The sequence below is a fragment of the Triturus cristatus genome, chromosome 6, assembly GCF_964204655.1.
Source record: "Triturus cristatus chromosome 6, aTriCri1.1, whole genome shotgun sequence".
Lineage (NCBI taxonomy): Eukaryota > Metazoa > Chordata > Amphibia > Caudata > Salamandridae > Triturus > Triturus cristatus.
This window is the reverse complement of record NC_140589.1, coordinates 703,105,547-703,249,725: the sequence shown is the minus strand read 5'-3', so window position 1 is coordinate 703,249,725 and position 144,179 is coordinate 703,105,547.

Genomic DNA, 144,179 nt, shown 5'->3' with positions numbered 1-144,179 from the left:
TGAAAGCAATAGTGGCTGTAGCTTAATGTAGTCCTCCAAATAAGGAAGAACAAGCTAACAGTGACATATAAATGCTTACACAGCGGTTAAAACTAGTTTCTTGTTTTGGCCAGATAGAAACTGAAAGCAATAGTGGCTGTAGCTTGATGTAGTCCTCCAAATAAGGAAGAACAAGCTAACAGTGACATGTAAATGCTTGCAAGCTAACAGGAATGGCTAAGAGCCCTTTTAAGAATGCGTTCTCAACATTCTGTGTGCGGGACAAGTCAGAAATCCCCCAAAAACCCACACCGTACCTGACCCTTGAACTACATTTAGCTTTGAATATAGTAATCATTTCTTCTAATGGCTTGAAACCAAGATTTGTGGCAATCCCAACTACTGTCACATTAACTTGCAGAAATTATAACCTTCTGACCTATAAGAGATGATGCTAGTTACAATCAACATCAAAAGGGAACTCTAGATAAGTAAAGGTAGCCGCATGTGCTACCTCTTTTCCACAAATTGAATGTGTTCTTGGTTTCATGCTCTTTGGTCCACATACCATAAAGAAAGACTTGGAGAACTTTGACATTAAATCTAGCCTCTTCATAAATGAGGAGATTGAATCTAATAGCAGAACGGAGATAGATTGAGCACTCAGTTGCATCGCATTAGCTCTAAACTTTATCAGTGAGCTTTCTAAATCATATAACGAGTGAACAGAAAGGGGGCTATGACACTACCTTGCCTGAACCTTCTATTGATTGTAATCATAGTGCACTCCCCATTGGGTCCATACTAGTGGCTCATCCACATCCATCAAGGTCATCATCGCCCACAGCTTAGACCAGTTCACACAGTCAAAGGCTAATATTAATTCCATAAAGGCTAGTTATAGGAAACCCTTTTTGACTCTAGTGTATGTATTAATAAAAAACATAAATATTCAAGTGTTGCTCTTTGGTTCATTGTCCCTGGCAAAAGCCAAACTGTGCTTCGAAAATAATGAAATTCTTCTGGACCTATAGATCAAGCCAGTCAAGAAGAACTCTGCCAGCAACCTTGACTATGGAATCCAGAAAAGATATAGGGCGACTTTGGGTCCCTCCATCCCCCTTTTTATAAATGGGAATGATTGTTGACTGGGACCAGGATTTGGGAGGCCTAGCTGGGTGGCACTCCTCCACTTTTGTTAACAATGTGGCCCATTAGTCAATATTGTCCATGAGTACCAAAGGGTTAAACTACTCATTTAAAAGGTAGAAGTGTCCTCAAAGCTTGGTAAGGAGGAGGCAATACTTTAAGATGTCATGAGGCAATAGGGCAGGAGAAAGTGAAGGAGAAGAGGGTTCCTCCACAAGGAAAATATTTTCACTGTGGACAAAAAATAAAGTAAAGAATAAAAGCACATATTAGCCCGGCATTCTCTATATAGCATTCTGAGTTCTAGAAAATGTTACTGTATAGAAAAATCAGGGATGGAAATTTACCATAAAGATATTGCTAATATTTCAACAAACATTAGGAAATGGCCACTTAGCCTCCCAACCTTGATACTGAATTGGACTCAAGCATTTTGCTTGTGATTTTCAATCCTGGAAATACTCATAAGGCTACTTTCCAAACAAGTATTGGCAACACCAATAGGTATGACATCCCTGAAAGTGCCTCCTCAGTAACTGATAAGTTTACATACTCAATACCTCATCATACACACACGGTGTCCCTCCTCCTTGCACTGTTACATCCATTTATCCACCCACAGAGTCATTCTGACATGAATCCACTCCCCCATGCAAAATAGAATACGCATACAAACTCAAAATCATATCCAATCATATACCCAAGCCCCTCTATATATGTCCATGAAAGTTTTTGATTGTAGGAGCTTGGGAGACAGCTAAAAGTGCCAGGTCAGATTTTAAAAGGAGTTTAATGCACACATCTATAAATGTTATTCATACAATTACAAACATATATAAAATTACATTTGGCAAGCAATATCCAACCCTTCCAACGAAGCTTAACAAGTATTCTCAGTGGCAAATCTTCTTTCCTAAGGGCTTGGTAGAGGGATCGTAACAAACACTAAATCCTTGCCTCCTACATAAATCTGTCAGATTCCATGCAACAAAATTCATCTACAGGTTTTAACACGGTCTGATAGCAATCCATCAATAAATGTCTATTGTATTTAGCATATGTTTTTCATAATGTCTGTGCTCTTGCCTTTGCCATAGCTTGCTGTAATTGACATAAGGCATCCAGGATAACTTTTTCCAATAAACCAACCGACCTAGTGTATTGAGTATTAGCTTTGCGAGAAGCAACCACTAAGTATACATGCATAAGTTACAAATATGTAAAAAAAATTCTATAGAAAAAGCAATATGCATCCCCTGCTAAGTGGTTTTAACAAGGATGGCCACAGTACAAATCTTCTACCATGCAGGTTTGTCAGAAGGGGTAACCAACAGCAAAACCCTTGCTCCCCCATGGTAATCTGCAAAATTCAAATAATAATATATCTTTGTACAGGCTTTACCATATGTTTGTTTTCACAATTAATAAGGCAGGCCTGCTGCCATTGTCATTTCTTTCATAATAAACAGCTCAGATCTATGACATGTGACATCATTTCTTCCAATGAACCAATCAGGCCTATGTCATTTTTCATTAATTTATCACCATAAACAATTCAGGGCTATTGTATAGATCATAAACGTTCCCAATAGACAGAAATCAGACAAACAGTCATAAAATCCTGAATTAGCGTAAAATTATATTTGGCAAAATTACATGCAATCCCTACTAAGAGGGTCTAACAAGGAATATCACATTACAAATCATCTACTCCCAGGGTTTGTGACACAGGATAACCCGTACCAATGCCTTCTATGGTAATCTATGAGATTACATGTAACAAAATGCATGTCTACAGGCTTGAACACAGTGTAATATTAATCTTTGACATCTGACATAATGTTTTCCAATGACCCAATTAGGCCTGTAGCCTTTATCATTGGCTTGTCACCGTGAAATAAAACAATAAAACTCAGGCCTAATGTATTGAGTGTAAACTTTCCCACAAGCAAACCATCAGGCATACAGTTGAAAAAATTACAAACATGCACAAAACAACAGCTGATAAAACAAATATACAATCCCTCGTAAAAAAAAGCTTAACAAGGATTATCAGAGTGAACATCTTTTAACCCCACAGCCCGACTTTGTCATAGGAGGACAGCAACACAAAAATGTCTTGCTCGCATAATATCTAAGATTCAATTTGATAAAATATCTGTCTACAGACTTTACCACATGTAAAACATATCAAGCGTTAAAGGTCCATTGGTTTAACATATTCTTTTCACAAAAAATAGGTTGTGCATAAAGCTTTTGCCTTTTCTTTGAAAGCAGATCAGGCCTATGGCATCCGATATAACTTTTCCCATTGGCCCAATGATATCTATAACATTTGCCACTGACTTGTCAGTCTAACTGACCTAGACTTAAGCAAAATCTAAGCCATAACCGGATTCTTGTTGTATTATTGTCTATATTGGTGTTTGCCTGCACTTGTTTCCCCTTAAAATAAGAATCACACGTTAGTTATGGCTATGTTCGATGATAACAGGGAAGAACTGGCCAAAGCTCTATTTGGTAGTGCCAATCCATCTTCTTCAACAGTGAAGAATCCACAAAATAATGCTGCTGAATGAATAAAACAGAAATTTCAAAAACTAGAGCGACTAATAAAGTTAGAGCTCTCCAAATGGTGGGACGGAATAACACTAAGAAAGTATTTGGAAAACAAAAAAGTCCCACGAGGGTTACGCATTCTCACTTTTCCAAACTTTGATGATTTGGATAGTGATCTCCTCCAGGAATGGGAGGATAATCTACACATTAGCTCAGCAGTTAGGATGAATATATTGATAAAGCACTCAGAAAGAAAATCAGCGAATCTAATAGTAAAGATAGCTCAAGTAGAAAAGGAAATTCAAGAACTAAATATTCATTTCATTTAATCTTTATTTCGACATTATTTCAGCCATAAAAGATTACAAATAAAAACAGGCATTTCAACACATAGTATAAAATTGTCAATTCATATTATACAATAAAATTCCATAAAAACAAGAATAAGCAATCACCCCTGGCTTCTATTCGCCATTATAAAGCATCTCTTGGACCACATGGCTATCAGAAACTTCGATAGTGCAAAGACAATATGCCCTGAAGTATCGGTCTTGAGAATTCTCAGAGCAACCGAGCATTTGTCAAAGCCCAGGTTCTTGCATAAAGGTACTAACCAGAACTTCCTGGCTTTACTATAAGCAGGACAAAAAAAGAGTATATGGAGTTCATCCTCTTGGACAGCACCACAGCCTGGGCAAGCTTTATTCACGGAGGAGGGCCATTTACTTGTAAAGGCCCTTAATGGTAGTGTACCATACCTCCATTGAATATAGAGCTTCCTTGCTGCTACTGGATAGATAACATTCAGGAAGTCCTCAAACACATAAGCAGTCTCATTATTTAAAAATAATTTTGTCATAATGCCAACTCGTGAATCGTGCAGCCATATGTTGCGTTTGTAAACCCTGAAAGACTTAGTAAGGGATTTACCTGAAACCTCCCTACACGCCTGTTCTGGTTCATACCACAGAGCAGGTAAACTCATTTTCTCCAGTTCCTGTTTCACAAATGCAAGCCAAGGTATATTTGCTGCTTTACTATGGCTCAATACGTCCTTCAATTCAAGCCTGTAATTTAGGAGTTCAGGAGTTATCCAGAGCCTCCGCCAGAACCTGAGAGGTTTTAGGGGAAGCGCCAATAACTGTCGCATAAAATTATTCTCCACATTTGGGATTTCGAGCCTGCAGGTGTGCCCCCAGAGTTCCCCCCCATAGAGAGCCACTGCCCTTACTTTAACTTTATAAATCTCAAGCGCAGGACTCACTGGCTTAAATGTTGTTGCATTTGACATCTTAAGGATGCCCCCCGGTAATTGAGACAATTTGAGTTGGGACTTGACCTGTTGGGTGCCCACGAGAGATTTTCATTTATCGTGACCCCTAGGTATTGAAAGGTCTGTACCCTCTCCAGTCTAACCGAGCCCCGGATAGGTGTTAGGCGGGTGGATGCCGGGGGATTAAAGATCATAAATTTGTTTTTTTTTCTACGTTGATTTCTAGACCACGGGAGCGACAAAAATCCACAAACCCATTCAATAGGCGTTGTATCCCCATAGGGGACTTGGAAAGCAGTAGGGTGTCATCGGCAAACATTATCGCCGGCACCCTCCTGCCTGCCAATCTGGGTGCGTCGTTATTGGGACATAGTGCGATATTACATTGTTCATATAGAGGCAGAACAGGGTTGGTGCCAAAACACAGCCCTGTCTGACCCCCCCGCAAACTGGAAACCTGGAGCACAATGCCCCATTTCTCCCGCATCTAACCTGTGCAAAGTTCTGTGCATGCAACCTCATCAATACCCCCAATATTGCATGTGGGACTCCCATGTCCAAAAGCACCGCCCACAGTTTCCCCCTAGGAACCATATCAAACGCGGACCGGAGGTCCACAAACACCATGTAGAGTCTGCCACCCTCTACTGTGACCGTCCTCCAGTATAGCAGAATTAAACGGAAGATCTGGTCCATGGTGGATGTGTTCCTCCTAAATCCGGCCTGAAATGGGGTGAGAATCTCGTGCTCGTCCATCCACTCCTGCAAACGATGTAGAATTAGTTGTGAGAAGATTTTTTGGGGGACGTCGATGAGGCTGATGGGCCTGTAGTTGGCTGGGAGCAGAGGAGAGCCCTTCTTGAAAATTGGGATAATCTCTGCTCCCAGCCAGGTACCCGGCACCTCCATGCCTCCCAAGATTGCATTGTATAGGGTACAGAGGTAAGGAGCCCATATCCTTGGCTGATCCCTAAAAAGGTCACCGGGGAATTTATCTAAGCCGGGAGCTTTTCCCGTAGCCAATTTCCCTATGGCAATGTAAACCTCCTCGGATGTAAATTCCAATTCATCATTCTCAGCAACTGGCAGCATGTGTAACTGTATGCTGTCTAGGCCAGGAGCTGCTGCATATAAGGTCTTAAAATGGACATCCCAAACCCCTGCCTCAATATTGGGTTCGATCGAGGATCTGGGCTCACCTGACCCCGTACTGACTATTGCCCAGAATCCACACGCATCTTTCATGTCTAGGGAGGAGGAAAGATTAAGCCATTTTTTCAAGTCCCACTCTTTCTTAGCATGATTCATTGTTACTTTACATAATAATCTTAAAGAGCGGATTTTTGGTTTATCTCTCCCATCTTTTACAGCCCCCATGAGCTCCGTTTTTATCTTCCTGCAAGAAACATTATACCAGGAGGATACAGGCACCCTACTCTTCCTGCAAGGGCTGGGCGGGTTAAAGAATTCCAATAGACAGTCTACCAAATCCTGATGCACGGTCAGCATGATTCCATGCAAATCTGGTGCCAATGGCTGAACCATTATGTCACTGGCCTTCGTGAGGAAGGGTAAAATTGCACTATATAATTTAGGTAGTGCAACTTGAGAAGCCACCAATTTCCCCCACTTGACCTTACGTCTATTATGGGGAACAACCTTTACAACGCAACTTTTACAACGCACTACCTTTACAATGCATTTTTTACAACGTATAATCCATTACAACGCATGACATTACAAACCATGACACTACAACGCATTTTTAAAAACTACCTTTACAACGCATTCCATTACAACGCATACTACCATTACAACGCATACCATTACAACGCATAATATTACACTACACTATCCAACACTTACCCTACTGTTGCACCCCCTGGAGTTAGAATAGTAATTTTTACCCCTATACTATCCAACACTTACCCTACTGTTGCACCCCCTGGAGTTAGAATAGTAATTTTTACCCCTATACTATCCAACACTTACCCTACTGTTGCACCCCCTGGAGTTAGAATAGTAATTTTTACCCCTATACTATCCAACACTTACCCTACTGATGCACCCCCTGGAGTTAGAATAGTATTTTTTACCCCTATACTATCCAACACTTACCCTACTGATGCACCCCCTGGAGTTAGAATAGTAATTTTTACCCCTATACTATCCAACACTTACCCCACTGTTGCACCCCCTGGAGTTAGAATAGTAATTTTTACCCCTATACTATCCAACACTTACCCTACTGTTGCACCCCCTGGAGTTAGAATAGTAATTTTTACCCCTATACTATCCAACACTTACCCTACTGTTGCACCCCCTGGAGTTAGAAAAGTAACTTTTACCCCTATACTATCTAATACTTACCTTAAATGCAATTTAATATTATGCGTTGTAATGGTATGCGTTGTAAAGGTAGTATGCGTTGTAATGGAAATGCGTTGTAAAGGTAGTTTTTAAAAATGCGTTGTAGTGTCATGCGTTGTAATGTCATGCGTTGTAATGGATTATGTGTTGTAAAAAATGCGTTGTAAGTGCATGCGTTGTAAAAGTGTGCGTTGTAACGTCATACATCCGTCTATTATTGGTGGCTATCACCCATCTACCATATCTGGGGCAGCTTCATACTCATTAGCCCTTGGGCATGGTAAGTGCATCCTCAGACTCAATGCGTTATGGTCGCTGTCTGCCCTTGATATCACCTCAAAGTCAACAACCTTCGACCATAGGCGTGTCTCCAGCATAATATAATCCAATCGTGATTCTTGATCTCTCTTATTAAAGGTGCACTTTGAGGGGATATCGGAGGGCGTCCGACCATTACAGGCCCTAATTGAGTTGTTTAGTGTAAGGGTCGTGATCTGCATGGCCAGTGGGGACCAGGACCTTACATAGGGAGACTGGCATGGCGGGATTCCCCAATATTCATCCTCCCCCGTTAACGCTCCCTCGTTCAGCCCTCGCAAGGGCTCAAAGTGACAATTTAAGTCACCAGCCACCATGTAGTGTGTATCATTACTGAGGGAGTCAAGAAAAATTGACAGCTCCCCAATGGTACTAGACTCTTTGGCCACACTTGTCGGGCGGGAGTAAACGTTCACGATTGCAAATTTATAAGAGGTTGGCCATGTCAGGAGGACACACTGGATGTCAACAGAGTTAGTCGGGATAGACACACCATTACAGCCTAAATGTAGCCCAACCCAGATTGTAAGGCCCCCGATGGACGCCCCTTCCCTCCCCAGCGGGCAGCGATGTTAAAGGCCGCAAAGCCTACTCTACATTGGTCCTCCCTAGCCCAAGTCTCCTGAAATAAGCATATATTGCTCCTATCCACAAAAGAGCCCCACTCCGGACAGGCTAATTTATTTGGGAGACCCGCCACGTTCCATGACATAATAAGCATATGCTTCATATTATCAGGATTATGACGTACCGTGACTACAGGAATGTTATCACTCCCCAAGGGGTTTACGGCACCGGTGATTTCTAGTGATAATGATGATTTCTGAACCTGGGGTGTCCACACTGTATTGAGCATATCACTACTCATACTGCTCCCCTGTGGCGGATGATGAGCTCTTAGTAATGCTAGCGCTGAGTGGCTTCCCGTTGAAACCTTAATGGCCTCAGTATTATCATCCTGGCTTAAGGTTTTACCTGAAGATTCCAGCCCGGTTGAGTTCAGTCAATCAACCTGATCCAGGCCGCTAAACCTATTATAACAAGGGATAAGGCTCTGGGCTGACAGATTGTGGCCATACCTATCCTTCACGCCCCTATCCCCTCGCTGGTATGATACAAAAGACCAGCCATCATCCAGATTTCTCAAGTGTCAGCCGGGGTAAAAAAACGAAAGGGGACGAGCTACGATTTTTGTACCTGGGCTGGATACACTCCAGTTGCAGATGTAATCTGCAGTCTGTGGGTCTCTGAAATTGACCTATATACAATCGCCAGTTGAATTTTTTGGGGTACGAACCACCCATCCCACCCTTCGAACCATTGATATTTCACTTGTAATGTAAGGGGGGAGTGGCCTATACATATTGAGCCAGTGGGTGGTTTTATTTTTCAAGGAACTGTATGTCTCAACATTCGAAGCACTTATTTCAGGGACCCCAGTTAGAATAGCCAAGTATGGGCTCACCTCTGGTGGTAGATCAATTCTAGGCCTATTTCTAGGTTCCTCTATCGTGCCCCCATCCATCGGTACCCGCCCATCGTGTCTAGCCATATCAGTATAGACCACTCCTGCACTATTGGGGACTAAATGCTGATCTGCCCTGGGTCCCACTCCCGATTTGATTTGCAGTAGATTTGGGGCTGCGACAGCACCCCCCGTGATACAACACATTTACCATCTATTAGATAAGTTGCAGAAATATCTGGTTTTTCATGCATCTCATCCCCTTCAGTTACACTAATTAAACCTCGATCGCCCCGATCTGGTACTTTATTAACGATACTATTTAAGATACCCAATGTACCATGCTCAAACTTGGAGAGTTGACTTTCAATGCGAGCAAGTCTCTTTTCCAGGGGACGAAGTGAAACACACAGAAGTGCAGAAATTTTCAAACATAAAGAATCCTCCCCTGGTGATGATACATCCGTAGTTGCAGCCGGACCCTGCGCAATGCCTGCCCCAGAACTTTCTCGTTGTAGGGGTAAATCAGGCATGGCACCTGGCAAGGCATATGCCCCGGATCCCTCATCATCCTTGTAGCCAGTTAACTGTGCGCTGTTACTGCGGCATTTAGATGGTTTAGATGGTTTAGGTGGTTTAGGTGGTTTAGATGGTTTAGCTTTCCTGGCTCCTGCAGTGGGGTACTTCTTTTTCAATATCACACCTGTGCCTTTTCCCCGGAGCTGGCGAGTATTAGGTCTCTCCGTAGTCTTGGATGGCGTAGAATCACCCAAGGTCACAGGGGACCCCTGCTGACTCAAATGACTCAAATGACCATGAGGGGAAGACTCATCCAAATGCTGTGCTAAGGATTGGTTATACACAGACATTTCAGGGTTATCAGTGTTCAAGCCCTTAGTGGCCTTTGGTGTGCGAGCATTTGTATAATGGCCCATTGAAGACCTTTTGGCCATAGCAAGATCCTGAGAAACTCTACGCTCCATCAAAACAATGCCCTGGTCAATCACGGAGTTAGCTCTCAGTATGAAATTGTCCAGGGTGCCCGTTAGATTACCATTAGGAGCTTTGTTCCTGCACTCCTTCCCAGCCATGATTCGAAAAACAAACACACAAAAAAAAAGAATTTCTAAAAAGAGTTCTGAATCGGTAACGACACAGTACTTACAGGATGTTTTTGGAGAAGGATCAATTTTCCAAGATGGCGAAAGAGAGGGGGCCCGGTCCAATCTCCTCCGGGCTCAAATGGCTACACGAGACCCGGGCCGACCCGGGCCGCGCAGCGGTGGGCCTTCACAATTGGGTACGTACAGGCAGAGGACGGGAAGAGGTACACAGCTGCAGAAAGTTATAAAGTTACAGGGCTGCTGGTCCTCGCAGTCCCGTCCCAACACTCCCCCCGTGGTACATAGTACAAAGTCCGGAGCAACTTCAAACAGAAATGAAATGAGGATTCAAAGGCACCAGAGAACAGAGGTCAGAAGTAGCTTCGGCAGACGTAACCAACCGCCCAAGTAGCGGTATCCGTCAGTGGCTGAGCCTCTCACCTCTCACGGGCTCTCCAATGTGGGGGGAAGAAAGTGAATAGTGCTCCTACGCGCGGATATGGCCAAAATAGCGGCCCAGATGGCCTCTGAAGTAGGAACCTCACGAAAGCTCTTCCGAGGAAACGGGCAATGTAGTTGCGGTACACGCGCGCCGTTATCCGGCGTCCTGAGAGCGGGCAGCCACCCGGAGTCCTCTCACTTGATGACACGCCCCCGATTTCCTCGTGACTCAGCTTAACTACTCCGTACTAAATATGAAAGATGCAACAGAAAATAATTATGAGATCTTAAAAGATCAAATTAACAGACATCAGAATGTAATCAGAGATAGAAAAATGCGTAAAAACCAGAGGGATGATAGAGAGTACAGCAATGGAAGGGTGTATACCTTTGAAAAGAGATTTGATCAAGTGATCACTCAGCAGAAACAGGTTCAAGTAGAAAACCCCAAGAGACTCTTTAGTGGAGAGAGTAGTTCGGATGTGTCCTCTGTTGAGAAACTTCCCGGTCCATCTAAACCTGTATTCAACCCCTTAGCCTCCTCGACTTTTTTAGAAGAAATGAGAAAATACAGAATAGGGGCCAAACAAAATCCAAGTTATGTAAGACCAGTAGAGGGAGCAGAAGGGCAGAATCAGGAAGGAACAGATCAAAGAACAGGAGTGAGAACGAGATTACAGACAAAGGGGAAACAAAGGCTGGTGTAAACATAGCCTGTGAGGATGGTACAGATATAAATTTGATAGTGAATCTGTCTGATTATGAACTAAATTATGAAGAAATTGCTGTATTAAATAAGGGTCTGAGTTTCTGTCCAAGCAATATTTGTGATTTTTCTGCAGTATATGTAGACCTGTATAAATTTATAAGGCTGTTAAAATTGAAAAGTTTCTTTGCATTGAACTCTGGAAAAAACTATGATACAAATAAAAGTGTTGAATTGGTGAATATGACTATTTCTGATGTTAAGTATATTCACTGTTTACTTTCTATTAATGAGGATTATAATATTAATGAAGTACTTGCTGATTTACAGATACAATCAGATTTGTCTAGTGACAGTAAACTGAGACCCAAATCGAAGTTTATCTACCAAAGTTCACAATTCAGTGGTATAGATCTGTTTAATAAACGTGTAGTACAAGATCTGCACAAGCTTGAGGACAGTATAGATAAATCCACTACACATGGGAAGAACAAGACAAATCTGACCAAAAGGGAATTCAAATCGTTAAATGGCCTGAAACCAAACATGTCCCTCATAATCCGTGAAGTGGAAAAAGGGGGTAATGTGGTTGTGATGAATCACTCACAATACCATGCTGAGGTTATGAGACAGCTACATGTTACTTCATGTTATAGAAAGATTACCACTAACCCAATACCGGTTAGAAAGACAGAGATTAATGAAAAATTGACAACATGGCTTAAATCATGCCTTTTAACCAATCTAGAGTATAAATACCTCAAGATAGATAATCCAAGATTCCTGTGTCTGTACACGCTTCCAAAAATCCATAAAGTAGCACAATTCTCTCCAGGTCGCCCAATAATTTCGGGTATTGGGTCACCAACAGAACACATCTCTGAGTTTGTGGATATGTTTCTGAAACCCTTTGTTGTAAACTTACCATCGTACGTACAGGATACTCTTGATATACTACAGAAGTTTGAGGATGTAGTGTGGGATGAGAATGAAATGATGTTTATTACACTAGATGTGGAGAGCTTATACACGTGCATAAGCAAAGATCTTGGCCTGATAGCCCTGGACTCATTTTTATAAACTAGGGATGCAAGTTTGTATGAGCACTCTGAAATGCTGAAGGAGTTAGCTGACATTATACTCTCCAATAACTGCTTCTTGTACGAAGGGGATTGGTACCAACAGTAACAAGGTACAGCCATGGGGTCCAGGTTTGCCCCTTCTTATGCCAACCTATTTATGGGTTGGTTTGAGAAGAGGCATGTCTGGGCCAGTGGAGCTGCCAAATGGACACAATATGTCCATTACTGGGGGTGCTTTATAGATGATGTGATACTCATCTGGACAGGATCTCTGACCCAAATGGGAGAGTACTTTGGGTATCTAAATGATAGAAATTTGAATGTCACGTTCACCATGAACTCTAGTAGGGTGCGAATATCCTTTCGAGATGTTGAACTATATGTAAAAAACAATAAGATCCAGAGCACCCTGTTTAGGAAACAGACAGCTTGCAATAACATTTTAAATGCAGACAGTGCACATCCAGCCTGCACGATCAAAGCAATCCCATTTGGGGAGATGCTGCGGATAAAGCGAAATTGCAGCGAAGAGGGTGAATGTGACAAAAATCTGAATATTCTCACTAATAGATTGTCTTCACGGGGGTTATGATGAGAGAATACTGAATGATGCCAGAAAAAAGGTCTTGAAGATAAATAGGAGGGATCTCCTAAAGACAAAGACTAAAGGATAAACAGGACAAACCCCTGGCACTAATAACCACCTACAATTCCTCGAGTAACCAAATCTGGCGAGTTCTACAAAGACACTGGAGTCTGTTAGAGGGCACACCGGGCCTGGGGACATTTGTGAGTAAGAAACCAAAAGTCACATATAAGAGAGGACGCAATATTAAAGATATAGTTAGCCCTAGTTATACCCAGGAGAGAAAGGTTACTGACACACATACCTGGTTGTCACCCAAACCCAAAGGCTATTACACTTGTAGGAATTGCAGTATGTGCCGATTAGGCCTGGATAAGACCAACAAATTCAGGTTTAACACAAAAAATGAATACATGATTAACAGCTTTATCAATTGCCGTACTACATTTGTAGTATATGCAATTATTTGCTCCTGTAACAAGGTCTATATAGGGAGCACAACAAGAGAATTGAGATACAGGATTGCGGAACATTGGAGATCCATTAAGAACAGAGATTCTTCTTATTTATTATCAAGCCATGTTTGTAATAGAAACATGAGTTCACCCTTCACGTTTCATGGAATTGATGTGATAAAGGCAAATGCAAGTGGAGGCAACAGAGAGTTGGAGCTGAAGCAAACAGAATCCAAATGGATTTCGCTTTTGCGCATGGTGGAGATGGGATTGAATGTAGAACATGAATCATCATTTCCTTCGAAGTGGTGAACGGAATTTGACTGATGTTCTCTCTCATTAACTTAAGTTTGCCCCCAAGGTTGCAGAAGCATCATTAGTTTCTTGAAAATAGAGAATGGTCCTAGATTAGATGCTCCCTTTTATAAATTGAAGTCTTTTTTGATTTTACTAATAGACTGTTGCCGAAGAACAATAGCTGAGGGCTCCTGTGCCGGAGTACTGTCTGGAGAAAATTAAGTATACTCTAAGTTAACTTTTAATACCTAATTGCTTTCAAATCTGGCCGGTGTTATGTTAATTAATGGAAATCTATGGAATGTAGAGGAAATGGAATAGCTGAACTTTAAGCATTTGTTTTGCTGTGATATTTAGCCTGAGGGATGCCAACTAAATACAACCTATTCAAAGATGTCCATAAGATTGAGTTTCTTGCTATGATTTAAATTTTTTATTGATTGTGTCAACTGTTCATGAATATGACCTGGTGAAGCACTTGGACGACTTTCTGATTGTAAACCCATTTAAAGATGTCCGACGTATTACCTTTGCGGCATACTTCTGTTTTGCCCATATATATCTCCTAATATTTGTTGTGCCATATGAAGGCACTTTAGTAGGAAAGTGTTTCCATTTTTCTGAGTATAAATTTAGGGCCTTTACATAGAGGGCTTATGACTGTTGAGGAGTCTTAAAACGATTGTGGAAGATTAATTGGAGTGGATTTATTACAATATGGCTGACGCGTTATCTCTTTGTAGTTCTTCCTCTCGACAACTATAGTTTCTGTTCATGAATATGTGAATAACCGATTTAAGATGGCCAACGCACTTCGTTGCCGAGATATAATAATGTTTTATTTGTATATGGGTTTTTAAATACTAGATATCACATATTACAGATCTCACATTTAACACAGTGGTGCAAAGTATATCCTCATGCTCCCCGCTCGAACCCTTACCTCAGAAAGTATGGAAGACCTATGGCCATACGACTCTTCCCTGGTTACGACAGATATGTAATCAGTCTTTGGAAGAAGGCACCGTCCTGGAGGGATGGAAGCAGGTGGTGGTGACACCACTAATTAAGAAGCCCTCCTTGGACCCGACAAATCCGGCTAATTTTCGGCCAATCTCACTCCTTCCCTTTCCAATCAAAATTCTGGAAAAGGTTGTAAGCAGATCCTTATCATGCCATTTGGAGGAACATCACTTGCTGGATAAGGATCAGTTTGGCTTCGGTCCCGGACATGGGACAGAGTCAGCTCTGTCCACTATGATGGACAACCTACGGATGCGGGCCGACAACGGGAATGCCACGGTTTTGGTGCTCCTTGATATGTCGGCCGCATTCGACACAGTGAGTCACTCAATCCTGCTGGATAGACTGGAGAGAATAGGGGTGAAGGGACGGGCATTGCAGTGGCTGCGGTCTTATCTGACTGGGAGACAACAGACGGTAACACTAGCACCATTTACATCTCGCAAATCACCCATAGTCTATGGAGTACCGCAGGGCTCCAGCATCAGCTCAATTCTTTTTAACATCTATCTACAGCCACTCTTTTCTATCATTAAATCGTTCGCGGTTGACCTGGTCAACTACGCGGATGATACGCAACTGGCACTCTCCTTGGAGGGAAAACAGGCAGTCTCTATGGAACTATTCCAAGAGTGCATGCGTCAGACCGTAGATTGGCTGCGGAGGAACTCCCTGCAGTTCAAAGGAGGGCACTGCTCATTTTCGAGGCTGCCTCTGCACACACCTGTGGAGTTTAGGCTTACCCCTGAGGAGGACCCGCTGACCCCGGCCAATACGATACGCAACTTGGGGGTCCTAATAGATAAGAACCTCCAAATGGAGTCGCAGGCAAACAAGACAGCCAGTGTGTGTTTTGGTTTGCTGTGCCTGCTTCGTCGGATACTTCCGATGTTACCGAAGGATTTGCACCCCCTGATAGTAAGTAGCACAGTGATGAGCAGAATGGACTATTGTAATTCCTTGTATTTAGGAGCCCCTCAATACATCTTTCAGAGTCTGCAAAGAGTCCAGTCGGCCGCGGCAAAACTGGTGTTATACTGGCGACGTAATTTGTCCTCTACGCAGGCCTTGAGAGAGCTCCACTGGCTACCAATTAGGGAAAGGGTCCTTTTTAAATCTCTCTGTCTGGTGTACAGAGCAACACACGGGATGGGCCCGGTCCCTTTACAGGAAAGGTTCTGAGGAAATATGAATTTTTATGATCAATTGTGTCCCCTATCTAGACCCCAACAGCTCCATGTACATGCTAGAAGTACATGTATGTTCCCTCCACTTCAAGCTATGAAGACGCAAATACAATTGTGTCCAACGTTAATATGTCCTCTTTCAGATCTGCCATGAATGGGTCAGATATTCCGTTCCTAAGTATGCCTTGCCACCGTCTTTATATTGTATACTTTTCACGTTTTCCAGCTCTGGCAAGGTAGGCCCTGAATTCTGCCATCGAGCTTTTCCTGCTTCTGCCTCTGAATGTTCCAGCCTGGACCTGTATCTGTATCCATGAACTTTGTCTTACTTCCTGCTTGGCTAACGGTGCCTAGCCCGGCCTGTTGCCTGCCAAAAACTGTATTCAGCCTTCAAGTTATCTGCTCCGCTCCTCGAGAAATGCATTCCTGTCTAGTAGCTTAGGTAAACATCCCTCCAGCTGCAGAGCAAAGGGCCCGGCCTTACGGTCTCCGTGCAAGTAATTCATGACTTTCGTTACCATGGTAGGCCCATGCCCCCTCGCATCTCATGTAGACACTTAGACGCTTGTACACGCACTAGTAGTCAGTATAGAATAGGCTCTGTCCGAAAAGACCTTTCCTTCCAGATAATATAGTTCCTTAAACACAAGATATTAGATACGATTTGGGACTAGGTTGTCCTGACATCCCAGACTTCTGTCTCCTCATGTAGGGCTAAATGTCAAGTTCCCTTCACCCTCTAGTTACACGTCAATCACACGTCATGCGGCTGCGCGCGCATCTCTGCCATATATTTTTGCTGACTTTGCAGGATTCTCTTATGGATCCACCCACTTGTGTCATCATCATAATGACGTTTCTAGTATACGCCTTATGCACGCCTATTGTAACGCCTTTTCATTACGTATGTGTATTCTTATCTCTCTTCTCAACTGTAACGCCTTCTGCATATGTCTTTACTGTAATGCATTTTTCATATAAATATGACAACCTGTCAATAATGTATTGCTGATCCCTTCCTGAACCTTTGTGGTGACGGAACTCGATTGCCTGGTTCGAACCATCATCATTCCTTTGTAAGGAATAAATTCCCTTTTATAACCTCAAATACCACGGATTCTGCCTCTTATTTTTACTGAGTTATTCCTATTGAATTTTACCACATAAATTAAGTCTAGGTAATTTAAATTTACCACATAATTGGCGCCCGAATAGGGACACCTCTCACACCCCACGCGCCGGAGGTGCGTTGCAGACCCGGTCTCCTGCCACAGCCGGACGGACAATTACGCGTACCCGCAGGATTTCCTGTATCTCCCTCAGGCCAACGGGGGCGACTGAGGCTGCGATCAACACCCAGACGAGGCGGTGAGGAGTGCGGAGAATCCCGACCAGAGCCTAGCTGAGAGAGCAAGATCCGAGGTATACAGAGGCCCACCAGATTCCGAAGTTCCGAAGTATCTAAGTCACGAGTCGAGTCCAGTCCAGTTTGGTCTAGTCCAGTCCAGACTTCCGAGGCCTTCCGTTCCGTGCTTCCCGGTGAGTACCGTTGCTGGGGACGCATCTAGATGTGCACATTAGTTTGTGCCGGTCAAGACGGGTTTGGGTACACAGACCTGGTCTGCACTGTTTTAGCAGTGTATCTGTACTGTTTAGCAGTACATACAGTATATTTAGTATTATGCAGTTAACTAGTTTTATTCTAATTATTATTGTTCGTTTCTGAAAAGTTTGTGATATGTTTTAAATGTCGTGGTATGAGTGATTGTTCGATCTTCATTATTGTGTTTATTGTAATTATTGTGTTCAAGACCGAGTAAGAATCAAGTAGCAAGGTTCAAGATGCCGTTATTTTCAAAATTAAGACAGATAAAAACTAGAAAAGGGATACTCGAGGAAGCTGTTCCCATTCCACCTAGGGACACTCCAGGGTACTTTATGTACCATAAACATGGCCTAGATGCCGTATTATATCTTGATCTATGGGTGGACTACACCAAGGATTTAGCAGAGAGTCAGAGATGGCCCGCTACTGGAACATGGGATGCAGATTGCATCATGAGAGTAGAAGAAGTATTATGGAAAAAGAAAGCCAGACAGTCACAGAAGGATGCCATTGAATTATGGCGTAAAGAATCGCATAGGCGCACAGAGAAAGCGCTCAGAAAAGAAGAGAAAAGTAGGGAAGATTCAGAAAGAGCCCGAGAAAACATATTAATTGACGAAGGTATCCGAGTAAAAACAGAACAAGTAGACAGACAACGAAACACTCTTATGAATGGTATGTATCCTCTTCTGGCCGAGGGTTTGCCTAAGGCCACCCTGGAGGTACCAAAAGATCTGCCACCTCCATTACTCCCGATTAAAGTACATCCCAAGACCGCAAAGGACATTTTCCTTTCTTTCTATTTAGATGATGCAGCCCCCGAATATGCTAATGGTGCGCAGCAACGCACACCACCTGTTAACGACGCTCAACCCCAAGATCAGCTGCACCCACCTCCACAGCAACAAATCCCTCCTCACGTTCTAAACATTCCATCTGTTTCTACAGTCCTTCCTGCACCCACACTCTCTACCCTACACCCAACAAATCCTTTTGGACTTGGCACCTCAGGAGGTGCAACAGGAGGTTTTTCCACGCCACCGCCAGCAACTAGATTGACTTATAGGGATTTAGCACACCAACGTACACCCCAAAGAGCTAATGACAATATATTAAATGAGCCTCTTACAGATTGTAGATATGATCCAGTGCCAGGTAAACACGACAGAATGTTGCTATCTTCAGTACGTTTACGACGAGTTGCAAACTATTTAATTACATTACCAGGAATGGTTGAACATCTAGACAAAATATATCGTTTTGTCCAAACAGGGCAAGGTCCTGAAAGTATTGGCGAGGCCATGGAATACCAGAAAGTAGATATGCAGAAATTATTGTTACGCTTTTTCATAAACTACTTGATCAGAAACAGAGATAGGCCTGAGGTAGATTCGGAGGAAATGCAAGTACTTACCAGGTGGGGTCAGAATATAGCAGATGGAAAACATGATAAACAGAAGTATATAGAAGTCATGTGCCGAAAGATCAGAAAAGAAGTAGAACGAATACATGAAAGAAGATTAGAAGCAGATAAAACTGAATCAGAGGAAGAGGAGGAGGAACAGTCAGAAATGAACACAGGACAATTAGAATTACCAGCTAGACAAACGATAGCTCATGTAGGAAAAGGAAGATCTTTTAATAAAACAATACGTCCGATACGTCCAGAATGTAACAGAATTTTTCAAACAGCTATCCCAAATCCAAGGACCCCTGAACACTTATTCCAGGCTACTGATAAATTACTTCGAGAACGAAGGGGGTACCATGTGCTCGATTCTATGGATGAACAAGAATTAGCCAGGTCAGCAGTACAATGGGCTGACAGTTCTGAAAAATACAGTGATGATGCGCTAGCACACACGTTTCTGAATCTCGCCCCAGATGAACAGCGTTTAGCTAGTATATACATGATACAACATCTCCTTATATTATATAAAGGCCAACACTCCGATCCTGGTCCCCTACCTGATATACTGATAGAACTACTCATGAATAAATGGAGAGGTCTAGGTACCGATCTAATTAAAGTAATTCTGGAATACCAACATAGATATAGTGCCTTTTTGTGTCCAGAACATGATTCAGCTCCCTCCATGGAGAGAAAAATGTATTACATAGACAGACAGAATCCCTTACGCAAAGTACACCCAGTTAGAAATGATGATAATACGTTTAGACGCGTGTTTGTGTACACGCCGATAACTAAAATAGAACTATTGGAAATGAAAAAATTAGTGCCCAGCCATGACAAAGATCCAGCAGGTTTTCACCGTGAACTAAAGGACATGTTACTTATGGGTGATTATACCTATCCTGACATTATGAAAATATTGAAAGTATTATTGCCTGCCGGTATTTACGAGAAACTCAAAGAAAAAGAGTGGGAAGTGGGAGACCAAAAGATTGATTGGACCGCATTAGAAAACGAAGAAAATGCCCGAACTGCAGGCGTAGGGCTTGGGGACAAAACAAAAGCATTGCCAGGATTATTAGTACAAGTATTGCCGCGTTTATTAACTACGAAAAAGGAAGACTGGGGAGCAATCTCAGCTTGTAAACAGAAACCCGATGAAGACACTAGTGATTTTTATTCCCGATTTGAAAAATGTTTTGGTATTAATAGCGGCCTGAAAGCAAGTAGCGATTCATATCCACATCTTTTTGTAACAAAACTAGTCGAGAATTCCCTGCCACAGGTTAAAAACAGAGTATTGAAAGTTGAGAGCACTTGGCAAGCTAACACTCCTTCACAAATGTTACAAATGTTACAGTATCACCAGAATAGAATTAGAGAAGAACAAGAACACGAACAAAGACGTATGAAAGACACGAAAATGAAAATGCTCGTCGCTCAGTCAGTTCCAGCTGACGGTCATAAAAAGGGTACGACACAGTCCAGTAATTCAGCGGTTCCCGTTAAAGGGACATGCAACTATTGTAAACAGCCAGGTCATTATATAAACGATTGTGCAGTTCTGAAACATAATATCTCTACGGGTAAAACAAAAGAGAGACCACGTCCGCCTAGACAGGATCAGATCCAACAACAAGCACCTCAACATGTACAGCCTATGCCGGTTCCACAACAGACCGTAGTGGTACCACAGCCACAGCCTATTGCCGCAACACAAAACACGACACAACAGATGTACCAGTATGCACAAAATGACTATCCAGATTATCAACGCTACACATGAAATAGCCTAGAGAGGGAAGTTGGCTTACCCCTTATTGAGGTTCCTGTAGATCAAGAGGGTCCTTATGTACAGAGTCAAGTATTAGGGAAAGACAGAAAGTTTCTACTTGATACAGGGGCAAGCAGAACAACTATAAGTCACGACGAAGTCCCAGGGGCACCCCTCTCAGGCTCACAAAATATTTCTCTTGGTTTCTCAGGAAAGCCTACTATTAACGAAGTATCGCAATCCAGACCGCATCCAGTTAATAGTAAACATGCCACCACCCAAGACACAAAAGGAGGTACGGGCCTTCATAGGCCTCACTTCATACTGTAGGCAGTGGATTCCCCAATATGCATTTCTAGCAAAACCACTCATTCAGTTGACAACCCAGGAGGCAGCGACATCGACTGTCCTCCCTTGGACTCCAGAACATACACAAGCATTTGAAGACTTAAAGAAAGCTTTATGCCAAGCACCTGTTTTAGCGACACCATGTTACAGTAAGCCTTTTACACTCTTTGTTACAGAACGTGAAGGTACTGCTTTGTCAGTACTCACTCAGGAACAAGCAGGATCACACAAGCCATGTGCTTACTTTTCTAGCACATTAGATCCCGTAGCTCAAGCTCTTCCTGCGTGCCTGAAATCAGTTGCAGCGACAGCTCTAGCGATCAGACAAAGCGATTCCATAGTATTAGGACATCAATTGACAGTACAAGTACCACATGCAGTAGAGGTTCTCTTGAACCGGACACAAACACAACACTTGACTATAGCACGACTGACAGGTTACGAACTAACATTGTTTCAACCACACATAGAAATCAGACGTTGTAGTACATTAAATCCTGCCACACTTTTGCCATTAAGTGGAACAGACCCACTGGCACATGATTGTATCGAAGTCATTACTATTACGACAAAACCCAGACAAGACTTGACAGATGTCCCATTTCCAGACCCAGACCTGACGCTTTATGTGGATGGTTCATGTATGAGAACAAGTACAGGAGAGTTAGTGGCCGCTTATGCAGTCACGACAGACACCGAAGTCATTGAAACAAATTGTATTGACACATTATCAGCTCAAGCAGCAGAACTTATTGCTCTGACACAAGCCTGTATTCAAGCCAAGAATAGAAAAGTTAACATATACACAGATTCACGTTATGCATTCGGAGTTGTACACGACTTCGGAGTCCTTTGGCGAGAGAGAGGTTATTTGACTTCTCACGGTGCCAACATTCAACACGGTCCCCTCATTCAAGCTCTGTTAGATGCAATACATCTACCTACTTCAATATCTATCATGAAGTGTAAAGCCCATACAAAAGTCACCGATATTATTTCCCAGGGTAACGACCTAGCAGACCGAACAGCTAAGCAAACAGCACAGAATAGGACTCATGCAACTGACTTGAGAAAGACAATAGTTCCGACATTGACACACTGCATGACAGTTAGGGATCCCGCCCTTGATGTAATTGACATACAGACACATGCTACGCCAGAAGAAATAAAGAAATGGGCTGAATTAGGAGGGATCCAGACAGATCAGGGATGGATGACGAAGGGAAAATCTATATGGTTTCTCCCCGACTCAATGGTTCAAGTTATCATTAACACAATACATAGTCCAGCACATCTAGGAGAAAAAGCCATGTTAGATAGTATTCAACATATTTGGTTCAACAAACACTTACGAGCTGCAGCCAAACAGAAAGTCCGAACTTGTATGATTTGTTGTCAGTTCAATCCAGGTAAAGGCGTACCTGTAGAGCAGGGCGGATTTCAACCTCCCGATCATCCTTTTGAAGTCCTCCAGATGGATTATATCCAGATGGAACGATGTCGAGGATTCAAATATGTCCTCGTAGTTGTATGCGCTCTTTCCCGTTGGACAGAGGCATATCCCGTCTCAGATTACACTGCCCCGACTACTGCCAAACAATTAGTTCGTGAATTCTTCCCACGGTATGGTTTGCCCCGTATCGTGTACTCAGATAATGGCCAGCCGTTCTCATCCGAGCTAATGAAACACACTTCACTCTTGTTAGGCTATCAATGGAAATTCCACTGTGTCCGACATCCCGAGGCAGCAGGTCTCGTGGAACGTCATAATCAGACCCTGAAAATACGACTTTCTAAAATCTGTAGAGAGAAAGGCGTCGACTGGATAGTAGCCTTACCAGTTGCACTCTTTTACATGAGAATGGTAGCACATTCCCGCACAGGGCTATCCCCGTACGAGGTGGTCTTCGGTAGGCCACCAAATATGTGGGGGACGCCTATACCTCATAAAATCACTGATGTCGATTGTAATATGCTGACAGATTACCTTGCTTCCTTGATGTCTGCACTACAATCTTGCCGTTCTTAGGTAGCTGCAGCCTTTCCCGACAACACCGAGGTAAAGCCCCAAGAAGTGGTTCCTGGAGACCTTGTTTTCATCAGAAACTTCGACAGGAGGAGCCCATTGGAGCCTCGTTGGCAAACACCAAAGCTGGTACTTCTAACCACGAGGACAGCAGTGAAGGTTGAGGGTCGCAAGGGTTGGTTACACTCGAGCCATATCAAGAAATTTCATGGACTACCATCTGATGTGAACTCTCAGCCCTGCCCCCTTCCACAGACTGATTCAAAACTCCCCCTGGTTGAAAAGACCGAATCTCAAGACTATAAACTGAAACTAAGGTTTAGCAAGTCAGACAATTCGATTGTTTAAGTCCTCTCCAAGGTGAATCGGTTGAATTAAGTCTCTGACATGTATCCTCTAGACCGAATTAGAGAGAGAAATAGACAGAAACAGCTCAAGAAATATGCATACTGTAAATCACTTCATAGTCACTGTATAGTGACATTGTTGATTATGTTTTTTCTAAGTCTTTTTATTATTGTTGCAAGTATACTGTTGCACATGTACTATCCTATTTTCAAGCGTGCTCATTCTGCTTACAATATTACTGCCGAACATTCTTTTAGTGAACTACCTCCACATGAGTTGTCCTATAGATTTGCGCTGCGCAACAACACATTCATTAGTATGTTACATCATTCCCATCAGACCAGCAATGCTACAAATTGTTGGATATGTGGCCGACTCCCTCCCTATCAGAAATACAAAGGAGTTCTGCCTCTCTTTCCGTACCCGTTCACACTCAATGGTTCCTGTGGAGCATGGTTTAGTTTGATTAACTCTTTAGATTCAAACACTGTAGTTTACCAGAGCAACTGGGTATGGGGAAACCTGAACTTAGTTTTGCTTAAAGCCTGTTATCCTAACAAGGAGGGACTTCCCAAAAGAACAGGAACTGACCTAGAAAATGAAGTATATGGATTAGGTAATTTTACACTTAACCTCATGATTCTGAATATTGAATCTGAAGCTGCACTAGTCTTGCCTGCTATGTCAGTATTACCAGTCAAAGGTGAATTCTGTGTAAGAAAGAATGGTTCAGTACACCTGGGTCATAGTAAATGTACTACTGTGATCGAATTCAGTGATAAAGGCAAGTCTACATTTAGAGCTTCCCGTCACTCTTACTTCATATGTGGTCATACCGCATATATACGCCTACCTCTAGATTGGGATGGTACCTGTTACATTGCATTCCTTCTGCCACCTGTTTTCCTAGCCCCTCCTGATTATCATAGAAATACCAATCTAGTACACCATAGACCCCAGAGAGATATCCCGATTGTTGACTACACTGAAACAGCATGGGAACAATATACAGACTTCAATAAAGGTCTCTTTCCTTACATAGGTGTGGTCTCAAATAGTAAACTGATACGTAGATTAACCAGAACCCTTGAAGCAGTAGTGAATGAAACTACCTCTGCCCTAGGCAACTTAACAGAGGAGCAGTCTGCGATGCGGATTGTTGTTCTCCAAAATCGTCTTGTCCTTGACGTCATCCTAGCCGATAGGGGCGGAGCCTGTAGAGTCATCGGATCAAGTTGCTGTGTTTTCATTCCAGAAAACGCGCCATCCGTATATAAAGCCATAACTCGTCTTCACAAGATTGCAAACCAGATACATCAGAATCCAGGCACCTGGACATGGTCCGGTTGGTTCTGGAGCGTGTTGTCAGCCTGGGGATGGAAAGTCCTATCCTTCCTAGGTATTGGCCTTCTCCTAGTATTCAGTTGTTGCCTGTGTCTACAATGTGGACCAGCGATTTGCGGCCTGTGTGCCACATCGTGTATTCCACGTTCAAGTTTTCATTCAAGATCCCGGAAGAAGAAAGAAGAGCAAATGATGTTACATGAACAGATTGATGGATTCCTGAAGATCGATATTTCATGAAGGGTCCGTAGGGGACAAGGAGGGAATGAGGAAATATGAATTTTTATGATCAATTGTGTCCCCTATCTAGACCCCAACGGCTCCATGTACATGCTACAAGTACATGTATGTTCCCTCCACTTCAAGCTATGAAGACGCAAATACAATTGTGTCCAACGTTAATATGTCCTCTTTCAGATCTGCCATGAATGGGTCAGATATTCCGTTCCTAAGTATGCCTTGCCACCGTCTTTATATGGTATACTTTTCACGTTTTCCAGCTCTGGCAAGGTAGGCCCTGAATTCTGCCATCGAGCTTTTCCTGCTTCTGCCTCTGAATGTTCCAGCCTGGACCTGTATCTGTATCCATGAACTTTGTCTTACTTCCTGCTTGGCTAACGGTGCCTAGCCCGGCCTGTTGCCTGCCAAAAACTGTATTCAGCCTTCAAGTTATCTGCTCCGCTCCTCGAGAAATGCATTCCTGTCTAGTAGCTTAGGTAAACATCCCTCCAGCTGCAGAGCAAAGGGCCCGGCCTTACGGTCTCCGTGCAAGTAATTCATGACTTTCGTTACCATGGTAGGCCCATGCCCCCTCGCATCTCATGTAGACACTTAGACGCTTGTACACGCACTAGTAGTCAGTATAGAATAGGCTCTGTCCGAAAAGACCTTTCCTTCCAGATAATATAGTTCCTTAAACACAAGATATTAGATACGATTTGGGACTAGGTTGTCCTGACATCCCAGACTTCTGTCTCCTCATGTAGGGCTAAATGTCAAGTTCCCTTCACCCTCTAGTTACACGTCAATCACACGTCATGCGGCTGCGCGCGCATCTCTGCCATATATTTTTGCTGACTTTGCAGGATTCTCTTATGGATTCACCCACTTGTGTCATCATCATAATGACGTTTCTAGTATACGCCTTATGCACGCCTATTGTAACGCCTTTTCATTACGTATGTGTATTCTTATCTCTCTTCTCAACTGTAACGCCTTCTGCAATTGTCTTTACTGTAATGCATTTTTCATATAAATATGACAACCTGTCAATAATGTATTGCTGATCCCTTCCTGAACCTTCGTGGTGACGGAACTCGATTGCCTGGTTCGAACCATCATCATTCCTTTGTAAGGAATAAATTCCCTTTTATAACCTCAAATACCACGGATTCTGCCTCTTATTTTTACTGAGTTATTCCTATTGAATTTTACCGCATAAATTAAGTCTAGGTAATTTAAATTTACCACAGTTCACCTGGTACCTCCCTCGGAGACAGCTCCGTTCCTCCAGCGCCAGTCTGCTGGTAATTCCCAGATTCAAACGATCTTGGCTAGAAGGTAGGGCCTTTAGCGTGGTGTGTGCTCGGTTGTGGAATGAGCTACCAAAGAGGATTAGACAGATCGACTCTCCAACTGATTTCAGAAGGAGCCTCAAAACATGGCTCTTCCCGAAAGCATAATCCTCTCTGTCCTGCCCTAATCCCTCAGCACCGGCTGTATGTGCCTATATCGGAGCGCCAGTATACCCGTGGGGTGACAGCAGCTCTATATAAGAACCAGTACAATACAATACAATACAATAAAATGGATATGTATACTTAAAAAAAGATGTTGCCCAAACTTTATCATGAGTTTGAAAAAATCGTAAGGATTCAAGAGCATTAATTAATTGAGTGCATGATGTAGTCGAGCAGACTCACTCCAATATGGCCGTCGCGTTATTTTGTTGTGTTTTATTCCGCTCTTGAACGGACTGTGTGTTGAAGCACCAATCGCGTGGAAATGAGGGGTATTTAAAACAGAGGAGAACCTCTGATTGGCTTCTGGTCGCGATACGGGAGATAACGGACTACCGTGAGGTAAGGAGGAAACTGATGGGATCTTGCTTGGAGTCGGGCTATGCTTCGTGTGTGTTTGCAAATATACTACAAAGAGTATAGGATGTATGGAGGTACGGAATGGATACCTTGCGCGTTTTTATTGAAAACGGCCTGATTATTGTGTATGGGAGGCATGAAGTATAGGAGTGGGCACTTTTTTGGGAGGCTGCGCGAAAATTGATTTGTTTATGGAATTGGTAGTATGTGTGGTGACGCTGAGAGAGAAAATGTATTGTTGATATGGCATCACCCTGTTTATAAGAGGGTTTGGAAGAAGTAGGTGTAGGTGCCGGAAGCGGCTGTTGAAGTACATATTTCTACTCATTGGGGAGACTCTACCGAGTTTGATTGCGTACAAGCTTTTTGACATATAAGGGCCTAAAACAGTGTGCACAGGTATAGCCCACAAATTTGGGTCTGGCTGGTAAACAGACATTTGTTGGTATTGCTTTACCAAATCCGAAGCATACACACATCATTTTTAGATAAAAGGCTTGGACGACATCAATGTATTACGGATACTCCAAGGCAACAGGGAATTTCCTCTGTATAGTGACAATGCTGTTAAACACTTGCTATGATACAAAAGGAATTTTAGTGTGGACACTTAAGGTTTGTGATATTTTCTCTGCTTTAGGGGGCACTACACACCCGTTGGGTCAAAAAAGACATGCGTAAGGGACTGGTGAAAGCCGTGGCATGATGAGGAAAAGACTTTCAAATATACACCAATTTATTCTCTTAGCTTTGGATTGCTAAATAGCAGATCACAAAGAGAGGTGAGCAATGGGTATATGTTTGGGCTTGATGAATAGAAGTTTTTCGAAATGTTGTAATTTCTAAGGGCTATCAGGATATCAATTGTACATTTTATGTTGTTAGCAAAGAAAAAGAAAAGGGAGCGTGACATCGTGTACAAGCTCAGCATTGCTGCATATATGCCTAAATATTTCTGGATCGACAGAAGAAGTTCTTCTGAGGGATGAGACTATGGAATGACTGTTTATTTCTGCGTGCGGGTTTGAAATTATGCTGACTGATTATCTTGTATAGAATTGGAAATTACTCCATTTGTGTCTTTGTATTCTGGCCTTTTGGGGAAAAAAAGTATATAAGGAGTGTACATCACCAGGGGCCCGATTCACAGAACTAACTTAAGACAAAATCCTAAACTTACTACCATTTTGGTATTCACAGAAGGCACTTACTCATTTCGGTATTCACAGAAGTTAGGAGTCCTAACTTTAGGACTCCTAAATGACTTCTGTGAATACCGAAAGTCTTAAAATTAGGATTTTTCTCAGTTTAGTAGTAGTATAGTTAGGACTCTTAACTTTAGGACTCCTAAATGCCTTCTGTGAATACCGAAAGTCTTAAAATTAGGATTTTTCTCAATTTAGTAGTCCTAAGTTTAGGACTCCTAACTTTAGGACTCCTAAATGCCTTCTGTGAATACCGAAAGCCTTAAAATTAGGATTTTTCTCAGTTTAGTAGTAGTATAGTTAGGACTCCTAACTTTAGGACTCCTAAATGCCTTCTGTGAATACCGAAAGTCTTAAAATTAGGATTTTTCTCAATTTAGTAGTCCTAAGTCTAAACTTAGGACTACTAAATTGAGAAAACTCCTAATTTTAAGACTTTCGGTATTCACAGAAGGCATTTAGGAGTCCTAAAGTTAGGAGTCCTAACTATACTACTACTAAACTGAGAAAAATCCTAATTTTAAGGCTTTCGGTATTCACAGAAGGCATTTAGGAGTCCTAAAGTTAGGAGTCCTAAACTTAGGACTACTAAATTGAGAAAAATCCTAATTTTAAGACTTTCGGTATTCACAGAAGGCATTTAGGAGTCCTAAAGTTAGGAGTCCTAACTATACTACTACTAAACTGAGAAAAATCCTAATTTTAAGACTTTCGGTATTCACAGAAGGCATTTAGGAGTCCTAAAGTTAGGACTCCTAACTTCTGTGAATACCAAAATGAGTAAGTGCCTTCTGTGAATACCAAATGAGTAAGTGCCTTCTGTGAATACCAAAATGGTAGTAAGTTTAGGATTTTGTCTTAAGTTTGTTCTGTGAATCGGGCCCCAGATGTTTGTTTGAAGATAAGACTTCCGCTAAGACTAGGTGCTGGTGAGTTTCTCCAATTTTCCCGTTTATTTAAAGGGAATAGATACAGAAGAACATGAGGTAGAGACTCTTGATATAATGACACTCTTGCTTGTAAAACATAGTCAGGATGCTTGGCACTACCAAGAATAATATTTGGTCCCATTGGAAGTGAGAATTAGCTCAATCAAAACTGAATTATGATGGATAAGGATAAGACCAATCCCCAATGAATCAAAAAATTAGCGAAATATATGACAGTGGAAGGTTTGTTTCTAAGGTCAAAATAGAAGAGAACTAAATACTATGACAGATACTCCTCATGAAGGAAGTAGTTAGCACAAAAAACGTCCTTATCATTAATAGGGTTGGTTAGGTAGAGTTTTAAATTTAGTAGCACCTACACACACGTGTGGCAAGTAGTTGGAGATACATTTATTGTGTGTATAGATGTGTTGTACATAGGTTTTTAAGCTACTAGACAAGAACACTGTGTCTATACATTACACTGTACATTAGCGCACTCAAGTTATCATTTTTGTTTTGTTTCGTTTATGTAAATATGGTGTTGGAATAAGAAATTGTTTTTTAATTGATGCAGTAATGAAAGTTGGCATCTGAATAAACTGATGCGTGCAGTAGGATATCTGTCAGACATTATAAACATTTATGCATGATTGTTTTTTTAATATACTGTTTGTTTGTATGTTCTTATGTTTAAACAGCCCTGAAGAAGTCTCATGTGGAAAGGGGATGAAACACGGAGGCTGTTTCCTTTTGGAATTGTCTATCTGTTTTTTCACAAAAAAAGAAGATGAATAACAATCTGATCGTGATTGAAATTTTTATATTGTATGACCACTAAATGCCTTTTACTGTCATTTGATCTACACATGAGCAATGTACAAACTCTATAAAGTTTAAGAAGAACAATATAGACCCTGTGGAAAAAGAACTTTATTGAGCTCCTCAAAATTGTTGAATTGTATTGTTTAAATCTTTTATTTTTTTATTGGTTGACCCGAAGGAGTGAGCACGTTTTTGGAAACATTAGGGATAAACTGTGTGCAGGCAAAATCTAAGCCATAACCGGATTCTTGTTGTATTATAGTCTAACTGACCTAGACCTATTGGACCTCCTAAGAGGGTTTAATTGGGAATATCCCCATACAAATCGTCTAAACGCAGGGTTTGTCAGAGGGGGTAACCAACCCGAAAACCATTGACTAATATGGTAATTTGTAAGAATTTATGTAGCAAATTACCTGTCAACAGGCTGTAACAATCCGTATTAAAAATCCACCCTTAATGGCATATTCATTTTAACATATGTTGTTCAAAATGAACAAGTCAGGCCTACTGCCTTTGATGCAATTTTTCAAAATAGCAGATCAGCCCTATGGCATCTGACATTACTGTATTAAGCATACACTTTCTTGTAAGAAATAAAGTGTAATAAAAGCATTGTTGTTGAGTGGAAGAACATAACTTCTGCCCAATTGAATGCTGTAGTTAAGTGAATCAACATTTAGGAACAACTAAAGCTCCTCTCCAGAAGTGTTTCCTAAAGCTCTTTTTCTGCCGATCGCATATGGTAAGGCAGCAGTTGCACTGTCAAGCCAAATCCAAAAAGTATGAGCGAGTGCATTTGCAGCAAGGAAGAAAAAGCTGATGCAGCATGCAAATATTTCATGTTGATGAACGTGAAGGGAGAAGGTTGCTTTTGTGCAGCAGAGTGCTTTAAAAAAATATATATATTTATATATATATTTTATATATATATAAACATATATATAATATATATATGATATATATATATATTCACTGAAAAAACATAGGATTCAGGGACGTTGTAGTTAGTTGGACTTTTTACTCATACAAAACCATAGAAATTCCGCCGTTATAGTTAGTTGAGCTAACTATAACTTGTGACCCCGCAATGCACTGCAGATGACTTCACAAATTACATCATTCATGACATGGTCAGTGACATCACTGATGACATCTCAAATGACATCACTGATGACATCACTGATGACATCATCCAGTGAATGTTTTTCTTTAAAATTTAAATATGTATTATATAAATAGCAAGATGTATTGAAGAATGAATGGATGTATAAGTGTCTGGATGGAGGATTTAGTAGGTGTGTGACTCACTGTTTAAGTGAGTGATTAAATGTGTCTTACTGAATACATGGGTTAGTGACTAAACTGTGTGAATGTCTGTATCGGTCTGTCTGTTGTTGTATAACCTGCTGCATCAGTTGGTCAGTAGCTCCACGGGTGTCTATATGGGTTATTGATTAGTTGCCTGAGTAATTGTATGGGATACTGAGTGTGTGTGTGGTTGGGTGGGGGGCATGGTCCCTCAGCCACACAATACTTTTAAGTATTGTGTGGCTTAGGAACCATGCCGCTTCCAAAAACGGCATGGTCCCTCAGTCACACAATACTTGAAAGTTGGCAGATATGGCTAACAAATATGTGTGAAGGACGCAACTCATCCATCAATAATAATAATGCTCACAATACCAAGTGTAGAGGTGATGTGCTGGACAGACCTCACTATACAGATCATAAACCTCTCCGTCTGTACATATACTGCTTGTGCTTGTAGTGTTGTGCACAATAGACGCAACCATGTTACCTCAGGCAGTGGGGAAGATCGCGGACATGTAGTTGTGTTGTCCTCCCCTGGAAGCGGAAGCGCAGTTGACTGATCCAACGTACGCCACTCCAGCATAGGAATATGAATAAATAAACCGGGGCTCTGAGTGTGGTTCACTTGTGAACTGTGAAGACCAACAAGTCTGCCAGAGTGGCAGGCCTCACCCTGCCACTTGGCTGCAGCCATGACCACGGGTCTCCTCGATACAGGCCCCCTGCGAACCCAGTGGCACAGAACCGCAGACATATGTCTGTACAGGCTGCTGCCATCAATCTACACTGCGGACAGCAGGCATCACAATTCAGATGGAGCAGCGATTGCAGATGACGCAGTCCAGCACCCATGATACATTGCTCACAATGCGGCCCTCTCGGACCACGCATCATCGCAGGGTGCGCACACGCTGAGTGTTTCAGGTGTCACTAACTAAGTGCACCACAAGTCATCGCCACGTGGCCTTATTAAGGCAGAATTCAAAAGACATTGGTCCAAGTGCAGCCCCCGTACCACGCATCATTGCAGGATACATACACGCTGAGCGCCAAAGGTACTACTAACTCAGTGCACCATAAGTCATCGCCACATGGCCTTATTGAGGCAGAATTCAATAGACAAAAGACATTGCTCCGAGTGCGACCCCCCTTGACCACGCATCATCGCAGGGTACGTACACGCTGAGCGCCAAAGTTACTACTAACGCAGTGCACCATAAGCCATCGCCACATGGCCTTATTAAAGCAGAATTCAATAGACAAAAGACATTGGTCTGAGTGCGGCCCTCCGGACCACACATCATCACAGGGTACGTACACGCTCAGTGCCAAAGGTACTACCAACTCAGTGCACCATAAGTCATCGCCACGTGGCCTTACTGTGGCAGAATTCAAAAGACAAAAGACATTGCTCTGAGTGCGGCCCCCCCGGACCACGCATCATTGCAGGGTACGTACACACTGAGCACCAAAGTTACTACTAACTCAGTGCACGATAAGTCATTGCAAGGAAGAGGGAACAGTTTTATGTCAGCCGTGAGGCATACTATCACTCGAAAATCACCCAAAAATACTTATAATATAAAAAGAACAGAAGAATCAAAGTACATTAATGATTACAATCCGGTGATTTTGAAGATGTGGAATGCAAATATGGACATACAATATGTTGCAGATAACTCAATTGCTGTTTCTCACTATGTCACGTCATATATTACCAAGTCCTAGAAGACAGAATTGAAAGAAATATGGGAAGAAATTTCACAGCAGAAGAAATTGTACAGCTTCAGCTTGAAGATGCTTTCACATCGAGAAATTAGATCGTATGAATGTTCAGATCGATTGACATCTGCAAGTTTATATTCAAAGTCAAGAGGAATCATCTGCATAAGTCTAGGTCTTGCTGCAACACAAAATCGTGTTTTGAAATCTGTACAAGAAATTGAATACTTCGCACTGAATGAACCGGAAAGTACAGATAGTCTGAAAACAAATATGTTGGATACATAGTATCCAAATAGAAGTCCACACCTGGAAAAGAGATGTCTATATGAAATACTGCAACATCATAGTTTTTAAAAAAATGTTACTGAAAATATAAATGAAGGAAATGACGCTGTAATTGGATCTGAACAATGTTTTTTAAAGCATGCCAGAGGAAATCTGATTAATCACAGGAAACTGAGTTGTGATACTCCAGATAAAAGAGAGTTTTTCTATTTAGCTCCTCTACAACTCCTCAAACCTTTGTGGACTGAAATGGAATTACTTGGAGATTGTGCCTGCTATGAAGATTCTTTCAATGCATGTAAAGATAGCATTGAATGTACAATTTTTCCAAATTATCTCCAAATGTTGAATGAAGAAATTAATCAAGAAAGTACTATTGCAGCTGAAATAGCTAGAGATAGTTCTCAAGATAGTCAGAGAATTTCCTGCTTACCTGTTTGTGGAAGCTCGTTTTAAGTTACGTACTGTATAATGTATTTTTAAATATTTTTACAATAAATTAGAACAAAACAAAATGCCAGCTAGAGCTGTCCATAATGACTTAGAATTAGTTGCTATACCTCCTAAACTTACAGATTTAAATGCATATAGGGCCATCATTATACATCTGTGAACTCTTTTCAGACTATAATTCGTATGCAGCCTAAAACAGATAAGCTGCCTTCAACAGATCTATAAAGAGGTTTAAAAGGAAGAGTTGTGTATTTACCTTTAGATTTTAAGAACATTTTTGAAACTTTTAGTGTAGAAAGAGACGATACTGAACCTGTAGTCATTCTTGTTAATGGTGTACCCACAAAGAGTCGGAAAATATGGCAAGAGTTAGTATGTCACGAAAGTCCAAAAGGCTACATTATATCTGGTGCAAAACAATATTTGCTATAAAATTGTAAATGTAGAAGGAGAAGAAATGACTTTAGAAGATGAAACATATTTAAAGTGGACAATTCAAGAAAAGAAGAAATTTATTAACATTATACTATACATCCTCTACATTCAAAAGAACTGATAGGGCATACAATTGAATTGTTCCAGATGTAAAAAGCAAAGCGAACTCCCATGAGTGTGTGGGAAATGAGTTTAGAAGCTTGTTGTTTTCCACAGCTCTTCCCTACTGAAAAAGGTAGACGATATGATGAATGACCAGTTCAGATTCTAGCTTCAGAATACCGTACTCTACAACTGTACTCAGAACAACCAAGATTTCCTCAGTGTATTCCATAAATGTTTCATCTTTTGTTCCATACACCTACACTACGGTCAGCAGAGCTCACAATTTAAATTGAAACATGATTTATTTATTAGAGAAAATTGTACTCTATGTCCTAGAACTTTGTCAAGAGGAAGTGACTAAATACATTCCACAATGTCTGTGCTGACTACTGCCTTTGATGTACACTAGCGATAGCAGGGCTCACAATTTACATCGAGTTGCGATTCTGTGGCTCGCCCACACCATGCATCATCGCTGGCTGCGCAGACACTAAATGCTTCTGATGCCCCTATCTCAGTGCAGCACAACTCAAGCACCCTTTCTGAGACAATATTTTGTGTATAATTTCACATCTGCTGTCCTACCTCAGTGTATCACAAGTCATGAACCCTTTTTGATAGAATCTTTTCTGTATGATTTCATATCTGGTACCCGTACTTTTGTGCAGCACAATCTCTGTGTCTGATCTAATGACTAGTGTTGTACTTGTTGCCAGCACCAACCATTTCCGGAGGGTTGGCTTACAATCATCCCACACGCATCCACCACAGACGTCTCTGGACATGTGACCCTGGTAATAAAAAGGAGTCGAGCGCACGAGCCCGTACCCAGTTCCACTATATATCTGTGTCCGTATGTTCATTATGTATGCAACATGCTGCCCCTAGGTCCTACCACATTACATAGTGCTCTGGACAGTGTATGCAACCATCTTACCTTTGACGGCGGGGGAAAACTTTAGTTATGTAATTTTGTCTCGATCATTGTACAAGTACGTACGTAGAGACTGCATCATTAGAGTGCTGCAAGCAGAGTGTATAGTGAATTTATAAGTGCGTGAGGATCGTCGCAGGGATTTGAGGAAACTCGATTTTCGATCATTTTGTGTTCCGCCGCCATTTTGTGTTGCCCTCACTCAGGCAGCACGGCGAACGAGTCTTTTCTGCTTTTCCTGCAGCATCGTGTCGAAATAGCCTTCTGCCTCTGTTTACGAACTGGTGTCAGGGACTGGCCGAGTCCACTAATCCCTGTCTGGTCTGACTAATCCCTGTCTCAACTATCTGTTGGTTTGCACCATTCTTTCCTGACTTTATCTTATCTTCTGGCCTTCGCTGTCCTCTGCTCGTATTCTCTCGTTTCACAACTGTCCTCCAAAACACACAAATGTATCTTGCCACCTGCAAGTCAGTTGCAGCCACGTTAATGAATTAACCTATGGGGAGGGATGACAAACACAGTTGGAGGAGAGGCTTCTTCGGGTTACTCGATACTTTATTTCTCAAGTTCTTTTCATTGGTAAAGCTTTGTTTTTGTACTTCCTTATTGGTTCTTTATATATACAATGGGAGTGTTCTTGGTTAATCTGTATGCCATCTATGTACTATAAAGGATTGTGCGCCACGGAGTGAAGTGGCAGTCTCCTGAGAACATACCGAGTGTCCTTCTGGGACAACTGTTCTTAGCTGCAGCTAATAAATCTGATCTTCTACGCTCAACAGAGTGTCCTGTATCTCTGTTAGATAAAGCAAGTGAACCCAGGAGATGAAGGCGTTCCTTGCGCCGCCAGACCCATAAGGTTTCTGGTTCTTCAAATGGCGCCCAACGTGGGGCGGCTTCAGAGGTAGTAGTTCTGCCTGAAGGTCGTGAGGAACCCCGCAGAAAATTCTGGAGGAATCGCGAGCCACGTCAAGCGACCCCTGTATGTCGAAGTGGTCCGAAGGTCTTTTTCAGCGCAGTTTCTCCTTCCTGATGGCTGCTGACGACTGCTGCCCTGACTGCCGCCTTGCTTTGGCCCTTCTTTGGTGATGTATGGTAAGGCGAGACGATAGACGGGCCTCTGTTGGCATAAGAAGACATCCTTAGTTAAGTATTGGTGGTGGGTAGCTCCCACTATTTTGTTTGGTTCTTTGGGTCTTTGATTTGGCTATTGCAAAAGCCGAAGCCGAGGGGTAAGTACATTTGTACTGTGTTAATTGATTTAACCCCCTTGATGTTTGTGAACAGTCCAGTGAAATAACGATGCCTGGTCTGACTAAGTTTAGGAAACTTTGTTGTTTTGGTTGTGATAGGGACTCCCGGCTGGAGGACTCTTGTCCGATTCCTTCGGTTTGAACTCCCACTTATGAGCTCTTTCGTAACATGGTGTTGGCCCCATTGCCTTTAATGAGGCATGGATCCGATACACAAAGAACGATGGTGTTTTGCAGTGGCCACAGAATGGTAGCTTTGAGCCTGACATATTAGATAATATGGAAGCAGTTTTGTTTAAAAGCAAAGCCCGGCCGGCAATGTTTGACTCTTTCCGCCTTTGGCGTAAGGAAGCCAAATAGAGAGAAATTAAGCAGGCAAAACGAGACAAGAAAGCACAAGGTATGACGATTATACAGGCTGCCCAGCAGTATAAAGATAATGAGATCGATCGTGAAATGGAAATTTCAGAAAGACAGCATCGTATGGCGATAGATAAATGCTATCCGGTGTTGCCTACTTCCCCTTCTGATAAAAGTAGGGAACTGGAGGAAGACCCTTTGATGTCTCACCTATTGAGATTGCCTCCTCCCTATGTACAAGGTGCTAATGCACCCCCAGTATTACAACCGGTTCAGCCATTAGTTGCGCCTCCGCCTGCTCCGGTTCTTCTGCATTTGCCCCTTCAAGCATTGGCACCCCCGCTTCCTCTGCCACCGGTTGCTTTACCTCCATCTCTTGAGCCACAATCTCCTTTGCCTTCGGCTCCTCTTATAACTGCCAGTTCTTCTCCTATTAGTTCGCCCAGTACCTTGTCCCCTGTCCTTATGTCCAATTCTCCTACTGTCCGTAAACGGATCACAGATACTGTCTCTGGGTTTCTATCTCCTCTTTTTGAGACCCTTAATATGTCTCCGGCTTTTTCTCGAAGACAGTCTCGTAGTCAGCTTCCAGCCTTCGATGAACGGGTGGTATTGGACTCTCTCGCTCGCAAATGGATCGAGAAAGGTCCCTTATATTGTGTGAATTATATTTTGGCTACCTTTCATCAGTGGGAAGCGCCCACGCAGAGATATGTTTTTAATGTTATGTGCGACACTCTTGTTAAAGGATGGGAGGATATGGATTTGGGTTCAGTCCCTCAGGGTCTGTTGGATGTTCAGGCTAATTTCGACAAGGGACTCATCGTGGGTCCTAAGATTGAGGACGCCGTAAAGACACTTGTCTCTTTTAGATCCTTATTTTCCTCGCAGACTTTCCTTGACTCTGATCTTGCTGTTAGGCTGACATCGAGACATTATCCAATGAGAGAAGTTCCTCCAGTATGGAGAGAAGAGGTTCCAGCAGCAGGTGCTAATCAAGGTGTTCCCGCGCACTTCCAGCGTATATGGGTACATGTCCCCTGGAAAAGATCTGAAGTTTTGGCTCTTAAACAGTCTCTACCGGATCCCCGTAAAAACCCTGCTGGTTATTATAAAGAATTGTCCCAGACTGTTGATGCCTGCATTTTGAATTTAGCTGATATTGATATGTTAATGGGGAATGTAGTCCCACAAGCATTATGGGCTCGAATTCGGAGAGAGAATCACGCCCAAGCATTAGGTGGTGATTGGAATGCTATAATTGCCGCAGATGCAGCCCAAGTGGGTGGTGCTAAGCCTGATATTTTGATTTCAGAACTGCCTGGAATGATTATTACGTTAATGAAAACGATGATGCCTGCCTTGCGAGTTAATTGGGATAAACTAGCTGCATGTAAAACAGAAGAGAGATGAGAGTGCCTCTGATTTCTTCACTCGTTTTCAGGAGCCGTTTATTGATCACAGTGGTCAGGATATGACTACAGAGGGTGGACAGCGATTATTTGTAGATAAATTCGTATTTAATTTGCTTCCTGAGCTGTCACATAAGTTGAAAGATTCTGAAAGTTCATGGGCTGTTTCTTCCTCTGCGCAGATATTGGCTACTGCTCAATATTATGAGAACAGGGATAAAGAAGAGAAAGATAAGCAAGAGAAAAAGACTAAAGAACTAAAAACGAAGGTTCTTCTACAACAGGCTTATCCTCCTCGTCTTGCTCAGCGCCTGTTTCAACAGCCTCCACAGTTTCAGAGAGTGTATCAAAAGCCTGAGCCTTTTATTCCGCGACCTTTATTAGGTCCCAACCAATGTGCCTATTGCAGAGAGGAAGGTCATTTTAAGAATAGTTGCCCGGTTTTATTACAGCGTAGTGAAGGACTATCTGCTCCACGAGGTCGAGGTATTCATCAGTTAGCGCCCAGGGGTAGAGGTCGAGGTGTGTTGACCCTAGAACAGCGTTCTCTTCCCCCTCCGAATTCTATGAATTACTTTGATCAACAAAATACTCAGTCTACACAGTATTACAATGATGATTATCATGTTGAAAGTGAAAATGAAAGTCTTCACGTTAACTAGGACAGCCATAGACAAAGCGAGGGAGTTGTATCGATTCCAGTAGATCAGAGTGGACCTTATGTTAATGTCACTACAATGGGTGTCTCAGAGCCATTTCTCTTAGATACTGGTGCAATGAGAAGTTCTATCATTCGCTCTAAACTCCCTGGGGCACCTTTGTCTGGCTCAACAAATGTATCAGTAGGATTTTCTGGTGCCCCAGTTCGCAATCCAGTCTCTAGCCCTTTGCCTATTTGGCCCCTATGACTTGGAAGCTCCTCTTCTTTTAACAACTGGTTGCGGCGAGAATCTGTTGGGTTTGGATCTATTGAAAAGATTGCATGCAACAATATATTGTTCTCCTTCTGGTGTACATCTTACTTTGGGGCAGAAATTGACTTCTCCAATGTATTTGTCTAAAGATCAATTCCCACCTGAATTGCAACGCTTTGGGCTACGAGTCCAAATGATGTTGGTTGTCTTGAGATCCCGCCTTATGTTGTTATTCTCAAACCCAATGTTAAATTGCCACGCATTCCTCAATACAGAATTTCCAATGAAGGTGAAAGAGCGCTTTTGGATATCATTTATGATTTGGTTCAGAAGGGTGTGATTGAGGAAACGAGAGGAAATTTATGTAATAGTCCTATTCTTCCTGTTCTTAAACGCACTGATTCTTCTCAGCCTCCTGTCTATCGTTTTGTGATTGATCTTCGGGAGGTTAACAAAATTGTTGTACCACAGTTTCCTGTTGTCCCAGATATTACTGCCTTGTTAACTATGATACCTGCCTCAGCGGCTTGGTATTCTGTTATTGATTTGAAGAATGCTTTCTTCAGCATTCCCATTGCCGAAGAAAGTAGGGATATTTTTGGTTTCTCTCTAGGAGGCCGAAGTTTCCGGTTTAAGCGTGCACCCCAAGGCTATTGTGAAAGCCCCTCCATTTATAGTCAAGCTCTGAAATGTCAGCTTGATGCTTTCCCTTTGCCTCCAGGTGCTACTCTTATCCAATATATGGATGATTTGTTAATTGCTGCTGACTCAGAGGATGTCTGCAGAAATGTGACTGTTGCATTGTTACGTCACTTGTCTGATCTTAATCATAAGGTTTCGCCCTCTAAACTACAATATGTCCGTCGAGAGGTTACCTATTTGGGTCATCTCTTATCAAAGGAGGGAAGGCGATTAACCCCAGAAAGAATTCAAGCAATAGCGCAAATGTCTGTGCCATCCACACAAAGAGAGGTGTGTGCCTTTCTGGGCATTACCTCTTATTGTAGGCAATGGATCCCGAACTTTTCCTTGCTAGCCAAACCTCTGTTAGCACTCACTTTGAAAGACACACCCCAACCTCTTCCTTTGACTAACGAATGTCAGAAGAGTTTTTCTGATTTACGTACTGCTCTGTGTTCTGCTCCTGTGTTGGGTACTCCGGATTACAGTAAGCCCTTCACGCTCTATGTCCATGAAAGAGAGGGTTGTGCATTGTCAGTCTTAACACAACGATTTGGAGACAAACAGCAGCCATGTGCCTATTTTTCAGCTACGTTAGATCCAGTAGCCAAGGCATTGCCTAGTTGTCTTAAAGCTACAGCAGCAGCAGCGATTTCTATTTGTCAGTCTGCTGGAGTGGTGCTAGATAATACTCTCATTGTTATGGTACCACATGCAGTGGATACCTTGCTAAATAGGACGAAAACGCAGCATCTTACGAGTGCTCGCTTGTCTGGATATGAGCTGACGCTCTTGGCTAGTCACGTGCACATCAAACGATGTAACGCTTTAAATCAAGCCACTTCGTTACCCCTTCCGAAAGGGAAAGGTATTCAAGAACGACATGACTGTTTTCTCCATACTGAGGAGGAGACAAAAGGTAGAATTGATTTGAAAGATACGCCGCTAGCGGATCCAGATGGGATCCTATGGGTGGATGGGTCTTGTTTCAAACTCCCGAATGGTGAGACAACTTCAGCTTATGCTGTTACTACCTTGCATACAATTGTGGAGACAGCATGTATCAGACATAATTCAGCTCAGGCAGCCGAACTGATAGCTTTGACCAGAGCGTGTGTGTTATCTAAAGGAAAGAGAGTGAATGTGTATACCGACAGCCAGTATGCGTTCGGTGTGGTGCATAGTTTCGGTCGTTTGTGGAAGGAAAGAGGATTCCTTACCTCCCACGGTACTAAAATACAGCATGGTCAATTGGTTACTGACCTTCTTGAGTCACTTGCCTTGCCTACCCAGATAGCAATTGTGAAATGTAGTGCGCATAAGAAGATTACTGATGATGTTGGTCGTGGAAATGCTTTTGCGGACGAGGTAGCAAAAAGGAAAGCCAGAGATGCTACAAGTCGCATGTATGTTGCGGGCCCTGCGAATTGGGTCAGGGAAAGAGGGATGTGCAAGGACACAATAGAAAGTGTGAAATCGATTCAGGCCGAGGCTATAGAGAAAGAGTTGAGAAAGTAGAAAGAAAGTACAGGAATGTTAAATGAGATGGGATGTTGGGTAGAATTATCAGAGCACCAACGTTGGCTGTTACCAGACGCCTATGTACTGCCTGTAGTTACTATGGCGCATGGTCCAGCCCACATCAGTGCGAAAGGAATATGTAAACTCCTGGCTCCAGTGTGGCTGAATGAAGGGATTCCAAAATGTGCAGATAATGTGGTGAAGCATTGTATCATTTGCTTGATGTACAATCCGGGAAAAGGAACCCCAACTCCGGCAGGTCATTTTGCTCCCCCGACATATCCTTTTGAGGTGTTGCAAATCGACTATATTTATATGGAGCGATGCAACAATCTCAAATATGTTCTAGTGGTGGTATGTGCCTTTTCCAGATGGATAGAGGCCTACCCTCTGAAAGACAACACTGCTTTGTCCACTGCCAAGGTTCTTCTGAAAGAGTTCTTTCCTAGGTTTGGTTTGCCGCGCATTGTCTGGAGTGACAATGGGAGTGAATTTGTGGGCCAAGTCATGCAAAAAGTTTGTGCAGGTCTTGGTATAAAGCAAAAGTTCCATGCGGCAAACCATCCACAGTCAGCGGGTTTAGTAGAATGTTATAATGGCACCCTCAAGCCCAAACTAGCAAAGATACAAGCCAGCACAGGTCTTGCCTGGCCTGATGCTTTACCTTTGGCTCTTCTGTCCACCAGAACAGCTGGGCATTCTCGTTTGGGACTTAGCCCATACAAGGTTGTTTTCGGACGCCCAGCTAATGTATGGGGAGTCCCTCGCCCTAGAAAGTATTCTGACATACCATACCCGATGCTGATTGATTATTTGCACGACCTTACAACTAAATTGCGTGTTCTCCATCAACAGGTTCAGAACGTTTTGCCAGAGGCCGCTACAGACCCAGGTCATTCCATCCAACCAGGTGACTGGGTTTGCGTGAAGAATTTCCAAAGGTCAAAGAATCTGGAGCCTCGTTGGAGGGAACCTCAACAGGTCCTCCTGGCGACACGAACAGCAATAAAGGTTGAAGGAAAGAAAAACTGGATACACGGCGTGCACTGCAAGAAGGTGCCTTTGCCTTTGCCCTTTGATCAGTGGGTCCGTAAGGGTATAAGCGACTCTGAAAGCGAAAAGGTTCCCCAGTTAATACCTTTTAGCGATGCACGCCTGAGTGGAACTCGGTCGGAGAAAGAAGACAACGATATTCTTCAAGAAGCTGTACCACCACATCTCCGCTTGAACACTACAAACCCACAAATATTGTTTCGAGACCAGACTGTACCTGACAAAGTCCATTCTAATCTCAGACCAAGAGTAATTAAGAAAACTTGAGATTCTCTCTTCCATGTAGTTTCTATCCCGGTTGAAGGGTCACGGTAGGAGTCTTGATTGTGACCTGAGTAGTGGCAATAGGCCTGCAGGACGTGCAGTGTCATAGGACGGCAGATAATCATAACCAAGTGATTGAGGAAGATTGCTGTGAGCATCCACTTAAAAGATGGAGACTACATTAGGAGAAAGAGAAAAGAAGAAAATAATGAGTGAAAAGTATTACAAATGAATGTACAGTCGTTGTGGTGTAACGTTATGTGGTTTTATGTTATTGTGTATTTTATTGGCGTGTATAGGTTGGATTGTTTATGCTATGCAGCAAAAAGTTGTCCCTACTTCTATCTCTTTGCCTTCTTATTCTACTGTTTCTCCACATCTATTTCATACACTTCCTCAGCATGAATTCATAAGAAGAACCGAATACTATAATAATTCATTTGTCCAGTTATTGCACCAACACCAATTAGTAATTAATACAAACAACTGTTGGGTGTGTGGACTTATGCCTCATACCACAGAAAAAGGGATGCCATACTTAGTCCTTCCATTCTCTTATGAAGGTTCCGCTTGGGCTTATTTTGTAATATTCTCTAACGCATATCAGAGCCGATTTAAATGACCTGTCAGTTCATATATTGGTGGACCAGATTTTAGTCATAGCTCGTGGATAAAGTGAATGGTAGCTATGGCTAAAATCATGGAAAATAGTAAAATTTCTGTTGATGAGAGAAAAGCATATACTAATTGGAACGTCACTCATTACATCACTAACCTTAATGATAAAGTTAAACAGGGAAATTCTCCGCCAATTTGGACTGTACCTCATCGAGGTAATTTCTGTTTACAGATAAATGGTCAGACTGCTAACACTGGACAAGAAAAGAGCTTTTGTTCCCACACATACATTTACACGTCTCAGAATTCGCCGCCGTTAGTACCATCTCAGGGCACGTATTTTATCTGTTACGATAGAGCCTATACGTGGTTGCCGACTGGTTTCTCCGGAACATGCTATATAGCTTTCCTTCTTCCCCCTACATACACTGCCTCTTCAATTCACCATAGAAACAGATATGGCAGAGGAAATATTGATTCCAAAGACACAGCAGGACAAGAGGCAGGAGATTTCCTCAAAGGAATTCTTCCTTTTTGGGGTCCAATGGCCAATAGCAGAAACATGAGACAACTGGTTCGTGTTGTAGAGACTACTATAGACATCACTGTAGGAGCCTTAAGTAATATTACAGTTGAACTACAGGCGGATCGTCTTATGACATTACAGAACCGAGTTGCCTTAGATGTTATTCTTGCGGACCGTGGTGGAGTCTGTACATTGATTGGATCTAGTTGCTGTATTTATATACCTGACGACGCTCCGACGGTATACCAAGCCATCTCTAAATTACATGTAATCTCTGAGTCAATTCATCAGGACGAAAGAGATTGGTCGTTATTGGGATGGTTTTGGGGACTACAGTCAAAATGGGGATGGAAAGTATTAACATTCCTTGGAATGGTTTTGGCCATCATTTTCTCCTGTTGTCTCTGTATGCACTGTGGCCCTGCCATCTGCGGCCTTTGTGCTTCTGTATGCATCCCAAGATCTAAGTCACAGAGAACAGAGAACATTAAAATGATGTTACAGCAACAGCTTGATGACCTCATGGCCATCGACATTGACTCAGATTAACATGAGTTTGTGTATTTTTGCCTGGTTCTGGCAAAAGGAGGGTCTGAGGAAACTCGATTTTCGATCTCGATCGTATCGAGCCGCCATTTTGTGTTCCGCCGCCATTTTGTGTTGCCCTCACTCAGGCAGCACGGCGAACGAGTCTTTTCTGCTTTTCCTGCAGCATCGTGTCGAAATAGCCTTCTGCCTCTGTTTACGAACTGGTGTCAGGGACTGGCCGAGTCCACTAATCCCTGTCTGGTCTGACTAATCCCTGTCTCAACTATCTGTTGGTTCGCACCATTCTTTCCTGACTTTATCTTATCTTCTGGCCTTCGCTGTCCTCTGCTCGTATTCTATCGTTTCACAACTGTCCTCCAAAACACACAAATGTATCTTGCCACCTGCAAGTCAGTTGCAGCCACGTTAATGAATTAACATATGGGGAGGGATGACAAACACAGTTGGAGGAGAGGCTTCTTCGGGTTACTCGATACTTTATATCTCAAGTTCTTTTCATTGGTAAAGCTTTGTTTTTGTACTTTTCTTATTGGTTCTTTTTATATACATTGGGAGTGTTCTTGGTTAATCTGTATGCTATCTATGTACTATAAAAGATTGTGCGCCACGGAGTGAAGTGGCAGTCTCCTGAGAACATACCGAGTGTACTTCTGGGACAACTGTACTTAGCTGCAGCTAATAAATTTGATCTTCTATGCTCAACAGAGTGTCCTGTGTCTCTGTTAGATAAAGCAAGTGAACCCAGGAGATTAAGGCGTTCCCTGCGCCGTCAGACCCATAAGGTTTCTGGTTCTTCAAATTGTATAGGTACATATGTTGGCGCAGCCTAACTCCGAAAATGAGCTTGTCTCTAATTGGCTGCCTTCCATGTGCCAAAAACTGAAACTTTAACTTTCCATGGACCTGTATTGCTACAGCTGCAACACTCCACTGAATGTGCAATAAACATTCATATCCACACAGATGTCTCATGTCCACCATCTTTCTTGTGTGGAACTATGGATGAATATAGGGTCAGTAATTCCCTGTACCTTCCATGTTGGCCATATTGTTGGACTTGGCTCACAGAGTGATACTTTGGCTTTTGCAACCCGGGTGACGGTAGCACTCCAACACCCTACTAATAAAAAAGACCAGGTGCACGTGCTCTACGCCATTTTAGAGTTGCTCACAACACATGCACTGCGGCTGGCACAGTCACACCGCCGCGGTGATGGCCCGTCCCAGTGGTCCAGACACTTGATGTTTTGTGTGCTCTGCTACATTGCAGTGTAGGCCTGAGCCCAACAGCGAAAGCCTACTGCCAAGTGCGTGGCCTCACTTCTCATTGAGTTAGTAGCACCGCAAGCACTGAGCGGGTGTACAACCTGCGATGATGATAGGTGCACTAATATGTCCTCTACCATGGCGATATTAAGACTCAATTCAAAATGTGAGACCTATTAGCTTGCAGAACGGAGCTGCATGAAGTGGAGGGTGCAGTGACTGCAAAAAAATTATGAATAGTGAGACCTTGATGCGCAGCGTCGGGCATATACCTCTGGGCGGCGGGAGTGGATGGGGTACAGCAGCCTGAATGCAGAAAGACCGCAGAGCGATTTAGGCGTACACACTCGTATATACTCTGCCACAGCATCGGATTGGTAACGCGGGCACTGGTGCAATGCCCGAGGAGCCGGTGCCGAGTTCCAACTGTAGGCTGCTTTTTGAAGCTGTCTAGGGGGCAGATTTGGGCGGTGTCGATGTTTGGATACAGCCAGCGTCATTACCTCACGTTTAGCAACAGGCAGAGGTGTCACTTTCTTTCTCTCGCAGGGCCGCCCATTCATGTATGCATACCTAGTAGGGCAGGGGGCCTGAGCAGAAGTGGCCTCACTTGCTTTAAGTCACCAGTGTAAACGAATCCGTGCATTTTTTTGTATCTCCCCCACACACCCTTTTTTAATAAAAATTCACCAAAGCCGTGTTTTTGAGGAAAGGCAATATGCAAATGTGGGCCACTTTTTGTTTTAGCGTGCCCAGGCCGATTTTGAATCCTAATCCAACCCTGCTCTGCCATTACTAATTCTGTACTATCTTTCAGATGTGGGTGCTTGAGAGTTCCACTAGGTCGCGGCACGTGGTTGGAGACAGAGCGGTGGCGTAAAGGTAAGCTGTGATGGTTTTGTACACAGTGTGGGCACTCAGTGTCCCTCCTCATCTCTTCCTTTCTCTCCCTCACACTCTTTCTATCTCCCTCTTCCTCTTACACTGTTTGTCTCTTTCTCTCTCTCTCTCTTCCTCTCTCTCTGTTTCTCTCTCTCACTCTTACTCTGTTTCTCTGTTCCTCTTTCTCACACTCTTTCTCTCTCTCTTCCTCTCTCTCACTGTCTCTCTCTCTCTCTCTCTTTCTTCTCACTTTCTTTCTTTTTCTCTCTCTCTTTCTCTCACTCTCACTATTTCTCTCTTTCTCTCTGTCTTCTGCTCACTATATCCTTCTTTCTCTCTCTCTTCATCTCTCCTTAGATGGATGCATGACGCACAGTCTTATCTTGCTTTTTATCTAACAGGCTGTGAATCACGAATCGATGTTCACCCCCCCCCCCCAAAGCTGAACGCGCAAAAAATCTGCGATGATGCGTGGCCATCCTGAATGAGTTTGAGTTTGAGTTTGAGTTTTAAAATACTTGTAAAGCGCTCGTACACCTGCGGTTTCTTGGCGCTACTGCTAACCAGATCCAGGGCCAAAAGACGGGGGAGACAGCTGGGGATTTAATCAAAGAATTTTGTGAACAGATGGGCTTTGAGATGTTTGCGAAATTGCGGGTACAGGGAAATGGATCGCAGAGCTAGGGGAAAGGAGTTCCAGAGGATCGGGGCAAGGGTAGCAAATTTCGAACCACCCCACTTCTTTGTCCGATAGCGTGGGATAGTGAGGAGGGACTGAGACGAGGAGCGGAGTTCCCTAGTAGGTGCATAGGGGGTGATCTCTGAGGAGATAAATGCTGGAGCCAGGTCCAGTCGGGCCAAAAAGGTGATGGAGGCGAGCTTGAATTGGATACGGGCTTGCACAGGGAGCCAGTGCAGGGATTTCAAGAGGGGGGAGGAACGGTGAAATTTGGGAAGATTGAAGACCAGGCGGGCCGCCTGGTTTTGTATCTGCTGCAAACGCCGTAAGCTATATGCAGGGATACCTGCATATAGGACGTTGCCGTAGTCCAGGCGGGAGACCACCATGGCTAAAATGATGAGTTTGAGAGCTGAGAAGGTGAAGAAACGGGACACCCTGCGTATAATGCGCAGTGAAAGGAAAGAGGAAGATACCACAGAGCTAACCTGGGAGTGAAGGGTGAGTTGAGAGTTCAGTTTTATGCCGAGGGTTTTAACAGAGGTAGAGGGTTCCGGAGAGGGGCCAAGAGAAGGGGGCCAAAAGAGAGGGGACCAGGGGCTGGATGAACCACCCGTCAACACCAGCTCGGTCTTGTCAGGGTTGAGTTTAAGGTGATTGTGGCTCATCCAGTCCCGGATGTGGAGCATGACAGATTGAAAATTAAGGATAGAAGAGGGGGAAGAGGAGAGGTGAAAGACCAGCTGGATGTCATCCGCATAATTAAATACGGAGACCTCCATTTGTTGGAGAGAAAAGATAAGAGGGGCAATATAGAGATTAAACAGGAGGGGGGAAAGGGAGGAGCCTTGGGGAACCCCGCACTGAACTTTTCGGATGTCCGCTGTAAAATCACCCAGGCGAACGGCCTGGGTGCGGTCGCTCAGGAAGGATGAGAGCCAGACCAAGGCGGTCCCTCCGATCCTGAACGCATGACAACGTTGCTTCGGCACGTGGTAGACCCTCTTACACACACGCCGGTGGCAGAAGGTGAGTAGAGAGACTTCTTTCCGCAGCAGTGGGCAGTCACCTCTGGGTGGTGGGAGTGGATAGTGTGCAGCAGTCTGGGCGCACAAGAGCACAGACACCTCCGAGCAGTGAGACTGGATTGGGTGCACCAGCCGCATTGCGCATTAGCAAAACAGAGAATTATGCGTGTGCAGTTGTATGTACTCTGCAATTACTAATTCTATACTATCTTTCAGATCACTAAACTTGAGGGCTGCACTATCTCCAGGCACGTTGTTGGAGACACACCGGTGGCACAAAGGTGACCGGTGAAGATTTTCTCCAGTGTCAACACTCCCTCTCTATCTCTTCCTTTCTCTCTCTCACACTTTCTCTCTTTCTCTGTCTCTTACTCTCTCTCTCATTCAAAGGAGGGCACTGCTCATTTTCGAGGATGCCTCTGCACACACCTGTGGAGTTTAGGCTTACCCCCGAGGAGGACCCGCTGACCCTGGCCAATACGATACGCAACTTGGGGGTCCTAATAGCTAAGAACCTCCAAATGGAGTCGCAGGCAAACAAGACAGCCAGTGTGTGTTTTGGTTTGCTGCGCCTGCTTCGTCGGATACTTCCGATGTTACCGAAGGATTTGCACCCCCTGATAGTAAGTAGCACAGTGATGAGCAGAATTGACTATTGTAATTCCTTTATTTAGGAGCCCCTCAATACATCTTTCAGAGTCTGCAAAGAGTCCAGTCGGCCGCGGCAAAACTGGTGTTATACTGGCGACGTAATTTGTCCTCTACGCAGGCCTTGAGAGAGCTCCACTGGCTACCAATTAGGGAAAGGGTCCTTTTTAAATCCCTCTGTCTGGTGTACAGAGCAACACACGGGATGGGCCCGGTCCCTTTACAGGAAAGGTTCACCTGGTACCTCCCTCGGAGACAGCTCCATTCCTCCAGCGCCAGTCTGCTGGTAATTCCCAGATTTAAACGATCTTGGCTAGGTGGTAGGGCCTTTAGCGTGGTGGGTGCTCGGTTGTGGAATGAGCTACCACAGAGGATTAGACAGATCGACTCTCTAACTGATTTCAGAAGGAGCCTCAAAACATGGCTCTTCCCGAAAGCATAATCCTCTCTGTCCTGCCCTAATCCCTCAGCACCGGATGTATGTGCCTATATTGGAGCGCCAGGATACCCGTGGGGTGACAGCAGCGCTAAATAAGAACCAGTACAATGCAATACAATACAATAAAATGGATATGTCTACTTAAAAAAAGATGTTGCCCAAACGTTATCATAAGTTTGAAAAAATCGTAAGGATTCAAGAGCATTAATTAATTGAGTGCATGATGTAGTCGAGCAGACTCACTCCAATATGGCCGTCGCGTTATTTTGTTGTGTTTTATTCCGCTCTTGAACGGACTGTGTGTTGAAGCGCCAATCGCGTGGAAATGAGGGGTATTTAAAACAGAGGAGAACCTCTGATTGGCTTCTGGTCACGATACGGGAGATAACAGACTACCGTGAGGTAAGGAGGAAACTGATGGGATCTTGCTTGGAGTCGGGCTATGCTTCGTGTGTGTTTGCAAATATACTACAAAGAGTATAGGATGTATGGAGGTACGGAATGGATACCTTGCGCGTTTTTATTGAAAACGGCCTGATTATGGTATATGGGAGGCATGAAGTATAGGAGTGGGCACTTTTTTGGGAGGGTGCGCGAAAATTGATTTGTTTATGGAATTGGCAGTATGTGTGGTGACGCTGAGAGAGAAAATGTATTGTTGATATGGCATCACCCTGTTTATAAGAGGGTTTGGAAGAAGTAGGTGTAGGTGCCGGAAGCAGCTGTTGAAGTACATATTTCTACTCATTGGGTAGACTCTACCGAGTTTGATTGCGTACAAGCTTTTTGACATATAAGGGCCTAAAACAGTGTGCACAGGTATAGCCCACAAATTTGGGTCTGGCTGGTAAACAGACATTTGTTGGTATTGCCTTACCAAATCCGAAGCATAAACACATCATTTTTAGATAAAAGGCTTGGACGACATCAATATATTACGGATACTCCAAGGCAACAGGGGATTTCCTCTGTATAGTGACAATGCTGTTAAACACTTGCTATGATACAAAAGGAATTTTAGTGTGGACACTTAAGGTTTGTGATATTTTCTCTGCTTTAGGGTGCACTACACACCCGTTGGGTCAAAAAAGGCATGCGTAAGGGACTGGTGAAAGCCGTGGCATGATGAGGAAAGGACTTTCAAATATACACCAATTTATTCTCTTAGCTTTGGATTGCTAAATAGCAGATCACAAAGAGAGGTGAGCAATAGATATATGTTTGGGCTTGATGAATAGAAGTTTTTCGAAATGTAGTAATTTCTAAGGGCTATCAGGATATCAATTGTACATTTTATGTTGTTAGCAAAGAAAAAGAAAAGGGAGCGTGACATCGTGTACGAACTCAGCATTGCTGTATATATGCCTAAATATTTCTGGATCGACAGAAGAAGTTCTTTTGAGGGATGAGACTATGGAATGGCTGTTTATTTCTGCGTGTGGGTTTGAAATTATGCTGACTGATTATCTTGTATAGAATTGGAAATTACTCCATTTGTGTCTTTGTATTCTGGCCTTTTGGGGAAAAAAAGTATATAAGGAGTGTACATCACCAGATGTTTGTTTGAAGATAAGACTTCTGCTAAGAGTAGGTGCTGGTGAGTTTCTCCAATTTTCCCGTTTATTTAAAGGGAATAGATACAGAAGAACATGAGGTAGCGACTCTTGATATAATGACACTCTTGCTTGTAAAACATAGTCAGGACGCTTGGCACTACCAAGAATAATATTTGGTCCCATTGGAAGTGAGAATTAGCTCAATCAAAACTGAATAATGATGGATAAGGATAAGACCAATCCCCAATGAATCAAAAAATTAGCGAAATATATGACAGTGGAAGGTTTGTTTCTAAGGTCAAAATAGAAGAGAACTAAATACTATGACAGATACTCCTCATGAAGGAAGTAGTTAGCACAAAAAACGTCCCTATCATTAATAGGGTTGGTTAGGTAGAGTTTTAAATTTAGTAGCACCTACACACACGTGTGGCGAGTAGTTGAAGATACATTTATTGTGTGTATAGATATGTTGTACATAGGTTTTTAAGCTACTAGACAAGAACACTGTGTCTATACATTACACTGTACATTAGTGCACTCAAGTTATCATTTTTGTTTTGTTTCGTTTATGTAAATATGGTGTTGGAATAAGAAATTGTTTTTTAATTGATGCAGTAATGAAAGTTGGCATCTGAATAAACGGATGCTTGCAGTAGGATATCTGTCAGACATTATAAACATTTATGCATGATTGTTTTTCTAATATACTGTTTGTTTGTATGTTCTTATGTTTAAACAGCCCTGAAGAAGTCTCATGTGGAAAGGGGATGAAACACGGAGGCTGTTTCCTTTTGGAATTGTCTATCTGTTTTTTCACAAATAAAGAAGATGAATAACAATCTGATCGTGATTGAAATTTTTATATTGTATGACCATTAAATGCCTTTTACTGTCATTTGATCTACACATGAGCAATGTACAAACTCTATAAAGTTTAAGAAGAACAATATAGACCCTGTGGAAAAAGAACTTTATTGAGCTCCTCAAAATTGTTGAATTGTATTGTTTAAATCTTTTTTTTTTTATTGGTTGACCCAAAGGAGTGAGCACGTTTTTGGAAACATTAGGGATAAACTGTGTGCAGGCAAAATCTAAGCCATAACCGGATTCTTGTTGTATTATAGTCTAACTGACCTAGACCTATTGGACCTCCTAAGAGGGTTTAATTGGGATTATCCCCATACAAATCGTCTAAATGCAGGGTTTGTCAGAGGGGGTAACCAACCCGAAAACCATTGACTAATATGGTAATTTGTAAGAATTTATGTAGCAAATTACCTGTCAACAGGCTGTAACAATCCATATTAAAAATACACCCTTAATGGCCTATTCACTTTAACATATGTTGTTCAAAATGAACAAGTCAGGCCTACTGCCTTTGATGCAATTTTTCAAAATAGCAGATCAGCCCTATGGCATCTGACATTACTGTAATGAGCATACACTTTCTTGTAAGAAATAAAGTGTAATAAAAGCATTGTTGCTCAGTGGAAGAACATAACTTCTGCCCAATTGAATGCTGTAGTTAAGTGAATCAACATTTAGGGATAACTAAAGCTCCTCTCCAGAAGTTGCACTGTCAAGCCAAATCCAAAAAGTATGAACGAGTGCATTTGCAGCAAGGAAGAAAAAGCTGATGCAGCATGCAAATATTTCATGTTGATGAACGTGAAGGGAGAAGGTTGCTTTTGTGCAGCAGAGTGCTTTAAAAAAATATATATATTTATATATATATTTTATATATATATAAACATATATATATATAATATATATATGATATATATATATATTCACTGAAAAAACATAGGATTCAGGGACGTTGTAGTTAGTTGGACTTTTTACTCATACAAAACCATAGAAATTCTGCCGTTATAGTTAGTTGAGCTAACTATAACTTGTGACCCCGCAATGCACTGCAGATGACTTCACAAATTACATCATTCATGACATGGTCAGTGACATCACTGATGACATCTCAAATGACATCACTGATGACATCACTGATGACATCATCCAGTGAATGTTTTTCTTTAAAATTTAAATATGTATTATATAAATACCAAGCTGTATTGAAGAATGAATGGATGTATAAGTGCCTGGATGGAGGATTTAGTAGGTGTGTGACTCACTGTTTAAGTGAGTGATTAAATGTGTCTTACTGAATACATGGGTTAGTGACTAAACTGTGTGAATGTCTGTATCAGTATGTCTGTTGTTGTATAACCTGCTGCATCAGTTGGTCAGTAGCTCCACGGGTGTCTATATGGGTTATTGATTAGTTGCCTGAGTAATTGTATGGGAGACTGAGTGTATGTGTGGTTGGGTGGCCCGCTTCCAAAAACGGCATGGTCCCTCAGTCACACAATACTTGAAAGTTGGCAGATATGGCTAACAAATATGTGTGAAGGACGCAACTCATCCATCAATAATAATAATGCACACAATACCAAGTGTAGAGTTGATATGCTGGACAGACCTCACTATACAGATCATAAACCTCTCCATCTGTACATATACTGCTTGTGCTTGTAGTGTTGTGCACAATAGACGCAACCATGTTACCTCAGGCAGTGGGGAGATCGCGGACATGTAGTTGTGTTGTCCTCCCCTGGAAGCGGAAGCGCAGTTGACTGATCCAACGTACGCCACTCCAGCATAGGAATATGAATAAATAGGCCAGGGCTCTGGGTGTGGTTCACTTGTGAACTGTGAAGACCAACAAGTCTGCCAGAGTGGCAGGCCTCACCCTGCCACTTGGCTGCAGCCATGACCACGGGTCTCCTTGATACAGGCCCCCTGCAAACCCAGTGGCACAGAACCGCAGACATATGTCTGTACAGGCTGCTGCCATCAATCTACACTGCGGACAGCAGGCATCACAATTCAGATGGAGTAGCGATTGCAGATGACGCAGTCCAGCACCCATGATACATTGCTCCCAGTGCGTCCCTCTCGGACCACGCATCATCGCAGGGTGCGCACACGCTGAGTGTTTCAGGTGTCACTAACTAAGTGCACCACAAGTCATCGCCACATGGCCTTATTAAGGCAGAATTCAAAAGACATTGGTCCAAGTGCAGTCCCCGTACCACGCATCATTGCAGGATACATACACGCTGAGCGCCAAAGGTACTACTAACTCAGTGCACCATAAGTCATCGCCACGTGGCCTTATTGAGGCAGAATTCAATAGACAAAAGACATTGCTCCGAGTGCGAACCCCCCTGGACAACGCATCTTCGCAGGGTACGTACACGCTGAGCGCCAAAGTTACTAATAACTCAGTGCACCATAAGCCATCGCCACGTGGCGTTATTAAAGCAGAATTCAATAGACAAAAGACATTGGTCTGAGTGCGGCCCCCCGGACCACGCATCATCACAGGGTACGTACACGCTCAGTGCCAAAGGTACTACTAACTCAGTGCACCATAAGTCATCGCCACGTGGCCTTACTGAGGCAGAATTCAAAAGACAAAAGACATTGCTCTGAGTGCGGCCCCCCCGGACCACGCATCATTGCAGGGTACGTACACACTGAGCACCAAAGTTACTACTAACTCAGTGCACGATAAGTCATCGCAAGGAAGAGGGAACAGTTTTATGTCAGCAGTGAGGCATACTATCACTTGAAAATCACCCAAAAATGCTTATAATATAAAAAGAACAGAAGAATCAAAGTATATTAATGATTACAATCCGGTGATTTTGAAGATGTCAAATGCAAATATGGACATACAATATGTTGCAGATAACTCAATTGCTGTTTCTCACTATGTCACGTCATATATTACCAAGTCCGAGAAGACAGAATTGAAAGAAATGTGGGAAGAAATTTCACAGCAGAAGAAATTGTACAGCTTCAGCTTGAAGATGCTTTCACATCGAGAAATTAGATCGTATGAATGTTCAGATCGATTGACATCTGCAAGTTTATATTCAAAGTCAAGAGGAATCATCTGCAGAAGTCTAGGTCTTGCTGCAACACGAAATCGTGTTTTGAATTCTGTACAAGAAATTGAATACTTGGCACTGAATGAACCGGAAAGTACAGATAGTCTGAAAACAAATATGTTGGATACGTAGTATCCAAATAGAAGTCCACACCTGGAAAAGATATGTCTATATGAAATACTGCAACATCATAGTTTTTTAAAAAATTTTACTGAAAATATTAATGAAGGAAATGACGCTGTAATTGGATCTGAACAATGTTTTTTAAAGCGTGCCAGAGGAAATCTGATTAATCACAGGAAACTGAGTTGTGATACTCCAGATAAAAGAGAGTTTTTCTATTTAGCTCCACTACAACTCCTCAAACCTTGGTGGACTGAAATGGAATTACTTGGAGATTGTGCCTGCTATGAAGATTCTTTCAATGCATTTAAAGATAGCATTGAATGTACAATTTTTCCAAATTATCTCCAAATGTTGAATGAAGAAATTAATCAAGAAAGTACTATTGCAGCTGAAATAGCTAGAGATAGTTCTCAAGATAGTCAGAGAATGTCCTGCTTACCTGTTTGTGGAAGCTCGTTTTAAGTTACGTACTATATAATGTATTTTTAAATATTTTTACAATAAATTAGAACAAAACAAAATGCCAGCTAGAGCTGTCCATAATGACTTAGAATTAGTTGCTATACCTCCTAAACTTACAGATTTAAATGCATATAGGGCCATCCTTATACAATCTGTGAACTCTTTTCAGACTATAATTCGTATGCAGCCTAAAACAGATAAGCTGCCTTCAACAGATCTATAAAGAGGTTTAAAAGGAAGAGTTGTGTATTTACCTTTAGATTTTAAGAACATTTTTGAAACTTTTAGTGTAGAAAGAGACGATACTGAACCTGTAGTCATTCTTGTTAATGGTGTACCCACAAAGAGTCGGAAAATATGGCAAGAGTTAGTATGTCACGAAAGTCCAAAAGGCTACATTATATCTGGTGCAAAACAATATTTGCTATAAAATTGTAAATGTAGAAGGAGAAGAAATGACTTTAGAAGATGAAACATATTTAAAGTGGACAATTCAAGAAAAGAAGAAATTTATTAACATTATACTATACATCCTCTACATTCAAAAGAACTGATAGGGCATACAATTGAATTGTTCCAGATGTAAAAAGCAAAGCGAACTCCCATGAGTGTGTGGGAAATGAGTTTAGAAGCTTGTTGTTTTCCACAGCTCTTCCCTACTGAAAAAGGTAGACGATATGATGAACGACCAGTTCAGATTCTAGCTTCAGAATACCGTACTTTACAACTGTACTCAGAACAACCAAGATTTCCTCAGTGTATTCCATAAATGTTTCATCTTTTGTTCCATACACCTACACTACGGTCTGCAGAGCTCACAATTTAAATTGAAACATGATTTATTTATTAGAGAAAATTGTACTCTATGTCCTAGAACTTTGTCAAGAGGAAGTGGCTAAATACATTCCACGATGTCTGTGCTGACTACTGCCTTTGATGTACACTAGCGATAGCAGGGCTCACAATTCACATCGAGTTGCGATTCTGTGGCTCGCCCATACCATGCATCATCGCTGGCTGCGCAGACACTAAATGCTTCTGATGTCCCTATCTCAGTGCAGCACAACTCAAGCACCCTTTCTGAGACAATATTTTGTGTATAATTTCACATCTGCTGTCCTACCTCAGTGTATCACAAGTCATGAACCCTTTACGATAGAATCTTTTCTGTATGATTTCATATCTGGTACCCGTACTTTTGTGCAGCACAATCTCTGTGTCTGATCCAATGATTACTGTTGTACTTGTTGCCAGCACCAACCTTTCCCGGAGGGTTGGCTTACAATCACCCCACACGCATCCACCACAGACGTCTCTGGACATGTGACCCTGGTAATAAAAAGGAGTCGAGCGCACGAGCCCGTACCCAGTTTCACTATATATCTGTGTCCGTATGTTCATTATGTATGCAACATGCTGCCCCTAGGCCCTACCACATTACATAGTGCTCTGGACAGTGTATGCAACCATCTTACCTTTGACAGCGGGGGAAAAATTTAGTTATGTAATTTTGTCTCGATCATTGTACAAGTACGTACGTAGAGACAGCATCATTAGAGTGCTGCAAGCAGAGTGTATAGTGAATTTATAAGTGCGTGAGGATCGTCGCAGTGATTTGAGGAAACTCGATTTTCGATCTCGATCGCATAGAGCCGCCATTTTGTGTTCCGCCGCCATTTTGTGTTGCCCTCACTCAGGCAGCACGGCGAACGAGTCTTTTCTGCTTTTCCTGCAGCCTCGTGTCGAAATAGCCTTCTTCCTCTGTTTATGAACTGGTGTCAGGGACTGGCCAAGTCCACTAATCCCTGTCTGGTCTGAATAATCCCTGTCTCAACTATCTGTTGGTTCGCACCATTCTTTCCTGACTTTATCTTATCTTCTGGCCTTCGCTGTCCTCTGCTCGTATTCTCTCGTTTCACAACTGTCCTCCAAAACACACAAATGTATCTTGCCACCTGCAAGTCAGTTGCAGCCACGTTAATGAATTAACCTATGGGGAGGGATGACAAACACAGTTGGAGCAGAGGCTTCTTCGGGTTACTCGATACTTTTTTTCTCAAGTTCTTTTCATTGGTAAAGCTTTGTTTTTGTACTTTTCTTATTGGTTCTTTTTATATACATTGGGAGTGTTCTTGGTTAATCTGTATGCCATCTATGTACTATAAAATATTGTGCGCCACGGAGTGAAGTGGCAGTCTCCTGAGAACATACCGAGTGTACTTCTGGGACAACTGTACTTAGCTGCAGCTAATAAATCTGATCTTCTACGCTCAACAGAGTGTCCTGTGTCTCTGTTAGATAAAGCAAGTGAACCCAGGAGATTAAGGCGTTCCCTGCGCCGCCAGACCCATAAGGTTTCTGGTTCTTCAGATTGTATAGGTACATATGTTGGCGCAGCCTAACTCCGAAAATGAGCTTGTCTCTAATTGGCTGCCTTCCATGTGCCAAAAACTGAAACTTTAACTTTCCATGGACCTGTATTGCTACAGCTGCAACACTCCACTGAATGTGCAATAAACATTCATATCCACACAGATGTCTCATGTCCACCATCTTTCTTGTGTGGAACTATGGATGAATATAGGGTCAGTAATTCCCTGTACCTTCCATGTTGGCCATATTGTTGGACTTGGCTCACAGAGTGATACTTTGGCTTTTGCAACCCGGGTGACGGTAGCACTCCAACACCCTACTAATAAAAAAGACCAGGTGCACGTGCTCTACGCCATTTTAGAGTTGCTCGCAACACATGCACTGCGGCTGGCACAGTCACACCGCCGCGGTGATGGCCCGTCCCAGTGGTCCGGACACTTGATGTTTTGTGTGCTCTGCTGCACTGCAGTGTAGGCCTGAGCCCAACAGCGAGAGCCTACTGCCAAGTGCTTGGCCTCACTTCTCATTGAGTTAGTAGCACCGCAAGCACTGAGCGGGTGTACAACCTGCAATGAGGATAGGTGCACTAATATGTCCTCTACCATGGCGATATTAAGACTCAATTCAAAATGTGAGACCTATTAGCTTGCAGAACGGAGCTGCATGATGTGGAGGGTGCCGTGACTGCAAAAAAATTATGAATAGTGAGACCTTGATGCGCAGTGTCGGGCATATACCTCTGGGCGGCGGGAGTGGATGGGGTACAGCAGCCTGAATGCAGAAAGACCGCAGAGCGATTTAGGCGTACACACTCGTATATACTCTGCCACAGCATCGGATTGGTAACGCGGGCACTGGTGCAATGCCCGAGGAGCCGGTGCCGAGTTCCAACTGTAGGCTGCTTTTTGAAGCTGTCTAGGGGGCAGATTTGGGCGGTGTCGATGTTTGGATACAGCCAGCGTCATTACCTCACGTTTAGCAACAGGCAGAGGTGTCACTTTCTTTCTCTCTCAGGGCCGCCCATTCATGTATGCATACCTAGTAGGGCAGGGGGCCTGAGCAGAAGTGGCCTCACTTGCTTTAAGTCACCAGTGCAAACAAATCCGTGCATTTTTTTGTATCTCCCCCACACACCCTTTTTTAATAAAAATTCACCAAAGCAGTGTTTTTGAGGAAAGGCAATATGCAAATGTGGGCCACTTTTTGTTTTAGCGTGCCCAGGCCGATTTTGAATCCTAATCCAACCCTGCTCTGCCATTACTAATTCTGTACTATCTTTCAGATGTGGGTGCTTGAGAGTTCCACTAGGTCGCGGCACGTGGTTGGAGACAGAGCGGTGGCGTAAAGGTAAGCTGTGACGGTTTTGTACACAGTGTGGGCACTCAGTGTCCCTCCTCATCTCTTCCTTTCTCTCCCTCACACTCTTTCTATCTCCCTCTTCCTCTTACACTGTTTGTCTCTTTCTCTCTCTCTCTCTTCCTCTCTCTCTGTTTCTCTCTCTCACTCTTACTCTGTTTCTCTGGTCCTCTTTCTCACACTCTTTCTCTCTCTCTTACTCTCTCTCACTGTTTCTCTCTCTCTCTCTTTGTCTTTCTCACCCTTTCTCTCTGCCTTCTTCTCACTTTCTTTCTTTTTCTCTCTCTCTTTCTCTCACTCTCACTATTTCTCTCTTTCTCTCTGTCTTCTGCTCACTATATCCTTCTTTCTCTCTCTCTTCCTCTCTCCTTAGATGGATGCATGACGCACAGTCTTATCTTGCTTTTTATCTAACAGGCTGTGAATCACAAATCGATGTTCACCCCCCCCAAAGCTGAACGCGCGAAAAATCTGCGATGATGCGTGGCCATCCTGAACGCATGACAACGTTGCTTCGGCACGTGGTAGACCCTCTTACACACACGCCGGTGGCGGAAGGTGAGCAGAGAGACTTCTTTCTGCAGCAGCGGGCAGTCACCTCTGGGTGGTGGGAGTGGATAGTGTGCAGCAGTCTGGGCGCACAAGAGCTCACAGACACCTCCGAGCAGTGGGACTGGATTGGGTGCAACAGCCGCATTGCGCATTAGCAAAACAGAGAATTATGCGTGTGCAGTTGTATGTACTCTGCAATTACTAATTCTATACTATCTTTCAGATCACTAAACTTGAGGGCTGCACTATCTCCAGGCACGTTGTTGGAGACACACCGGTGGCACAAAGGTGACCGGTGAAGATTTTCTCCAGTGTCAACACTCCCTCTCTATCTCTTCCTTTCTCTCTCTCACACTTTCTCTCTTTCTCTGTCTCTTACTCTCTCTCTCATTCTTTCATTCTCTCTTCCTCTCTCTCACTCTTTCTCTCTCTCTCACTCTTTATCTCTCTCTCTTCCTCTCTCTCACACTGTTTCTCTCTTTCTATCTTTCTTATATCTTATTATTTCTCTCTTTTTCTCTCACTCTTTCTCCTCCTCTCTCTGTCACTCTTCTCTCTTTGTCTGTCTTCCTCTCTCTCACTCTTTCTCTCTTCCTCTCTCACTTTCTCTCTCTTTCTCTCTCTCTCTCTCTCTCTCTCTCTCTCTCTCTCTCTCTCTTCCTCACTCTCACTGTTTCTCTCTCTATATTCCTCTCTCTCACAGTGTTTCTCTCTTTCTCTCTTCCTTGAAACAGAGAATTACGCGTGTGCAGTTGTATGTACTCTGCAATAACTAAATCTATACTATCTTTCAGATCACTAAACTTGACGGTGCACTATGTCCCGGCACGTGGTTGGAGACACACCGGTGGCACAAAGGTGAGCTGCGAAGATTTTCTCCAGTGTCAACACTCCCTCTCAATCTCTTCCTTTTGTCTCTCTCACACTTTCTCTCTTTCTCTGTCTCTTCCTTTCTCTCTTATTCTTTCTTTCTCTCGCTCTCGTCCTCTCTCTCTCTTTATCTCTCTCTCTTCCTCTCTCTCACACTGTTTCTCTCTTTATCTCGCTCTCTTCCTCTCTATCACACTGTTTCTTTCTTTGTCTTCCTCTCTGTCTCACTCTTTCTCTCTTTCTCTGGCTTCTTCTCTCTCACTCTTACTATCTTCCTCTCTCACTCTTTCTCTCTCTCTCTTCCTCTCTCTCACTCTTTCTTTCACTCTTCCTCTCTCTCACACTGATTCTCACTTTCTCTCTTCCTCGTAGCTCACTATTTCTCTAAACAAAACAACAACGAATAAAACTATGACATGCCACGGCTGTACATAGTTTTATTTGTTGTTGTTTTGTTTTAATAAAATGTTTTAGATGTAAATCTATACATGACTAAGATTCTTATTTTTCCAACCTCACAAGCATCTTTTTATTAATAGTTCGTAGAGGGACACTTCCGGGCCCAAGAATGTTGTTGGGGGTATGTTGCTGATGTGGAAAGAGGGTGCATTACCTGCTAATGTGAGGAGATGCAGCGTGAAAGGGGTATCTCTCACAGAAAGAGCTCCGGTATGTTTTCAGAAATGTCACGGACAGATGCCAGCTGACAGACTATATCACAAAATGGCTTTCCAATGCTCATATAGTGTGACTTATGAACAGTTCGTACCCAGGCTCGCAGAGGGACAACTGCGGCCCGTCCGCTCGACTCACAGAGGCAGAACTACGAGCCATCCGCTCCCAAAGGAACAGCAGCGTAGTAGCTCGCAGAGGTAGAGGCACAGCAGCGTACTAGCACACAAAGGTAGACAGCTGCGAGCCGACGGACTGGCTTCTAAAGGCATAGCTGCGAAGTGGTGATGTTGGGCACAGGGATTGTGAAAGGGTTATCTTCCCACTGGTGTCCTGGAGTGGAAGTCGTGCTGCCTGGCGCTCACCTGTTTCTCCTTTATTGACAATAAATCTTAAACCTTCACTGCGTCCAAATCATCATCACACAGAGCTCCGCTATATTAAATTGCCCCCGAAACCTTTCTGTTATATTTTCACTCGATGCGAGGCTTAAGATGGCTGTTAACAGTTCCTGGTTTGAAGTGTTAGCAGGCAATCAGAGGACACTTCCTGCTTTGAAGTGTTAGCAGCCAATCAGAGGCAAGCTCAAGCTTGGGAGTTAGGCACGACCAGATATATATATATTTTTTTCTTTAATATCTCAAAAACTACTGAACGGATTCACACCATTTCTACAAAACCGCGCTTTCTGGACTAAGACCTTTCTCCCTGCCAAATTTGGCGTAATTCCATTTAGCAGTTTGACTTGTAGCCTTGTCTAAAGTTTCCTATGGAAAATGCATTGAGAAAACACGTTTTGACAACCCCCTTTTTTCTCAGCCCCCCCTTGACCAATCACCCCTAAACTTTCAAGATAGGAGCTAATCAAAAAAGGGAAACTTTTTAGGAAAATTTCGAAAAGAATCGTCAAATGACGCCAAAGTTATAAGCAGATGGAGGGCTCCAAGAGGGAGGCAGCACAACCCCCCTCCCAATTTGAGTGAAACCTCAAGACTGCGGGGACGCCAGCGGGCCCCCGCATCCCCAGCGAGCCCCCGCTATTATTTTTTATGAAATCCCCCGGGTCCTAGTCCATCCCAGGGTCTCCTTAAAATAAAACACTGGAACCCGCGACCACAGCGCGAATTGCACCGATTTAAAAAAAAAAAAAATGTTGGGCCCTGGGGGTCCTTCTGGGACTCCCTGAGCAGGCCTAGGGGGTCAGGGTGTTTCTACCCTGCCCCCTTCTCTTCTTTTCTACCTTTGCTTCTCTGTTTTCTAGTGACTTGCCTCTACCGAGCCACAAGATGGCTGCCAACACTTCCTGGTTTGGAGTGTTGGCAGCCAATCACAGTGAAGCTCGTGCACAGGACTGAGGCTCCGCCCAGATATCGAAACTTTTATTTTTCTAATTTCTCAGCAACTACTGAACGGATTTACACCATTTAAAAAAAGGTCGCTTTCTGACCCACGCACTACCTTTGTGCCAAATTTGGGGTAATTCCGTTCAGTAGTTTCAGCTGTGGCCTTGCACAAAGTTTCCTATGGGAAATACATTTTTTGACTCTTATTTTTTGAATTTCTCAAAAACTACTGAACGGATTTACACCATTTAAAAAAAGGTCGCTTTTTGAACCAAGCTCTACCTTTCTGCCAAATTTGAGGTAATTCCGTTCAGCAGTACGGGCAGTAGCTCGTCGCAAAATTTCATATGGAAATTAACAGGGGGAAAATGCGTTTTGGGACCCCACCTTTTTTCTCAGCCCCCCCGTGACGAATCACCCCCAAACTTTCAGGATAGGAGCTGACCTGGATAGACTTTTTGGGGAGAAAATGCTTTTCCTATGTAAACTAGGTTGTAACTATAACAACCTACTGGCGACCGCCAGTAGGTAATTTATATACACGCATATACAGATTTCCACCACAAGCAGGAATGCAGATTGTCTACCATTCAGATAATATGTTGTAGCATGCATGCAGGAGCATGTATTGAGCTGATGTCCATGGGCACTGTGGGAAGTTTTCGGAATCCCAGAAAATTCAGGAATGTAGAGAATTTGTAGATTATAATGTTTTGCGCATAGATTTTAACATTTAAAAAGCGTTTTGTGAGCCCTTCAGGTATTCATCATTAGAAGCCTAATATGAATGTAGAAATCACTCGATGTGAGTGGAAGAAGCCAGACTGAGAAAGTCATGTTTTGCCACATGAGGGGTTGCAAGAATATGGAAAATCACCGAACATTGGCAGCTGGGACAAACTAATGATAGAAATCGAAAACAACTGTGGAAAGCAGAGTGAAACAACAGTGCTTAGGAAACAAGTACTGGCAAAGCCACGAGGTTTGGTTTTAAAGTGCTAATACATGAAAATGACATTTGTAAATTCATGTCTCTCCACGTATTACAACATTAAAGCTAGTACAATTGGCTTTTGTAAATGTTTGCTTTGTTTTAAGCAGCTGGATTGTGCACCCTTATGAATGTGCATGTGTACACATATTCATGTACATGAATATGTGACTCTCACATGATCCTTGACGAAAACATTTAAACACATCTTAGTGCGGTGAAAAAAAAACTAAAAGGGATTGCTTTCTCTACCATGGGTACTCACAAACATTTTCCCGGAGGTTGCAAAGTCTGGTCATTGGTGTGATCGAGGGCTGCACTGATGCCAGGGGGATTGGGGTGTAGGGGAAGTGAAGCATGTATATCTACTAGCTCAACTCAATTACGCACTGTGAAACCAGAAAACCTGGGATGAAACCCGGCTTCTCCACTTGACCAATTTGTGTGACCCTGTACAATTGTTTTATTTCAATTTCCCTCCTTTTTTCTTCATTAACACATATAGGAGGACCTCCAAATACATGACTTCAGGATGCGTGCTGTACAAAGCCATCTCCTGTGCTTGGATGAAATCACTAATGGCATTGTTGCCAGGGTGGGGAGGGTGGGTGGAAGCATGAACATTTCTAAATTTATGTTTGAAAACCATCACTTTAAAAAAATAATTCTGAATGCACTGCTATAATTTGATTTACTAAGTTGAAATGGTTCCACAGGTCAATTAAATACACTTTTTGAATTTTGAAGAGACTATCGTATTTTTACATGTTTGCTGTCTTTAAAAAAGAAGTTGTTCATAAAGTTAAGGGCCTACTTACTTCTTTTCATTTAACTGCAATTATCCTTTAAATAAGTGCTTGCTGTATATTTTTGTTTTTTGATGTTAGTGCTGAGTCGAGTAAACAGCAGCCCAGTGCTGCTGCTGCTCAGAGGGCTTCATGTAAAGGCCAGGAGGCAGTGGCGGCCTGCATGGTTCGCAGGTGGCGCAGCAGGCGCGCGGGGGGCAGGCTATGCAGTGTGACAAAATAAATAAATAACACTTACCTTGGCTCCGGGTCCCGCGTCTCTGCTCCAGCTCTCCTGAGTCTGACTCCAGGAACAGAAAGCACAGCCAGGCTCCCCTGACCAATTGTAACGCTGCATTGCAGCATTGTGATTTGTCAGGGGCTGGAGGGGTGGGCATGTTCTCCATGCAGGCTGTAATGCAGCTTGCATGGAGAACAGGGTAAGTGCACATGACTGTTTTGGGTGGCCCGAGACGGCTGGCCGAACAGTCATTGCGCACTTAGGAGGGTTTGACCACTCCTCCCCTGCTCTACAGTCCGCATCGCACCTCACGCAAAGCTGCCGTAGCAGGACGACAAAATAAAATGAAAATAATATTGTGATATTATAATTTTTTTCTCTTTCTTTTACTGCTGCAGAGTAGTGAGGCAACGCTCCTCTGCCTTAGTGGAGGAGCCGCCACTCTCAGGAGGGTCGCATGCCGCCACTGGGACGTACTTTGAGTTTCACTGCTCTATACAATCAAAGTGTGAGATATTGCATTTAATGTGTGATGATTCAGTTTACATTTGAGAGGTAAAATAGACCCTCGTGCATTGCAGTACAATCACTCCCTAGGAAGTACAATGTATTACATCAAACAACCAAAAGCATGAGATGAGAGAAATACTTCTCTGGGTGGAGCCAAAGGCCACTATGCATCTCTTAAGAAAATTGGTAACTGTAGTTTTTGCAAACAGCTGTGCTGTCAAGCCAGACCTAAAAAGGACACAGCTGGAGATACTGTACAAAGTGTAGACCAGTAAAATACAATGAGATTTATTTATTTTTTGTATAACCGCAGGGACCAGGGAAAGTCAAAAGATATAGAAGATGTTGAGGAGAGCAATTTTCAGTAATGAATACGCATATTGAATAAGTGGGATGTGGTCAAGTCAGCAATTTTAAAAGCATGAGTTTGGGCACACCTAGCATTTATTAGCATACTTTTCAGGATCAATTCTTTGTTGGTTCAGTATGAGTACGGGTAATCTTGATTAACATTTTGGGGTGGATGCCTTGCTTTGTTTTCAGTCTGTGACATGGATGTTTATTAGTGGAGTGTATTATAGCAATATAATAACTTGGAATTTTCCTTAATGGATATGCTATGTTTTCAATGTGTGTGGATTGAAGTGCAGAGAAGGCCAGAACTAGAAAAGTCAGTTGAAAGAGTTCAGCCCTAAAATCTGTATTGCTTGGTTGGTACTTATTGAGGGCACACACCACCAGCTGGCAGGTCACAGTATTGGCTGGAGCAGGTATTGAAGGGGCCCAGGCCAGCCTTCTTTTTGATTGATTAAGGGTAACCACTTTCTTTGATATTGATCAAGAATCATCACCATAACACTTTGTTGTCAAAGGTATATTTTATCATCTTGAAATCAAATACAACTAATGTGTACATTTCCAGTCACAACAGTGCTAATTGCTTTTCGACCTAAACATTTAAATGTGCAATTCATAGCACACCACCACATCATTCTGTCCACAGCCATCAAACACACTTACATGGTTTCAAACATCAAAGAACAAAGTGCAATTAATGTTTTACGAGGTTCATATCAATGTTTCCGTTTTCATGGATACTGTAACGTTCTTAAGGAATCGAGCAATGCCAGCCTGAAGTGTACTCACCCACTTCATTTCTAAGAAGCAAATGTGGCTATTGTTGCATTGTACTACTAATGGAATCAAGTTAGCTCCAAAAATATATAAATGTTTTCAAGATTGCTGGAAATGACCATCCAACTTCAAAGACTAAAATATTTTCAATCTTCTTCATTCACTGTTTGGCAGTATAAAAGTTCATTCACATGCAGAAATAGAGACAAGTAAGCCAACACTCGAATAGGACACACACGCAGAAACACATAACAACTGAAAACACATGCTAACATAGGACATTCACACAAATCTCTGCACCTACAAGGAACAATTTTCTGACAGATATTCAGGCAGTTGTACACTGACCAACAAAAATGCAGGCTTGACTGCAGATAGACAATCATACACAAAGCCTTGAGTAGCAGAGCACAGAATGTTGAGCAGCAGGGACTCACCGTTTCATGCATTAGGGGGCAGGGGAGAATAGGAAGATGTGCACAAGGATTGCTCAGGGTGATGTGAACTAAGGGAACCCTGGTGGTGCACCTATGGGAAATTCGGAGATGTGCATGAGGAGAGCTCTAATGTCCTTCGGGAGAGCAGTGGGTGACGTACAGTGTCGGAGAAATGGGCGAGGTGTTTCTTAAAAGCACTGCGTTCTATGCATCTGGAGCACACACTGGTAGATGTACAGTTCATATGCAAGTTGATGTGTGCTTTATGGGGCCCCAGGCTAGTGCACATCAAAGGTTATATGATGATATTCAGTAGAGGCAGACTAGGATGAACAGTAGGGGGCACACACTAATGTAAAAAGGCAGGTACAGGTGGATGTTAAAGACATTTCTGGCTGTCCCATGTCAGGCATGAGAAACTCAATCCTTCATGTTTTTTCTCTGCATTATGGGCGTTGTATGTTGTGTAACCATTAGAGACTCTGTGCACCAAAATGTAAAGAAGAATATTAGAACCAATTTATATAATCAGACCAGACATTTTAGTGATGTTATAGTTAGGTGGATATTTCAGTGACAAAATACATGTTTTGAACTCAAAACACCACAGTAATTCACCAGTTATAGTATAGTTAGCAAAGTGCATCATTTTTGGTGTAAGAGTATAGAAACTGAGAACAGTAAAAAAGGGAAAATGCACCCACAGAAGACATATATACATTGAGCAGCATGTGGCAATTTTCACAGCAACTAAGCATCTCACTTACATTTTTGAAGGCACATGCTATTATAATGACTGCAGCTGGTGGCGGTTCTCCCAAGGGTGCTGTACAGGTGGACTGTCCTGCTGCACCTACTCTATCCTACATGATTTAGTTTTGGCCCTTTTCTGGAATTATTTTTAATTGCTTCCACATGGAAGTTGTCCCATGTAAATAATGGTATGTAGTGCTCCAGTATAAGTATTACAAGTATTGTAGTACAGATATTTATCTATAATCTTTTTTTCCTTTGAGGGTATTATTTGTAAGATGCTTAAAAACATCACTTTGTTTTGTGCTCCTGAAGTATTTGTGCAGGAAAGGGTATTTTTTAGTTAATTAAGTTATGTTGTGTTTGTTTGTTAACTGTTTGGTTTATATTGTTTTGTAATGTTTTAATGAAATGTATTCGCAAAGTCATAAACATGTACATTAGTAATTTTAGTCATAGGTCACAAACACTCTCACACAGGTACTCATACATGAACTTGCACACCTATAGAGTCATTTCTACAGGTACTGATGAACCCACACATACACTCATAAAGCCACTCAAAATCCAGTACAGTCAGTCATACACATTTTAACATGGAAACAGCTACTTAGCTAGACCCATACAACATACACTCATTCACACTGACTCACGCTCTCATACAGTAACTAGCATACGAAGGCACACCGATACAGTGACTCATACACCCAGTTGTACACTGATACACCTACTCTCACAACCAAACACATACACTAGTACAGGTACTTTCATACCCAGTCTTACAATGAAAAACCTACACAGGACTGACACGCTCATGCATAGACCAATGCAGCCACTGACATAGCCAGGCACTCAATGATACAACCACTGACAGACCCAGGCTCACACTGATACAACCACTGACCCCCCCTAGGGACACACTGATACAACCACTGACATGCCCAGGCACAAACTGGTACAACTACTGATACACCCAGCCCCACTCTGATACAGAAACTGAAATACCAAGGCATATACTCCTACAGGCAACGACACTCCCAATGACATATTTATACAGCCACTTAGAAATTCAGGTAAACACTGATACAACATCTCAAACACCCAAATACATACTGATACAGCCAGATGCACATGCAACCATAAACTAATACAGACACTAACACATTAGGCAAACACTAATGCATCCAATATGACACCCAGGCAGACACTGATGCACACACTGAGACACCCAGAGACTTACCAATGCAGAAACTGTCACACCCTGGCATAACACAATACAGACACTGACACACCCAACCAAGCACTAATGCAACCAATAACACACCCAGGCACACATTGTTGCACACACTGACACACCCAAGGACTTACCAATGCAGACACTGTTACACCCAGGCGTACAGTAATGCAGACACAGACACACTCAGCCAAACAGTAATGCATCCAATGACTCACCCAGGCACACACTGATGCATACACGGACATACCCAGGTTCCCACTGATGTATATTCTAACACACCCTAGTACATACTAATGAATACACTAACACACCCATGCACACACTGACACAAACACTGGCACACACTGATGCATCTTGTGACACACCCAGGCATACAAAAATGCAGACACTAACACACCCAGCCAAACACAAATGCATCCAATAATACACCCAGACATGCACTGACGCTCACACTGAGGCATCCAGAGACTTACAATGCAGACTCTGACACACCCAGGCATACTTCAATTCAGACACTGACACACCCAGCCCTACACTAATGCATCCAATAATACACCCAGGCACACACTGATGCACACATAGGGACATACCAGTGCAGACACTGACACACCCAGGAATACAGAAATGCAGACATCAACACACCCATCTAAACAATAATGCATCCAATAAGACACCCAGGCTTTCAGTGATGTATACACTGATACACCCAGGCATACAGGAAAGCTGACTTTTATATACCCAGGCAAACACCAATACAGACACTGGCACACCTAATCTAACTCTAATGCATCTAATAACACACCCAGATACACACTGATGCATGCAGTGACACACCCAGGACAATACTGATGCATACACTGACACGGCTGGGCATACATTAATGCAGACACTGACACGGCCAGGCATACACCAAAGCAGGCCCTGACACACCCAGCCGCACACTAATGCATCCAAAAACACACCCAGGCATACACCAATCCAGTCACTAACACATAAAAAATACAGAGTTAGCTTTCTGTTTGAGTAGATGGTGGTTCTTTTTTGGGGATGGGGTTTTTAACAGATTTAAATGTTTGGGGGGCAAAAAGTGAACAGGGCAGTAAAACGGGTAAGGATGGAGAAATGCAAATAAGCAACTGCCTTCACTCTTCAATAAGCATTATGTAGTGACTGTAAACAACAAAAAAATAGCAGAGTATCCAAGAACGCACCCACAGAAGACGTGGCATTTTGCGCAGTTACTAACCAGGTCACTCAATACCTCACAGGCAGTTGGTATTGTAATGACTGCAACTGATAATGGTTCTCCCAAGGCTGCTGTAGAGTTCGACTGGCCTGCTGTACCTGCTTTCTCTTGCATCATCTGGTTGTACACCCTTTTATTAATTGTTTTTAGGTGCTTCCACATGGAACTTGTCCCATGTGATCACTTATTTGAAGTGTCTCTGGAGAACTGCTTGCCACAAATATTGCACTGCACATATTTTGCTGTTACTTTTTTCCCCAGAAGGTATAGTAAAGTCACATCACTGTCTTCTCTGTGAGGTGCTGTGTCTTCCTACTCATCCTCCACAGGTTGTAAGTGCTCATCTCGGACAGATGATGTAGCTTCAACCATTGTGTAAACGCAGAGCATCACTGGTTCTTAATCCTCCTTCTAGCGACTTCACTAGAGACGTAACTGTTTTTGGGTGTGCTTTTCCATGTACAAAGGTGGGGCCTTAATATATCCACTAAGAAGACAAAGTTTGGGTGTGTATCCAAGTGAATTCGCGAATCTGGTCCATAAATTCATGGTTTTGAGAAACTGGTAAAAGGTGTAACTCTTTTGAAAAACAGATAAAGTGGCTTGTATATACTTGTAAATATATTCACACTGATGTCATTAATGACAATGGAGGGGACTACATATCTGGAGTAATTTATAAAACATTGGCTAAATCCATGGATGCGAACTTGTGGATTCGTTCCAGTCACGTGATTGGGATTAAAAACCATAGAGTAGTAGTCCATTCATGTCTACGGACCCACAAAGGTACTGTGGTACCCAAATACATGTTTTAAAAAAGAGATTGTTTAATTACATTTTAAGAAGATCATATACTTTACTTTAAGTACATATGTGATTTTTATGTTTTTAAATGTATTAAAAAAGCATATTTAAAAAAAAGAATGTCTACAGTACAAAAAGAACTAAATAAAAATCTAAATAAATTGTAATGCACTTAGCGGTCAATTATGATGTTGTCCAGAAAGCATTCTGAATGAATCGGTCTCGGAAACCGAATCGGATTGGAGGAGTCCGACCGACCAATTATGATGGTTCTGGATACCATTTGTTCGGACTCCCATTGACTTCAATGGGAGTCTGTGTTCCGACCAAATACACAGGCTCCCATTGAAGAAAGGGGTGGCTGGGGAATATCGTGCACCCTGTGGCTGGCATCCCTTGGAGCCTGCCACACTGTGTTTGGCCTGCAAGGGGGTCCTTTGGGTACCCCCACAGGCCCCATTCGGAAGGTGGGGGTACCAACAGCCGATCTGTGTCAGAACAACCAATTCGGAAAGGTTATCCGAATCTGCCATCGTAATCACTCAGTCGGAAACGTGGACTGTTGACCTGTACAAGTTGGCTACGAATGACTCCTCCAAATGCCATCCGGAACCGACTCAAACAGTCCGAACACTTTCTGATCATAGTAATCAGTCATTCATAAAACTTTTCATTTCAGGTTGGAAAGACAGGTTCTGAATCAGATTTGTCAGACCCAAATCCATTTCGGAGCCTTTCTAGATGACATTGCAATCAACCCCTTAATATTAAAATAAACCCGACAAATTAACTAAAAAAATACAAAACATTAGAGGAACATAATACTTTCAAAATGGAATTTGACAATCCATTGAAATTCACTGAAAAAACTAAAAAGGTTACAGAGATGTTATAGTTAGGATATATAATTTAAAAAAGCATTAGAAATTCACTGAGAAAAACAGTAGGTTACGGGAACGTTATAGTTAGGCTCAAATTTCACTTTTATAAAACCAGTGAAACTCAGCAGTTATAGTTAACTGAGCTAACTATAACTAAGGCTCCCTTTTTTCAATTTTTATGGATTTTTGCAGATAAATACAGGCAGAAAACAATGTGTTTTCTGTCTGCATTTATTTTTAAAAGTGAATAAATACATACAATTGTGCTTCTTTTAAGTGACTCACCATGCTGCCTTTCATGAATTGTAGCCCAACAGCTGAGCATATGGACAGCATGGGAAATAAAAAAACATTATGAAATTTCTTTAAATATTGGCATATGTTAACATACACCTGTGGTATAATGCTATTATTTAGTGGATGTATTGTTACCAAATATTTGGCAGCTTAAATAGCTAAATCACGACAGACATCAAACTATGAGTGTGTGTCTATCAGTAAAATAAATATGGAAATGTACAGTTTTACAAATTTATTTATACACAAAACACAAAATGAATATGGATAAATAGAGACGGAAATGTCAAAAAACATAAATACCATAAAACCGGGAGCCCTAACTATAACTTATGCCCCAGCAATGCACTGCTCATGACCCCACATACTACATCACTCATGACATGGTCAGTGATATTACTGATGACATCACTGATTACATCATCTAGTGATTGTTTTTTCTAAACGTTTACGAGTCTTAAACATATATACCAAGGTACCACAAAAGTTACATTAGTTTAGTTTGTGTACTACCAATGAGTGATACTATTTCCAACATATATTATGTGAGTGTGTGACTGTATCCGTGTGTGAGAGTGTGTGTTAGTGCCTCTATTTCTGGATAAGTGGGTGTGTGAGTAGATGTATGGTTGAATAAGTGGGTGTGTGAGTAGCCATATGGATGGAAAAGTAGGTGTGAGTAGCTGGATGGGTGAGTGAGTGGGTGCACAAGTGGCGGCATGGGTGAATACGTGGGTTTTTGTGTGGCTGAATGGGTGAGTGGCTGTATTGGTGAAGGAGTGGGTGTGTGGGTGGCTGTATTGGTGAGTAAGTGGGTGTGTGAGTGGCTGCATGGGTGCATACGTGGCTGTGTGGGTGAATACGTGGTTGTGTGAGTGGCTGTATAGGTGGGTGAGTGGCATGTGAGTGGCTGTATGGGTCATGAGTGGATGTGTGAGTAGCTGTCTCCGTGACTCAGTGGTTGTGTGAGTGGCTCTATGGGTGAGTGACTAGATATGTAGGTGGGTGTATGGGTGAATGAGGAGGGTATGGGTAGCTGTATTGCACAGTTAGTGTCTGTATTAGTGGCTGTATAGATGAGTGAGTAGGCATGTATTTGCTTGTATGGATGTGTGAATGTGTATGCAAGTGGTTTTCTGGATGAAGTGAGTGGCTGCATATGTGAGTGAGTAGGTCTCTTTGTAGCTGTATGGGTGAGTGAGTTGCTGTGCAAGTGGGTGCATGAGTGTGTGAGTGGTTGTGTGACTGGCTGTATGTGTGAGCATTTGGGTGTGTGTGACTATGCGAATGGGTTTGTGAATGGCTATGTGAATGGTTGTGTGGGTGTGTGAGTGAGTGTATGAGAGGTTGTATTTGTGTATGAGTGATTTTGTGAATGATGTCATCAGTTCTGTCATTTCAGATGTCATCGGTGATGTAATTAGTGATGTTACAGAACATTTCATGAGTGATGGAATTTATGAGGTCATAAACAGTGCATTGTGGGGTATAAGTTATAGTTAGCTCAGGTAAGTATAAGTGATGTATTTCACTGGTTTGTACTAGTGAGATTTGAGCTTAACCGTAGTGTCCCTGTAACCTTTGTTGTTTGGTATACACACACACACACACATATATATATAATTATTTATTTTTTTTCACTGAAAAAACCAAAAGGTTTCAGGGACTTTATAGTTAGTTGGGCATTTCACTCGTACACAACCTGAGAATTCCGCTGTTATAGTTAGTTCAGCTAACTATAACTCACACCCCCACAATGCACTGCTGATGACATCACATATTACATAATTCATGACATGGTCAGTGACATCACTGATTACATCACTGATGACATCTCAAATGACATCACTGAAGACATCATCCAGTGACGGTGTGTTTATGTAAAGTTTAAATATGTATTATATATATGCCAAGGTGAATTGAAGAATGAGTGGGTGCATAAGTGTTCTGGATGGAGGATTTAGTAGATGCGTGACTGACTGTATAAGTAAGTGAATAAACGTGTCTTACTGAATGCATGGGTTAGTGACTAAACTGTGGGAGGTCTGTATCAGTCTGTCTGTTATTGTATAAGCTGCTGCATGGGTTGGTCAGTAGCTACATGAGTGTCTATATGGGTTATCGATTGGTTTCCTGAGTGTGTGGGTGGGAGGTGTGTGACTCTGTACATAGATGTTTGAGTGGTTGATTCACTGGGTATATGGGTTCAAGGGTGCATGTGGAAACAGCTGTATGGGTGGGTGAGTGTGTTTATGGGTGTGTTGGTGAGTGAATGGATGTCTCAGTGGTACATGTTCAAGTAACTACATATGTAAAGGTCAGTGTATGTGAGAGTTGGATTATATAAATGACTATATGTGAGAGTCAGTGATTGTGAGAGTGGCTGTATGGATGAGTGTGTACTTGTATCAGTGATTGTATAAGTGAGTAAGTAGGTGTTAGTATCTGTATAAATAAGTGAGGTGGTGTGTGTATAACTGTATAGGTGAGTAAATGGGTGTGTGAATGATTCTTTGCATGACTGACTAGGTGTGTGAGTAACTCCATGGATGAGTGGTGGTGTGTGAGTGTCTGTAGAGGTGTATGAGTGCATATGATAGTGTTGTATTGATGAGTGACTGCATGTATGAGGGATTGTATGGGTGAATGAGTGGATGTGTGTGTGTAGACCTAGAAATCAGTGAGTGCGTATGTAGTAACTGGTATTGGTGTGTTGATGGTTCCACAAATCGTAGTCTGTATTTTATAGTGGGTGTATCAAATATTATATGAGAGTGTGAGGAGGTACATCAGATTTTCACTTGGATGAATTCATCAGTGATGTCATCAGTGATGTCATTTGAGATGTCATCAGTGATGTCACTGACCATGTCATGAATGATGTAATATGTGACATCATCAGCAGTGCATTGCGGGGGCATGAGTTATAGCTGGCTGAACTAACTATAACGGCAGAATTTCTCTGGTTTTGTTCGAGTGAAATGTCCAACTAATTATAACGTCCCTGCATCATTATACCAATTCACAAGAGGCACTGCAGGGTATAATAGAAGTGGCCGGGCTAATTAATAGTTGGTGGTACACACACCCACAACACCAAGAGGGAACACACGTCACATCTCACAGAGGGACATGGGCACGACTTGACTATTGTCTCCTTTCCAGGGGTTTGGGGACAGCCATACGTAATGTAGTGCACTTAGCCAGGACTTTCTCAGACCACTGCCCAGTGAAATTATCGTTCACACCACCTGGCCACGACAGGCCCAGACTAAGCTGGAGACTACAGCCCTCGGCCTTGTTAGACACAGTATTTCAAGCTGAATTAGACGATGACATCAAGGATTTCTTTGTCAGGAATAAAGGGTCAGTTGATACAGTTGAAATATTATGGGAGGCCTTCAAGGTGACGATAAGAGGTTTTTGCATCTCTAAAAGCTTTGGGGTCCTCAGAGATATACGTAAAACGCTACATCAACTGGAGCGGGAGTTTCAGGAAATGGAGAGACGGATGGGACGAGGGGAGGCAGGACAGGTACAAAAAGAGTTTCGGGAGAAACTGTCTGAATATGAAGAAACTGCGACGAGGGAGACGACATTTAAGGGCCGCTACTGGGTAGCCCGCAAATATGGGGAAGGTGAAAGGCCAGGTAAGACACTGGCGGAGATGACTCGACATCCTAGATTTAATTCTCAAATATTGGAGATACAGGGACCAGAGGCAGTGGCGCAACGAGACTCACTCATCATACTAGACACTTTTATTATGCATTACAGAACACTATATACGTCCCAAAGACAAGGGCCAGTTGAACTCAACAACTTTTGGGGGGAAGTGGCGCTCGGATGGCTCAGCGATGTACAAAGAGAATTCTTGAGCCTCCCATTTGAGATCAATAAAATTAGAGAAGCAATAATGCAGCTGAAAAATGGGAAAGCGCCAGGGTCAGACGGCCTACCGCCTGATTTTTATAAAAGTTACATTGACATCATGGCCCCGGTGTTGAAGGAAGTGTACGAGGAGTCCCTGGAAGTGGGAATACTCCCTTCCTCAATGCAGGAAGCGATAGTCACCTCCCTACTAAATCCTGGAAAACCCTCTCCTATCGCCCATTGTCACTAATGAATTGCGACACAAAAATATTGGCTAAAGTCCTGGCCAATCGCTTAACTCTCCACATGGACAAACTCATACTTCCCGACCAATCAGGATTTGGCCCAGGCAGAGCCACCTCCCATAATCTCCGCACTCTGTTCTCCTTGATCCAGACAGTGGCACCAGAGTTTCCATTAGCCGTGGTCTTTTTGGATGCCACCAAGGCGTTTGATTCTGTAGAGTGGGATTATTTATTTGGGGTGCTACAGCGAATGGGCTTCCCACTCCTCTTTATATCTTGGATTAAACTACTGTATCACCAACCCACTTCTAAAATATTGATAAATGGCCACTTATCCCAGCCGATAAACATAACAAGAGGTACGTGACAGGGGTGCCCGTTATCCCCACTCCTATTCACCATTGCAATAGAGCCATTGGCCTCTAAACTCTGCCAGCACCACCAGGCTAAAGCATTTCGCTGTTGTCTACGCCAAATATTATTTTCTATGTATGTGGATGACATAACACTGTACATCAGAGACCGTCAGCAAAATATAAACCCCATACTCTGTGAATTTATAGTGTTTGGCAGACTATCTGGTGTCAACATTAACTGGGGAAAGTCCCACGTTTTTCCTCTCACGGCAGCAGTGTCTCAATTTCAGCTTGACTTCCCACTGGAATGGAGTGACTTAGACCTCCGTTATCTCGGTATACAGGTAACTAGGGACAGAGACGACACGGTCACATTGAACTATGGCACAGCTATAATGCGGCTTAACGCTAATGTTACCTGCTGGATATCACTACCTCTATCGCTAGCAGGGCGAGCGTCGTTTTGAAAAATGGTCATACTCCCGCAATTCTTATATCTATTCTTGAATATACCTTACCACCCTGGATCCTACTTTTTTAAAACGCTGCGAACTGAACTCATTAGATTGCTATGGGGAGGGAAACAGCCAAGACTCAAATGATCAATATTAACAAGACCGTATCAAGGAGGGTTCGATGTCCCAGATTTTGAGATATATTTTCTCAGTGCGCAGGCTCATTACGCCTACTATTGGATATATCCCCCCGCTACATGCCACAAGTGGCTGTAGAGGACTGGCTTGCAGATCCTGTGCCGCTGAATGGCATGATACATGGACCTGCGCGCACCCGCCACTGTCACGGGCACAGTCGACGCCTGAAACCGACTGGTTTCCCTGTTGGCCTCACCCTTCCTCTACTCCTCTCAACTCCCGTTGTCCTATCATCCCGGCCTCACACTACTGCAGGAGAAGCGGTTTCAAGACCTCTGTCAACAGGCCCATATTCGCACATTGGGGGATGTCTTCCATGCAGGGTGGTTTCGCTCAATGGATCACATGTTTCAGGGACTACAATATACTCCCTTGGATGTGTTCCTATATATACGACTATGACAAGGGATACGCTCAATCATCCCAGACTTCCCACAAGAGCCACTGAACTTCATCCCCCTACATCAAATGCTGGGGTCCACAGATGGAAAACACCTAGTGTCAGGTCTATACAGCGCTATACGAATGGACCGAGAAGAACTCAGTAGCCCGGCCCGAGCACATTGGGGGCAGGAATTGAGGCATGAAGTGACTGATGATCAGTGGCACTATTGCTGCCTCCAAACTGCACAGATTTCAGCCAGCTGCAGGCTATGGGTGATACATTACAGATACCTACAGCGATTATACTATATGCCAGTGAAGAAGCATAGATTTAATTTCACTGATAATAATAGATGCGAACGATGCAGACAGCCGGGAGCTGGATTCTTACATCTGGCCTGGCAATGTCCACGAGTGCGGGAGTTCTGGGAACTGGTATTCACAGTACTCTAAAAAATTAAGAACAGCACCCTGGAGAGAGACCCACTGCTTGCACTACTAGGGTACACAGAACAGATACCCAAGGCGTACAGGAAGTTTCTCGCCTTATCGTTATTACTAGCTAAACGCAAGGTAGCTTGTAGGTGGGGTAGGGGGCGGGCCCCGAAATTCAAAGGATGGCTAGCAGATCTAATATATTGCCAAGAGCAGACGAACATATACATTGAACTGTTGCCTAGATCCTCCAAACCTAAATATATATGGGGACCTCTTCAAGGGTACCTACTCTCACAAAACGGGGGTGAGGCACCTGTTACATCATATAACGATACATATGTGACACAAGGGACTACCCAATGATCATTCTCAATGAATTGCTATGCATAAACTGTTTTTCGCTTCACAGGTCTGCTCAACGCCAAGAGATATGGTTCCGATCTGGAGAATTAAGTCAATTATTACTACCTAATTTTAGATAGATGCCTCGGATTATACATTCCTAACATTACTGTGATGCCTCTGCTGCTTGACCTCTGATACGAATTGCACGCTTGAATGTACTGTTCCATCACCTGTACTGTAGATGAGACATTCACTAAAAGAGACTGCCATTAATACAATATGATTCACTGTAACCCTGTCTGAACTGCATTGTTGTAATGTATGATGAAACTTTAAATGAACGTTTTTAAAACTATAACGTCCCTGAAACCTATGGTTTTTCAGTGAATTTCTAAGGTTTTTTAACTGCTAATTTCTAACTATAAGGTGCATGAAACCTATGGTTTTTTCAGTGAATTTCAATGGTTTTTTGAATGCTAATTTCTAATATAACGTCCATGAAACCTATTGTTTTTTCAGTGAATTTCAAAGGTTTCTTAAATGCTAATTTCTAACTATAACATCCCTGAAACCTATGGTTTTTTCAGTGAATTTCAAAGGTTTTTTAAATGATAATTTCTAACTATGCCTACAGAGGTATGACATGTGCAGGAAGAGGAAGAAAGGCGTAGAAAGAAGCAAGAGAAATGCAGAAAGAGGCAACAGAAGTCCAGAAAGATAAAGAAAGGTGCAGAAAGAAGAAAGAGCTATGCAGAAAGGACCAACAGAGGTGCAGAAAGAGGCCTTGTTCCAAAGTCCTCCTGTGCCCCCAACTTTTTACTGACTGGTACTGGTGGTAACTGACTCTGCCTAAACAGGCCCAGAGCCAGTGCTATGTAAAAGACACTTAGAATACAGTGAAAACACCTACATACACTAGGGTACACTATGCGTTGGGGTACCCCTGTGGCTGGCATGACCTCCTCTGTAAGAACCTAGTATATAATAGTGCAGGGGGATTAAAACTACCTCTAAGTCAGAGGTGCAGAAAGAGGCTTCTTTAAATAGTAGTCATGTTTGCAGAGTGGTGGAGAAAGGGTGCTGGGCTTCCGACCAGCGCTCAGGAATTCCGCTGCATAGGACTTACAGGAGGGCTTCTTGGCCCCCAAACTCCCTCAGGAGTAAATTGGACTCCATCCCCCATCCTGTAGTCTGCCAGGAGGTGCGTTTGCAGGGTGGTGGAGAAAGGGGGCATAGCCTCCGAATACGTCTTAGCAATCCCACTGTGTGGGACTTACTGGAGGTAACAAGAGGGGGAGTTGGCCCCAAGGACATCCTTGGGGGCCAACTACCCCTCCTATTAGCTCCAGTAAGTCCCACAAAGCATCATTGGTAAGTACTCGTAGCAGGCCACACCTCCTTTGCCCACCACTCTACAAACGCGCTCCCTGGCACGCTCTTGGATGGGGATTGAAGTCCCTTTCACTAATTGGGGTCCTTTAGGGGCCAACAAGCCTACCTCTTACCTCCAGTTATCCCCACACAGTGGGATTGTTGAGAGGTGGACAAAGGCCATGCTACCTTTCTCCACCACTCTGCAAATGCGCTCCCTGGCACATTCTAAGTTGGGGCATTAAGTCCCCTTGAATACTGAGGGTCCCTGGGGGCCAACTAGCCCCAAAGGAACCTCCAGTAAGCGCCACACAGCTAGATTGCAGAGAGGTGGTCTGAGGCCACGCCTCCTTTTTACACCACTCTGCAAACACGCCTCTTGGTGCACCTCTGCTCGGGGGATGAAGTCCACTTGTGTCCTGAGGACCTCATCGCCCACCAGCAGTGAGCCAAGAGGAACGTTTGCAGAGTGGTGTGAAGAGGGCCATGGCCTCGTACCACCTCTCTGCAACGCAGCTCTATGGTGCATACTGGAGGTACCTGGTGGGCTAGTTGGCTCCCAGGGACCCTCAGTATTCAAGGGGAATTAATTCCCCAACTAACAACGCACCAGCGGGTGTGTTTGCAGAGTGGTGGGGAAAGGGGGCGTGGCCTCTGACTAGATGCCGGCTTTTTAAAAAAAAAATGTATTACAAAGGGGCTGTGTGGCCCCCCTTCTTTTACATTATTTGGGCCCTGGGGACCCTATCCCCCAGGGCCTGACCCATTTTTATAATTTGTTTTTTTATAAATCGGGAAGGGGGTGCGTGGCCCCCTCCCGAGGCCAATTTCGGCCCAGGGGACCCCATCCCTCAAGGAATAGCCAGACTTTTGAACATTTTTATTTTTACAGCTTTTGGAGGGGGGGCGCATGGCCCCCCTCATCAGGCCAATTATGGCCCAGGGGACCCCATCCCCTGGGACTGGCCCTTTGCATTGGGGACCATGAGGGGAGCCCCAATGCCCCAACCGTGCCACCGCCTCACTGCCTCCTGCGGGAGCCCGCATTGCTTTTGAGCAAGGGGAGCTGCTAACATTCAGCTCCCCTTGCTCAAAAGCAATCCTGCTTTGCTTCATTGAAGTGAGAGCAGGTTTGCCTGCTCTCGCTTTAATGAAGCAAAGCAGAGTTTGCTATGGCAGGGCGGGAGCCATGCTTCCTCCCTGCCATAGCAAATGGCAATGTCCCGGGTTAGGCACCCCGGGACATTGCAGGAGCTGGCCCTGGTGGGGTGGCGGTCCCCAGATCCATCAAGGATTCCAGAGGGGGGCCGTGCAGCCCCCCTCCCTTAATTTCTAATGCCCCGGAGATGTGTTGGTCCCCGGGGCAGGGGGTCCATAATGGACCCCTGAATTTGAATTTTTAGTGCCCCAGGGAGGTGGTGGTCCCCGGGGCATGTGGGGGGGCTCGGGCCTGGAGACTCTGAGGCTGGAATCTGTGTTGAGACAGTAGAACTACTCTACTCCACTTTACAACATTCCACTCCAATCTATCTCACTTCTTTCTATACCACTTTATGCCACTGTACACCACTCCACTCAAGGCCACTCCACTCTACTACACTCCATGCCCCTTTACTTTACTCTATGACATTCCACTCTGCAACACTCCATTCCACTAAACTCTATAACACTCTTTCCCATGCTACGCCATTTTACTCTGAAGCCATGCTACGTCATTCCACTCTATGCCAATTTACTCCATTTAACTCCACAGCATCCGAATCTGCTCTACTCCACTGTATGCCACTCTCCTCTACTCCATTCAGCAAAACTCCACTCCACAGTACACTGCTCCACAGCCGTCCATTCTATGATAATACAGACCACTCTCCTCTAAGCCACTAATGTTTAGCATTGCTGAACAGCAGATACGCTGGTTTACAACATGGCTAAGTTACATTGGCAAAGACAATAACTCTTGCATAGGCGAGCCCTATTGGCTTTGGTAATAGTTATGATTAGGCATTTATTCTTATACTTAACTTAGTGCAGACAGTGCAAGCTATTTCGGTCTACTGTTGAACACTCCCTTTAAGTTATTTCTCTATGGACCGTATAAGTGCATAGGGGTGAATTATAAATATTTAAAGTGAGGTTTGGGCCTGTCAAAAGGGATTATTTTGACAAGTCAAATTTGCAGTTAATACTTGCACAGCTAGGCTACTGGTGTCAGGCCTGCAACAATGTTTACATTGTCACTGTACTGGATGGCAAAATGGGTGCTGCAGTCCACTTGTGACATTTAACTTCCAGGCCCTCTGTACAGCTTGGTACCATATGCTAGGGGCCTATAGGTAAGTTAAAATACCAATCAGATATATATGCATTTCAACGTGCTGAAAGGAGGAGCACAAGCACTTTACTACTGGATAGCAGGGCTAAAGTGCACAGAGTTCTAAAGCCAGCAAAATCGAGCTCAGCAAAAGGCAAAAAAATATACAATGATTGGTGACCGCGCAGAAAGGATAAAGTTCCATCAAAGACCTTTACATTTGAAGCGATCAAATCCTCTAAATATTCAGCACGCCAGATTTCTAGTAGGGCATCAGCCTTCTCTTGCCTTTACATATTTTAAATATTCCCTAAGGTCATTCGAAGCAAGCACTGTCTTCCTTGTGATATTGTCAGCATTGTTTAGCACAGTCTGCCCTTATCATGACGCTGCTGCTCGTACACAATCTGGTGCCCGTTGGGTACAGTTCTGGGATTTCCATGGTTTCATGTGGGTGCTTGCATGTGGTTTGCTGAGAGAGAGTTGGTAAATATTCAATTTAGTAATGGTTCATAAAGGTGATGTAAAATTAATATACATTTAAACCTTTCTGAGTTGCAGAGCTCTTAGGTTTCCAACGGCAATTTGTAAGTAGTACAAACAGCCCAGGTTTACATTTGGTATTCAGATACTTGTAGTCCTGATTTTTTAATGAAATAAAACAGAACTACAAACCCCAAAAGATGAAGAAAGACCTGTCTTATTTTTCTTGAAAACATGGGAAACTTGAACACTCTGATGTGTCCCAGGTCACACCCAGTCCAAGATTTTTTCTTTTCATTATGGTGTTTGTAGTTCTGATTTTTAATGGTATAAAAATGAACTACAAGTCCCAGAATGCAACACAACATTCTAGACTGGATGCGTTACCCACGCGTGTAGCCGAGAACCTTGGTCTAAACGTGTCTGTGTATGGACTGGAGAAAGGCTGTGCATTGATCAGAAATGGTGTGCACGCGCCGGTTCGGGTGAAGAGGCCGTGTATCAACAGGTGCACAGAGTGCTCGGTGTACGATAGGGTCTTACTGCGCCAGCTATGTGCGGAGATGCAAGACCTTCCACGGCTCACTGCTTTATGCAGGACACCGGCTGCCCTACATTCTTTATGTCATACATAGCCACAACTGTGTTGACTCTGATTTAATGCACACTTCCACATGCTACACGAATCACTGCAGTGATTGTATATTGCATACCGTCAGAGGCGCGTTATATAATTTGGGATTGGCCCTGGGACCTAGCCAACCCAGGGGCTTAAGAATAAAGAAGCGCGGGAGCCTGCGCTTCGTTTTTGATTTTTTTTGCTCTGCAGCATTCGCGCACCCAGCATGAAATCTGCAGTTTAAAAAAAAAAACCTGCTTTTTTGGCACCCCCTCAGCAGGCCTAGGGGGTCAGGGTGTTTCTACCCTGCCCCCTTTTCTTGTTTTGTTATGTTTTTTTAACTGTTTTCTTGTGACTCGGTTACTGAGTCACAAGATGGCTGCCAACACTTCCTGGTTTGAAGGGTTGACAGCCAATCAGAGTGAAGCTCATGCCCTCGCTGCTCAGATATCGAAATGTACCTTTTTCTAATTTCTCTGGAACTACTGAACAGATTTACAACAATTTAAAAAAAGGGCTCTTTCTGAACCAAGACCTACCTTACCTTGACCCATACTCAGGAGGTGGGCTGGAGCAGTCCAATACTTGGGCGACGAACAACTGCTTGCGCAGACACCAGTAATGCCTCCAGCCAACTTGATGGAACGGGGCCCCTTAACGCGTCTCTGGCTGACGCGATAATATCCACACAAAACCTCCAGCAAGCAGAAGGAAGAGGCCCAACGGGGAATCCAGGAAAAGATCTTTAATTGGAATGCAGTTCTGGCATAATGCATTTCGACGTAGTGTCTTCCTCAGATGCCACTGCTACACTGAATCCACCTCTCGCCACCACTTTTGAACTATACTGCAGTCCTCCCTTGATTGGAGAGATATATATATATGAACAAAAACTAGAGCGTTTCCTTCTGGCACCAGAAAAAATCCCAGAGACCAAGGTATCTTGCTCCAAATTATTGTAGTAGCATATTATGAAGGCTATATATATATATCACCTACTGGCGGTCGCAAGTAGGTAGTTATAGTTAGGACCTATTATCCATAGGAAATCCGCAACATTCTATTTGGAATAACTTTGGTGCCGGGCGACGAATCTTCGCGAAATTTTGAAAACTGGTGGGGCGCTCTCATCCGCTCCGATCCTGAAAGTCTCGGGGTGATTCGTCAAGAGGTGGCCGAGAAAAAAGGGGGGTCTCAAAACTTGTTTTCCCCATGCAAATTTCCATAGGAACCTTTAATCGCAGCTACAGCCCGAACTGCTGAACGGAATTATACCAAATTTGGCAAAAAGGTAGCCCTTGGTTCAAACTCGTGCCTTTTGGTTAAATGGTGTAAATCCGTTCAGTAGTTCCTGAGAAAATCAAAAGTAAAATCATAGATATATCTGGGCAGAGCCTAACCACACATCTCATTGTGAGATCTGATTGGCTGTCAGTACTTCATCCAAGAAGTGTTGGCAGCCATCTTGGGACCAATACACATGATAGCACCTCATTAAAAAGCATTGCAGTTAATAGAAGGTTTAAAGACTTTAGTTACATTATAAATCATTTGTTGATGGTACCATAACATTTTAGGAATTGTGGTGTGTTCTAAGGTGATTTTACCATTTGAAAAGCCTTCTGCTGGGATATCATGAATCATGTTTAAGAGAAAACTATTTTCTCATGCTTTTCCCATAGAGGTTTGGAAGGTGATCTATAAGCTAATCTGAGAGCATATTTTCTGTAAATTCACATTATCTTTCTCAGTCATGTGAGAATGAAGTCTGACATTCTCAGTAAAACATGTACATCCAACAAGGGCAGAGATTGTCAGTTGATTCCTTTGTGTTCTACTGAAGCTTCCAAGAGTGTTCTAAAGAACAACTAGAGCGCTAACAGTCCTACTTATGACGAACGTATGGCACACCTGAAGCCATCTTGATTGGAATAAAGTGGTAACTCTTAAAACATTTAATTTAAAAAGGAACAAAATGAGGGGGTTCATTTTGCCATAGAAAGTATGATTAGTGCTGCAGAAAGAAAAATTAGGGCACATTTTGAGTGATTCTCAAATCCTCTTCTATTTCATTAAAAGATTCTGACATGCAGACTGAAACATGCACTTTCAATACCAGCAGCAGACTTCCCTGGTGAGCAGTAGCTTTACTATAGTGATCTAATGAGCAACTAGAGTGCTAACATTCTGAATTTATGGCAAATGTGTGACACATCTGAATGCCTTCTTGATGGAATCAAAGTAAAAAAATGAAAGTATTCCTTCTGAGGAGACTGTAGTAAATGAGGAAATTAGGAAACTTCATAACAAATAAGTCTCCCAAGATGGCCACCAGAGACAAGAGAGCCCAAATGTAGCACAAATATCACCCAGATTAAGCCCAAGTATAGCCCAATGACAGAATGTCCCAGAGCGTTCTAAAGAACAACAAAAGCGCTAACAGTCTTACTTATAAAAGTATGGCACACCTGAAGCCATCTTGATTGGAATAAAGTGGTAACACTTAAAAAATTTAATTTGCAAAGGAACAAAATGTGGGGGTTCATTTTGCCATAGAAATAATGATTAGTGCTGCAGCAAGAAAAATTAGGGCACATTTTAACTTCTCAAATCCTCTTCTATTTTGTTGAAAAATTCTGACATGCAGACTGAAACACGCACATTGAATACCAGCAGCACGCTTCCCTGGTGAGCAGTAGCTTTACTATGATGATCTAATGAGCAACTAGAGTGCTAACATTCAGAATTTATGGCAAATGTGTGACACATCTGAATGCCTTCTTGATGGAAACAAAGTAAACAAGCATTGAAAATGCAATAGGTCTCGCCCTCGTTTAAGTTAAAGCAATTCTGTTTGTAATTAGATGGCTTTTTAGCTGTGCTTTTATTAGTGTTTTTCAAACTTTCATGTACATAACATGCATATGTATGCATATATGTATATGTATATGTATGCATGCATTTATATTTGTATTTATATAGATATGCAGATTATATATCTTTATATATGTATGTATACACATATACACATACATATGTATAAATGCATATGCATATATATGCATCTATATATATGCATATGTGTGCATGTAGAGAGAGGTAGAGAGAGGTAGGGAGGTAGAGGTGTAGAGGTAGAGAGGTAGAGGTAGAGAGGTAGGGAGTAGAGGATGAGTAATAGAAAGTAGAGAGTAGAGAGTGAGTAGTAGAGAGTAGGAGAGAGTAGGAGAGAGACTAGCAGAGAGTGAGTAGTAGAGAGTAGTAGAGTGAGTAGTAGAGAGTGAGTAGTAGAGTAGTAGAGAGTGAGTAGTAGAGAGTGAGTAGTAGAGAGTAGTAGAGATTGGGTAATAGAGAGTGAGTAGTAGAGAGTAGTAGAGAGTAGTAGAGATTGAGTAGTAGAGTGAGTAGTAGAGAGTAGTAGATAGTGAGTAGTAGAGAGTAGTAGAGAGTGAGTAGTAGAGAGTGAGTAGTAGAGAGTCGTAGAGAGTGAGTAGTAGAGAGTAGTAGAGAGAGAGTAGTAGAGAGTGAGTAGTAGAGAGCGCGTAGTAGAGAGTGAGTAGTAGAGTGAGTAGTAGAGTGAGAAGTAGAGAGTAGTAGAGTGAGAGTATTAGAGAGAGAGTATTAGAGAGTAGTAGAGAGTGAGTAGTAGAGAGTAGTAGAGAGTGAGTAGTAGAGAGAGAGTGGTAGAGAGTGAGTAGTAGAGAGTGAGTAGTAGAGAGTGAGTAGTAGAGAGTGAGTAGTAGAGAGAGAGTAGTAGGGAGTAGTAGAGTAGTAGAGAGTGAGTAGTAGAGAGTGAGTAGTAGAGAGTACTAGAGAGTGAGTAGTAGAGTGAGCAGTAGGGAGTAGTAGAGAGTGAGTAGTAGAGTGAGTAGTAGAGTAGTAGAGAGCGAGTAGTAGAGAGCAAGTAGTAGAGAGTTTGTAGCAGAGAGTGAGTGGTAGAGAGTAATAGAGAGTGAGTAGTAAAGAGAGTAGTAAAGAGTGAGTACTAGAGAGAGTAGTAGAGAGTAGTAGAGTAGTAGAGAGTGAGTAGTAGAGTGAGTAGTAAAGAGTGAGTAGCAGAGAGAAAGTAGTAGAGAGTGAGTAGTAGAGTGAGTGGTAGAGAGTAGTAGAGAGAGAGTAGTAGAGAGTAGTAGAGAGTGAGTAGTAGAGAGTGAGTAGTAGAGTGAGTGGTAGGGTGAGTAGTAGAGAGTGAGTAGTAGAGAGTAGTTGTGAGTAGTAGAGAGAGAGTAGTAGAGAGTGAGTAGTAGAGAGAGAGTAGTAGAGAGTGAGTAGCAGAGAGAAGCAGAGAGTAGTAGAGAGTGAGTAGTAGAGAGTGAGTAGTAGAGAGAGAGAGGTAGAGAGTAGTGGAGTAGTAGAGCATGAGTAGTAGAGAGTGAGTAGTAGAGAGTAGTGGAGTAGTAGAGAGTGAGTAGTAGAGAGTAGTAGAGAGTGAGTAGTAGAGTGAGTAGTAGAGACTAGTAGAGAGCAAGTAGTAGAGGGCAAGTAGTAAAGAGTGTGTAGTAGAGAGTGAGTAGTAGAGAGTAGTAGAGAGTGAGTAGTAGAGAGAGTAGTAGAGAGTGAGAAGTAGAGAGAGTAGTAGAGAGTAGTAGAGAGTGAGTAGTAGAGTGAGTAGTAGAGAGTAGATGAGAGCGAGTAGTAGAGAGTGAGTAGTGGAGAGTGAGCAGTAGAGAGCAGTAGAGAGTGAGTAGCAAAGATTGAGTAGTAGAGAGTGAGTAGTAGAGAGCAGTAGAGAGTGAGTAGTAGAGAGAGAGTCGTAGAGAGTGAGTAGTTGAGAGTAGTAGAGAGTGAGTAGTAGAGAGAGAGTAGTAGAGAGTGAGTAGTAGAGTAGTAGAGAGTGAGTGGTAGAGAGTAGTAGAGTGAGTAGTAGAGAGTAATAGAGAGTAGTAGAGCTAGTAGTAGAGAATGAGTAGTGGAGAGTGAGTAGTAGAGAGTATTAGAGAGTGAGTAGTAGAGAGTGAGTAGTAGAGAGTGAATAGTAGTGAGTGAGTAGTACAGAGTAGTAGAGTGTGTAGTAGAGAGTGAGTAGTAGAGAGAGTAGTAGAGAGTAGTAGAGAGTGAGTAGTAGTGTATTAGAGAGTGAGTGGTAGAGAGTAGTAGAGAGTAGTAGCGTGAGTAGTAGAGAGTAGTAGAGAGTGAGTAGTAGAGAGAGTAGTAGAGAGTAGTAGAGTGGTAGAGAGTGAGTAGTAGAGAGTGAGCAGTAGAGAGTGAGTAGTAGAGAGAGTAGTAGAGTAGTAGAGAGTGAGTAATAGAAAGTGAGTAGCAGAGAGTAGTAGAGAGCTAGTAGTAGAGAGTGAGTAGTGGAGAGTGAGTAGTAGAGAGTACTAGAGAGCGAGTAGTTGAGAGTGAGTAGTAGAGAGTGAGTAATAGAGAGTGAATAGTAGAGAGTGAGTAGTAGAGAGAGAGTAGGAGAGAGTAAGTGGTAGAGAGTAGTAGAGTGAGTAGTAGAGAGGGAGTAGTAGAGAGAGAGTAGTAGAGAGTGAGTAGTAGAGTAGTTTAGAGTGAGTGGTAGAGAGTAGTAGATAGTAGTAGAGTGAGTAGTAGAGAGTAGTAGAGAGTGAGTAGTAGAGAGTGAGTAGTAGAGAATGAGCAGTAGAGAGTAGTAGCAAGTGAGTAGTAGAGAGTGAGTAGTTACTTTAAAAGGAACACAATGAGGGTGTTCGTTTTGCCATAGAAATTATGATTAGTGCTGAAAAAAGAAAATTAGGGCACATTTTGAGTGACTTCTCAAATCCTCTTCTATTTCACTAAAGAATTCCGACATGCAGACTGAAACATGCACTTTCAATACCAGCAGCAGATGTCCCTGGTGAGCAATAGCTTTACTACAGTGATCTAATAAGCAACTAGAGTGCTAACATTCCAAATTTATGGCAAATGTGTGACACATCTGAATGCCTTCTTGATGGAGTCAAAGTAAAAACTGAAAGTATTTCCTACTGAGGAGACTGTAGTAAATGAGGAAATTAGGAAACTTCATAACAAATATGTCTCCCAAGATGGCCACCAGAGACAAAAGTGCCCAAATGTAGCCCAAACATCACCCAGATGTAGCCCAAGTATAGCCCAATGACAGAATGTCCCAGAGTGTTCTAAAGAACAACTAGAGCGCTAACAGTCTAACTTATGACAAAAGTATGGCACACCTGAAGCCATCTTGATTGGAATAAAGTGTTAACACTTAAAACATTTAATTTGCAAAGAAACAACATGAGGGGTCATTTTGCCATAGAAATTATGATTAGTGATGCAGAAAGAAAAATTAGGGCACATTTTGACTTCTCAAATCCTCTTCTATTTCATTAGAAAATTCTGACATGCAGACTGAAACATGCACTTTGAATACCAGCAGCAGACATCCACAGTGATCTAATGAGCAACTAGAGTGCTATCATTCAGAATTTATGGCAAATGTGTGACACATCTGAATGCCTTCTTGATGGAACCAACGTAAACAAGCAATGAAAATGCAATAGGTCTCGCCCTCGTTTAAGTTAAAGCAATTCTGTTTGTAATTAGGTGGCTTTTTAGCTTTGCTTGTATTAGTGTTTTTCAAACGTTCATGTACATAACATGCATATGTATGCATATATGTATATTTATGCATCCATTTGTATTTGTATCTATATAGATATGCAGATTATATATATGTTTATATATGTGTGTATATATATATACACATACATATATATAAATGCATATACATATATATGCATATATATGTGCATATGTGTGCATGTAGAGAGAGGTAGAGAGAGGTAGAGAGGTAGAGGTGTAGAGGTAGAGGTAGAGAGGTAGAGAGGTAGAGAGTAGTAGAGAGAGAGGTAGAGAGAGGTAGAGAGGTAGAGAGTAGAGAGTGAGTAATAGAGAGTAGAGAGTGAGTAGTAGAGAGTAGTAGAGAGTAATAGAGAGAGTAGCAGAGAGTGAGTAGTAGAGAGAGTAGTAGAGAGTGAGTAGTAGAGAGTGAGTAGTAGAGAGTGAGTAGTAGAGTGAGTAGTAGAGAGTAGTAGAGAGTAGTAGAGAGTGAGTGGTAGAGAGTACTAGAGAGTGAGTAGTAGAGAGTGAGTAGCAGAGAGAGAGTAGTAGGGAGTAGTAGAGAGTGAGTAGTAGAGTGAGTAGTAGAGAGTAGTAGATATAGAGTAGTAGAGAGTAAGTAGTAGAGAGTAGTAGAGAGTGAGTAGTAGAGCAAGAGTAGTAGAGTGAGTAGTAGAGTGAGTAGTAGAGAGTGAGTAGGAGAGTAGTAGAGAGAAGTAGAGAGAGAGTAGTAGAGAGTAAGTAGTAGAGAGTACTAGAGAGTGAGTAGTAGAAAGTAGTAGAGAGTGAGTAGTAGAGAGTGAGTAGTAGAGAGAGAGTAGTAGAGAGTGAGTAGTAGAGAGTGAGTAGTAGAGAGTAGTGGAGTAGTAGAGAGTGAGTAGTAGAGAGTAGTAGAGAGTGAGTAGTAGAGAGCAAGTAGGAGAGAGTGTGTAGTAGAAAGTGAGTAGTAGATAGTAGTAGAAAGTGAATAGTAGAGAGTAGTAGAGAGTGAGTAGTAGAGAGAGAGTAGTAGTGAGTGAGTAGTAGAGTGAGTAGTAGAGAGTAGTAGAGAGAGAGTAGTAGAGAGTGAGTAGTAGAGAGTAGTAGGGAGTGAGTAGTAGAGAGTGAGTAGTAGAGTGAGTAGTACAGTGAGTAGTAGAGAGTGAGTAGTAGAGAGTAGTAGAGAGTAGTAGTAGAAAGTGAGTAGTAGAGAGTGAGTAGTAGAAAGTGAGTAGTAGAGAGTGAGTAGTAGAGAGTGAGTAGTAGAGAGGAGTAAAGAATGAGTAATAGAGAGTGAGTAGTAGAGAGAGAGTAGTAGATAGTAGTAGAGTAGTAGAGAGTGAGTAGTAGAGAGTAGTGGAGTAGTAGAGAGTGAGAAGTAGAGAGTAGTAGAGAGTGAGTAGTAGAGTGAGTAGTAGAGAGTAGTAGAGAGTGAGTAGTAGAGTGAGTAGTGGAGAGTAGTAGAGAGCGAGTAGTAGAGAGCAAGTAGTAGAGAGTGTGCAGTAGAGAGTGAGTAGTAGAGAGTACTAGAGAGTGAGTAGTAGAGAGAGCAGTACAGAGTGAGAAGTAGAGAGAGTAGTAGAGAGTAGTAGAGAGTGAGTAGTAGAGAGAGTTGTAGAGAGTGAGTAGTAGAGAGAGTAGTAGAGAGTAGCAGAGTAGCAGAGTGAGTGAGGCGAGAATGAGTAGTAGAGAGTAGCAGAGAGCGAATAGTAGAGAGTGAGTAGTGGAGAGTGAGTAGTAGAGAGTAGTTGAGAGTGAATAGTAGAGAGTGAGTAGTAGAGAGTGATTAGTAGAGAGTGAGTAGTAGAGAGTGAGTAGTAGAGAGTAGTAGAGAGTGAGTAGTAGAGAGAGAGTCATAGAGAGTGAGTAATAGAGAGTAGTAGAGTAGTAGAGAGTAAGTAGCAGAGAGAGAGTAGTCAAGAGTAGTAGAGTAGTAGAGAGTGAGTAGCAGAGAGAGTAGTAGAGAGTAGCAGAGTAGTAGAGAGTGAGTAATAGAGAGTAGTAGAGAGCGAGTAGTAGAGAGTGAGTAGTGGAGAGTGAGTAGTGGAGAGTAGTAGAGAGCAAGTAGTAGAGAGTTAGTAGTAGAGAGTGAGTAGTAGAGAGTGAATAGTAGAGAGTGTGTAGTAGAGAGTAGTAGAGTGAGTAGTTGAGAGTGAGTAGTAGAGAGTGAGAAGTAGAGAGTAGTAGCGAGTTAGTTGTAGAGAGTGAGTAGTAGAGAGAGAGTAGTAGAGAGTAGTAGAGAGTGAGCAGTAGAGAGTGAATAGTAGAGAGTAGTAGAAAGTGAGTAGTAGAGAGTGAGTAGTAGAGAGTAGTAGAGAGTGAGTAGTAGAGAGTAGTAGAGAGTGAGTAGTGGAGAATGAGTAGTAGATAGTAGTAGAGAGTAGTAGAGACTGAGTAGTAGAGCAGTCAGTGTCAGTCAGTGTCAGTCAATCAGTGTCAGTCAGTGTAAGTCAATCAGTGTCAGTCAATCAGTGCCAGTCAGTGTCAGTGTCAGTTAATCAGTGTCAGTCAGTGTCAATCAGTCAGTGTCAGTCAGTCAGTGTCAATCAGTCAGTGTCAGCTAGAGCAGCTCTGCTGACCTGGTTCACTGGCTCTAAAGCAGCTCTGCTGACCTTGTTTTCTCCCTCTAAAGCAGCTCTGCTGACCTGGTTTCTCTGGCTCTACAGCAGGTCTGCTGACCTGGTTCTCTGGCTCTAGAGCAGCTCTACTGACCTAGTTATTAGGCTACAGAACAGCTCTGCTGATCTGGTTCTCTGGCTCTACAACAGCTCTGCTGACCGGGTTCTCTGGCTCTAAAGCAGCTCTGCTGACCCGGTTCTATGGCTCTAGAGCAGTTCTGCTGACCTGGTTTCTCTGGCTCTAAAGCAGGTCTGCTGACCTGGTTCTCTTGCTCTAGAGCAGCTCTACTGACCTAGTTATTAGGCTGGTTCTCTGGTTCTACAACAGCTCTGCTAACCTGGTTCTCTAGAGCAGCTCTGCTGACCTGGTTCTCTCCCTCTAGAGCAGCTCTGCTGACCTGGTTCTCTCCCTCTAAAGCAGCTCTACTGACCTGGTTTCTCTGGCTCTACAGCAGCTCTGCTGAACTGGTTCTCTGGCTCTAGAGCAGCTCTGCTGACCTAGTTCTTAGGCTCTAGAGCAGCTCTGCTGACCTGGTTCTCTGGCTCTAAAGCAGCTCTGCTGACCTGGTTCTATGGCTCTAGAGCAGCTCTGCTGACCTGGTTCTCTGGCTCTAAAGCAGCTCTGCTGGCCTGGTTCTCTCCCTCTCAATCAGCTCTGATGACCGGGTTTCTCTGGCTCTAGAGCACTCTCCCTCTCAATCAGCTCTGATGACCTGGTTTCTCTGGCTCTAGAGCAGCTCTGCTGACCTAGTTCTTAGGCTCTAGAGCAGCTCTGCTGACCTGGTTCTCTGGCTCTAGAGCAGCTCTGCTGACCTGGTTCTTAGGCTCTAGAGCAGCTCTGCTGACCTGGTTCTCTGGCTCTAAAGCAGCTCTGCTGACCTGGTTCTTTGGCCCTATAGCAGCTCTGCTGACTTGGTTCTCTGGCTCTAGAGCAGCTCTGCTGACCTGCTTCTCTGGCTCTAAAGCAGCTCTGCTGGTCTGGTTCTCTGGCTCTAACGCAGCTCTGCTGACCTGGTTCTCACCCTCTAAAGCACCTCTGCTGACCTGGTTTCTCTGGCTCTACAGCAGCTCTGCTGACCTGGTTCTCTGGCTCTAGAGCAGCTCTGCTGACCTAGTTCTTAGGCTCTTGAGCAGCTCTGCTGACCTGGTTCTCTGGCTCTAAAGCAGCTCTGCTGACCCAGTTCTATGGCTCTAAAGCAGTTCTTCTGACCTGGTTCTCTGGCTCTAGAGCAGCTCTGCTGACCTGGTCCCTTTTCTATGGTTTTGTGTGAGTGAAATGGCCAGCTAACTATAACACCCCTGAAACCTATGTTTTTGTCTGTGAAGATAGATAGATAGATAGATAGATAGATAGATAGATAGATAGATAGATAGATAGATAGATAGATAGATAGATAGATAGATAGATAGATAGATAGATAGATAGATAGATAGATAGATAGATAGATAGATAGATAGATAGCGGATGCCGTTCTTGGTAACTTCCTTTCTCACGGAAAAGGACGGAACACAAACCCAACTTTGTGCATGAAGTAATTTATTTGCTCACAACCCCAAAATCACCCTGACGCGTTTCGGCCTGAGACCGCCTTGATCACATGACGCGGAGCTGAAGCCAAGATGCCATATTTAAAGTGCCAGTGCAGTACACGTGATAACAAATGCATAGAAATGGAAAAAATGTGCATATTTGTTTGTCGATACACTGATATTTGTGCAACAATCGCATTGAAATTGTGCAAATACTGCCATAAATATAAATATATATATATTTTACAAATAACAGTGGTATTTTTGTATATAAAAAAATTATATATATGTACAATGTTCGGTTAAATCCACCCAAAAAAATGCATGTTAAAATACATAAAACACATTTTCATGTAAAATACTTAAAAATGTCATATATGAATATTTACATTGCATCACAAAATTAATATTAATATTTTTAAAACATATTGTTGTAAAATTCATATGTTTTGAAAAAATCTGGGTAACTCCAATTATTAAAAATTTCGATATAATACATTGTGCATAATGAAGATTAAACCCAATCTATTATGGCAGATGCGTATATTTGACCCTATCGGTATAATACCGAAAGTGGATCCACTCATTATAAGGCAATTTTCCATGTCAATTTATTATGTTTGTTAAAGTGCTAAAGTGAAATAAGTGCTTTCTAAGTGCAGATCCCTATATAAATATGAATAAAACAAATATACTGAAAATCTAAACAGAAGTTTTGTTCGGCAACCTTAAATTTCCTTAAGAACTCTGTTTAAAAAAACTAATAAAAAAAAGAAAGGCTAAAAATTACTAGTAGCAGCGTGATGAAAAAGACACATATTATGTCTATCAATATAGAGAACATGATGTTTTTATAATGTTTTTAATGTTAATTTTGTTAAATTTTTGTTATAATTTTATATTATATTTTAATAGGAAAAATTGCCTGATTGCTGTACATATTCTCCTAACTTGGACATTATGGTTAACATAGCCAAGTTGCTTATAACCATGTGTAGAAGTCTTCACTTGAATTATGTCCATTGGGGGTCTTAGTATCAAGTTCCACACTATATTGCGTTTCCAGACATCTCAATTTAGCCTCTCTGTTGCCCCCACGTCTAGATGTTGGGATAGAATCAATCAGAAAATATGTGAGGTGTTTCAGGTCGCTATTATGTTTGTCATTGAAGTGGCAGGGTATTGGGTATGTGGAGTCGTTGTTGGTGATGGCTCTCATGTGTTGCAGTATCCGCTTGTGGGCCTGTAACTTGGTACTACCCACGTACTACAACCCACAAGAGCAACTCAACATATAGACAATAAACTCCATGCGACATGTTAAGAATTTGGTAATCTTAACATCTTCCTCAGAAAACGGTGTTCTGTATGAGGTTTTGTTTACTTCAAATTTACATGCCCGACAATTATTGCATTTAACAAATCCTTTGCGGGCACTCAGCCGATTTGCCGATGTTAGAAGTTCCGGACTGCTCTTAACCAGTGAATCCCGCATTGATTTTGATTTCCTAAAAGTGATGCAGGGATGTTTTGGTAACACTTTGCCAAGCACAGGATCACTTTTAACGACAGGCCAATTTTTGTTGACAATCTTACGTAAGGAGTTATGCTGACGACTATAAGTAAGAATAAGCCTGGTTTCAGACTCTTTGGCATCAGTTGTACTGTGTTCTCTCAAATAGTTGTTTAATAGATTGTTTCTGTCACAACCATTGGCTTTTCTTATTGCTATGTGAATCATCTTTTCATCATAGCCACGTTCCAGGAACCTGATTTTGCTTGCTAGTTGAGCTTGTGCTAGATCACGTGGATTGCTACATGCACAACAGATCCTCAGCATCTCTCCATAGGGAATACTTTGGATTAGATGCCGAGGATGATGACTTGTCGCCTACAATAAGCTATTGCCAGCAGTTGTTTACAGTACAACTTAGTCTCTATTTTTTTGTCTTTGATGTACACCTCTACATCCAAAAAATACACATTAGTGCTACTGATATTGGCAGTGAACTGTAGATTAACGCTGTTTTGATTAATCATTTTAACAAAATCATGGGCTGACTGCTCAGTACCATGCCATATGACAAATAAATCGTCGATATAACATAGCCAAAGTTTTACATGACCATCTACAGTTGCTTTATGTTCTCTGTTTAAAATCAGTTCCTCCCACCAACCCATAAGGAGGCAGGAGTAGCTAGGGGAAAAACAGGCCCCCATAGCTACTCCTCTTGTCTGCTGAAAAACCTGATTGGAAAACAGAAAATAATTATTGTTTAGAAAATATGCTAACATTGTGATAAGCATTCTGTTGTGATGTCACAAATGTGGTCTTGTACGTAAATAGTGTTCTATGGCTCTTATTCCATCTTTGTGGTGAATGCATGTGTACAAAGAGGTTACATCTAGACACATTAAGAGTTAACCAGAGTCCCATTCAAATGGCTTTAATGTTCTCAAGAAGTCTCCAGAATCTTGTACAAAGGAAGGCAATTTTTTAACGTATTCTTGTAAGAAAAAGTCTATCTATTTCGAGGTGTTTTCTAACAGACCTCCTCTTGCTGAGATTATTGGTCTGCCAGAGGGTGTTAAAATATTTTTGTGCAGTTTGGGGATCAAATATAAAACCGGCATTATAGGATCATCATTTTTCAGGAATTGTAGTTCTTGCATACATAACAAGCCTGCACTGCGCCATACATTTAATTTCGAATAAAATTAATTCCATGACATTTTAACCGTCTGCATGTTACATCTTTTATAACAGTTAGTGTCATCCAATTGCAGTGTTGCTTCCTTCATATATTCACGGCGAGACCAAATAACAATGTTCCCTCCTTTGTCTAAATTACAGACAATAATTTGTTCATATTTTTGCAATTTTACCATCAATTTGTTGTACTCAATCTGCTAATATATCTGTATTTCTTTTGTGACCTCGCTGTTTTGTATTTTAGGCTTTTGATTTCCGCAGTCAGGAGTTCTCCAAAGATGTCCATGCTGTCATTCGTTGAAAAGTAGATTTAGGTTTGAAATTGGTTCGGACTGTTCCATATGTATTGGCACTCGGACTACCGACGACAGTACCACTGGCTGCACTTTCTTCTGCTAGTGATTGTAAATTTGCTAACAGGTCTGCATCTGCTACCGCCAACGCGCTGTCCGGTTCTGCATCTGTCAATTCGAGTTGTGTAGATGTTCTTTTATTGCAGTCATTGGTCAAGAAATATTTTTTAAGTTTTAGCTTACGAATGAATTGATAAACATCAACTCTTGCTCTTGTAAAATCAAAGTTGCTTTCGGGACAGTATGAAAGTCCCAATTACAGCAATTGTATCTCAGCTTTTGTTAAATTCATGGATGTTAAGTTTACCAAAGTGTTCGTTTTTCCTTTTACTTCCGTTATACTCTCTTTTTGTATTGTGGTTTATTGTACGTGGTTCCTCGGCTTGCATTTGCGCCTCTCTCTTCACTTGACATTTCGTTTTTGTTTTGTTGTAATGCCTGCTTGCGTGGTCGTAGAGTTTGTTTTCTGTCTTGTCAAAGACAGTTGACCTCTCCTGCTAGGGAGAATTTGCAAAACCCCAACCGCGATGGCATTGTTGTTTGATCAGTTTCAACTTCACTGTCAACCGCAGAACTTAAATCGGAGGCCGAAGTTGATAGTGCTGTTGCCTCCCTTCCACTGGGCTGAGTATTGTCACATTGAACAGTTTGAATTTGAAAACCTGACCCTGCTCATAGTCTTGTTTATCACTCTGAAATTTGTAAGTCTTCCGTTATTTAATGATTTCTTCTTCTTTAGCCAATCTGACCATCATTTCATCTCGATATTTGCTGACAGTAGGAGTAACTTCTACTTTCATGATTTCAATTCATCAATCTGCTCTTGTAGTTTAATTCGGTCACTCTCAGCATACTTGACAAGTATTTCAACAAGTCGTCGCAAGGATTTAAGGTTGCAGTCTGCCCAGTCACGTAACATCAATGGATCTTTGTAACTAGGGGTGATCATAATGCGCAATCCTCTGGGAATACGTCCAACCTCCAAATACCGGCCCAATGACTTATGTTCTCACCACTTGGCCTTTTCCATACGCATGAATTTTTTTTTTTTTTAAACATGTCTCTAATATTTGTATTGCCCCCTTGCGATGGGCCACTTGATCCCGCTATTGGTTGCGATAAATTGGGGGCGTCGTCAATCATTAATTCAGCCGCTGCTTCATGGCTTCGTAGCGCGTCAGCGGTCATGGTGGTAGAGCTGAATGTTCTTAATTGATTGAGTTAACACTGATCAGCGCATTGCAATCCCTACGCTCCTCGGTATACAATCCTCGGGTCCTCAAACACGATTCTCGTTAACTCTGTGTTGGTAGCAGCGACTTTCTCATCTGAGACTGCTGCAAAATCCGGCGTGGAACACCAGACGTAGCTTCCTGTCGCTTCTGCCCAAAAGGTAAGGAGGGGGTTTGTTACTGCCAAGGAAGCCTTCTCAGTACGAATATAGCAGATGCCGTTCTTCGTAACTTCCTTTCTCACTGAATAGGACAGAACACAAACCCAGCATTGTGCGTGAAGTAATTTATTTGCTCACAGCTCCACAATCGCCCTGACGCGTTTCGGCCTGAGATGGCCTTGATCACATGACACGGTACTGAAGCCAAGATGCCATATTTAAAGTGCCAGTGCAGTACACGTGATAACAAATGCATAGAAATGAAAACAAATTGCATATTCTTCTGTTGATACGCTGCTATTTGTGCAACAATCGCATTGAAATTGTGCAAATTCTGCCATAAATATATATATATTTTTTACAAATAACAGTGGTATTTTTGACCCAATATATATTACCTACTGGCGGTCACCAGTAGGTAGTTATAGTTATAGTTATCGTATATATATATTACCTACTGGCGGTCGCCAGCAGGTAGTTATAGCTAGGAACTATTATCCATAGGAAAAGCGTTTTTTGATTTGCCAATATCTTTGGCGCCGGTTGACGAATCTTTGCGAAATTTTCAAAACTAAAGGGGCGCTCCGGCAGCGACAAGTATTACAGCGTGGTGGAAGGCCCTTTGCAAACCTAGAATGGTCACCTGTTACTTATTGATAAATGTGGGTGTTAAATTGGTACTAATGGTGTGCAAGTCACTCTTGCTTCCTTCTGCGCCTCTCTTGCCTCTTTCTGCATTTCTGTTCCTTCTTTCTACACAGTTCTTTCTTTTTCTGCACTTCTCTTTCCTCTTTCTGCAAATCTCTTCTAATTTCTGCACCTCTCTTCTCTCTTTCTGCACATCTGTTACCTCTTTCTGAACCTCATTTGCTTCTTTCTGTAGCCCTCTTGCCTCTTTCAGCACCCTTCTTCCCTCTTTCTGCACTTCTTTTGTTTCTTTCTGCACCTGTCTTGCTTCTTTCTGCACCTCTCTTGCCTCTCTCTCCACCCCTCTTCCCTCTTTCTGTACTTCTGTTGCTTCTTTCTGCACTTATCTTGCTTCTTTCTATACCTCACTTGCTTCTTTCTGCACCCCTTTTGCCTGTTTCTGTACCCCTCTTTCCACTTTGTGCAACTCTCTTGCCTCTTTATATACCTCTCTTCCCTCTTTCTGCACCACTCTTGCTTCGTTCTGTACCTCTGTTCCTTCCTTCTTCCCCTGTCTTGTCTCTTTCTGCACCCTTCGTGCCTCTTTCAGCACCTATGGTGCTTCTTTCTGCAGTTCTCTTCCTCTTTCTGCACCCCTCCTGCCTCTTTCTGTACCCTTCTTCCCTCTTTCTTTACCTCTCTTGCCTCAGTCTGCCTACCTGTTCCCTCTTTCTGCGCCCCTTTTGCCTGTTTCTGAAACAATCTTGCCTCTTTCTGCAGTTCTCTTGCCTCCTTCTGCCCCTCACTTGCCTCTTTTTACACCTCTGTTGATTCTTTTGCAGTGCTCTTGCTTCTTTCTGCATCTCTATTGCAAATTTCTGCACCCTTGTTGCCTCTTTCTGCACTCCTTTTACCTTTTTCTGTACCTCGCTTGCCTCTGCCTGCACCTCTGTTCCCTCTTTCTATATCTATTTTGCCTGTTTCTACAACTCTCTTGCCTCTTTCTGCAGTTCTCTTGCCTACTTCTGCACCTCTGTTGCTTCTTTCTACACTTCTCTTGCCTCTTTCTGCACCCCTGTTGCTTCATTCTGCACTTTCAATGCTTCTTTTCTGCACCTGTCTTGCTTCTTTCTGCACCCCTGTTGTCTCTTTCTGCACTCACCTTCCCTCTTTCTGTTCATTTCTTGCCTGTTTCTACATCTCACATACCTCTTTTTGCATTTTTCTTGCTTCTTTCCATACCTCTGTTGCTTCTTTCAGCAATTCTCTTGCCTCTTTCCACACTTCTCTTGCCTGTTTCTGCACCTCTCTTGCCTCTTTCTGCATCTTACTTGCTTCTTTCTGTACTTCTCTTGCCTCTTTCTGTACCCCTGTTGCTTCATTCTGCGCCTTTCTTGCTTCTTTCTGCACCTGTCTTGCTTCTTTCCGCATCCCTGTTGTCTCTTTATGTACCTCTTTTGCCTGTGTCTGCAAATCCCTTGCCTCTTTCTGCACCTTACTTGCCTCTTTCTGCACTTCTCCTGCTTCTTTCTACACCTCTTGCTTCTTTCAGCAATTCTCTTGCCTTTTATTGCACTTCTCTTTTTTCTTTCTGCACCCCTCCTGCCTCTTTCTGTACCCCTCGTGCCTCTTTGTGCACCTCTCCTACCTCTTTCTGCACCCCTCTTGCCTCTTTTTGCACCTATGTTGGTTCTTTCTGCAGTGCTCTTGCTTCTTTCTGTACCTCACCTGCCTCTTTTTGCAATTCTCTTGGTTCTTTCTAAGCCTCTGTTGCCTCTTTCAGCAATTCTCTTGCCTCTTTCCTCACTTCTCTTGTTAGTTGCTGCACCTCTCGCGTCTGTCTGCACCTCTGTTGCCTTTTTCTGCAGTTCACTCGCTTCTTTCTGTATCTCTCTTACCTCTTTCGGTACCTCTGTTGCTTCTTTCTGCATCCCTCCTGCCTCTGTCTGTACCCCTCTTCCCACTTTGTGCAACTCTCTTGCCTCTTTCTACACCTCTCTTCCCTCTTTCTGCACCACTCTTCCCTCTTTCAGCACCTCTTTTGCTTTTTTCTACAGATCTCTGTCCTATTTTTGTACCCCTATTTTCTCTTTCTATACCTCTCTTGCCTCTTTCTGCACCCCTGTTCCCTCTTACTGCAACTTTCCTAAATGTTTCTGCACCTCTCTTGCCACTCTCTGTACCTCTGTTGCCGTTCTGCACTTTTCTTGCATCTTTCTGCACCCCCTTTGCCTCTTTCTGCACCTCTGTTACTTCTTTCTGCACTTCTATTGCCTCTTTCTGCACTTCACTTGCTTCTTTCTGCACCTCTCTTGCCTTTTTTTGCACCTCTGTTGGTTCTTTCTGCACTGCTCTTGCTTCTTTCAGTACCTCACTTGCCTCTTTTTGCACTTCTCTTGGTTCTTTCTAAGCCTCTGTTGCCTCTTTCAGCAATTCTCTTGCCTCTTTCTGCACTTCTCTTGTTAGTTTCTACACCTCTCTTGCGTCTTTCTGCACCTCTGTTGCCTCTTTCTGCACTTCACTTGCTTCTTTCTGTACCTCTCTTACCTCTTTCGGAACCTCTGTTGCCTCTTTCTGCACTTCACTTCCTTCTTTCTGCACCTCTCTTGCCTCTTTCGGCACGTCTGTTGCTTTTTTCTATACTTCTATTGCCTCTTTCTGCACCTTTCGCGCCTCTTTCAGAACCTGTTACTTCTTTCTGCACTTCTCTTCCTTCTTTCTGCACTCCTCCTGCCTCTTTCTGTACTTTCTGTACCTCTCTTGTCTATGTGTACCCCGCCTACCTTTTTCTACACCCCTCTTGCCATTTTTTGCAACTCTGGTTGTTCATTCTGCACTGCTCTTGCTTCTTTCTGTACCTCTCTTGCCTGTTTCGGACACCTCTGTTGCTTCTTTCTGCAATTCTCTTGCCTCTTTCTGCACCTCTGACTTGGAGGTAGTTTTAATTCCCCAGCCCTATTATGTACTAGGGCCTTAAGGAGAGTTCATGCCAATCACAGGGGTACCCTAAGCCATAGTGTACCCTAGTATATGTCAGCGTTTTTACTGTATTCTAAGTGTCTTTCAGCAAAGCACTGGCTCTGGGCCTGGTTAGTCAGATTCAGTTACCACCAGTACCAGTCAGCAAAAAGTTGGGGACACAGGATGACTTTGCAACAAGGCCTCTTTCTGCAACTCTGTTCGTTCTTTCTGCATATCTCTTGCTTCTATCTGCACTTCTCTTTGTCTTTCTGGACTTCTGTTGCCTCTTTCTGCATTTCTCTTGCTTCTTTCTGCACCTTTTTTTCTCTTTCTGCACATTTCCTACCTATGTAGGCATAGTTAGAAATGAGCATTTAAAAAACTTTTGAAATTCACTGAAAAACCATAGGTTTCAGGGACGTTATAGTTAGAAATTAGCATTTAAAAAACCTTTGAAATTCACTGAAAAAACATAGGTTTCAGGGACGTTATAGTTAGAAATTAGCATTTAAAAAACCTTTGAAATTCATTGAAAAAACCATAGGTTTCAGGCCCGTTATAGTTAGGAATTAGCATTTAAAAAACCTTAGAAATTCACTGAAAAAACCATAGGTTTCAGGGGCGTTATAGTTAGCTGGACATTTCACCCGTAAAAAACCCTAGAAATTCCCCCGTTATAGTAAGTTCAGCTAACTATAACTCGCGCGCCCACAATGCACTGCTGATGATGTCACATATTACATCACTCATGACATGGTCAGTGACATCACTCATGACATCACTGGTGACATCTCAAATGACATCACTGATGACAGCAAGAGGGGTACAGAAAAAAAAAAAATTGATATCTGGGCGGAGCCTAAGTCGCGTGCGTGAGCTTCACTGTGATTGGCTGCTAGCACTCCAAACCAGGAAGTGTTGGCAGCCATCTTGTGGCTCGGTAGAAGCGAGTCACCCAAAAACGGAGAAACAAAGGTAAAAAACAAGAGAAGGGGGCAGGGTAGAAAAACCCTTACCCTATAGGTCTGCTCAGGGTGTCCCTGGAGAAACCCCAGGGCCCAAAAAATCATAAAAAAAAAAAAAAAACTGCCAACATTCGTGCTGGTGTCGCGGGTTCGTGTGTTTTATTTTAATGAGGCCCTTGGGTGGTCTAGGTTGCGGGGGTATTTCTTAAAAAATAATAGCTGGGGCTCACAGGGGTTGCGGGGTCCGCTGGGGTTCGCGCAGCCCTGGGGCTTCACTTATGTTGGGAGGGGGGTTGCAAGGCCCCCCCTCCTGGAGTCTTCTATGTGCTTGTAAATTTGGCGTCGTTTGACGAATCTTTATGAAATTATCCAAAAAGTTTCTCTTTTTTTCATTAGCTCCTATATTGAAAGTTTGGGGGTGAATGGTGTAGGAGGGGCTGAGGAAAAAGAGGGTCCTAAAACATGTTTTCTCCGTGGAATTTCCATATGAAACTTAACAGAAGACTAGAGGTGAAACTGCTGAACAGAATTACGCCAAATTTGCCAGGGCGAAAGGTGATGGTCCAGAAAGCACACTTTTGTTTAAATGGTGTAAATCCGTTCAGTAGTATCAAATTTTACAGATATCGATATTTGTGAATTCTGACATGTGATTGGCTGAGGGGTTACAAGCAGGAGCGTGCGCTCATTGGCTGTGAACTGTTAAAACCAGGAAGTGTTGGCAGCCATTTTGTGATTTACTCCGTCAGCTTGCATGTCTCCATGTAGAAGCCATCGGGTCTGCAGTTTTACCTCTGCGAGGCAACACTGGCATCTGTGTGAGATATGCCTTTCACGCTGCCTCTCCTTATATCACTAGTTCGTGGCTATGGCTTTAGAAGCCCATTCGTCAGCTCCCAGCTCGCTACGTTTGCAAGCTAGTACGCTGCTGTGGGGCGCAGGTGTCCCTTTGCGAGACTGGGTGTGATCTGTTGATAAGTCACACTATATGAGAATTGAAAAGCCATTTTGTGATTGAGTCCGTCAACTCGCATCTGTCCGAGCCAACTCTGAAAACAAACCGGAGGTCTGTCTGTGAGAGATACCCCTTTCACGCTGCTTCTTTCCACATCAGCAGGTAATGCACCCTGTTCCTATATCCCCAGCATACCCCCAACAACCTTATTGGGCCCGCAAGTCTCCCTTTGCGAACCCTCTGGTCGGCTTGCAGTTGTTCCGGTGGGACTTCTCAGGGCTGCAGTCATATCTGTGAAGCCAAGACTGGAAATATACTGCAGGTCTCTCTCTGCGAGATACCCCCTTCATGCTCCCTCTGCCCAACATGACCACCTTGCAGCTATGCTGTAGAAGCTACTGCGTCGGCTCGCAGCTCTCTACCTTTGTGAGCTTGGCCGCTGCTGTGCCTCTTCGCCTTTGAGCTACTACGCTGCTGTTCCTTTGGGAGCGGACAGCCCGTAGTACTCCCACTGCGTGTCGAGCCCAGGGGACGCAGCTGTTCCTCTGCGAGCCTGGGTGCGAACTGTATATAAGTCACACTGTATGAACATTGAAAAGCCATTTTGTGATTGAGTCCGTCAGCTCACATCTGTCCGAGGCAATTCCGAGGTAGGTCTGTCTGTGAGAGATATTCCTTTCATGCTGCTTCTCCCCACATCAGCAGGTAACGCACTTTCTTCCCACAACACCAGCATACCCTCAACAATCTTCTTGGGCCAACAAGTCTCCCTCTGCGAACACCTCCCACAAACAAATGTGACAGGAATGTTTTTAAATCTTGAGCCTAACAAATCAGCTGGTGTTGTAGTTTATTAAAAAAGATACTTGTGAGGTTGGACAAATAAGAATCTTAGTCATGTATGGATTTAATATAAAATATTTGATTAAAGCAAAACAACAACAAATAAAATTGTGTGTAAAACTTTTTATTAAAACAAAACAATAACAAATAAAACTATGTACAGCGATGGCGTGTCATCCCTCGACAATTTGTGAATCACAGCCTGCAAGACAAAAAGAAAGATAAGATGGCACATCATGCGTCCAGCAAAGGAGAGAGAAAAAGAGGGAAAGAGAGGAAGAGTGAGATACAAGGAAGATAGAAAGAGAAAAACAGCGTGAGAGAGGAAGATAGAGAAAGAAATAGTAAGACAGAGAAAGAGTGAGAGAGATACAAGCAAGAGAGACACAACGAAGAGAGATAGAGTGTGAGAGAGAAGAAAGAGAGAGAAAGAGTGAGAGAGAGGAAGAGAGAGAGAGGAAGGGAGAAAGCGTGAAACAGTTTGAGAGAGGAAGAGACGGAAAAGAGTGAGAGAGAGGAAGGGAGAGAGAGAAAGAGTGAGAGAGAGGAAGGGAGAGAAAGTGAGTGAAAGAAAGAAATAGTGAGATACAAGGAAGAGAGAAAGAGAAAAATAGTTTGAGAGAGGAAAAGAGAGTGAGAAACAGTGTGAGAGAGAGGAAGAGAGAGAGAAAGAACAAGTGAGAGAAAGAAAGAATGAGAGAGCGAGGAAGATACAGAGGGGCATATTATCAACAAAGTGGCGAAGAGAGGCATTAGCCGTCTTGGCTTAACACCTCTCTTTGCCACTTCGGAAACGCTAGGCTGCACCATATTACCAAGGATATGGTAGAGGCTAGCATTTCCCCTTGCGATGGCGATAAGTTTTACAAGTTACCGCCAGAGCAGGTGTCTGCGAGGAGGGAAGGTTTGTTTATGCAGAAGAAGGAGTTTCTTCCTGCAGATAAACAAACCTTAAATGCCATTTTGTAACTTACATGTGTGCTGCTTCATGCAGTACACATGTAAGTTACAAATTGGCATTTTTAAAAAGAGGTTTGTTTATGTATAGGAAGGAACACTTTCCCGCACATAAAGACACCTTGGGATTTGCTTTTTCCATGTGTGCTGCATAAGGCAGTACACATGGAAAAAGCAAAAACGAGGAGAAATGAAGCATGGTTCCTCGTTTTGCCACCTTAAGACCTGGATTTTCTGGTCTTAAGTTCGGCGCTGCCACCTATTATCGCCAAGCTTGATAATAGGGCACAGGGTCAAGACTGATTTGCATATGGCTGGGTTCAAACTGGAATGGCATGGTGAGCAAAAAAACGATGGATTTAGGCCCAGATCTCTGTACTGGGGTGAATGAATGACATTGTTCTGCATTCTGTCCATCAATTGTTATTTTTGCATTTGTCACCCCGAGTGGGAAGGGTATGCTCAGACGCGAGTCCCTTGCTCTCCATGCCACTGGAATCAAGCTATCCTGGCTGACGAGGGCTGAAAGCCCGAAACCAGTCCTAGGATGCTTGTTTCCAGTCCAGGGAGGACCTGGCTTGGCAGTTCGGGCTGGACTGTTCCCATGGGGCACAGGGTCAAGACTGATTTGCATATGGCTGGGTTCAAACTGGAATGGCATGGTGAGCAAAAAAACAATGGATTTAGGCCCAGATCTCTGTACTGGGGTGAATATATGACATTGTTCTGCATTCTGTCCATCAATTGTTGTTTTTGCATTTGTCACCCCGAGTGGGAAGGGTATGCTCAGACGTGAGTCCCTTGCTCTCCATGCCACTGGAATCAAGCTATCCTGGCTGACGAGGGCTGAAAGCCCGAAACCGGTCCTAGGATGCTTGTTTCCAGTCCAGGGAGGACCTGGCTTGGCAGTTCGGGCTGGAATGTTCCCATCGGGCACAGGGTCAAGACTGATTTGCATATGGCTGGGTTCAAACTGGAATGGCATGGTGAGCAAAAAAACGATGGATTTAGGCCCAGATCTCTGTACTGGGGTGAATGTATGATATTGTTCTGCATTCTGTCCATCAATTGTTGTTTTTGCATTTGATAATAGGTGGCAGCATCAAAGTGAATGGGTGTTGCGGTGTATGCCACAACACCCACTGCACGCCCCTTTCAGGATAGAGTTATCGTGAAAGGGGCACTATTACCAAGGCAGTGCTAAGGCAATTAACGTTATAATAGAGCGATGCACATATTGCTGCATTATCGGCAAAAAAGTGCCGATAAGGCGGTGATAAGGGGCTTGATAATATGCCCCAGAGAAAGAGAAAGTATGAGAGAGAGTAAGGAAGATGGAGAGTGAGTGTTGACACTGGATAAAATCTTCGCAGCTCACCTTTGTGCCATCGATATGTGTCCAACGAGGTGCCGAGTCATAGTGTACCCTCAAGTTTAGTGATCTGAAAGATAGTATAGAATTAGTAACTGTAGAGTACATACAACTGCACACGTGTAATTCTCTGTGTCGCGTGTGCGCACGCAGGCTTCTGCACCCCATCCACTCCCACTGCAAGAAGGTGTCTGTGCGCTCTTTTGCGCTCAGGGTGCTGTACCCATTCCACTCCCACTGCCCAGAGGTGACTTCCTGTTCCTGCGCACCCAGACTGTTGTACCCCATCCAATCCCACTGCCCAGAGGTGTTTGTCCGCTCTTGTGCAGCCAGGCTGTTGCACACAATCCACTCCCAGTGCCTAGAGGTGACTGCTCGCTGTTGCGGAAAGAAGCCTCTCTGCTCACCTTCCGCCACGGTATGTGCGTAAGAGGGTCCACCACGTGCCAAAGCAACCTTCTCAGGCGTTGAGGATGGCCACGTATCATCACAGGTTCATCAGGCTTTCAGCTCTGGTGATGTTGAGGGGGCGCCAATTCGTGAAACACAACCTGTTAGATAAAAAGGAAGATAAGATTGTGCATCATGCGTCCATCAAAGGATAGAGGAAGAGAGAGAGAGAAAGAGTGAGAGTAACACTGGAGAAAATCTTCACAGCTCACCTTTCTGTCACCGGTGTGTCTCCAAGCATGTGAAGGGACATAGTGCACCCTTAAGGTCCACATCTGAAAGATAGTAGAGAATTAGTAATTGTAGGAAAGTCCAGCATGCAGGAATGAAAAGACAGAACATGACTTTTAAGCAGCAAGTATAAAGGAAGAATGAGTGAACCCCCGTTAACTTCTTCGTCCCAACCTTCTCACTTTTAAAACATAACATTCCCAAAGTGACTCGAGGCAGCCACGAGCTGTGAGAGGAATGTCACCCTCGTGTCTGTATGGTTCGATGCTCATAACACACCTTACCTCCCGATAACAAAAGAGAGAAAGGAAAGATTGTCAAAATTTGATGGTAAATTTAAGGGTACAGAGTATGAAAAAATATAGTCAACTAGTTTGCTACAGATGTGGGAGCGACGGATAGTTGACCGACTATAAAAACTGTCCTGCTATTTTATCAAAATGCAATAAGACACGGTAAAGCCAGGGTATATGTGACTGTGAACGCTTATAACGCTTTGACGCATTTAAAAAAAAAAAATGTTGTCCTCATCTCACCAAAGACTTTCACAGATTTAACAAGCCAATTTTTTTCTTTACTGGGGGCCCCTTTGGCTCACTGTTTCCATCTAGGCCCCACGGCCTTCCTCACGTATTTTAGGACTGGTGTAATCATGGGACCTTAGGGGATGGAGCACTTTTAGATCTTATTTCATTGATTGATCAAATACTTCTGTCGTGCCCATCCTATCAGGGGCTGCCAGGTGCTGGATAGGCTATCCTCCCTGGTGTCTTGATCTAACAGTGCCACGTTGAGAGCGGCTCTCAGCCATTCTTCCTTACCCGGAGGGGTGGTATCTTTCCACTTGATACAAATTTCTCTTCTTGCCAGAAGAATTAGATATAATACAAGGGCCATATGTTCCTGTGAGAGCACACCGCTGATTGAGTCATTCTTACCAAAAAACACCAGGGATAGATCTACTACTATATCTATTTCAAGTGTGGATGTTAATGCATCACCCACTCCTTTCCAGTATGTGGCTAATTCCGGGCACTGAAAAAAGATATGCATATCATTGGCATTAACAAGGCTACATCTTGGGCAGCTTGGAGGCGGGATGGGTGCAAATTTTGCAATTTTGGCTGGAGTATAAAATAACCTATTTATCACGAAAAAGTGATTTTTCTTCAGGGAGGCAGGCTTTATATATTTGTATAATATCTTCAATGATGGATCGAATAATTCATCAATATGGATGGCCAATGGTGTTTCATTCCAAACTAATGTTGGGGAAGGGATCTTGGCTTCCTCTGCTTCTTGAATTCGTGCATACCATAGAGCTATCTCCTTCTTCCTCGGTTGCGGATCTTGGAGTAATTGCTCTAGTTCCCAATTCCTGGCGATGTCACTTATTTCTGACTCATACCAACTCTTGAATTGAAGATATTTGAACCTTGAACAAAGAGGGCCTATCTTAGCTGATAGAATTTCCCAAGAAAAAATGCCCTCTGAATCTACCAGATCTGACCATCTCACCATACCTGAGTTTTTAATCGGTATCCCCAAACTATCACACATACAAGGTGGTGTCCCGGGAGAATCCCAGATTGGAGCAAAGTCAGAGAAGTACCCTATGCCCCATATCCTCCTGATTTGCTTTGACGCGTTTTTGTATCCAAGCTGCTGCACCCCATCCACTCCCACCGCCCAGAGGTATCTGCCCGCCGCTGCGCACCCAGGCCTTACTCCTCACCTTTTCACGGATAGGACACCCTCCACATCATGCAGCCCCGCTCTGCAAGCCAGAAGTCTCACAATTGGTGCTGAGTCTTGATATCGCCATGGCAGAGGACATACTCGTGCACCCATCATCATCGCAGGCTGCTCACCCGCTCAGTGCTTGCGGTGCCACTAACTCAGTGACTAGTTAGGGCACACACGTGGTGGAACACCCCCCTGGTGCATGACTCAGGCCTACACTGCAGTTGAGCAGGGCACACAATAGATGAGGTGTACGAACCACCAGGACGGGCCATCACCGCAGGCTCCACACATGCTCAGCACTTACAATGCCCTTACCTCAGTGGATCGAAATTCACCGTTTCGTGGCTGCGTGCCTGTGTCGGCCCCAGTGCATCCGCTGCTAGCAACTCTAAAATGGCGTCGAGCATGTGCACCCGGTCTTTTTTATTGGCAGGGTCACGTGTCCCGTGACGCCTGTGCTGGATGGGTGTGGTGTGCGTGTATAGCAGCCATGAGGGAGTGGCTGTGGCATGCTGAGAACTAGACCTGTGACCAGCAGATCACTATAATGAAAATGTGGGCCATGTAGTGTTGTTGTCCTTTTCTGTAAGCGGAGTGGGCTGGCGTGGCATATGCCAGTGCTGCGTGAGACTGTGAAGAATGACTGCAGAGCTATGGGCATGGCTCCGTCGTGAGGTATGTTATGTTATGTTAAAAGCACTTATTAAGCGCGCATACACCAACGGTTTCTTGGCGCACAGGTAAGGATCGTGGCGATGGCAAAGAGAAAGCTTAATCAGAATATGCTTGAATAAACAGCCAAGTCTTTAACTGTTTCCTGAATTGGGCGAGAGAGGTCAGAGACCTTAACTCCGCTGGGAGGGAGTTCCAAAGTTGCGGAGCAAGGACAGAGAACTGTAATCCACCATACTTCTTCCGTTTGGCTGAAGAAATTTCCAGCAGATTCAGGTGAGAGGATCTAAGGTTTCGAGAGGGAGTGTAACGGTGTAAACAAGCCGAAATGAAGACCCGGCCGTTACCATGTAGTGCTTTAAAAATAGTACAGCTCATCTTAAAGATGCAGCGCTTACTCACTGGGAGCCAGTGTAGGCTTTTCTTTAATGGGATCACATGATGGCATTTAGGCTGATGAAAAATTAGCCTAGCCGCCTGGTTCTGGACTAGGTGGAGGCACCTCAGTTGGTATGCTGGGATGCCAACATACAATGAATTGGCATAGTCCAGACGAGAGATCACTAAGGCTAAAGTGACCAAGATCATGGCTTCCCTACTCAGAAATCTGCTGATTTTCTTTATTCTACGCAACTGAAACAATCCAGCAGAGACTACCGAGCTGATTTGAGGCTTCATGGGCAAATCATTACTAATAATGATCCCCAGACTCTTCGAAGAGGCAGCTGGCACAGGGGGATTACGAAGCTTAGGGGGCCAAAAGTTGGAGTGCCAATGGTCAGCCAACCCACCTGTGAGGATCAACTCAGTTTTCTCCGGATTCAACTTCAATTGGTTGTTGTTCATCCAGTCATTTATAAAAACCATTGTATCTTGAACATTGGACTTATGCGGGTGTCTGTGTTGTAGTGCTGCCGTCACCTGGGTCGTAAGCGCAAATGTGTCATTCTGTGAGTGAAGTCTCACAACATGGCCAACATGGAAGGTACAGGAAATCACTGACCCTACATTCATCCATAGTTCCACACATGAAAGATGGTGGACATGACACATTTCTGTGGGTATGAATGTTTATTGCACATTCACTGCAGTGTTGTAGCTGTAGCAATACAGGGCCATGGAAAGTTTTAGGACATGGAGGGCAGCCAATTAGAGCGAAGCTCGTGTTCAGGGTTAGGCTGCGCCAACATATGTACTTATGAGATCCGTCGGCTAGACTGCCGACCTTGGTGGTGGAAACCAGAGTTCTAGCCTCAGGGTCGCGTACACATCCTGTGATTATAGGCAAATCACTTATTCTTTGCGTGCTTCAATGTGTAATGTAAATACGGTGCTCATGTAAAGCGCTCCAATAACTTCGGGTGGAGTTTGCACTATATAAATATGCAACAAAAAAAGACAAAAACTCTGCCAATCCCCACGCACTTATAAATTGACTATACACTCTCCTACTAGTACTCTAATGATCCAGTCTCTACGTACATACTTGTACAATGAGCGAGACAAAGTTACAAGCGAAGTTTTCCCCACTGCTAGAGGTAACATGGTTGCATACGCTGTCTACAGTACAATGTAATGTGGTAGGGACCATGGGTAGCATCTCGCATACATAATGAACACACGGACACAGATAGATAGTTGAACTGGGTAAGGGCACATGCGCTGAACTCCTTTTTATTACCATGGTCACATGTCCAGTGACGTGTGCGCTGGGTGCATGTGGGGTGAGTGTAAGCCAGTGCTCCGGGAATGGTTGGTGGTGGTAACAAGTACAAAAGTAATTATTGGATCATACACAGAGATTCAATCATAAAGGGTCTATGACTTGTGCTGCAGTAAGGTAGGGGCACTACATGTGAAATAATACACAAAAGATTGTGTGGTGCACTGAGGTAGGGTCTGCATATCGGAACTCACACACAAAACATTCTATCATAAAGGATCCATGAGTTGTGGTGCACTGAGGTAGGGGCATCAGAAGCAATGAGCGTGTGCAGAGCCAACGATGATATGTGGACCGACCTGGCCGCACTGGGAGCAATGTCTTTTGCGTACTGGACTGTGTCATCTGCAATCGCGACTCGAACAAGAGATGAAACATCTATGGAATACATTGTCGAAACATGTAGGTTTCAGGGACGTTATAGTTCAAATTGTGAGCTGTGCTGTCCGCAGTGTAGAGTGCCATTCAGTGTTTGTTTGGACTTGCAAGATGAATTTGGTTATTGTACTAAAGCTGTAACTGATATAAACAAGTTCTTGAAGGAAGGATACAAAAAAGATATTGTGTAGGTTTTGAGGTACGTTATACTTAGTTGCGTACTGCACTTTTAATTAATGAAAGAAGAGTCTATTTAATTGTGAGCTCTGATGACCGCAGTGTAGGCAGGAGGCAGCGGTCAGCAAGGGCCCACAGGCACGTGGTGTTGAGTACAGGTGCACAGGCATTGGCAATTCAGTGTGTGTGCAGCCAGCAATGATAAGTGGTGAACTGAGTTAGTAGCATGTGAAGAAACCAGCTTGTGTGGAGCCTGCGATGATGCGTGGTGCGATCGGGCCGCACTGGTAGCAATGTTTTTTGCCTACTGAATTCTGCCTTATTAAGTCCACGTGGCAATGACTTATGGTGCACTGAGTTAGTGGTACCTCTGGCGCTCAGCGTGTGCACACTCTGCGATGATGCGTGGTATGTGGGGCAGCACGGGGAGCAATGTGTCTTGGTTACTGGACTGCATCATCTGGAATAGCCACTCCACCAGAATTGTGAGCCCTGCTGGCCGCAGTGTAGGCAGGAGGCAGCGGTCAGCAAGGGCCCACAGCCACGTGGCGTTGATTCGAGCTGCACAGATTGGGAGCATTTGGTCTTCTTAACCCATTATAGACTCTTACACAATTTGCATTGCTACTAATCTTGAATTGTGAACCACGCTAACCCCAGTGTAATGCGGAGGCAGCGGTCAGGATGGGCCCACAGCCACGTGGCGACGACTTGAGCTGCACAGTTAGTGGCACCTGAAGCACTCAGAGTGTGCACACCCTATTAGGATACGTGGTCCCAGTGGGCCGCACTGGTAGCAATGTCTTTTGTCTAATGAATTCTGCCTTATTAAGGCCACGTGGCATTGATTTGTGGTGCACTGAGTTAGTGGTACTTCTGGCACTCAGCGTGTACGCAGCCTGCGATAATGCGTGGTCCGGGTGGGTCACAATGGGAGCAATGTCTTGCATACTGGACTGCGTCATCTGCAGTCGGCACTGCATCTGAATTGTCAGCCCTGCTGTGCACACTGTAGATGGAAGGCAGTAGTCAGTACAGACATAAGTCTGCGGTGCTGTGCCGCTGGGTTCGCTGGGGGCCTGTGTCGAGGAGGCCTGCGTTCATGGTGGCAGCCACGTGGCAAGGTGTGGCCCACTGCTCTGGCAGGTGCATTGGCCTTCCCACAAGTGAACCACACCCAGAGACCCAGCCTATTTATTCATACTCCTACGCTAGAATGGCGTATGTTGGACCAGCACACACCGCTTCCACTTCGAGGAGGGGACAACACAGCTACATGACCGAGATCATCCCCATTGCCTGAGGTAACATGGTTACATCCACTGTGCACAACACTACAAGTATCAGTAGTATATGTCCACATGGAGAGGTTTGTGCTTTGCATAGTGAGGTCTGTCCAGCACATCACCGCTACACTTGGTATTGTGTGCATATTATTGATCGGTGACTTGTGTCCTTCACACATACTTGGTTCCCACTTCTCCCAACATTCAGCTATTGTGCGGCTGAGGGGCCATGGCCTTTTGGGAAGATCCGTTGTCCTGTTCTGCGCTGCCTCGGTGGTAGTCGCGGGGTGTGATCTGGGAGGAGGTCCTGGGGGTGGTGGCGGTGGTTGTTGTAGCCTTCTTGGGTGTCGGAGCTGCATGATCAGTAGCTCTATGACGTGTTGGTCTTCTTTAGATGTGGTCTGAGTTGGGCTCCAATTCACACTGTAGATAGTCGTCCTGCTTTACACAAGTTAAAGGCTGATGTTAAATTCTTACTGCTAACTCGGCTTATGGCCTGATTTTTGGATCGCATCGCAGATTTGGCTGGTCGTTGAAAATATGGGGAAGTGGTGTTTTGTGGGTTTTTTGCACAGGAACGCCTACTCTGTATATCATTAACGTTATTTGTGGCTCTCATTTGTGGCGATTTTTTTGATGGAAGGTATCGATGTAAAAGTGGTGAGATTTGCAGTTTTCACCAGGTTGAGAATGGGATGATAATTTAAAAACACAGAAAAAAAGATAGGTTTAATGAACATTATAATTAGAATTTAGCATTTAAAAAACCATTAAAATTCACGGAAAAAAACATAGGTTTCAGGGACGTTATAGTTAGAAATTTGCATTTAAAAAACCATAGAAATTCACTGAAAAAACCATAGGTTTCAGGGACGTTATAGTTAGTTGGACATTTCCCTCATGACATGGTCAGTGACATCACTGATGACATCACTGATGACATCTCAAATGACATCACTGATGACATCATCCACGTGACAATCTGATGCACCTCCTCACACCCTAATATAACCTTTGATACTCCCCCTGTAAGATACAGAGTTCCATTTTCAAAACCATCAAGACACCGAAACAAGTTACTACAAACACACTCACTAATTCCTAGGTCTACAGACACATGCACTCATTCACCCATACAACCATTCATACATGTAGTCACTGATCAATACAACACTATCATATGCATTCATACAGACACTGACACACCACCATTTATCCTACTCACTCATCCACTCATCGTAGTCAGTCATGAAAAGAATGAATCATAGTTCTTTTTACTCACCTACATACTTATACACACACAACCTCATTTATTCATACAGATACTAACGCATACTTACTCTCTTATATAATCACTAATAAAAGCATACACTCATCCATACAGCCACTCTCACGATCACTGACTCTCACATATAGTCATTTATAAACTCCAACTCTCACATACACTGCCTTTTACATATGTAGTTAACTGGACATGTATCACTGAGACATCCGACCTTTCCCCAACACATCCATAAACACATTCACCCGCCCATACAGCTGTTTCCACTTGCACTCTTAAACTTATACACCCAGTGAATCAACCGCTCACATATCTATGCACTGAGTCACACACCTCCCACCCACCCACACACACACTCAGTCTTCCATACAAATACTCAGGCAACCAATCAATAACCCATAAAGATGCTCATGTAGCTACTGACCAACACATGCAGCAGCTTACACAACAACAGACATAGTGATACAGACATACAGACAGTTTAGTCACTAACCCATGCATTTAGTAAGACACATTTAATCACTCACTTATACAGTCAGTCACGCACCTACTAAATCCTTCATCTAGACACTTATACATCTGGCTATTCTTCAATACACCTTGGCATATATATAAAACATATTTAAACTTTACAGAAACACGCATTTACTGGATGATGTCATCAGTGATATCATCAGTGATGTCATTTGAGATGCCATCAGTGATGTCACTGACCATGTCATGAATGATGCAATATATGACGTCATCAGCAGTGCATTGCGAAGGCGCAAGTTATAGTTAGCTCAACTAACTATAACGGGGGAATTTCTATGGTTTTGTATGAGTGAAATGTCCAACTAACTATAACGTCCCTGAAACCTATGGTTTTTTCAGTGAATATATTTATCCTGTTATACCAATGTATTTACACAAAGAGTTTGGCTTTTAGCTTTTCCTAAACAGAAAATAATATATTTCCGCATTATGCAATATAATGAAAAACCTATTATTATATGTCTTTGGTTTTTATAAACCTTAACGTAATACGATATAGACGTTTTACATAATACTCACGAAGTCTGTTTTCTTGGTCTATCATCATGTGATCAGGAAGTGGGTGTACACCTTGCAGCGCTTTAAAAACATTCAGTGTGACCTTATTCCGCATGTGAACAAGGGCTCTCGTACCCGAAACGCGTCATTTTTGTGCTGAGAGAAATGGTCGAATAAAACATCTTGCCTGAAGGTTTCCGTGGTCCGTCTCTCCTTCTTCGCCAAGCTTGGAGGTTGTGGGAGTTTTAACATACTCACTATATATATATATATATATATATATATATACATATATATTATCTACTGGCAGTCGCCAGTAGATAGTTATAGTTAGGACTGTGTTTCCATAGGAAATCTGAAAATTCTATTTTGAATAACTTTGGCGCCGGTTGACGAATCCTCGCGAATTTTTCAAAATAGGTGGGGCGCTCTGCTCCGCTCCTACCCTGAAAGTCTCGGGGTGATTAGTCAAGCGGGGGCCGAGAAAAAAGGGGGGTCCCAAAACACGTTTTCCCCATGCATTTTTCCATAGGGACCTTCAGTCCAAGGTACAGCCCGAACGGTTGAACAGAATTACTTGAAAATTGGCAGAGAGGTAGTCCTCAGGTCAGGGATGTGCCTTTTGAATATATGGAGTCAATCTGTTCAGTAGTTCCTGAGAAAAGTTCAGTTGAAAGTACATATATATCTATAAGCGCGCACGGTGCGCGCACGGTGAAAAACCTGAAAGAAAAAAATATTAATAAATACATAACTTAGCATTTAAAAAACCGTACAAATTCCCTTAAAAAACCATAGGTTTCACACACGTTATAGTTAGGAATTAGCATTTAAAAAACCTTGCAAATTCACTTAAAAAACCATAGGTTTCACACATGTTATAGTTAGCTGGACATTTCCCTCGTAAAAAACCAATGAAATTCCCCCGTTATAGTTAGTGCAGGCAACTATAACTCACGCAACCGCAATTCTCTGCTGATGACGTCAGATATTACATCACTGATTACATATGTGTCTTTCTGAAAAATAAATATTTGTAATATATGTATAGCTAAAGATTAATGGAAGAAGACATGGGTAAATAGGTGTCTAAATACAGTGATGTAATATCTGACGTCATCAGCAGAGGATTGTGGTCGCGTGAGTTATAGTTGCCTGCACTAACTATAACGGGGGAATTTCATTGTTTTTTTATGAGGGAAATGTCCAGCTAACTATAACATGTGTGAAACCTATGGTTTTTTAAGTGAATATATATATATATATATATATATTTCATCAAACAAAAGACTCAGCCTGCGAGGATGCACTCGGGAGGTCAAAATCATCCGAGGGCGCTGCCAGTACCCGGACCACAGAGTACGCCTGACGCGTTTCGAGTTTCCCCTTAATCATAGGCAAAAGTACTCATTTCACTCGGCTGTAAACAACTCATTTAAATATGGTGGCCCGCCAATGGGCTTCTAGATAGTCTAGAAAGTCCTGGAGATTTATGGGACTTGCAGTGTTGCAGCCTGTGTCTTAACCCCAATGGGTATGGTATGTATTAATATTTCACATCAGCCTTGGATAGGCCGCGAGGCAGTGGCAGTGTCCAAATCCATGGGTGGCCTCCCCACATCAGCGCAACATCATCTATTGCACCCATAGCCCCCTTCGTGTCCTGGGGTGGTGCATCCTCCACGCCCGGAGCCAGCGTTTTAACATCATCAAACAAAAGGCTCAGCCTGCGAGGATGCACTCGGGAGGTCAAATGATCCGAGGGCGCTGCCAGTACCCCGACCACAGAGTACGCCTGATGCATTTCGAGTTTCCCCTTAATCATAGGCAAAAGTACTCATTTCTTTTTGAAGTTCAAAATGTTTTATTGAAGTTTCTTAGTAAACAGTAAACATAGACATACATAAAAAACAGTATTAAGCGATAATATCTATTCCATACATAAAATACAAAATCATCATTATCATTACAAAAGATATGAAAATATTCATATTCATAGAAAAATAAAGAAGGGAAAGAGGGGGAGGGGAACATCCAAAAACAACTAATGCGTAAGTTATAAATAGAGCTACTATAGAATATTAATTAATGTATACTTTGAACAATAAATAGATAGAAAAGCATTAAATATACCATTAGGACGATAAATAAACATCAACAGGTATCCAGAATTAATGATAAGAGTTAGAATTATGATGAATCCCGGACAAGGATAACTGAGCACCTCTTCTTGTAAAAATAACCCATGACCACCAAGCATGAACTAATAATATCGAAACATCTTTCCAACAGAAAGTAATGGATTTTAACTCAGCTGAAATTAAGAAATCAAAAAGTTTACCTTCAAGAACATTTAAGCTCTGTGATAACATAACAGATTTGCACATTAACAATTTGTAAGATATATCCTCATGAATATTTAATATCTTTTTAATAATGTCCCAAACTTCCTTCCAGAATTTAAACACTAAAGGACAGTCATAAAGCATATGTTTTAACGACCCAGGATGTAGATTACAATGCCAACACATAGCAGATTGAAGAAGTTTAGCTTGGAATAAACGTAACAGAGTCCATAAACAATTAAATAAAATATAAGATTTGGTTTGATAAAGTGAAACAGGCAACCATCCAGATATATTATTAAGCCAAATATTTTCCCATGTATTACTAGATAAGGAAAGTGAAAGCTCATTATTCCAAAACATTGAAATCATATTTATGTTACTACCTAGAGTATTAGATAATTTTTTATATAAAATAGAAACACCATGAGATGACGCTGATATAGTTTGGATATAAATTGATAAGTCAGCTTTAACATTAGATGGAATATCTTGAGGAAAATAATCTAAAATCGAATTACATAAGTATTCGTATTTAATAAAATCAGATTGAGGTAAACCAAACTTTAATTGCAGATCCTCAAATGGTATAAAAGTATTGCTGGAATAAACATCTTTAAGATAAAAAATACCAGCTTTAATCCATGAAAACCAGAAACTGATATTTCTATTCAATTTTAATAACATTGCTATACCATAACGATAAGTCTTCAGTATTATACATGGGAAATAGAAAAATTGAATCAAGGTCATTAAAAATCATTTTAGTAGATTTAAGAATAGCAGATTTATGAAAAAATGAGGGTTTATTAGAAATAGTTAACAAAGTGGGTAAAGGAAATGTATTTACAATAGATTTTTCAATATGAAGCCAAGTAGGTGGATTATGTAAAGAGGAATGATTAAACCATATGGAACTTTGTTTTAAAATAAAAGCTTTATGATAAAGAAAAAAGACAGGGATACCAAACCCTGCATTACATTTAGGCATTTTTAATTTTTTATAACTAATTTGAGGTGATTTGTTGTTCCAAAGAAATTTGGAAAGAAGTTTATCAATATCTTTATAAAACTTTAATGAAAATTGAGTAGGAACCATGGCAAGAGTATAAAAGATTTTGGGAGCAATAGTCATTTTAATAGAATCCATTCTACCCCACCATGAAAGGTGTAACAGTGACCATTTGGATGTTTTTTCCTTAATATAATCTAAGATAAAATTACAATTTAAAGAAATTGTTGATTTTATGGATGAAGAGTATAAAATACCAAGATATTTTAATTTAACCCTTTGCCAAATAATTTCATTCATAGTTATCATGTCAGGAGTACAATAAATGTTCAAAGGAAAAAATTCAGTTTTGTTAGTGTTTAATTTGTAGCCAGAAACTGTAGAGTACTGTGCTATAATCTCCAATAAGGAAGGGAATGACGATAAGGGATCACTGATAAATAAAAGCACATCAACAGCATAAGCTAAGGTTTTAATAATGACATCCTTTATATTGATTCCTTTAATATTGTCACAATTTCGTATAGAAGTAAGAAAAGGTTCAATACCAATTAGAAACAACAGTGCGGAAAGGAGACACCCTTGTCTTGTACCTCTAAAATGGGAGAGTTGATTCGAAATGTGGCCATTAATAAATAAACGAGCAGTAGGAGCAAAATGTAAAGCAGAAATCATGCGAATAAAAGTGTCACCAAAATTAAATGATGATAAGGTGTGGAATAAAAATTGCCAATGAAGTTTATCAAAGGCTTTTTCAGCATCTAAAGCCATAACTCCAGACGGTAATGTCAAAGTAGAACCTTGTTCAATGATATGTAACAAAGTCCTTGTATTATTAGCAGAATATCTATTTTTCATAAACCCAGATTGATCTGGATGTATAATAGCATCTAATACAGGGGCTAATCTAGTGGCTAATATTTTAGCATATAATTTATAATCTTGATTAATTAAAGATATAGGACGATAATTAGATGCAAGTGTGGGGTCCTTATCTGGTTTGGGAAGTACAATAATTAAAGCCTCAGTAAAAGAACCTGAGGTAATTCCTGAAGAGCCAAAAGAAGTAAAAAGTTGAAATAAAAATGGGAAAAGTTGAGACTGAAATTCTTTGTAAAATTCAGCCGGAAGACCATCAGGCTCCGGAGATTTATTCTTTTTAAGAGATTTTATGGCAGTTAAAATTTCATCTTTAGTAATGGGAGAATCAAGGACGATTTTATCTGATTGTGAAACCTTAGGCAATCTACATGAATTTAAAAAAGAATCAATTAAGGAGTCATCGTGAAAATCGGGCTTATTATATAGATTAGAGTAAAAATCCAAAAATTCATTCACAATAACTTTATGCGATAAAGCAATTTTACCATTAGGGCCATGAATTGAGTAGATTTGAGTTTTATCCCTTTTTATACGTAAATAATCAGCCAAAAGTCTTCCAGATCTATTGGCATTGAACTTGAATTTGGTTTTGGCCTTAGAAATCTGAACACCAGCTCTTTTACTAATAATTGTATTAAATTCATAACGAAGCTTTTGCAACTTAAATGTATATTGAGGATCATTAGATGTAATGAAAAGTCGCTCAAATTTCGCAATTTGTATTTCTAATTTTTTTATGTTTGCATTAAAGGTCTTATTTTCGTGGGCCATAATAGAGATAGTAACCCCTCTAATATAAGCTATAAAAGCATCCCATCTATTAACCATTGAAGTGGAACCTTCAGGATTAAGCATAAAATAATCATGAATGGCAGTTAAGAGTTTTGGTTTGTTATGTTCATTGAGAGCTATACCGGTATTCATTCTCCATCTGGATTGTTTGGAAAAGGTTGGATTTAGATTTAAAACACAAGAAATCATAGCATGATCTGAAGCGTCAATGTTACCAATTTTGGGATTATTAACTGAGGTAATTAGTTGCCTAGAAACTAATAATCAATCCTAGAATGAGAATTATGTGGATTGGAAAAAAATGTTAAACTTTTGTCTGTAGGGAAATGTAGCCGCCATATATCAACTAACTTAGTGGTTTTAAGAAATGATTTAAAAGCATAATAACTCTTAGGAGGGTGATATTTAGTAAGAGATAATCTATCTAATAAAGGATCACATATAACAGTAAAATCACCTCCAACAATAAGAGGAACATTACCAATCTTTAGAACCTCAGGTGAGAGATTAGCCCAAAAAACAGGATCATCCGCAGTAGGACCATAAACATTAATTAAACATATGACTGAATCATGAACTTTAGCTTTAACAATTAAATATCTCCCATCCGCATCTGAAGTTTTACTCACAATTTGACAATGTCATTTTCTTTCAAAAAGGATAGCTACACCATTTTTTTACCATTAGCAGGAGAAGATACAATAATGTCAACCCACTTTTTCTTCATATAGTCTAAGATTTTGTCACCTATGTGAGTTTCCTGTATCAAACAAATATCAGCTTTGCAACTACCTAAATAATCTAAAATTTTTGTACGTTTAACTGGATGGCGTAAACCTTTAACATTTAATGAAACTACTTTAATATTAGCCATAATGGAAGAAAAAGAGAGAAAAGGTTAAGAAGAGAAAGGTAAGATAGAGGCACAGATGATAAGAAGAAAGAAGCTTTAGAACAAGTAATAGGGAGAAGGGAAAATAAAACACAGAAAAAGAGACAAACAGAAAACATAAATATGAAAAGTGAAACGCACACACGCTCTACAAGCATGACCGGAACCATTGGAGCCCAGTTTCAGAAACATTCATGAATATGTCAGAAAAGCCAAAACTTATAGAAGTCAAGTAGCAGGGTCATTAGTATCCATTGAATGCTGTGACTGCTGATTTAAAAAATGTTTCAGATCCTCAGGCCGCTGAAAGGATTTTGAAAAATTATCTTTCCAAATGCGCATTGTTGATGGATCAAAAAGGCCATATTTGTATCCAAGACTTCGTAATTGAGGACGAAGATCAGTGAAATCCTTGCGGATTGCAACAGTTTCTTTGGCAAAATCTTGATGAATAAAAATGTTATTCCCATTGACCATCAAGGAGGGAATTTCTCATGCTGCTTTTCTGATCAAAGCCAAATGACGGTGACGAAGAACTTTGAAGATCATTTGACGTGGTTTTGTATGTTGAGGATTGCGATGGGACGGAATCCTGTGAGCTTTATGAATTTCAAAGTTTTCTGGAAATTTGATATTTAAGAGCCCAGGAATTAAAGTCTCCAAATATAATCTAAAGTTAGCTCCCTCAACCTCTTCTGGCAAATTAAATATGCATAGATTATATTGTCTATTGCGATTTTCAATATCCAAAAGAAGCGAGTACATAGGTGATATTTTCGCCACAAGTGGGGTAAATGCATCCACTTTAACTTTATTATCCTGTATTTTAATTGAATTGTCAGATATTTTCATTGACAAACAAGCCATTTCTTTGCGCACGCTTTTAACTTCTGTCGCATTAGTATCAGTATTCGCACGAAGTGCCTGAATTTCTTCCAGGATTAAAGATAGCGAAGATTCAGATGACTCTACCACTTTAGATTTAACTGGAGGAGGTGAAACCTGCTGTCTCCTTTTACTGTGAAGAGGATTTTTATTTTCCATTTTCTTGAATAAAGAACGTTATTTGAAGAAAAAAGAACAGTTTATGGATAAATAGAGTGAAAGTTGTAAAGAAATCCTTAAAATGACTGGTGCAGTAGCTAAAATGGACTGTGGGAGTGGCTAGGCCCAAGCCAGGCCCTTTCCTGAGAGTATTCTCCGCCCACTTGACAGAAAATCGTCATTTTTAATGCAAAAACAGGCGAAAACGCGGAAGAGCTCACCAGGTGGCGGCCATCTTGATTCGCGTGCTCGCGCGTCTCCCAAAAGTACTCATTTCACTCGGCTGCAAACAATTTATTTAAAAATGGTGGCCCGCCAGTGGGCTTCTAGATAGAAAGTCCTGGAGACTTATGTGACTTGCAGTGTTGTAGCCTGTATCTTAACCCCAATGGGTATGGTATGTATTAATATTTCACATCTGCCTTGGATAGGCCGCGAGGCAGTGGCAGTGTCCAAATCCATGGACGGCCTCCCCACATCAGCGCAACATCATCTATTGGGCCCATAGCCCCCTTCGTGTCCTGAGGTGGTGCGTCCTCCGCGCTTGGAGCCGGTGCGTTAACATCATCAAACAAAAGGCTCAGCCTGCGAGGATGCACTCGGGAGGTCAAAATCATCTGAGGGCGCAGCAAGTACCCCGAGCACAGAGTACGCCTGACGCGTTTCGAGTTTCCCCTTAATCATAGGCAAAAGTACTCATTTCACTCGGCTGCAAACAATTTATTTAAAAATGGTGGCCCGCCAATGGCCTTCTGAGATAGAAAGTCCTGGAGACTTATGGGACTTGCAGTGTTGCAACCCTTCTTGAATTTAGCCTGTATCTTAACCCCAATGGGTATGGTATGTATTAAAATTTCACATCAGCCTTGGATAGGCCGCGAGGCAGTGGCAGTGTCCAAATCCATGGGTGGCCTCCCCACATCAGCGCAACATCATCTATTGCGCCCGTAGCCCCCTTGGTGCATGGGTGTTACCATGCATCCACCCATGTATTTATACGCAAACCTTATAAAGACTTGTAAACATGGGTTCGCAACAAAATGGTGTGCCTGCCTGAGGCTGGGGTAACGAGGAGAAATATCTGTACTGCTCCTAATTTTTTCCTCTTTGCATGTGTGCTGGGTTCTGCAGCAAGCAAAGAGGAATTCGAAATAACTTAAAGGGATTGTTTTGTACAGGAAGGTATCCATTCCTGCACAAAGGTTATCTTGACCACAACCAGGCCCTTTTCTAACATGATGTCACAAGATTGCCTGCGTTTGAGCTATGCTGTCACACGTTCACCACTTTTAGGAGAGAGCAGAACTTCGCCATGTCTTAGAAAATATGGCAGAATTCTGCTCTCTTCCTTTCATGCACCGCTGCGCAATAACTTCACTTGCTGCGCTGCTTGCGTGACATGTTAGTAAATATACCTCCAGATATCATATGAATGATATTCTGCACAAACTACACATGATTTCTGAAGCACGACGCTATCAGCCTAAATGAGCACAAACCATCACTTCGGCTTGCAGCACCTGATGTAAATGTGTGCCCACAAAAGGCAATTGGATTTGCAACTCATTTGCTGAGCACTACAATGATGTACAACTTTTGCCTAACTACTTTGGCATGAAAATTATGATTTGCACAGCTAAGCAAAACAGTTTTACGAAGTCAATGAATCAATCAGGGAATTGTAAGCGTGCTACTCACCCGTGAGGGTCTCAAGGTGCAGAGGGAGGTCGGGGGGATATGCAGATCCGCTCAGCCGAAGAGCCAGGTCTTGAGGGTCTTCCTGAAGGTGTTCAGAGAGGGGGCGCGTATGATGTCTGCCGGTAGCTTGTTCCAGGTCTTGGCTGCAATGTGGGAGAACAATCTTCTACCTGCTCTGGCTTTGTGGATGCGTACATGGAAGTTTATTCTGTGGTTGAGGTAGTTGGGTCCGTTGTTGTGTAGGCATTTGTAGGCGTGAGTGAGGATTTTGAAGGTGACTCTCTTCTCCGCGGGAAGTCAGTGGAGCCTCCGCAGGTGTTGACTGATGGGTTTGTGCCGGGGATGCCGAGGACGAGTCTGGCCGCGGTGTTCTGTATTGTCTGAAGTTTGTGGAGTAGGGACTTGTTGATGCCAGCATAGAGTGCGTTTCCATAGTCCAGTCTGCTGGTGATGAGTGCGTGGGTGACTATCTTCCTTGACTCAGGGGGTATCCATTTGAAGGTCTTGCGGAGGATGCGGAGGGTGTTGAAGCAGCTGGAGGTAACGGTGTTGACCTGTCGGTTCATGGCGAGTGATGAATCGAGTACAATGCCGAGGTCTGAGGGGGTAGGCGGGCTTCCGAGGGTGGTGTGCCAGCAAGTGTTGTCCCATGCTGAAGGGGTGGTTCCCAGGATGAGGACTTCTGTCTTCTTGGCATTGAGTTTTAGGCAGCTGTTGGTCATCCACACTGCGAGGTCTTGCTGCTTTCCTCTCTGGAAGTTGAGTTTTGCAGTGGTGGGGTCTCTGGTGAGGGAGAGGATGAGCTGGGTGTTGTGATTTCCATGGGGGCGGAGAGGAAGGGCGATAGTCTGATCCTTTGGCTCCTTCCGGTGAGGAACGATCTGATCCAGTCCAGGGCAGTGCGTTTTATGCCGGCGTTGTGTAGTCTGGCGACTAGTGTGCGGTGAGAGACGGTGTTGAAGGCTGCAGACAGGTCAAGGAGGATGAGTGCTGCGGAGTGGCCTTGGTCCAGGAGGGTGCTGATGTTGTCTGTGGCGGCGAGTAGGGCGGTCTCGGTCTTGTGGTTGCTTCAGAATCCGGATTGGAACAGGTCGAGGATCGTGTTCTCTTCGATTAATCTTGTCAGTTCCCTGTTGAAGTGGACGCTAAAACAGGGTAACTTCTGCCTAAAACAGCAAATGTTTTTGGTACAAACAGAACCCTCATTTCTAACTTGTGTACAGGTTCTCAGGTAATATAACGCTGTTCAACATAGAGCAATGGGCCTTTGAAATGTTAAGCACAGTTATGCTATCCTTTGCACAGTGTCACTTTGCTTTGCATAAGGACTCGTGCAAAACTTGAATAAATGAGGAGCAATATGTTTGTGCTAGGAAAGGTACACTTTTTCTATCATTGTAATACAGTGCAAAACGGGTTCCAAAAGTACAAGCAACATGTAAAAAAATGTATTCACATTTCTGCCCGCTTCTTCTAAAGTATTGTGTCTTCAAAAGGGATCTTTTATATGAATGTATTCAACAGTAGTGGCTAGTGGAGGGAGTCCTGTGGGGTGGAGGGGCAGGGTGGGGGGTAGTAAACTATGGCATACGGCCAAACAGAGTTAGTAACAAAATAAATAAATAAAACGAATTTCGTTGCGCGCTGCATCGCATTTGGCAATGCAGTGAGCGCAATGTAATTACTTTTATTGATGTATTTAGTTACTTAACTCTGTTCGGCCGTCTGCCGTAGTTTACTACCCCCCACTCTGACCCTCCCCTGCCCCGCCCCACCACCCAGCAGCACGCCCTCCACGAGCCGCTACTGGTATCCAGCAAAACTCACGAAGCCGAACTTGAAATGGACACCGGTGATGCATGTTATAGGGTAGCCATTTTAGATTCTGATGGAAAAGAATTAAAAAACCATCTTATTCTAAAAAGCTTCTGATAATTGTATTCCTTCCTCTAGGTCAGAGATTTGTGGAGGTGAATCCATTAGTGATGATGGAATGAAATTGGCCGTTTTTGTTAATTTTTATTTTGATACTATTGAGTAATCACATCCTTTGAAAATGTGGAGCAAATTGTTAAAATGCGATTTAAGTGAAAGCTATTTTAATAAACTTTCCTAAGTTACAAGGATGCGTGTAAGTTTGGGGAATTAGGGCACAGTACACTCACTGAATTCTAACATCTAATGGGTCTGGCTGTATGCTGTCCCTAAAACCCTCTCCTGCACCCAACATACTTTTATTTTGCATATTGTTTGCATGTGGCAAAACAGTCCGTTTTTACATCGAAACATTACATCTGGGCTATTGCATGGTGGTGTTTGCATATGACATGCACTTTGCCACAAGATGGCAGTCAGGAACCAAAGATTGATACTTGGATCGGAGTTATGTATGTGTGACAATTCTCATAGGCCCTTATCACCAATGTGCAGGTAAATTGCGTTCGCTGCATCGGTGCTGAAATTTGGGATGCTGGACGTTCTGCAGCACCTCCAGAATAACAATGCTGGAGTTCAGAAGGTGAATGAATACTAAAGAGGCCTAAACATTTTGTTTAACCTAGTCACATTTGTTGTGCTTCAAAGACAGGTCAAATGTCAGGCTACATCTTTGGACAAATTCATTTTTATTCTCTAAACATAGACAATGGTTTTTATTTTCTTTCTCTCACTGAAAACTGAGAGGATTTTTTAAAGTGAACTGTGTGACAATCGAAATGGGGTACAGGGAGTGGGAAAAGAAAGTCATATTTAATATCACACAATAATATTTAATACTTGTAAATTAACTGTACGAATATTTCAGAATATATCAGCAGTTAGGAAAGCTAAAATGAAGCCTTATTTTGTAATTCTGAAGTGTGATTGAAACAAAGATTTTAATAGGATCAGAGATAATCAATACACTTAGAGATGGCCAAACGAAATATTCACTGAAACCTGATTTCTAAAACATTATCGTTTAACTGCTACATAGATGTATCAATAAAACTGTGTATTTGTGTATATGTAGTGTCCATTTCAATGGAAATTGTGCTGTCTGTAAATAGCAGTGTGCTACCATACCATCCTTTAGTAATACATTTGCGACAGTGTGCTCTAAAATGCAACGCCTGCTTCATGTGAAACCCTCAATTCTCTGTTGGTGAATACATTTGCAACACTTGTGAATTTACCCTCAGTTCTTTTCTTTGAAAGGGAAAATGTGAGATTGTCTAAGATCTCTTTGTACTAGTATGCAAAACCTTCGGTTAGAACCTACAACTTTCAAAAGGGAACGCACAATGGCACAGTCCTTTTCCGGAAGTGCAACTCTGAAGTTCTCTACCACGAAGTCTATGCATCACTCCTTGCTGGCTACCTTGAAGAAATCACTAAAACTTAATCTCATCCAAAGAATCTTTCCATCAGGTTGTAGATTAATTATTTTATCAGCTGCTTGATTGCCCTTTTATTTTGATTCAAGTATGTACTCATTATTCTCTCTCAATTCTTAGTCTCCTGTCTCTGGCCCCTCCTATCAGACTCATAAACTATCTGAATTTTCCCTTTTTGCCTCTCACAATTCCTAATTCCTCCTGCCCTTATATTTATCCTAACTGAATAACCTGAACAATTGCCTGGCAGCTGTGCGGAATACAAATATTTCATTCCTTCATCTCTCTTGAGTCTGACTGATATCCTAGTTTTTTCGTAATATTGTATATCGACCATTTTGATTTGCTCTTGCTACTTCACTGATTCATGCTTTTGACTGTTATTCTTGTAGTTGCCTTACTTTATCTGTGATGTTTACCCATGTAAAGCCTCCCAATGCCATGGGGCCATACTTACACTATAAAAACTGCATAAATAAATAAAAGTCAAATCCATCTTCTAGAAGAGACCACTTGAAGCAGCTTGCTAGGGATGTGTTTCCATGTGACTACATTGTAGCTAGCATGGGCTACAGCATGATTGTGAGAAAATGGGTTATTGGTTGAGAAGGGATATTGTTGGTAGAAGGTTGAGGGACTGAATTCTTTTTTCAAAAGTTCATGTTTGGATCACACTTGGGCGGAACACAATACTCCAGTACTATTGTTTGTGAGGCAGAGGAATATTATGAAAACTACAATCAATATACTCAAATGGATATATCAAATGAGCTGACTATGGCCTGAGTACGAGTTCGGCAGTCATCGAACCGCCGAACCTGTGGTGGAGGTGCAGTAGCAGTTGGGGACCGCCCAGTTGGGGACCGCCGCACCAGCAATACGTCTGCCGTATTACAAATACGGCGGCTGGACGTACAGAGAACCACCACAACTGCCAGGTATCCACAATCCCTGGCGGTGGCACAGCAGTCTAGGGAAGCAATACTCTTGGCAGTGCCTCTGTGGCACCACCAAGCATATTATAAATTTCCCCACCTTTTTATGGCAGTGGGCCCGCCAAGTAAATGCTGCCAGTGGGGAAACAAAGGGGACCTCACAGGGTCTCCTATTGCCCCTGTGTATGGGAATGCATGCAGGGGTGGGCACATGCTGAGCCCCCCTGTGTGCATGACCCCTGTTCCTGCACAGCATGGACTGCATAGTCCATGCCATGCAGGTACGGCTTTTGATGCGCTCATTGTGGTGCCTTTCTTATAGGCACCGCCGTGGGACCATCTCACCGCCCACCCGCCAGACCACGTGAAAAGAGTAATCTGACAGGTGATTGGCTTTGGCGGTGTGCGAGTGGGGCAGTGGCATGGCGGCGGCCCACTCCCACACTGCCAAAGTCATAATCAGGCCCTAAATAATTTGAATTAGGCTTTACAGAGCTTTGTTTTTCTTATGTACTTATGGTGATTCTCAATGCATGAACCTCTCAAGATATATGTAGCGAGGCATCTATCAACAACATGGGTATTCGGTTGTCCTACTTGGACCAGTTGCTTCAGTGATCTACTCTGTGAATCAGTGGTGAGAGTATTGTAATAATTATATTGGAAAAGCCATGCTGCGGAACTGGAGATAGATCATTGGACGAAATAGTTTGGCTGGACTGGATGACAATATAAAGAGAATTTAATAAAGTTTGATTGTGATACCACTATGTGGCTCCTCGCTGGATGATTGGATGATGAACCGGATAATTATCCCTTTTTGATTGGGTGAACTTTTTTAAATTATCATTACTCTTCTGGGAGGACTCTGTATATATGTATAGCGCTCCTCTTCATTTTGCGAGACTATGGTTAAAAGTAGGTGATCCCTGAGCGGTGGTTTCATGAGAGGTTGAGCGCTGGAAATTCAATTTGGATTGGACGTACACTGGTGCAATCAACGTTGGCCTACACTGCTAGTGGCGCTTTTTGTATTTGCAGAAAGTTTTCAATTAAAGGTTGCAATCTTCCTCATAATGTGAAAAATTAATGTCCTGGTTTCCTTTTAGCTACCCGAATTCCACATCACTTCACATAGCAAGGTTTAAAAAAGGTTGTTAATTTTTATTTTTGGATTCCTCTGTGTGCTCAGATTGGAGTGCAGTGACCTGAGATCAGTCTGGTTTTCTTCACTGTTATCCACTGAGTTGCAAACGTTAAAGAACAAGATTACATTAAGGGGCATATTCTCAAGAATGTGTGATAACCATCGCAAAAGTAACTTAACGCAACCTACAACATTGCAGTCTATCCCGTGTCAACCAATAATTCACAACATGGCGGTACCATGAGATAGTCACCAGATAGCGCGCCAAATGGGCGCGTTAAAATCAATGCCACTCCACAAAAATGCGAAACACGAATGCAAAAAAAGCTGCGATGAGGCCAAGCGCGACACAAAGCTGCGAAAACCAACCACAGGCCTGGAAATCCCACGTGTGTGGTAGGAAAATGCACTATAAAAGCTATAAAAACAACACACCAGTAACAATCCAAAGTGCGTACCAACATGGATGCACCCTGACCGAGTGCAGAGGCCAACGCGAACCCCACAAGCCCCACAGACCACCAGCAAGGAACAACGGGGTCGAGGAAGGCCAAGGAGAAGAGGAAGACGGGGTGCAGTCCGCAGGAAAACAAGACCAGCGTCACGGAGATGACAGAACACAACCAGCAACTGACCCACAATCAGGCGACCTGGAAAGCAGCCGGAGTGTCGAGGAGGACAATGGATGAGGCCAAGGGGTGCTGGCATGAACTGAAAACTTAAACCAGGCACAAACCCGCTGCCAACAGGAAGGCAGCAACGGTGACAGGAGGTGGGAGTCTTGCGCCACAGGAGGAGCAGGAGGAAATGGAGGCCAGTCATCAGTGTGTAGACTGTGCAAGTAGGTGGCAGTACGGACACAGCTCAAGAGGACACAACACAACAACAACATCGTGAGTAACGACCAGGGACCGGGGGGACGGGGTAGATGGGCACAATGGCGCACATGCACAATCAAGTATAGCACACTGCACACCCACAATAACCCGGGATCATGTCCCTCATGCACGTGGCACACTGCAGCACACACAGATAGCAATCACAGCACATTCCCATGACAATGTGGCACCAAGTGCAACACCGATACTGCAGAACAGGGGACACAACTGGGTCCGCCAATGTGCAGAAACAGGCCAATCACATTGGACTGAGCAGGGAACTGAGAGATGCATTTGCACGGGTACAATCTCACATCCGTCATGTAGTCCCAATGTCCACTCTCCCCCACAAATTGTCAGCACTGCCAAAACAGTGACAATGTACATTGTCACACAGTCTGCATGTAAACTAGAACAATGCACAAACATAAATGTCAACACAATGTCAACATGCATCTCCCCTTCACAATGCAGAGGGACAAAAAACACCTCCAGCAGGTCAGAGCAGACAAACCATCAGTGATGCCGGAGACGACCAGCACACCTCCGACACCAACACCCTAAAACAGCTCATGGACTTCTCAGGCAAGCTACCCCCAGGAGCAGGGCAGCCAAGTCACATAGAGAAGACCCCAGCCCCTGCACAGACCACACAGCAGGAAGCACCCGCCACCACGGCTGGCTCCCAACACTTCACCCAGGTACACATCGCATTCCAATGCCAGGTGTCAGAATGCCAAAAGGAGGTGGCCAAACAGGTGCGTGTGGGGTCAGAGCTCATGGAAGCCGGACAAGATCACATTTGTGGGTGTTCAAGTCTCATCAGGTTCCACCTACACCCCACAAAGGAGACCCACACCACGACAGATACACATGCATGTGCACATGTTCTGCAATGAACCACACCCAGAGCCACGGAATCATCATTCACACCCCGACGCTTCGGGATATCCCTGCTGCAGCTGCAGTAGGGTGTGTTACACCTGCCACATCTCACCCATCATCGTCCCAGGTCCTCCACACTGCCTGAGGTGACAGTTGCGTCCACGGTCCACAGCGCAATACCCAGTAATAGATCCGGGTGCGTAGCTGGACTACCACCTCCAGTCTGCATTACTGCCTTTGGGTTGTTGCCTCCTGCCCTCCCATTGTCTGTGCCTTCTCCCATCCGCACACTTGCCACATCTTCCTCATCATAGTCCCAGGTCTTCCCCACTGCATGAGGTAACATTGTTGCATGCGCTGTCTACAGCACAGTACTCAATCAGAACAGGTCCATGAGTAGTGGTGCACAGAGTTAGTGGCCCCGGAGGCAGTGCGGCTGGCACAGGCACACCGCCATGGGACGGCGACTTACAGTGCAGTGAGATAGGGACACCAGAGATGAGCGGGTCCTCGTCGATGTCTAAGGTGAATGACGTGGACTGTTTCAGGGGACAGTGGAAGGTGTTCTTCCAGGGCCTGATGCAGAGGGCAGAACCAAGCACACACAGACAATATGTAGGAAATTAATGCTACAGACACATACTTGACAGCAAATCAGTATCGGCTACATGATGATGATGACAACTCCCAGGCCATAGTCTCACATGCCACCAAAGTTCAACCAGGGAGTGTACATGGATTACGGGGCACAGAGTTAGTAGCACCAGTGCTGATAGGGGATGCAGTCTGCGATGATGCATGTACAATGGCATAGAATATGCCATAAATAAATCATGTCTCAGTTCCACATGTGTGACCTACTTGTCCGCAGTGCAGTCCGGAGCCATGGCTCAGCAGGGGCCCACAGCCGCGTGTCGTTGGCTTGTGATGCAGAGAGTTAGTGGCACGAGAACAGTTCTTGGTAGTGTTTGATCACCTCCGTAACAATGATCCTTTCTTCCTCCAGACTGAACTGCGTCTTCCTCTGACTCCTCTCCTTGTGTACAATGGTACACACTCTGAAATGAATAAATCAAGACTCACTTCCAAATGTGGGACCCACTTGTCCACTGTGTATGCTATTGGAGTATGTCAACTAGAAAGGAGCACTGAGGGCCTTGCTTGAGGAGGCCGTGATGGGCTGAGCAGGCTGCCAAGGTTGCGGGCCTCGGGCTTGGCGGTTGCATCGGCACATGGTGGGCCCTCCTTGACACACGCCTGAGTCGGCAGGTGAGCAGTGAGGCATGGCTGCGCCGGGGTGTGCAAGACGGGTTCGGGGATCAGCGGCCCCGGGTACAGCAGGTGCACAGGATCACAGGAAACTCCGCTCAGGATGACGGCATTGGCCTTGTGGTGGGGTGAGAGAAGCCACCCTGGCAGAGACATTGGGCATTCTGGAAGAGGACCACCCCCAGGGCTACGTGCTTTTTATTCACACCCCTACACTGGCCTGGCGTAGGCAGGGCCAGCTCACTCTGCTCACGCTTACGGGGGGGACGTAACAGGCTACATTTCCCCTATCTTCCCCCCTGGCTGGGGTGACATGGTTGCGTCCACTGTCCGATACACTCCATACACCAGTGGTGTATGTTGACATGGATATGGTCTGTATACTCTAGTCTGTCCAGCATACCCACGGCATTGTGTATATACTCATTCATGGGTCACTTGCCTCCTTCGCACATGCCTGGTGCCCACCTCATCACACTATCTGCTATGGTGTGGCCGAGGTGCCATGCCGTTGATGGGTAATGTACATGGCAGGCACAGGTTCCTACAGTGAGTTGTGCTGTGGTGTCTGGTGGGTGTGCATGTTGTATGTGAGCTTGTGACGTGTGCATTTCCTGTGTCGCGTGTTGCATGATTGTGGAGTTGAGGTGTGTGGTGTGTGCATTTGGTATTGGCCAATGAGCAGTGCATTTTCGTAGGTGCCATCCTTGTGGCGCAGGTTGATGATGGACTGCCGGAAGGTGTGGGAATCATGCACACTGCCTGGGTGGTTTGCGTTGGCGGGGATTACCCGGTGGCCCACTATTGCCTGGACATTGGTAGGATACGTGCGCTTTCTGTTGCGCTTATTGTGTGCAGTGTTGCCATGCGCCACTAGTGGGACATGTGTGCAGTCAATTGCCCCCTGACACATGCGGGAAGCCAGCTGTGGCGTACATGCCTTGCTTGGTCTCAGGCTGTTCATGCGCAGTGTGTGTGAAGTATAAATGGTGGGATACCAAGCTGATGGTGTCATCCATGAGCCTTTTGAGGGACTTGTATTGGCCTGGCTGTGTGACTCCTCCGTCTCAGGCGGATGTTGGATGGAGGGTACCAGATGCCAACAGGTGCAGCACGGCCATCAGCTTTGTCTGAGGTAGGATGTTGGTTGTTCGCTGTGTTGCTACCATCAGACTGTGGGCAATGGTGGTCAGCATGAGGAGGAGGGTTGTCCCTTTGAGCATGTAGTGGGCAATGACATTCTCTGGTGTTGGGTCTGTGAGGTTGGTGCATTTTTGGAGGGTCACTGTCTTTGTCTGCGCTGCCTCAATGTTGGTCAGGGGGGGCGGTGGGTGTCTGGGGGGTGGGGGTGGTCGTGGGGGTGTTGGTGGTGGGTGTTGTGGCCCTCTTGGGTGTCTGGCCCGCATGTTCAGTGGCTCCATGGCATCTGTTGTTCTTCAGGTGTGGGTCTGGGCTGGGCTTCCTTTTGTGGTGCAGGCTGCCGTCCAACTTTGCACCAGGTCGGAGCAGGTGTTAATTTCCTGCAGCTAACGCACCTTATCGCATGTTTCGTGGTCTTTTCGCAGTTCTATCAGGTCGTTGAGAATGTTGTGGAGTGGTGTTGTCACGGCTTTTTGCTCGGGAACTTCTACTCTGCATCTCATTAGCGATAGTTGCCGGGGTCATCGGTGGCGATGTTTTTTGTGATTACTGTTGTGGTTGAACTGGTGTTATGGGCTGTTAGCACCAGCTTGTGAATGGGGTGATGAGTTTATTGCGACTTTGGCTTCGCTAAAGTGACATTAACTCGGCGATAGCTCCTTGAGAATATGGCCCTAAGTCTTCTGAAAACCGAGTTCTTTATTTGTAACCAATTAGCTGATTCTGGAATTATTGAGTCACTTAGCCTAAAGAAATTACATGGATGCTTAAAATATAAAATAAAATCTGGAAATAAAACATCAAAATTAAAACTGCGGAAGGTAAATATCAAATTTGCAATACATATTATATGAAAAACACTTCTCTGGTACCTCAGTCAGTCAATTCATAATAGTCCATGTCAACACTGGATTTCAAGCTCATGAAATAAAAAAAATTGCATATATGGGGTCTAACGTTAAATATATTTTTCAGTGTGTGCTATTGTTTTGTGAGTATGTTGTATTCACTATAAACTTTGAGTTCGCTATCTTTCATTTTCATTCTGCTCAGGTCTGCTTCTTGTTCTCCGATTTCCATTTTACTACGCGCAGGGAATGTATCTTTTACTTAAAACACAAATTAACTTGCAGATCAATTGATGCAGGTTAACAAAGGCTGATCTGCCTCAGCAGCATTTGTTGCCACTGCTGCAATAATGGGGAAGGGAAGCATCATTAGATTATATGTCTGCTGGGATTTTCTCTTCCCGTTTAAAACGTGGACTTTGCTCCTTGAGGAGGACATTGACAATTTCCTCCCTTCACTGGTTTGACTGTGCGCTGAAATTTACAGTGTAGTAATTAAATCAGAAGACTAAACGTAATTAACTAAGAGGACTAAAAGTAATTAAATAACTGTATTTTAAATCGCGTGTGTGCAAATAGAGAGGAGAACTATTGCGTAAATACTAGGGGGTAGATTTACAAGCCCCTTGCGCCACTTTTGCGTCACTTTTCCCATGTTAAAAGTGACACAAAAGTGGCGCAAGGGGCTTGTAAATATGCCCCTAGAAGTGGGCAATCCACTCAATGCTAGAGCCAGGCTAGAGCCAAATCTCACTTTCTGCCTCAGCTCGAGGTCCTCTCGAGACCTCTCGAGCCCAAAACGAGCCGAGCTTTCATGTGGCTGCTGCCTACCACTCCGGCTGTCACTGCATGCTCCACAAAATAAAGAAAAGGCTTTCATGGTAAACCTTTGATGTAAAACGGACTAGAGAGAAGCAGATGGCCAGTGAATGGCAAAATGGTGTGTAAAACAGAAATCCTGGTTTAGGGGAATGACGAAATTGGTTGATCTTGAGCAAATATATTTCACAAAGATTCCTTCTTTTGAGAGAGAGCGTTCAGATATGTATGAACAGGATGTGCGCTATACAAAAATCTTTTTTTAATAGACTGGAATGTTGCTCCTCTGCAATAAAAATCGACGCCACATATACACGGTACACATGAAAGCTGACTGACCTCTTAGTTCAGTAATGGCATTGTCAGGAGAGGGTTTGGGAGAAGGAATGCTTTTAAGTTAAATGTTTAAAAGCTATCACTTTTAATACATTATTTGCTTTTAATTTTGTAGCGACTTCATCGTATTTTAACATGATGTTTGTTGCATGACTTACATGTACATTTTCAGGGCTCTGCTTGGGCACGGGCTCTTAGAGCCAAGCCAGACCTTGCCCTCGGCTCTGGCTCAACTCTCCCTGTTAATGTTTTGGCTCACCTATCTCTAGTAAATGCCATATCATCTTAAAATGTGGTTATCATTATGTTTCCCTTGCATCGTGGAAGTTGTTATTGTTATGATATGAAAATAACTATATGAATCTAAGATTGTCAAGCCCACTTTGTCTGATTGCATGTATGTAAACACGTGCACTGAACAATAACTATACTGAAGTGACAAAAATACTGTTCTGCCAAAGGATGACATTTTCCTGGAAAAATGCACTAACCCGTACGTTTCGTCCTGTGGAAGGTTCATTTTCTTTATCACTCATGCCTGAAGTAATATTTAAATATTACCTTGTACACTAGTTCTAGAATTGGAAGTAGTATATTGATATAAATGGGATTTTTGGCTATGGTGGTAACTTTATGTATGTATCCATGCATGTCTTTGTGTAAATTATGTGGCTTTAAGTCAACAGAGCGCTGAGCACAATGAACCAGATTCACAAAGGTAAAGTTAGACTAAAAGTCTAACTTAGACCAAAATTCTATCTTTACTACTTTTTAGCATTCACAAAGGTTAGTTACGACTAGTAACTTCATTACTAGTAAAGTTACTAGAAATAAAGTTACTGGTAGCAAAGTTACTTCTAGTAAAATGACTAGCAGTATAGTTACTAATAGTAACTTAACTTCGTGGATACCAACAATTAGTACACTTAGACTTAAGTCAAATGTTACTACTTAAGTCAAAATTAACTACTTTTGGGGATTCACAAAGGTAAGCTAATACTAGTAATTCTACTACTAGTATACTTACTACCAGTTACTACTAGTGAGGTTACTAGTAAAATTACTAGTAGTAAAGTTACCAGTAGTTTCCTACCTTTGTGACTATCGAAAAGTAGTAAAGTTAGACTTTTGGTCTAAGTTAGACTTTTGGTAAAATTTTACCTTTGTGAATTGGGACCAATGGCCGAATGAATGAGTGAATGAATAAATAACTTTATTGTTCAGTTAATTAAAACTTACAAGTAAAGCATATATAATAAAACATTTCATCAAAACCACATTAAAATCCAGCTGCCCTTGTGTGATAGAGTAAACAAGATGCAATACAAAGTCATTGACATTGTCAGTTTATAACCATTGTCTTAAAGGCACACTAAGTTAAAGTGCTTTGTGCTTTAGCAAGAACATTGCAAAAGCAGGCTGATATAGACAAGGAGCAATCAAGAAGCATAAGCAATAGAAATTGCATACAAGGATTTAAGGCTCACAAACAAAGTGCTTCATACTCTTGCTGGTTCTAGTGCATGGTTGAAATGGTCATGAGGGACAAAGTGCAAGTCGAGGAAATTGTCAATGACATCCATGTTCTTAAGGGCGCTCAAGGATTAAGTGCTTGGTGCATTAGTGAGCTACAGGCTTAAACTGAGGACAGCAAGGAATAATTGGGGACTCAATGGCCTTAAGAACCAACATCCTATAGACAAAAAATGATAAAGTACGCAATGCTTTAACAAATGCGCTATAGTACAAGCACATATTAAGGCGAACAAGGTGCAATAAAAAAAAGCATATACAAAGACAGTTGTAACTATGTTCTCAAAAACACACAACAATAAAGTGCTTGCTGCATCAGCCAGAACTTTATTGTGGTAGGCTTACTTAGACTAGGTGCACTCACGAGCATTGACCATAGCTATTACATCCATACTCTTTAAAGGCTTACTAAATGTAACTGCTAATTGCATTCCGAGGTGTACGGTGAAATTGGGAGGAAAAAGCAAAAGTGCAATACAAAATCTTTGACAACGTCAGTATAAAACCATGATCTTAGAGGCACACCAATTTAAAATGCATTGTGCTTTAGCAAGAGCCTTGCAAAAGTAGGCTTACATAAACAGAGTTCAATCAAGGAGCATAGTAGATTGAAATTGCAAACAAAAACTTAAGTCTCACAAACAAAGTGTTTCATGCTCTGGCCAGGTTTTAGTGCTTAGTTCAAGTGGTCAAGGATGACAAAGTGCAAGTCAAAAAGAATAGTGGATGACATCCATGATCTTAAAGGTGCACAAGGATAAAGAGCTTAGTGCATGAGTGAGCCGCGGCATTAGACCGAGGACAGCAAAGTATAGTCAGGGAGGGTTGTCACTACCAATTGCAAACATAATTTTAAAAGCTCTGTAACTTCTAACTTAGTGCATTTAGCAGAATCCAGTACTGAAATATAATTAACAATGAGATGTGTGAACGCTTTAGTTTAAAGAAGGGCCAAATATGGACAAACTATAATCTGTAAAAGTTATAACCTGCAAAAACTACTTGGCCAGCTTGCTTTCTGCCAGTGACAAGATTTTCAGGAATTTCCCACAGAGCACCAGGTCCTCTCCCTGTAGACAGATTATTACTGCCTGATGCACGTACGAATTCCATTCCTTATAAGGAGGGATTTTAAAATACCTTTTCTTTCTGTCATCACTGCAAGGCATGTGCAAACAATGTGGCTGATGTCTTCCTTTACATATTGGCACAGCTGTCATGAGATCACATTGGTTTACCTCGTTCAGGCAAGGGAGATACATAAGGCCTTAAAACTGCCTGAATGATAACTCAGCAAGTTAAGCTTTGCCCTCACTCCAAACAGTTATCCTAGGTATGGGCAAGGCTTCAGGAGAGCGTGTGTGCCAATTGTCCTCCAAGCATGTTATCTTTTAGACATCAATGAGGTAGGAGAGCTTCTTTGCTTCTGAATTGATTGCTCTGTTAAAAACAACCTGGAAGAGGGCTAGGGCCTAGAGTTGCTCAGTGTTCAGGGTTTTTAAAGCCACATTAATGCATTTGCATGCCTGGTCATTATCTGGATCTGATATGGCATTCCACAGAATATTGTTTGATGTGCCTCCTGGCTCTATTTTATTTTGTAGCAGGTTTTTAGGTAGGCACCACAGATGGATAGGTTTCCGCCTCTGAAGCCCAAATTGTGGGAGGCTGAACACCCGCCGGTAGGTGCTGATGGTTACGGTGTCAATTACTTTATCTGTTATCCCTCTGAGTGTTCTACTCCATGTGCTACTGAGGAGCGCATTTTGCATCCATGACTTGCTATAATGGTTGAAGAGTCAGGCCTTTTAGTGTGTTACTAAAAGAGCAAAAGGCAGATGTTAGGGCACTGCTTTGCCTTCACTGATTCCAATGTTGAGCCGTGCAGGTGGATCGTTGGAGCTAGGATTCTTCTTGTACTAATTAACATTGATTTAATTTTCTTGAGATTAACTTGAAGCCCATGTTCTGCCATGTAAGTTACTCTGGGGTTTATTAGACCCTGAAGGCCAAAATTTGCATGACTAATCAGTACAACGTAGTTGGCATATAGCATATGCGAGGCATCGAAATTAGGCCTGAGCAGAGTTCATAAAGTTCCGCTATGCTGCGCAAAGTGACCAAAAAAACTCCAGCGCGCTACGTGGAGTCCCACAAGCCGCGGAGTGCAATAGGTCATGCCATTCGCTCTGATTTTTAGCACTGGGTATTTGTCCCGCACTGGAAAATCACCGTGAGTGGCACCATGCACAACACAAAAGGGTGTAGCTTCTTTCTGCCGCTCGAGTAGATTTTCTATTCGAGTGGCAGGTTCCTCAATGCGAACGGATTGTTTCTCAATGCGAGCAATAACCAACATCTTCGATTGCCTGCTTTGAAAAATCTCGCTGTGAGGTGGTCTAGCATTGGATTTTCCTCTCTCACGCTCACCATCTTAACAATGACTAGAGAGGAAAAAACTCTGAGTGCAACTGTGGAGCGCACAGTGTGGAAAACTGTGTGAAAGGAGCGGAGTTCACCACCCAGGCCTAGTTGAAACCAGACAGTGTTGGGGCCTCTGAGTTTACTGTCTTAAGAATTGTTGACAGAGCTATTAGGCATATATTAAACAAGAACTGAACAAGGACATGCCCTTGTTTCAGGCCGTTGCTCATGTATATTCCTTCCAACTGTGAAGTTGTTAGTATATGATAGTTGGATTGCTTTAAGGAGCACTGGAGAAACTTCCCAGTTCTGAAGTTTAGACCAAAGATTGTTGCGCTGTACTGCATCAAAGGCAGAGCGAAAATCCACAAAACAAAGGTACCGGTTTTGTGAGCTGGATCTTGCTTTATTAATCAATAAGGTTAGAATTAGGATGTTTGTGATTGTTCCTGTGTTTTTCATGAATCCCGCTTGATCAGGTTGCACTAGCAACTTTTCCACTGCCCTGTCAGTTAGTTCTGCCAACGGGATTTTAGAAAAGCATTTTATCCCCGTCTAGCAAAGCAATCAGCCTACAGTTTGATGGTATTGAATTCATACCAACTTTAAATATCAGGGTTATGATTGAGGAGATGGGTTTTCCTTATTTTGCGAAATTTGAAATTTGATGGGTACTAGTAATCGGTTCGAGGACTAAGAAGAATAAGAGAAAAAAGCCTGATATCTCATTTACTCCTTCCTGCATTCTTTGATTTTCAGAGAGGCCATGCTGCTGATATATGTGGAGTGTGCCTTGTAGATGGAGCATAGCGGAGATCATTGGCTCTCTTCACCCTTTTAACAACTTTGCATAAAAAGGTACTTTGAGGCAGGCATCCCACTTGGCAGGTATTTTTCTGGACTATTGGTTCCATGATTTAATGGGGCTCACCTGAGCCAGACTTCCTGTTTAATTAAAATAAAAGGTGGACTAAATGACTTCCTGCTTAATTAAAATAAAAGGTGGACTAAATGTAGCCCAGTTGTTTGCCGCTTTTGTTTTCTGGGATCCATGATTAAGGGATACTCTTCCCGAAACGTGTCAGATCAAAGCTTTGAAGGGGGCGTGTACTGATCTCTACTTACCTGGCAAGACCCTGAATCCTAACTGCCCGGGAATGCTAGCCACATGGGTGTTTCCTCTTTTCATAAATGTGTGGCTTTAACCCGGCCACGGAAGGTACCGCTGCTGGACCCTTGCGGATCTGCCCCTGTCCACATGGCGGGATCGCTGAATGGGTGGCCTGGAGGCTGCCTTGCAGATGGAGCATAACGGAGATCATTGGCTCTCTTCACCCTTTTAACAACTTTGCATAAAAAGGTACTTTTTGGCAGGCATCCCACTTGGGAGGTATTTTTCTGGACAACTGGTTCCATGATTTAATGGGGTTCACCTGAGCCAGACTTCCTGTTTAATTAAACTAAAAGGTGGACTAAATGACTTCCTGCTTAATTAAAATAAGAGGTGGACTAAATGTAGCAAAGTTGTTTGCCGCTTTTGTTTCCTGGGATCCATGATTTAGGGTACTCTTCCCTAAATGCATCAGATCAACGTTTTGAAGGGAGCGTGTACTGATCTCTACTTACCTGGTAAGGCCTTAAATCCTATCTGCTCGGGAGTGCTAGCCACGTGGGTGTTTCCTCTTTTCATAAATGTGTGGCTTTAACCCAGCCATGGCAGGCACTGCTGCTGGACCCTTGCGGATCCGCACATGTCCACATGGCAGGATCGCGGAACGGGTGGCCTGAAGGCTGTCTTGCAGATGGAGCATAGCGGAGATCATTGGCTCTCTTCGCCCTTTTAACAACTTTGCATAAAAAATACTTTACGGAGGCATCCCACATTTGGGAGGTATTTTTCTGGACTACTGGTTCCATGATTTAATGGAGCTCACCTGAGCCAGACTTCCTGTTTAATTAAAATAAATGTGGACTAAATGACATCCTGCTTAATTAAAATAAAAGGTGGACTAAATGTAGCCCAGTTGTTTGCCGCTTTTGTTTCCTGGGATCCATGATTAAGGGATACTCTTCCTGAAACGTGTCGGATCAACGCTTTGAAGGGGGCGTGTACTGATCTCCACATACCTGGCAAGGCCCTGAATCCTAACTGCCCGGGAGTGCTAGCCATGTGGGTGTTTTATATATATATATATATATATTCAGTGAAAAAACCATAGGTTTCACGCACATTATAGTTAGGAATTAGCATTTAAAAAACCTTAGAAATTCAGTGAAAAAACCATAGGTTTCACACATGTTATAGTTAGCTGGACATTTTACTCGTAAAAAACCAATGAAATTGCCCCGTTATAGTTAGTTCAGCTAACTATAACTCGCGCGCCCGCAATGCACTGCTGATGACGTCACATATTACATCACTCATGACATGGTCAGTGACATCACTCATGACATCACTGATGACATCTCAAATGACATCACTGATGACATCACTGATGACATCATCCAGTGAATGTGGGTTTTTCTGAAAATTAAATATGTTTTATATATGTATATCTCAAGGTCGATGGAAGAATAAATGGGTATATAAGTGTCTAAATGGATGATTTGTTTTTGAAAAATTGATTGTTTAACTGACTGATTAAGTGTATCATAGTGAATAAATGTTTTAGTGAGTAATGTTTAAATATGTATATATCTGTATCAGTCTCTCACTTTGTGTATAAGTGGCTGCATGGGTTGGTGAGTAGATACATGGGTGTCTATATAGGTTATTAGTTGGTTTTTTGAGTATCAGTCTGAGTGTCTGCATGGTTCGGTGGGGGGTATTACGTAGTGCATAGGTGTATGAATGAGTGACTCACTGTTTGTATGTGTTGAACACAGCATGTGTGCAGGACTGTATGGGTGGATGAGTGTGTGCATGGATGTGTTATTGAGTGAATGACTGTCTCAATAGTGTCTTTATGAGTAACTACATATGTTTTAAACTAGTATATGTGACTATTGGTGTATATATGTGAGTATATGTGAGAGTGAGAGATTGAAAGAGTTCTTGTATGAATAAGTATGTGTTTCTATAAGTGATTGTTTAAAAGACTAAGTATGTGTAAGTTTCCGTAGAAGTAAGTGTGGTGGTGTGTGTATAACTGTATATGCAAGTAAATGTATGTTTGATTCTTTGTTAGCATGAGTGACTATGTGTGTGAGTAACTCTATGGATGAGTGGCATTGTGTAACAGGATGTATAGGTGTATGAGTACATATGATGAGTGAGTACATGTATGAGTGACTGAATTGGACTGTTGGTGAATGAGTGGATGTGTATGTGGATCTTAGAATTACTGAAAAGGTTGTTTTAACTGGTATTGGTATGTCCATTGTTTTGAACATTGTAGTTTCTATTTTTGAATGTGTGTGTCAAAGGTTATATTAGGGGAAGAGGAGGTCTGCCACTCTATCACAAGGATGATGTCATCAGTGATGTCATCAGTGATGTCATTTGAGATGTCATCAGTGATGTCATGAGTGATGTCACTGACCATGTCATGAGTGATGTAATATGTGACGTCATCAGCAGTGCATTGCGGGCGCGCGAGTTATAGTTAGCTGAACTAACTATAACGGGGCAATTTCATTGGTTTTTTACGAGTAAAATGTCCAGCTAACTATAACATGTGTGAAACCTATGGTTTTTTCACTGAATTTCTAAGGTTTTTTAAATGCTAATTCCTAACTATAACGTGTGTGAAACCTATGGTTTTTTCACTGAATTTCAAAGGTTTTTTAAATGCTAATTCCTAACTATAACGTGTGTGAAACACATGGTTTTTTCAGTGAATTTGCAAGGTTTTTTAAATGCTAATTTTTTTTTTATTCTTCAATTTTTTCAAACATATTTTTAATTTAATTTTCTTACCTTTTATAAAGACTATGCTTAAATTTTTAAAATCCTTAAATATTTTTTTTTAATATATTTTTTAAAATAAACATGTAAAATTTATTTCCAGTTCTTTTTTTTTTTTTTTATTTTTTTTTAGTACGCGTACCGTAAGCTCACGGTAAGCGTACGGTTTACGCAACGTCCGTAATCTATCTACGCTGCTTGCGTATAGTTACGCACTTTGCGTAGCCGCGCGTACTGCGCGTGGGACGCGTGCGCGCTTACGCCACACGCGCACGTTACGCGGAAGTGCCGGGGAGTGACTGTTATGCGCATGCGCGCAAGCGCGTG